Raw genomic sequence first — 144,179 nt, forward strand, 5'->3', positions numbered from 1 at the left:
CTCGTTTACTGAGTAACTTGGTTATCAAATGCAAGGTGTGGGTTAAGGTTGGTTATCAAAGGCAAGGTGTGGGTTAAGGTGTTAGGTGCTGCTTCAAATGGCCAAATCACATATTTTAAAAAAATATGGCCAAGTCTATTTTCAAATGGCCAATTCGATTTTGAAATGGTCAAATCTCATTTATTCAGTAATCTTTTGAGTTGGGTTTTAACAAAAAAAAAATTATATAAGATGGCAACTTTAAAATGTAGAATTAAGATGCATATTTAAAAAAAAAGTGCAATCAATGCTAGAATCAACAATTGAAGCATATGAGGTTGCATCGATCTTGGATACTTGACAGAAGGTATTGTTCTATCTACGAACTTCACCTTCACCGAGCGTGGGTTTCTTTCAACAATTTTTTTCTTTCTATCCGGAATTTCTCGTAAGGATGGAAGTGGTAAGTAAAAAAGAATCAAATAGCACTATCTCTGTAATAGGTAAATACTTATTTTTCTCGAAGCCTATTGGCTATAATTTAAGAGGTCTTATTGATAAAATTGCTATTTATCTGAGATCTAGGCATATTTAGCAATCCACTTTACTTAATAATTCTTCTCATTTTCCCTCGAGGAAACTAATCCCATAAACAAGGGAATTGTAGGCTCTAAACAATCAAATTAAAACTTACTTTCAAATAGTGTTCAGAAATATGGTTTCAATATTAAAAATCTTTGTGATAGCCTTAAAATACATTTTCATTTTTATTTATAAAGTTTAAAGCTTTAAAAATAGTGTAGATTGCCAGATCTATGAAAACTTGAAAATTAACGATCAAAAAATGCATTACAAAATACACTATTTTCAAATTTTGAAATCCATTTTATTCTCATATCCATGCATCTTGATGTTGAGATGATCAATTTGATGATATTTGGGCATCAAAACAACCTCTTCTAGTGAAATTTTTTAGGTAGGTTCAAATTTGATTGTTTGGAGCCTCGGCTCTATATAAACTTTTCCCTTAAAAAAAACAAGGTTAATTTTTTATCCATTTCAGCATGTGGAAACATGAGAGATAAGTAAAACATTTTTTAGTTTCTACCTCTTTTCTTCATAGAGGCTAATAAATAGATTTAAGGAGTATGAAGTTGCAACAAATGATAGATAGCTTGTAACAAATAAAAAAACAAATTAGAAGAAAATGTCACAACCAAACAAGAAGTTGAGAACACCGACAACAGTAACATGTACAAAAAATAGCATTACAAAGAAATACATTTATTTCTCATATTCATCACAAAAAAAACATATTTTTATAAAAAAATATGTAACATTAAAAACAATCCAACAAGATCACCAAAAATATATAACATTAAAAAGAAGGAAATATTTTTTTGTCATGTTCATCACAAAAAAACATATTTTTGTAAAAAAAAAATATAACATTAAAAACAATCTTACCAAAAATATATAAAGGTAAAAAAAAATAATATTATTTTTTCTCATATTCATCAAAAATATCATATTTTTATAAAAACAAAACGTAATTTTATTAAAAACCAATTTTTTTTTAAGAACCCGAAAATCGAACCAAAGAATACATAAACTTTAGAGTCAAAATCAACCCCAAATCTTTCGTTTTTTGAACAAAGTTGCATGGGGATATGATAGATACTTCAAATAAGATTCAAATGCCTCGAATTTCATGAAGATCCATTCACTATTGAGATCTTTCTTCAAAAAATTGGGGATTTTTCACTTCACGAAAATTTCAGGAATAAAACGCAGCAAAAAACAATCGATATAAAAACATTTCATCAATAGTAAATCAAAATAACTAGATTATTTGATAGATGAGGCCTTCATGATCAAATTTCACTGATCAATTCGATAAAAATCGATCAACTGATCGATCAAAAATCAATTTGTTTGGGTAAAAAACAGTTCTTCTAGCAGCAGTACGTCGGGCCCAAAAAAACCTCAAATCTTCACTGTTTTGGAAAAATTGAAACATGTAAACTTTGAATCCTTTAACAATGAATCAAAGCCCTCCCATTTATGAAAATATATGAGGTATTGCGCTGCATTTGATAGAATGGCGGAAATTTTTAATTTTCAAGAATCCCCATTTCAATCCGCCAAGAATTCTTGGGTTTTCGACTTTTGATTCAATAATCGATGATTTATAGAAAATTACCGGTGTATAACATCAATAATTGACTAAAAAAAATAAAAAAACCAGAAAATAGAATAAAAGAAAGACGCAAAAGTTTTATTCACGGGTTCTCAGAAAAATAACGGGGCGTGTGTCAAATAACGGTGGTTATTTGGTGCGTTGAAAACGACGTTATCTGGCGCAATAAAACGGTGAACCGGTTCGGTTAGGAAAAACTGGCAGGTTTTGATGTCAGGTTTTTTTGAAGAACGGCTTCTATTCATCACGACCACAAAACCGGCCTTAACCGGAGTCAGTACCTTGCCGGTACCGATATAACCGGGCGGTTTAGGTTCGGACCTAGCACTGGTGGCAACAAGCTGGGCCTAACATTGGCTCTCGCCCAACCCTATTCCCCTAAGGGCTTGCCTTGGTCCTATATGAGTCGGGCCTTGGCCGGGATAAATAAAAATAAATAAAAACAAAAGAAAAATATTGAAAACTCCCTAAAATATACTTTTAGATACTCTACCACCACCCTAAACTTTTCTCACTTATTTTTCTCAAAAACTATATTTTCTAACTAATACCCCCCAACCTAAAAAAAATAGAAATAAAGACAAAATTACCCCCTCCCCCCCTTCCCTTTTTAACTTATACGTTAAAAAGGGCGTTTGCGTAGGCAATCCGGCGTTTGTGTTGGCAGTCCGGCATTTGCATAGGCAGTTTGGCATTTTGTGACTATCGATTTGACGTTTGCTTAGGCAGTCTGGCATTTTGTGGGCACGGTCCGAAGTTGTGCGTACTATAATAAAATCAGTCCAGCATTTTGATGCAGTTGTTCGGCAATATATGTGTGCGGTCTGCGATATGATTACTGTAATTTGGGCAGTAATTTATATATTAGAATGGGGCCAGTTCAGTGTTTGCAATGTGCAGTCCGCAGGTGTTCTTGGAATGATGTTAAGTCCGACGTTTCACAGCTTCGCTACGGCGTTATGGTCGATCCATCCGGCACTAGGAGGATGCAGTCTGGCAGTATCTTACTCGCGGTCCGGCATTATTGCTTTGGTGATTTTACTACTGGAGACGTAAGTCCGGCGTTTCATGGTCTCGGTCCAACGTTTTAGATTCATGAGTAGGGTGGTCCAACGTTAGTAGTCTACGGTCCGACGTATCACTGTCTAAATAGGCAGTTCGAAATTGTAGAAATGCAGTCCGGCATATGTCGTAAGTCCGGAAAATAACAACCGTAGTCCGGCGAAAGTATTATTGGGGTATGTTCAAATGATTTGTTTGTACGGTGAAGGTACGGGAAGGGTTATTTTTGTCACAAAATATATTACTTTTTGAGTTGGGGGTATTAGTTAGAAAAGATTGTTTTTGAGAAAAAAAAACGAGAAAAGTTTAGGGTGGAGATAGAGTGTTTAGAAAGTATATTTGAGGGCTTTCAACAATTTTTTCTAAAATCAAAATAAAAAAAAAGATAAAAAAATAGCTGAATCGGGCCGCCCAATCTTAGCTCTGGCCCTTCAACTCTCAAGCCATGTTTTGTTGCCCAGTTTTTAGGACGGGGCAGGCCGCTCGGTCCATTGCTACCCCTTGTGTACAGGTCTGCCCTAACCACTACTTCTAGAGATCCAATTTCACGATCAGAGAGGAAATAGATTTCCAAGCCTTCATGGGAGCTTCCAGCATGAGAAATACATTTTCTGACATGTTTTGAGGTGTGACTTAACTTATGAGAAGACCAGTACCTTAAGATCACTGCGCCCATTTTTTATTGCTCAAGTACCCAAAAAGAATTACTAAAATATTTCCATATTTCTCACAAAAATAAGGGTGTAGTTTGCATATGGTTGTAAACTTAAACCATCAAAGTAAGTAAGGTGCACCTTCAAACTTTGTCATGAGATGTGTCAAAAATTAAGCTGGTGTAAGAATCTATTATTATCTCTAATTTTAAAAATTTGAACTTCAAAAGGGGTTCAACACAAGTATATCTATAAACGCATGGAAGTCTTGAAAATGAACAATCCAGATAATGTGTTGCAAGATGTACTATATTAAAACTTGTAATCCTTTTTTTTTCTCCATATATATATACATCTCAATATCAAGATGATCAATTAGATGTTTTTCCAACATAAAGAAAAACTTTTTTGAAAGATTTTAGAGGTGCATCTTAATTCTATATTTTTTAGTGTCAAAACTTTATATAAACTTTTCCTCAAAAATAATGCACATCAAGGTTTATTATGTGTTCTTACCTGTTGAACAGGGCCCACCTAATAGATTATGGGCAATATGGAACCAGTGATCACAAAAGAATGCTAATCCCCAACATAATTGGAGAGGGTTTAAACAAATTAATTCCTCGCTTATGAATCCAATCTTTTTCCACCTTATGCCAAGAAGATAACCCCAAAGTGCTTTATGTGTGGGATGGAATGCGGGCCAGCTATTTTATGCTATTCAATTTTGTCCAATTTAGTTAGATAGTGCAGATTAGATCATGTTTCTATTTGCGGCTATAATCTTCATTCTCAAAATTTCAGATAAAAAATCTTCCTTTGAGTTAGTCTCTGCCCATGGGAGTAAGAGTATAGTATGCTCTAAAGGAGCATAGTATACTTAAATATATGTTCCTAAGAGTACAGTATGCTCTAAAGGAGCATGGTATACTTCTCCAGTTTTTCGCTCGCGCTGAGCCACCCCTCGCTCGGCACCGTCTCGGTTCGGCGGCTTTCACAGTTCAACGCGATCCTCTCTCTCTTTCTCTGCGTCGTGATATCTATGCCCTTCTCTTCTTTTTTTTCAGAATCGTTGCCGGAATTCGTAACATTTGCTGGAATATTTGGAATTTTGGCCGGACCTTTGAAATCTTGCTGGAATTTGTATTGGACTTCTAGTTATAAAAGAAATTATCCGTGGAAAGATGTTCTCTTCTTCTAAATTATATCTGGCGTTTCATTGTTATCAGAGTTTTTGTTTAACTGGAGATTCTCGGTTGATTTTATTGATTTCCACAGCGGTTACACCAGGTGAGTCTCTATTTCATCTGTTTTCCTGATGTTTTCTAAACATTAAATTTTTCTGTTATGGTTTGAAGGGTTCCTGTTTATGATAATGCATTTGCGATTAGTGCATGGATTCATTTTTTTTCTATCCGATAATGGCAAATCCATTCTCATAAAATAGAGACGCTGCCCATGGCTCTGTTAATTCGATGGCTTGCCTTTTTTGTGCTAGTTGGATATTTCTTTTCCCCCAACTCTTTTAGGGTTATCGTTATTGTAATTATAAATAATTTTTTGTTCAAATATGAAACCTTTTTTTTAATATATATATCAGGGCAAAACATCGCTTTGAACTTAGTATATTGTTATTGCTTTGTTGGATAATTGGAAAGAGTTGTTTAGGGAATTAACTTGTCAGGTCAGTTAAGTTTTACTGTCAATTGAAGTTTTGACAATTTTGAACCTTGTGTAATTTCTGGGTTATTTGACCTTCTTCTGGTTTTCTGGTTGGGTATTTAGTGTGCCATGTGCATTTACTTTTCCTTGAGGAATTTTGGAGGCCAAGGGGTCTCCTTTATTGTTCATGAGTGGCAAATTTTTCATTTTTGAATGTTGATTCAGCAGATTCACCTAAGCTTTTCTAATCCATGATCATGTTTCTTTGATATTCACCATTGTTGGTTTTGGACTAATCTTCTATGGAAATTGCATGCTATGCATGAATGATTTTTCATTGCAATGATTTACTTGTAGCCACGAGTTTTTTTCCTTGCCTTTAGCTGAAGTTTTCTGATTCATGCACATGCCATATATTGAACCTGAGAAATCATTTGTGCCGGTTTCCTTATGATACTGTTGCTTTCTCTAATGGGTGATTGATACCCAAGTAACTGTGACTCTTGTTGCTTCATGTATTTTGCTATATATTTACTTATTCTTGTCCATTTCTTCTTGTATGGTATGTATGCTTTGTTCACAAATTCTTTCTTCCAGTAATTCAATTGGTACTGGCAATAGATTCCAATATTCTTTTCGGTCCTGTACAACTAATATTCAGTGACCAAAGGATATTGCTTTTCAAAACATGATTAATAGGGTTGATGATGACTTTTTGCTTTTATAGAACTTAAATGCACCAGTTGCAACTTCCCTCCGGTGCACTTAATATTTAATAGAGAACAACCGGTGGTTGTGTTCTAAACGATCTGCCCTCACTCGATTTCCCGAAACCACTGTAGTAAAGCATTTTCTGGATGACTCCATAGCCATGGAATGGTTGATGCTTTATGTGGTGCCACTGGTGAGAGTAGTGTAAACAAGCTTGTACCCACAACTGTGAATGGTGTAGCCAGAGTCGAGGCCATTGACAGGGGCTCTGGTTCCATGTCTTTCATCTTCTATTCCTCCAATGGGTTTATGGTTTTTTTCTATGATTTTCCTTCACTATGTGTGTTTGAATGGGCTGATTTCTTAGTGCTTGCATTTTCAATTATGTATGTTTAAACTATTACAGGTTATTGTTGAATGACATATATTTTTGAATTGTGAATGATGTATATTGTTTAGGTTGGGATATGGATGCATCAGTGGTGAATATAAGTAGTGCTCAAGTTATTATAGAAAAATAATATTGTACCTCACTTCAATTGATATTGTATTCCAAAAAATAATATTCTACAAATTAATAAAAAATAAAAAATATCTATGTCTCGATTTTAACATTTACATCTTGCCTATTACTTCGCGTGTTTGATAATAGGAAGTGGCTTCTGGAAATTGAGAACTTCTCAACTTTCGTGTTTGATAAAAACTGAGAACTCCAAATAAAAGCTTTAGTTTACTGTTCATCTTCCTTTTGTAAAAAAAGTTCCGACCCAAAGGTCGGAACCTAAAATACAAAGTGCGTAACTTCCTCCCCTTCGATAACCCTAGCCTCTTTTCTCTTCTTCGTCCCTGAGCACCCCTCTCTTCACCGCTGAGCACCCCTCTCTTCGCAGCTTCCCATCTTTGCTGTTGAGAAACCCAGACATACAAAGTAATGCTTCCCCCATTAAATGCCCACGCTCCTCTCTCTCTAAAATCTCTCTTTCTCTCTCATGGTTTCCATTTGCTCACACCGCTTGTGCCAGAAGAAGCTCTCTCCAGTGACTAGGTTTTTATGTTTCCTCCATTAAGATAACTGTAAGAACTCTCTCTCTCTCTTATTTTGCTTGCTCTGTTTTGTGTTTTGTTTTATCCGTCTGCCTTAATTTTTGCCTAGAAATTCTGGTTTCTCAATTGTGTTTTTTTTGATGGATTTCAGCACTTTCCGTGCATGTTCTGCAATATAGAGTGCTGACCTGGAATTTTGTCTTTGGCATTTTAGGCTCTTGAGGTTTTATGCCCTTTGGTGGCAAAGTGATTGCTTTCGTGCTTTGTTAATTTCTTATTTTTATGTGAGTTAATCATCTTGCTTCTCATGTTGCTTTGAAATTTTTGGTTATAATTGCATGTTTTTGAACTAATTTGATTGTTTCACTGTGTAATTTTCCTTGCCAGGCCTCATTTTCTTCCAATACTTGGATTTTTTGTTTGTTTTGTTTACACTTTTTTTTTTTTTTTACCAATTCCTTGGTTCGCTTCAAATTGGGTAAAAAATGGGTGAGAAAATACATTCATGGAAGGAGAACCTAGCTTCTTTCAATTTTTATTCTTAATTTTGATGAAACTGCTCAATTAATAAAGAAAAGGGTTTTTTATGTTTGGATTCCTTCTGTGTATCCTTATACTAAATCATTTCAAGGTTTATTTAGTGAAATTTAAGTCCAATTATCATTTAAACAAATGGTTTGTACACAAGAAAGTCAGAAATGTGATTTCTTCAACTATGATATGGCCTGATTGATTCAGCGGAATTTGTTCCAAAACATGGCTACTATATGATGGTTTTGGCCTGCCTATAACTAAAACAAAGCAACACAATTGATATCCATTTTAAAGCTTATTTAGACTAATCACATTCATATCTATCTAGTTCCATGACATTGGAATTGATTTTTTTTCATTGGAATCTAGTCTGTGAAAAGCTCATTTTCACAGAAGAAAGGCTATAGTCATCGCATGCATCTTGGTGGCCAAAAATTGATGCCACCTGACTTTTTTGTCTTGATGCATATAGGTCACTTAGACCATCTAATTTGTGGTATCTTTTTGGATTTTAGATTTTCTGAGGTTCTTTACCTACATTTCATAGTTCATAGGGTTTGATAGTAAAATTATTGTATTATTGTTCCATTACATTCTTGCATCTAGTGTTTTTTTATTCATTAATTTCTTTTAATGTTAATTTCTTGAGATGGTATGTACCCCGTTCATGTTGGAAGAATGGTACTTGTGGTTGAATTCTGCATTGGGGTGTTTGTTTTTATATTGTTCATGTGTATGATGATTTTTGTGCAATTGCGCGCATGATGAATTGGTAAGGACTATAGGCCGCTTTGGAAACCAATATGCATTTTTATCATGTGGTGTTAGTGGTGGACATATGAAAAATGTAACTCTTGCCAATGGGATAAAAACCAGTCTTTTCTTTAATCCAATACAGATACCCAGTTCTTCTTTAACTTCCCAGGAGGTTATCAAACACAGAAACCAGGAACTTCTTAACTTCCCAGGAGGTTATCAAACACAGAAACCAGGTACTTCTTAACTTCCCAAGAGGTTATCAAACACAGAAACCAGTCACAGTTCTTCAGGAACTTCAAATTTACAGTTCAAGAACTTGCTTCCAGTTATCAAACAGAGCTAATCCAATACAGATACCAAATTCTTCTTTAACTTCCTAGGAGGTTATCAAACACAGAAACCAGGAACTTCTTAACTTTTAACTTCGCAAGTGGTTATCAAACACAGAAACCAGGAAGTTCTTAACTTCCCAAGAGGTTATCAAACACAGAAACCAGTAACTTCTTAACTTCCCAGGGATCATATCAAACACAGAAACCAGGAACTTCTTCAGGAACTTCTAATTTATAACTCTTCAGTAACTTCCAATTTCCAGTTCATGTTCTTGCTTCCAGTTATCAAACAGGCCCTCAACTGCAGGAACGCTCTCTCTCTAAACTAAAAGCCATCAGCCCAGGTTTTTCTTGTCTCTCTAAAACCCCGAACTCTCTTTCTCTCTCTCTAAACCCATAAACAACTCTCTTTGGTTTTGAAGGGCTTTAACGTTTAAGCAGTGGCTAATTTGACGTTTGGTTCCAGTTTGATATAGAGTAAACTCGAGAGGTTTGCTCTCGAGCTAGGGTTTATCCAAACTAACAAAAAACTCTGCGATTCTTTGAGCTTCTGGATAAATTTTGTAAATTTTGTAATTTTTTTCTATAGCAATTTGGAAACTGAATCAGGCAATTGAAAGACAACTGCTTTTTCTTATTTCATTTGATTTTGATTTACTTCTTTTTTGTCTTTCGCTTTTGGAGTTATTGAGGAGGAAAGTTCGAGTTATCAAGGGGGTTTATTTTCTATGAGAAATGCCTTTTTATTTCTGGTTTTTAGGGAATTCCAGAAATTAAGAAAGTGGAACCTAAGAGAGGTCCACACAAAATATGTCTACGCATTTAGCAATTTCACTGAAATATAATGATTGATTTTTTGTGGATATTTTTTTCTTGAGTTTTTTTATTGAACTTTTACCTGTCCATTGTATTCTCTTGGCATATGATCGTAATTGCTTTAGTTTAGTGTAACAACAATACCGTATTCTTTCTTTATGGATACTGTATCATAGATTTGTTTTGAAAGATTGGCCTTTCAGATTTTTAATATCTGCATCTGCGATTTTTTTAAGGTTGGAGAGAAGCTTCTTCATCGGTGTAATTTTCTGAGATTCATCATATAAGCAATGGGTAGGGGCACAAAGAATCAGAAGATGGCCTCAAAAAAAGAAATAGGCTCCAAAAGACACAGAAGAGGCTATCAAATTGAAGTCCAGGACTTCTCAGAGAGAGACATGGATGATGAAATCGATGCCTGTACGTTGTATTTAAATTTCTAGTTTATAGTGCATCTTTTTTTTTTTTGGGTACTTATTTTATGGTGCATCTTCGGACTTGAAAAACTAAGAACCCAAGTTTGTGGGTTTATTTTGAGTATGAAAGGACATTGTGGTGAAATATATGATAAATGCTGTTAATTATATATGAAGAAAGATGCATGCTCTTACCATGAAGATAATTTTTGCTTATGCTGAATCAGTCCTTCCTTGAGTTATTGGAGTGCAAGCTTTTGGGGTTCCCTTGAAAAAGAGTTTATGTGACTATTTACTACCGTGAGTGGTTTGTTGAAATTTTGTTTGTTGAAGTATTCCTTGTGTGCCTTTTTTGTACCTTGTATGTTTCCTTCCCTTTATTGGCAATTAGAAGGAAAAAACAGAGACTCATTAGAGCTTTTGGTAGAGATTTTTCCCCTAGAAAGACAACGTTGCAACTGTAATAAGCTTCTTTGTGGTCTTTGCTAGAATTTAGTTGCATACTCAGTGAGTTAAATTTGCCAATGTAACAAGCTGCGAATTACATTGTCACAAGGTAGCATTTCTGTATTTGCACTCCGAAGTGCGAAGTTAATGCATAAACAAATGTCTTGAAACTCCAAAGTATCTTCTGGAGATATTTATGGTTTCATATCCTGTCCATACCTAAGTTATTAACTTTTGAAATGGTGTAGATTTTGTCTTTATCAATGAGAAAATGGAAGTTACCCGTGGTCTCTTTTTTTTGGTCCCTTCTCCTAGATATGACTTTATATCAGGAGTTTATATGTTACACATCTGTTAGGGGGTCTGGTTCTAATTCACCGATTCTATCTCTTAGCAGATGTTCTTTCAATTTGTTTATATCACAATCTTTGATGTTTTTGTATGCATTCTTTGACAATAGAAGTCAATTATTAACTTCGTATGGAGTCAATAAACAATATGAGTAGTTGGGGCTTGGTTTTCGGGGGATGGGGAAAACCCTCTCTCGAACAACCACAAGAGCCTACTCTCTTTTGGTGTGCGCGTGTGCCCTTTAGCGCGGATAGGAACCAACAATGAGAGAGATTTTAATCAACAAAGAAGCATTTAGACGCCTACCTTGTTGTTTGGGGGATACACCCGGGTAGTCGCCGTCTTAGAACAATTACGAAACCTCCGGCTTACCAGCAGCACGGTTTGGATGCGGGCCCTCCTCGAACTCAACACATCATCTCGGTTCTTTATCTCAAAATTGCTATGGGAATTCAAATAAAAGATACTCCTCTTTAATGGTATGATTGAGTGGGGTGGCTGGCAAATAGAGGACGAAGAAAGAAAGGTGATGGAAGCTCTTTACCTCTCAAGTGTTATGAGACTTGGTGATTAGAGCACTCAAAGAGTTAGAACTCTATGGAATGTTGACTCAGGATGACCCCACCCGAGTGAGCGAGGGCAAGAGCATCTATATCTCTCGCAACTCAACTTGACTGTACGGAGCGGGGGTTAGAGCAGCAATCTAAGAATTAACACTCTTAAAACGGCCGAAAACGACACGAAGTCAAACACACGAAGGATGGAAGAAGCTATCAACACAAAGGGATAGAATTGGGTGAGGGGTTGTGAAGATTAAAGTTATGGGTGTATGTAACTAAGGATGGGCTTGGTAAGGCAAAATACAAGAGAGGAAACCGGGTTCACAATAAAGTGCAGCTTCGGGTCTGAGTGCAAGTAAGGGAGGTGGAAGGGCAAGAAGGCAAAGGGACGAGTGGGAGAAGGTGTCATGTCTGCACTAGGATGTGGCTTCGGGTTCAAAGGCAAGTGAAAGAAGGGGTAGGAAGACAAGCAAGCAAGAAAGGGGAGTCCGCTCTCAGGCGCGGCTTTGTGTTTTAGGATGAATAAGGGAGAGATTAATGTGAGAAGGGTGCACTGGGTCCGCACACAGGTGTGGCCTTAGGCTTTGGAATGAGAGAGGCAACAAAGGGGGGAAGAGATGTGGGGGCAAAGAGCCGGGGCCGTGGCCAAGTGCGGCCTTGGGGTACGCGCAACAGGGGGAAAGAAGAGAGGCAAAGAGAGAAGGGCGAACGGGCAGAGTTGGGGCCACTGGTAGGTGCAGCCCTGGGCGTCTGTGTGCAACAAGGGGGAAGAGAGAGGAAGAAGAGAGAGAAAGAAGACTGAACAAATCTTTGAGCTTGGGCGCAGGAAAGGAAGTGTAGAGAGAGAAAGAAAGAAGAAAGAGAAAAGGGGAGAGGAGAGAGAATGGGCTTGGGGTGTGTCCTAGCCTAGGTGCACCCCCATAGGCCTTCTTGCATGCACATGAGAGAGAGGGGTTAGGTTTGGGTCAAGGTTAGGATGTGGTGTATGGACTAGGGATGTAGGCTAGGGTGTATGATGTAGTGTAGGGTGTAGTGTGTGGTCTAGGATCTTGGGTGTAGTGTATGGTCTAGGGACTATGGTGTAGGGGTATTTTCTCTCGCCACCAAAGTTTCTCTCTCCTCTCAACTTGACAAAGAACTTAGAAGCAATGGAAAAAAAGAAGAAGCTAAAACTCACTCGTCAATGCTCGAGTTTCATTCAAAATGGTCAAGCCCTCTTACAAATGACTTAAGCTTACTTATTTAGAGCAACCACAAAACAAGGGTGGAATGCTCAAAACTAAGCCAAATTGTGAAAAATTACATGTTAAATGAATCAAAATAAAATCCCGTTTTTGGACCAAATGACTAAAATACCCCTTAATTCTTTTGAGAAAATGACAAAACGATCCCTCCATGAGGGACCTCTTGCCATTGCTAGACTTCAGGAGTTTTTTCGGACACTTGCGACGGTAATTCGGGCGATCAATGGTCGTAGAATTGATGCTTGATCTATCATGAACATTTTGAGGCCCTTTGATCATCTTGAAACGGATTTTTCATGAAGAACCAAAAATCCAGCCAAGTCCATAAACTTCGACCACCAATCCGGTGCGATCCATGACGTTCCGAATCCTCATTTTGATCACAAATTGAAGAGGACATTGTCACAATCATTTTGCACTAAATTTTGTCAGATTTGGTTTCCGTTTAAGCATATTCCAAATTTGGGAAGTCGTCGGAAATGGGATTCCGGCGACCAAAAAATCTTGCCTTTTTCAACCTTGAAATTCGCACTATCCGGCCTCCAATTATGAGCAAAAAGCATACCAAATTGAAGACCCTCGCGATAGGGTCGCAACGGACCTATATTTGCAACGATCTGACATCGAGATCTCGAGTTATGACTTCACGAAGTTTTGGATGTCTTCTTGTATAAAATCTGATTTTTCAGCTTTCGAGTTCATCTTCTCTCTAGAAATTCTCTCATTTCGGGCCATGTCATGACACGTGCCATATGTCAAAACGATCGGGTCGTCGAGAATTAGCATGTTTTAAATTTGAGCTTGTTTCGACTAAAAACGAGCAAGTTATGAGCATTTGAAAATCATCTCGAAATGGGGAGACACAGTTTCCATAGTTCATCGAGGCTGCACCACAATAGTTGAAAACCCACTTTTTTATGGTAAGTTGGGCCTAGAATGGTCCTGGAAGGCCTGATTGAGCCCAAATTTGGTGCTTAAGGGTTTTGCGACGTTTCGGATCTAATGGCGGTGGTCTGGTACTGTTTTGAGACCCTGAAAATAGGGCTGTAGTTATAAGGTTATTTTTCAGCATGATAGGCACTGAATTTCAGAACCGAGTTTCGACCTGATCATATTAAAACTTATCGGAATGTAACGTAGCTTTGTGAGCGTCCTTTGGGCATCCCAAATTATCCTATTCATGCCTTTTGAAGCTGTTTCAGCACTCCTTCAGAGGTTGCCCAGTTTTAGCCTTATTTTGCAGTATTCCCATGGTCTGGCGGTGTCTTGGCTACCTGCAGGATCATGTTGTTATTGGCTCTCTTCTTATTCATACCGAGGATACAAGTACGGCAAAAATGACATTAAACAATGAGCCCTCTATTTTTCTATTAATGTGGTGTCTGCAATCTTAAATTTCATAGCCTAATTGATCTCAAAAAGACAAACTGCTAAATGGGTCTCTCTCTTTCTCTCTCTTTCTCACATTTGCACAAACGCACACACTCTCTCTCTCTCTCTTATATCATCAGGATTGGAACTTTTGATGCATGCTTTGTTATATGTTATATATGTTAAATACTTACATTGTAAAATAATGATATGTTTGTTGTTTGCAGTTCATAAGCAAAGGGATGTGATTCCACTTGATGTAAATGACGATGCTGGTAAGTTTCTATTATTGCAATTTTTAGGTATGTAGGATATGATCTTTGTTGTATTGAAACTTTTCTTTGGATTCCAGGTATCTCTGATGATGACATGGAGCAGCCAATTTTTGATCTTGAGGTTAGCGAGAATCAAATACAGTCTATCTGGGATTTTATTTTTTTTGTTTAAGTTTTATACTACTTTTTTTTGTTTCTTGATACCAATACATCTATTTTATTCATTACTTTCTGTTTAATTAATTTGAGATGCCTGTATCTCAAATTCTTTCTACTGATTTTGATTGGCTAACAGGATGAAATTGAAGTTGACGATGATGACGATGACGATGATGACCAGCTTCCCAGTCTTGCTCGTAAAAGTATGGAAATCAGAGTAGAAACTTCATGCTCCATTTTCTCTTTATCGCAAAAAATAATCATTCAAGAGAATTTGGTGTTGGTGTTAAGATATTTTGCTTCCTCTAGATGGAGTGGAATTTGATGCTAGTTGGACTAGGGTGACCTGAGTTCTATACTTATTCTTTTCTGAACTGTCAAAAATATCACAAATACATGAAAAATCGATGCTTTTGAGGAAATCTATTTTGAGAATCTGTATCATATTTTTGTGAATTTGGATGTAGACTAACTTGTCTGTTCTCACATGAAGAACTGCCAAAGGCATTGCATTTTCTAGAGGAGTAATCAATATGATGAAGTTTATGTCCACATTTGTCCTGTATAAGGCTCATATAGTCATGTTTTCGACTAATCATTTTGTTCATGAACATGTACATGGACATTTCTTATTTCATGCAAGGGTATTAATACGTACTGGGGGAAATGGTGCTCAAACTGAACCAGCTCCCTATAGGGACAGTTGTTGGAATCAGAAATCCACCCATTAAGTTCTTGTGTTTGAATGGTAAAAGTCGTTTGATCTCAAAAAATCAACTTTATTGCTTTCCTTTGGTGATGTGACAGATGAGTGATAAACACTACTCTAGTTGACAGTGAATTTAAAGGGCTCCTTTTAGAGGCCTGGAAAAGCTATCGATTTTTAGATATGGGGAGTTGATAGTGAGGTAAACCCCTGGATGGGGCTCCTATTCTTGTGCTATCCACAAGGTTTGGATCTTTAGACTCTTTTAAGTTTTTGCTATATTGAGAGGGCTTTGAACTACACATTAGGGTTTTAGTGTGGAGTATACATTGACTGAAGTTCCCTGTTTCCCAGTTTGCTATAGATTTTCTTCTCCATTTTATCCTTGTGGAAGAATATAGCTTTTGTTCTCTCTCTCTCTCTCTCTCTCTCTCTCTCTCTCTCTCTGTGTTATGATGGATGTTGAGACCTAATAGGTTAGGATGTTTCATAGGGTCCCTCTTATGGAGCTGGAGGCTCCAGCAATAATGCCACTTAGTATCTGAAAAGTGTTGGGTCTGAAAATCACTAGGGGTATAAGATTAATAAGATTAGTGAAGATTACTTTGTGGTTGTGGTGTCTTATCAGCATGATGGGCTACAGTTTCTTTCTTTCGTTGGGGTTGATTTAAAGAGAAAGAATGTGCAAATAAAAAGATCAGTGCAGTAAACCACATTACTAGGTAGATACCCACCTTCTCACACTTTCACAGTCGACAGCCATGTATGCAGTCTGTCCGCTACAAACTTTTGCCCTGGACAACTAAGACAAAACTCTCATCATCGTCAAAGCCTTTTTTCGACTAAATTGGGATCGGCTATACGAATTCTGGTCCGCCATTCTGCTCTATTAAGGGCCATACCCCCATTAAGGCCATAGGTTCACATATTCTCACCTTTTGGGCCTACCCCTTGCCCTTGCCCTTGCCCTTGCCCTTGCCCTTTTTGCGCCTTCCACTTGAACTGACTTTGAAGTATAACAAAACTCTGAAGTACAAAAATTTTGTAGTCAATCTTTCATCTCTCTAAAGGTTCTGTCTAGCTTCCAAGAAAAGGGGAACTCCTGCCTAATCTCTCTGATGACATTTAGGGAGTTTCCCTTGTGGATGCATGGTCTCATAGAGCCACATGTTGGGATATGAACCCCCACTGTGATGATGTTTTTCGTGTTCCATGTGGAGTCTCTGTTACCTCATGTACCGACATGATATTCAAATACCATCCAGTCACTAATAACTATCACAAGCACCATTCCAGAACCTGTTTGGCTTAGGCTGCCTTGAGAATAATTGATGAAATTAATCTCGGAGCAGGCCCTTCTTTTCTTAGATGAAAACTGCTGATTAATCTGACCCACAAGTCCAGAAGGTCGATTGGCTTTACCTTGTATCTTCCCAAGAGTTCCACAGAAGCAGCAATATGGGGGGAAAAAAGAGGAGAGGTTTGAGGAATGGCGAGGAAGCTTTAGTGAGTGTTACCTATTCCTTTACATTGTAGTTGGGTATATTGATTCTCATTTTCATTGATGGCTCCGTCATCTTACTGTCTTGTTCGAATTTTTCTCTTGACATGCTGTCTGAAACCTGCATATGAATTTCTTCTTTCTTTCTTTTTTTTCCTTCAAATTGGATCATAATTCCTGGCTGTCCTAATTGCAATTGTTTATGTTCTTTTTGATGTGAAAGTGCAGGGGACCAAAAAATACTTTTGAATGTAACTGTTATGTTGAACTAATTGTTCTTTATCTACAGTTAAAAAACAAGCAAAATATTTAAAGCAAAAGAGTGGTGGGGTTGTTGATGAGATGCAAGATGATTCCGAAAAGGAAGAAGAAAAAAGGGTTTCTTGGGGCAAAAAGAAGAACTTGTATTATGGTGCAGATAATGTTGATTATGAGGTAAATACTTGTCATTAGGAATATTCACTTACGGTATCCTATTGTCCTTATACGGCCATAATTGTTTTGCCATTTGGTTGATGTTGTCTTGATATCTTGAAGCTGCAATCTAGCGATGAAGATCTTTTGGAAGAAGAGGCTGCAGTTATGGAATTGCAAAAGAAAAAAGCTGAATCACTTCGGCCTGAAGACTTCGGCCTTGATGAAGACATGATGGATGCTTTGGCTGAGGAGAGAGCACCTAAAGAGCATTTGCATGGTGATGTACATGTAACTGACACTCCATTTGAGGAGGTTAAGAAAGATTTTAGTTCCCTCTCTAAAGAGGAGCAGATGGAAATTGTGCACAGGTTACTTTCCATTTCATACTTCCATTTGGTATGGTGTTGTTTGTTGTGGCTCTGATATCCTTTCCTTTTTATCTTTTTATTTTGAAATTTGTATTTTTGTGCAAAGAAAGAGGATACAGTTATTTTATTTAGAGACAACTTTGTTTTTTAAACAAGAATTTATAGAACACTTTGAAGGATTTTAGTTTTGGCCATCACAATTTGATTCTTATTGTCCGGACTATGAGTATGATGTGATCCTAATGAAAGGAGAACGAAGAAATATCCTTTCTGTAGAAAGGCATGGGCACCTCATTGGTGTAATACTCTGTAACATATGACCCAAGTTTCACATGGGACATGCATATGAACATTGCTCTGATAACCTGCCCTTGAGGGCCTTAAAAGACTCTAAACATTATTTATTACTAAGTTACCCTTTCTCCTTCTGACCTAAGGATCACTCCCCTTCATTCTCAGTAACCACTAGCAAAGCTGCTTCAGGTCAAACCCCAAAAATTCGCGAATTTCATCCAGATCTAGCAAAAGTTTACCAACCACCAAACTATCCCTGAAGACCACCCCAGACCTGAATCCCACTGAATAACCAAAACCCAGGAAGGAACCTATATTGCTAATGCAATGACTTAGCATCCAGGTTGACCACTCCACTTTCTTCTTCTATGACTTCAATGCGTGAGTGGAACTGTTGGACAACTCCTTTACTCCTTGAGACCCCCTCCCTTCCTCTATAGCATGTGGACCATAGTTCTTCGTTCATTATGAAACTAAGGATTTCACCGACACTGCCATTGTCTTTGACAATGAATGGAGTTTCTTCTGCCGAACAGTAGGAATGCTACCTACATCCGCTTTCTTGACCATAACCAACTTGAATCTGTTATTTTTTCCGTGAAATTGGAATATTTTATCCTGTTTATACTTCCTTCCAATTTACTTTTTAATTGTTTCTCATGCCCCTTTTACCATAAAAAACCCTATGAACTTCCTTGAGAATTAGTCATTGCAGGCAGCCAGCTCCTCATTCATTAACAAACTTACTTTGCACTTGTTGTACATTAATTAACCTTGAGTCAACCGCCCCCTTAAGGATATGGGTTCTAGCGAGATGTGCTGTCATACTGTACCAATGTGAAATTGTGAACCTTGTCCCAGATTTGAATGATCACAAATTTCTTTATCCATAGAGACTGTACCACCTGTTTGACACAAAGGTCTACCACCCTCCTCTTGCATCCTACTAGCTCTGGTGCAGAACTGGAAAACATATTATGTAAGATAGAGCGTAATGCACAATGGTCTACCACCCTCCTTCATAGCAAGCTGCTTGACTACGCCAGAATCAGCTCTCTCTCTCTCTCTCTCTCTCTCTCTCTCTCGCTCTCTCTTTCTACTACGCACACATATATACATGGATGCATATATTAATCTGTTTAGTCTGTCTTTCTAGATGCGTGTGAACGTTGTACACAGACATTATGTACGCATGCACGCATGGATGTAGTTTGCTACAAACCTCCTGCTTATGTAGACTACCAGGTGTGGGTGCATTGGATGTGGTAGACCAACACTTTGAGTGGTTTTGTGTGAATATTGATTGGCAGTTGTTTATTTGATGTTAGTTGCAATATGCTTCAAATGGTTCTTTGCATTACTCTCTCTCTTACGTAATATGTTTTACAGTTCTGCACCAGAGCTAGTAGGATTGCTACCAGATTTGAATGATGCCCTCAATCAACTTGAAAGTTTAAAGGAGTGTCTGGCATGCAAGGTATTTTAAGTCTTACCTATGGGATCACATATTGAGGATTTTTTTTAAAGTACTATTGACCTTAATGATTAAAATTGCACATTATAGATAGTCTATTGATAGTTTAATATATTGTTTCATGTAATTGACATGTATATTATTCAAAGAGACGATCCTTAACCATGTTTTATTGTTCTGCAAATGTGAAGGAAAACAATTGCAAAACTGGAGGAGTGAACCATCTAGAGTTCAAGCGGGTCTTATTGTTGGTCTATTGCCAATCAATTGTTTTCTATTTACTTCTCAAATCTGAAGGACTTTCTATTCGGGACCATCCAATTATAGTTCGCCTTGTGGAGATTAAAACCATGTTAGACAAGGTGCCATTTGCTCTTTAAATAATCTGTCTCCTTTCATGATGTGTTAGTAAAAGATTACTTGCTACCTGACATCTACATTATATTGTGATACACTCTATAGAAAATAACTATGGATGACAGTTTCTTTTAATGTGAGGCTTGTTCATAAGTGTTCCTGTACTTATAGATGAATCAGATTGAGGGGACACTTCGTCGAAGAATCAAGAAAACCCATAAGGAGCGTGGAATTGAGTCTCGAGCCAATCTTGCTAGAAGTGGTGATGCTGCTGAAATCGAGTCTCCTTTACCAAATAATGAGCCACCATTAAGCTTATTAGCTGAATCAGATGAGGTAGAGAGGGTATTAATTTGTTATTGCGACCTTTGCTTCGATCCTCTATTGAGAACAGTAGTCCATTGGGGTCCTTGCCATTCAATGAAGTGAATAAAGGCAATGAAGAAAGAATAGGACCCATCATAGTGTTCATGTCCTGTTCTGACTGTTTCTGCTATTTTCTCCTTTATCATTCATCACTTAAATTTGATGGTGATGACCCATTGGATTGTGTATACTTCCCTTTATGATATTTTTCCTTTACGATATTTTTCTCTCTCTATTTGGTGATAATGTTGTGAAATGACACCTTACAAACATGGGTAGGAAATGTTCTAATTTTGGCTTGATGGACATATGGTACAGGGTTTATTGGAGGAGAAGCATGATAAATCCATGAAGCATGACAATCAAAAGGTTTAGCCTCAAGTTGTTAATCACTTTATCATTGCGGCAATGGAAAATTTTATTTGCTGAGCAGTTTGAGGTAAATGAATTGCATCTGGCATGTGATTTCTGAAAATTGCAGATTGAACCATTGAGTAAAGAAAGTGTGGAAATGCTCAGAGTGCGCAAAATGCTTGAAGAAAAATTGAAGCAGAGCGAAGTTTTTAGCTCACTTATCACTGACCGTAAAGAAAAGGTTCAAAAATTTGTTAAACCCACGAATCGGTGAGAATCTTATACTTAAAAAGAAATTTTTTTTGTTTATCTGCTCCAATTGCTTGGTTAAAAACCTGATTTCACTTTTTGCATTGAACTTACTAAGTTCTTTAACTCTTGTGTACCCCACAGCAAATTTGAAACTTTAGATGATTATGATGATGAGCCTGAAGATAATAGAGTGTTGCCTGGTAAAGTAAGCAGTGACAATGCAATCAAATATCGCTCCAGTAATCTCAATCAAGTTATAGCTATGGCTGGCAAAAAGGACAAGAAGCATAAGGTATGTAATTAATTGCAAGCATGCTTATGGGCATTTCGAAGAAGAGGATCTTTTCTTCTCACCAAGTTAACTACCATTATTTATTTTTTCAAAAGAAACATAGATATGTAAAAATATATCTATATAGGCATATTTCACTTAATTTATATATTACTGATGTTGTGGCTTCATTTTCCTATGTTTTCCCTGTCTATTATCATGAAAACATCCACGTGGAATGCTTAAACAATTTGTCTTAATTGTGTCTTTTATTCTTTTCTTCCTTACAAAGTCATTGCTTTCAAAAGACTGGAAATGGTGTTTTCATTTGATCTCCAAAAGGTTGTGAAGGGAAGAATTTTACCCCTTGCAGGATGGGGTATGACAGATAATTGCAAACTAGCCAAAGATACTTAGTAACTGAACTGGGGGCAACCATCCTAGTTTATGAAGACTCAGACATAGTTAAGGATCTCACATTTTCTAGTGAGAAGGGAGTTTCTTGATCTGTATGTTGAGGGCAGGCTGTTGTATTTTGATATGGAAAATATTGGGAGTTATTTCAAAATGATATCGTTTTTGAACTATAGTGCTTTGGAAAGTGTTTTTAGTCTTATTATTTATCCCACTTTGAAGAATGGCCAAGGAAAGTCATGCTGAAATATAACATCTTCAATTGTGTTCTAAGAACCAAGGGGAGAGAAGGCCTATGTGGAGCACGCGAAGTGTACGACCCACACACTCATGCTGACGTGCGAGTGCGAGGGTGCAAGGGCGTTGGAGGCACACTTTGTACTTTACACGCTGGCATTAACTCATGACGCCCTTAGCACGCGCATATGTGCCGGTCGCCCTCGTGGCTTACAAACCTTTTATTGCCATTTGCAAGGCCACTTGTCAGAGAAGGGACATTTTTGGTAATTTGGTTCTGGTAACCTTGTAACCCACTGCTAGAGACTTGTTGCATTATTGTTGTGCCCCTGTCTTTGGTAACTTGGTTCCGTAACTTAGTGCTCCACTGGTGAAGACGTGTCGTATTGAGAGTGACAACTATTTTTTTGGAACCGAAAGAGACACTGCGAAATTTTGTGACTGGTGGCTACCATGTTGCATGTCTGTTGCAACAGGTGAACCGTTTTTAACAGTTGTGATCGAAAATCGAAGAGTTAAAGCTCTTCATCTTACATGTCCATCGAATAGTCACATTGGATGAAGATGATAAGGCACTTTCTCTCGCTATAAATAGGGACTCGTTTTTCCTTCTTTTGAAAATAAAGTATTCTACCGTTTTAGAACTTGTCTAACTTTCTCTCTTTAGGAGAGAGGCAACTTTGGTGCTTTAGATCTTCCAATATTTGTGCATTTGCATCAGCAAGATAGTTACATCATCCTTGGTTTTATTTGTATCATGAGGACAAGTTTGCCTGGTAAAACTTAGATGCACACTGATTCATATCAGTAAGGGGCAAATATTATCTTGTGATAGCGATCTCTTCGTGCTTAGAAACTGGGAGATTGAAATTCTTATTTTGGTTCTCAAGGAGAAGTTTTTATTACCCTTATTTTATTGCCCCGTTTCACCCATCATTTCCAAAACAATCTTGATGGATTGTGCAACACCATTACTGGAAAATAATAGGTAGTTGTGGAAATGACAAAGTTGAATTTGTTTTGTCCAAAGGATTTCTTATTCACAAGTATCCAGAGCTCTTGAGGCCTATAGAGCTTAAGAGTAATGAAGGAATGTCTTGAGCAAATTTTGTTGGTGGAGCTTGTCAATTTTTTAGTACACTTGGTTCTATGTTGTATATTTTGAAGGGGTTGAAATTTCATTGGGATGTTCATAGGTAACCTTAGATTTGGATCTTGCAGGTCACAGTTCGGGGGATGAAGGATAGGAAAGATGCCTTTGAAGGATGTATCATTGTGATGTATTGAGGAGCATTTTATTTGGTTCATGGAATTCTATTTAGATTTTTGAAAGTGGAAATCAAGAGAGGGGCTATGTTTTTAATGATTATTGAGGACAGGGGAAAGCATTGGACTCCCTATTCACAACAGAACTTGAGGCCTAGGGAGATCGGATAAGAGTCCCAAATAACAAAATCACTAGAAACTCCAGCCAGAATGATCACCAGTTGCAAATGACTCAAGAAACTAGGTCCAGGAGAGCCAATTTTGAACCATTCAATAAAGATTTTGGATCAGCATATCACTTAGTCTGACTAACACTAATATCTATCACAATAAATTTTAAATTCTGTTAGTGATGAAATAATTGTTTTTTTCAAATTTATGAATTTGATCGAAACCTAATTTTTGCCTTAGCTATTTGACGGTTATTGATAGTTATAATTTATCATTGTTAAATCTATGTAACGATTAAAAATAGTGAAATATTTTTATATTTAACTCATTTTTTGGATTTATCTCTGACGTTATTGTAAATTCATATTATTGATTTATTTGTTGAACACCAGTCACACCTAAAAAGTTGATGTATTTAGGTGTTTTTGATTATTACACTAAAAAAAGGTAACATATATTGCGACCAAAACAAAAAATCTAGTGTTTCCAAGCAATTCACATTTTTCTTATATTTTAAATTCTAGATAGTCCCTATTTTCTGTCGATGGAGATGATTCCAATTAAATACCATATCTTGTCAATTTATGCTATCTTTCAATATATGATTTAGTGGCGACCTTTGTGTGGCACAAAATGGTCTATACTAATGGCAGCTGCAAACCTCCATAAAAAATAAAATGCAAAAGACAGTTCCAGACTTTTTAAAGCCAGATCTACTATAAGCCATGGTTGGGAAAAACTCTGGATGGTGCCCAAGTGACTAGGGGGGTGGAGGGTTGGGGCTAGTGTGTCCAGGCCCATAGTTAGCAAGTTGGGGACTATCAATAAATCGGCTCACCATAAATTCGGAAAGAATCGTTTTTATTTTAAAAAGTTGGATGAAAAAATCAGGTTAAAAATACGGATCGGCAAAAATACTTCATGTAAAGATATCACCAATATATCAGACTAGGCTCAAAAAATAGGAATAAAAAAGTCGGATATTTTTAAAATATTAGAAATTTTGAAATTCTAAAAAATAAAAATTATGTCAGCCATCAATGACTAATCCATCCATAAAAATTTACCATATAGATTTTCTCATTAAATACTTTAACAAACATCACACCTACTTTGTAGGTATCAAAAAAAAATACACATAACTTTTTTTTCTCATTAAAATGCTTTAACTATGGTATGGTGACTATGGTTACTCTATAACTATGGTTAAAGTTTATATGCAATTTTTTAATGGGTGAGGTTTGTATAGAGCCGAGGCTCTAAACAATCTAAGCACAATGCATCTTCAAATAGTGTCGAGAAATATGATTTCAATATTGAAAATCTTTGTGATAGCCTTAAAATATACTTTTATCTTTAATTATAAATTTTAAAGCTTTAAAAATAGTGTGGATCCAGTAGATTTATGAAAACTTGAAAATCTTGAAAATTGACGGTCAAAAAATGCGTTACAAGATGCACTATTTCCAAAACTTGAAATCCATTTTTTTCTTATGTCCATGCATCTTGATGTCGAGATGACAATTTGAGGATATTTGGGCATCAAAACAACCTCTTCTAGTGAAATTTTTGACGTGGGCTCTAATTTGATTGTTGAGAGCCTCGGCTCTATATAAACTTTTTCCTTTTGTAATTGAAAACAGGGCTTGTTAAATACACATTTGGGTTCGAGTTTTCTATTTCAAAAGGATGTTTCCAGAGAGAGAAGGGGGGTTCGAGTTCTCTGTTTGGGTGCTCTGAATTTAAGGGATTTTACAAGAGCATCTCTTGCCCTTCTTTTTGCGATCGAAGAATCCATGGCTCTTTGATCAGCTTCACCCCTAACAGTCATTGCAAATCTATTCATAGAGAAGAAATTTAAGCAGCTGCCACAATAGCTTTTGCAGTTGAGAGATTCATGACTGGTCTAGAATTAGGAGTTATAGAACGCAAGTTCCTAACAATTCCCCACCCTTTCTTTATAGAATCATGATTATTTGTGAAAGGATGGGGTTTGTGCAGTGAGCGCAGGCATATAAGCAGGCAAACATTTAGGAGAAACACAGGTCGAATGTGCTTATGCCTGAGCCTTTAAACTTCGAAGCAACTAGGGCAAAACAATTCTAAGTATGATTTCAGCAAGCAAGAAGTGCAGAGATGGCATAAGGTACCTTTGTGCTCGAGCAAGATTTGGGATGCTGATTTTTAGAGAGAGAAAAGGAAGAGAACTCAAACAGAAAAAAAAAAAATTACAGGTAAAAAAAATGCGATTTTTTGGTCTTGTTTAAATCGTTTTATGAAAAAGTCATGTTTTAAATGTTTTTGTGAAAAACATTGCGATTTTTTGTTGACCTTTTCAAAAAGTCTCAATTTTAAATGGTTCCAATAAAGTCGCCGATTTTTTAAAAAATCAGTGATAAATCGGCGATTTGCTAACTATGGTCCAAGCCCTAGGTGGGGCCAGGTTTCTAGGCGCCCCAGGAACACTTATATGCATTCCAAACACACATATATGTAATTTATGCATTTGTATATATTCTATTCGAGTATTATGCAAGTTTCTGCTCCTAAATGCTGAAAAACACAGTGAAATTATTGAGTCACATTTCACAATTGTAAGAAATCTGTCTTCGCTGTAATGTCAAACTAAAGCTAAACAACTAGCAACTAACAAGTACCGACCACAGAGTAAAAGACAGAACATATCCATAAGGTACTCAAATATGACCACAAGTTTGTAGTTCATAAACTCCAATCTTCATAGTCGATATTCATTCCAAAATTGAACATCCAAAGTTCCAAACCTTAATATAGTGAAAGTCGGCAAAGTTAAAGATACAAAAGATATTTAAGAACGATTTAGTCTTCAATCTTCATCTTCTTCGTAATTATTGGCTTTGTCTTGGGGACCTTGATGTAGTTTCATGTCATCATTATCAGAATCATCATCCACTTCAAACATAATGGCCCATCTCCTTAGGTTCTTCCTAATTAGACTCCTCCTCCTCCTCCCATTTGAACTAGGAGAAGTGGTTGTTGATCTAGTAGCCCTTCCAGGGTCAGAGGCTCGCCTTGAAGCCTCCTTAACCCTATCCCAAGTCAAACCCTCACCAAGGAACTCCTTTGCAGTTCCAAGATCTTCAACCAACCATTCACTGGCATAATCCTTGTCTTTGGATGCAATAAGTCCCTCTTCTCGCACTCCTTTAGCCTGTTATTATACCTGGCGAAGGCTAAATCATTGAGCCTCTTTAGCTCAAGTGTATCCCTTTTCTTTGTGTGCACCCGTGGGAATTAAATGCATTAGCTAGAATTTAGATTGAAGGAACTAAAGAAATATTGTAAAGTGTATATCTATAATAGATTAAGAATCTTCTAATAGGGTTTGAGAGTTATCCGTTAATATAAATTTATAATTTTTAACTTGGTAATAGTACTACACTAATTATGGGCAGTCAATACTCAATAAGTGATGTAGAATTAATGGAGGCGGAAGGTAAATCTTGGAGATCGCTCTATCGCCCCTGCCTCCCCCTCGAAGATTTCTCCACCACCGGCTTCTACCCGCAAATCTTCCTTCGCTCTAGTATTCTCGTCCTCCTCTCCTATCCCATCGACTAGGGCCTCTCCGGCTACTACCAGTCCTCCTGTTTCCCCTGCGGCCTCCCCCAATTTATCCTACTGTGTCTCCACTCTCCCAGAGGAGACCGAGAGACTCGCCGAAAAAACTTTCGGCTTCCTTGGTTGGTACCTTTCACCTGGTGCGAGATGATTTTAGAGGAATCGAGAGGTGGGCCATAAGCAGTTGGGAGGAGCCGAATTTAGTCTGCAGACATCTCTCCAATGGAGACTTCCTCTTTTCCTTTTCCTCTCAGAACGAAGCCAACCTTGCCTTACTGAACAACTCAAATCCTTTCTTCAAAGGAGTCTCTTGCTCTCTCCGACGATGGTCACCAAAAGAAGGCTCTTTCAGGAAACAAAGGGTTTGGCTTACCCTTCATCACATACCGCTTCACGCATGGTCTCCAGAGACCTTCAAGAGAGTTGATGCTGCCTGTGGCCATTGGCTCTCTATTCACTGGATCTCGCTAGAGTCCGTTCCGTTGGGTTTCATGCACCTTTTGATGGAAGTCCTAGAGACCACTTCGATCCCGCAAATGGTGTGGCTTGACATAAACAACTTTTAATCTCTTGGACTTCAGTGTCCCCCCCCCTCTCCAATCTTCCTACACCAACCCCACATAGCTCCTCAAACTGAAACCTCGTCTCAGCAATGGAAGGTAGTGACTAGGAAAAAACATAATCGAGCGCGGCCTCGTCGGCGATCCCCTGAGAAGCCGCAACAGAAATTTTGGTGCCCTCGCCCACTGCATCAGAGCCAGAACAAGTGGGATGTCCTCCTTCTCGGTCTTGGACGGGACCTCTGCAGATGTGCAAACTGGATCAGACTCGCTTCCCAATTCGAGTCAAGGGAATGAATCGAGGTCTCACACCCTGAGTCAAAGGTTTGAACAGGGCATCGATCCCGAGTTGAACCGACATAAAGGGAAAGAGGTTGTCAAGGACTTCTCTCATCAACCTTCTCCGGGCTGGGGTGATAGACCTGGCCCACCGTCCCCCTTCTCCCCTTACATGCTCATGCTCGCCCATGGGCAACCTCTTTTACCCAACCCGCATCCCCCTATTTCCACCGCCTTTCCCTCTGGCCCTGCCCCTCTTTCCCCTTCTGCCGCCACGCGTCCCCTCATCTCACCTAACCCTGCACACCTGCCGTACACCTCTACTTCCACGCGCCTGCCACAACCACCTAACCTCCCCCACTAGTCTACATTAGAGCAGCCCGCTTTCGCCTGTCCTTCTTCTCTTCCCCAGGTGTCATCCCTGGGAGACCCCTCTCTTTTGCCTACCCCTAGTAGTCTAGGGGTCCAACCCGGCTCACTTGCCTCCATCCAACCCCTCTCTCTCTCCCCTAATCCTAGCCCGTTACCCGCCCCCCCCCCGGGCCTCAAGATCTACACTGTCACGAGCAGCCTAGCCCTTGTCAGTTGGTTACCATCCAGCCTACTAACGTGTGTTTCCCGCCGATGCTGTCTCATCCCGCCCACCTGTCCCCATCGCCTGACTCCCCTGACTCGTCGACGCGTCTACAGCCACCTATGTCCTCCCCTCCTCGGTCGGCCCAGCCCCCCCTCATCCCCACTCTGCAACCGATGAACTCTGAGTCTAGGTCTGTAGCTGAGACAGAGACTACCTCGGTTAAAGTTCCTCCTCCTGTTTCCCACTCCTCTACCACCTCTGCACTGGTGGAGAGCCTTGACCCCAGCCCCCCTTCGTCCGTGTCAACCACTCAACTGGTCGCCTCCATCCTTCTCCCTGTTCTCTCTCTCTCTCTTTCTACCCTCTTAACCTTGTCGTCCCTATTCCCTTGGGTCAAAAGCCCTTTTTCCACCAGAAGATGAACCGTGGCTTTTTTCCTGTAGGCATAGTAACTGCCCAGTCACTGGACCCTTCCCCTCCTGATCCGGGAACCATTGCTGTCTTCCTGGCCCCACACCTCTCCTTTATTGCTCACCTTGTCCACATCCACAGGGCCCAAACCATTCACTTGGTCTGGCCCCTTGAATCCCCTCTCCTGCTCTCCTCCTACTCTTCTGTTCAAACACACCATTTTCTCACCTACATCCCTACTATCTCCTTCTTTCCGATCGAACTACCTCCCTCTCCCTCTCTCTCCCCCCTCGTTTCTGTTGCTCTTGACCTTGAGGCCATCCCTAGTGAAGCCAAACCTGACAGCAATCCTCTGCAGCCTCCACTCTCTAACCCTTCCCTTGGTCATTCTCTCCTTTCTGAGGTTAGCGCTGGGAACTTAGAGACTCCCTTGCATGCCCTTGACAACCCTTGTCCAAACCCTCCACCCCTCCCGGCCTTACCTCTTAACCTCTACCCTTCGGTTCATCCCCCTACCTCCTCCTCAGCTGCTCCTTCTGCGCAAACAGCCTCTTCATTCTTTTCCCAAGGAATCGAAGAGGCCGATGAACATTCTGAAGACAAGTCTAACTCAGAGGAAGACAGAATGCGAACCATGTACAGGATAATGGGCTTTGAGTACGATGGACCTGAAGGACTTGCTCGCAGGTTCATCACAACAGACGCACAGAGTAGAATGCAGGTGAGACTCAGAGGGCAAAGAGCGCTATGCAATCTCTTCTCTTCCCTTCCTTTCTTTGGGAAAGCCTTTAATCTTGTTCCCTCTCCATCCACTCCCCGACTCTAGAGGAGGTTCCCCAGACTGGCCTCCTCCCCTGTTCTCATCTCTTACAATTGAAGCTGTTCATTTGGAACATTAGAGGGCTTGGACAAACCTCTAAGAATCTACAGTCAAAGCCTTCACCCATAAATTTTCCCACTCCATCTTGGCCCTCGTTGAAACCAAACTACCAAACCCTGACCTCAAGCTCATCCGTCGGGTTTGGGGCAGGAGACCTTGCCAGTGGGTCTCTTTGCCGTCAATGGGGCCTCAGGAGGTATCTGGGTGGTTTGGGATCCATCCGACCTCTCACTTAACTCCCACTTTATAGGGAAATTTTCCATCACTCTTCTCCTCTCCAATATCTCAGATGGTGTTTCATGGAAATTCTCTGTTGTCTATGGGCTGAATTCCCACACCATCAGACAGACACTTTGGGCTGAATTGGACTATATTGCTTCCCTTCCACACCCCATTTGGTGTGTGTGGGGTGATTTTAATGTTGTTCGTTGGTCCCATGAGAGGAATTCCTCGACCTCTGTTTCCCCAGACATGAGGAACTTCTCAGATTTTATCAGTCGCAACGAGCTGATTGACATCCCTCTCCAAGGATGCCAATATACCTAGTCCAACCACAACACTAACCCCACCCTCTCAAAACTTGATAGATTCCTTATTTCTATCAATTGGGAGGAACAATTCCCTAGATCTCTCTCAATAGCCCTACCCAAACCTACTTCAGATCACTGTCCAATTTTGCTTGATACGAATGCTATTACCAGGGGTCCTCGGCTTTTCAGATTTGAACTGCATTGGCTCCAAGAGAAGGACCTACCTGCCCTCGTCCAAACCTGGTGGAATTCCTTTAATTCTCAGGTTACGAGGAGATCGGGCTTTATTAGAAAATCCAGCTTCTCAAAAACGCTTTCAAATCCTGGAGCAGAACCATTCTTGAAAATTTCTCGCACCTAAAGTCTACCCTACTGGAAACCATCAGGAACCTTGATATTATTGAAGAAACGAGATCTCTAAATGCTTCTGAGCAGGAGCTGAGGTCCAAGACCAAACTGGAGTATCTCTCTACTTTAAAGAAAGAAGAGATCTACTGGTTTCAGAGATCGAGGGTTTCTTGGTTGAAAGCTGGGGACCACAACACTGGTTTTTTTCATCGAATAGCCAATTGTCGTAGAAGAGACAACGCTATCTCGATGTTAAAAGTCAACAACTCCCATCTCACCCAACCTGGTGACATTCAACAAGCTTTATTAGAATTCTTTCAGAACTTATACTCTGCTCCCCCTGATCCTAGATCCAGATTCTCGACCCTAGACTTCCTAACTCTCGATGAAGTCCAAGTTGCTTGGCTAGAACGGTCTTTCTCTAAACAGGAGATCTTTAAAGCCGTTAAAGCGTTAGTAGGTGAGAAGGCCCCTGGGCCGGATGGTTTCCCTGTTGCCCCCTTTAAGGAGTTTTGATACATTGTTTGCCCTGACTTTGTGAAATTTTTTGAGGAATTCTTCCATAGGGGTATTTTAAACAAAGCTATGAATGCTACCGTCCTCGGCCTTGTCCCTAAAAAAGGAGCAGAGGAAATTAAAGACTTTCGGCCTATTAGCCTCCTCAATTCCTCCTACAAGATTCTGGCAAAAGTCTTAGCTTCTAGGCTGCAACAAGTGCTGCATTCTATCATTTCTCCTTCCCAATCAGCCTTTCTCAAAGGCAGACAAATACTTGATGGTGCTTTAGTGGCCCATGAATGTGTCCACTCGAGACACCTCACCAAGAAACCAAGGCTTATCTTCAAAATAGATTGGAAAAAGGCATACGACCATGGGGACTGGTCGGTCTTGAACGAGTCTATGGTCATAATGGGCTTTGGGGAGAGATGGAGGAAGTGGATGAGTGGGTGCTTTTCCAACCCTCATTTCTCTATAATCTTCAACGGTACCCTAGTTGGATACTTCCCTTCCTCGAGGGGTCTCAGGCAAGGAGACCCACTTTCACCCTTCCTCTTCGCTATAGCGGCTGAAGTGTTCAGCTGATCCATCTCTCGTGTTTACCAAGCTGGCCTCCTATCAGGTTTCAAAACCAGTAGGCATGGACTCATAATTTCTCACTTACAGTGCGCGGATGACACCTTGGTTTTCCTGGATGCCACCCGTATTGAAGTCAAACCCTCAAAAGATTCCTCGGTTGCTTCCAATCTGGAACAGGGTTCAAGATCAACATAGATAAATCAAGTATGTTGGGGGTTGCCTTGTCACCTGGTGAAATTAGAATACTCATTCCAGATTGGGAATGTAGAATCCAGGATCTCCCAACCTCTTATCTTGGCCTGCCCCTGGGATTGGGTAAACCCAGAAAACAACAATGGTCCCCTGTCCTTGACAAGGTTGACCGACGCCTGACAGTATGGAAGGGCAGATTTTTGTCTATGGCAAGAAGAACTACCTTGATTAACGTTACCATAGCAAACTCCCCAATCTACCTCATGTTGCTCTTCCATATGCCAACTCAGGTGGCAAATCGACTTAATCAATTCATGAGGAATTTCCTTTGGTTTGGGCAGGACGATAAGAAACAATACCATCTTGTTGCCTGGGATAAGGTCTGCCAACCAAAAGAGAAGGGTGGCTTAGGGGTAAAAGTTCTTCGCAAACACAATGCTGCTTTACTAGGGAAATGGTGGTGGCGTTTAGCTACTCAGCCAAACGCCCTTTGGGCACAGGTTGTAAAGCACAAGTATAGAATCCCCACAGATTCTTGGCTGCCAACAAGAACTCAAGGCCATAATGTGTCAGGAGCCTAGAAGTCCCTCCTAACATTCCTGGCCACCTTCAAGACGCACATTAGATTCCATCCAAGAGAAGGATCGAGAGTGAGATTTTGGCAAGACTTATGGCTAGGACCCTCCCCCCTCCGTGAGGTCTTTCCAAACCTTTTCTCTCTTGCCCGAGACCAAGATTCGTCAATAGCCCTGGAATTAAGCCTCTTAGGAGGCCGTAGGGTTTGGAATCCTTCATTTCGAAGGAACCTAACCGAAGAGGAAACCGCTGATTTCCAACGGCTCTTGAATACCCTACACTCCCTCTTTTTCCTTTCCCTTGGAAGAGATGAAATTGTCTGGACACTAACTCCATCGGTTGCTTCTTTCAACAAAAGTCTCACCTCCTTACCCACCACCCTGGATCCCTTTTCTAGAATTTGGTCCACTATTGTTCCACCAAACGTGGAGACCCTTGACTGGCTTGCCTTCTCACATAAGGTCCTCACTGTAGATCATCTACAAAAAAGAGGGGTCCCCATCCCTAATAGGTGTGCTCTTTGTGAATGTGAGGAGGAAACAAACCTTCACTTGTTCTTACTGTGTGACTTCTCCTTTGACCTGTGGGGCAGGGTATTACAATTATTTGGCATAGAATGGGTCACCCCCCCCTTGGTAAACGCCCTTCTAACCTAGAAACTTGACTCAAGCTGGCCTAAGGCAGGAAGAATCCTGTGGAAGGCGACTTTTGCTGCCACTATATGGATAGTATGGCTGGAAAGAAACTCAAGAATTTTCTGAGGCTCTAAACATCAAACCCCGGCGCTTTTGCATAAGGTAACCACCATGGTTACCTTATGGGCCTCCAGCCAAAAATTCTTTGCGGGAATTCCAGGGGCGTTCTTCCTCTCACAATGGGGAAACATCCTTCATCATCAACCACAGGGGGTAAGAAGGCCAAGCAACTGGCTACCACCAACCCAAGGCAGCATCAAATTAAATTTCGACGGATGTTCCTTGGGGAACCCTGGCCCAGCAGGGGTAGGAGGAGTTTTCCGAGACCATGAAGGCGATATACTCCTAAGTATCTCCGAATATCTTGGCTTCAAGGACTCTCACCATGCTGAAGCCTTAGCCCTCCTCCTAGCTTTGAAAAAGTTCAACCCTTCTTGGGGCCCAAGTCTAATAGTTGAAGGTGACTCAAGAAATGTCATCGCTTGGGCTAGTCGAACAAGTGATCCTCCATGGTCCTTGATCCCAATTTTTGACGAGGTTCACCACATTTGCAGGGTTATAAATGTTTCATGGCAGCATACTTGGCGGACGTCCAACTATTTCGCAAATCGGCTGGCGAAGGAGGGCGTTAGAAGTCGGTCAGGTCGCTCAAATTGGGTCAACATTCTTTTTTGCAATAGACCAGTGGACCACAACCTAACATTTTTTGGCTCCCTTTTCGTACATATCGCACTGTAATTTTCACTGTGTATGGGCACTTATAAGCCCTATCTTTGGCATTTGCTTGTAAAGTGTTGTAAGGGGGTAATCTTATAACCCAATATTTTGTATACGGTCTACTGACCTAATTTTACTGAGAATCCCGCCTAGAGGGAACTCTTGGTTAATCTCATCTTTGTACTCCTCTCTATAGCAATACAAAAGTCAACATTTCTCAAAAAAAATACCAATACACTAATTGGCTACTAGTGGTAGTAATGCTTTATTACTAATGTAAATATTGAAATATCAAATATTATAATCCTTGTAAAATGCAAATTGCCAAAATACCATCTCAAATGTGCTCCAACTACGTTCACAACCTTCTGAGCTACATGTTCTCTTTCTAAACCAGATGAGCTACATGTTAAGCTTAATATCATGATAGCCATCCTTTGTAAGTATGGAGCATTACTCCCAAGTTGGCCCATTCATTGGCTTGCAAATCATATACAATCACTACAACTCTATATTCTATATTTTATGACATCATATGAAAGTATGAACTATGCAAATTGAAACTTGAAAACATTTATTCAAATTAGATAGATTATTTGGGTCTAATTTGGTCCTTTATTTATCTTGCCTATAGTTACATTGTCCAAGTCAAACCAAGGGGTCGATTCTGCTCTGGAATATTGCTCCTGAGCTCTAGGGGAAAGAATCTCTCTGCTTTGTAATTTTCAAACGTTGGAATCTTGATCCTTTCTTTTATCAGTGAGATCCTGAGTTACAAGGGATCCAAATTGCCTAGCATTACAATATAGTATGGCAGTGTTGTATAATATAGTAGTGTAGCTTGTCAGTGTAGTATAGTATAGCAGTATATTATTGTATAACAATGTGGTATAGTAGGATATAACTATATACTACTATTTTTTGGTGAAATATACTATGTTGTTATTCAAGTTCTCTCTGGGACCTTGAATTTTTACGTAGATGGAGCTCGGTTTTGTGTAACTTATCATTCAATCCCGATAAATTTGGATAGATCCTCCACATATTGGGATTGAGATCCCTAGATTTTAAAGTATACAGACTTATGATCCTGCTTGTCACTGTCCTACAACCTCAAATCCTGATCCCAGATCTTATTTGATCCTTTTCTTGACAACTATTATCTCTCCCATTTCCTTCCAAATAATTTTAATGCACACCTACACAAAATCAACTCTACAGTAGATGTCTTATCCTTGATGTCCTTGTCAAGAATGAGCCTCTTGAGAAATTCATTAAAGTCATCCATAATAGTATCCTTCCTCAGAATATCAAGGTTTGAAGAACTTCAGGTTCAAATAGTACCAACCTGCATGTGTTGGCCGACAAAGCTGCTATCCCATTTTTTATCTATAAGATCCCATATTGGGCCATAATTGCTCTCTTCATTGCCTAAAGCCTTTGATATCTACCTCGTCGTCCCATCTAATGCATTATCTATAAAGCCCGTAGTAGGCCTCACCTCAATTGCAAACTATTTTTAAACTTTTACGACGTGTAGAAATACTTTAACTGAGTCGACACCCCACTTTTTTTTTTTTGATAATGTTAACCTTAAATTGATGGTGAGGAAAGAAGAGTACAAAAATCCACAGAAAATGATGCTCAAGGGGAAGAAAAATAAGAGGCAGGAACACATCCTTTTTTAGGAGGTTACAATTGGGTAGCAATCTAATAAAATAGGTCAGTCCAAAGAACGAAAAACGAACAGCCCAAAAAAGTAAAAACCCAAAAATCAGTTGTCCGCCATCATAGCTGCTTCTTTGGCGAGCGTATTAGCTTCTTGGTTTCCTTCTCTCCAAGTATGCATCCACACGCCAGACATATGTCTGCAAAGGTGATGAATCTCGTCAAACATTTGCGGGAGGAGCCAAGGGGGGGGGTGAACAAGAAAGTCTTTGCACCCAAGAAATGGTGTTCTTGGAGTCTCCTTCCACCACTAAGGAGTGTAAGTGGAAGGGTTGAATGAGTTTTCGGCCTTCCAAAAGAGCGAGGGCTTCAACTTCCAAAGAGTTGGTATGGCCTATATGTTTGGAATATGTGGCTTGTGTAGAACCAAGGTGGTCTCTGAGAATGGCTCCTACACCTGATGGGCCCGGGTTTCCAATGGAACATGCATCAAAATTCAGTTTGAGCTCTCCTACAGTGGGGGGCTTCCACCTCATGGTCTTGGACAGACGCCCTCTGTTGATTTGGAGGACCTTGCTCCAATCGTGAGTTAATGCTGATGCTGGAATTCCTTTGAAGCTGCTATGGTTGGTTGCTCAGAAGATGATTGTGGTCTTGAGCTTATCGAACACTTTGTTCCAAGGGGAGTACTCCCCCGGAAAGTTCTATTGTTATGCTCAATCCAAAGGGCCCACAGAGCACCTGCCACCGAGGATTTCCAGAGCAGTATCCCTGCCTTTGGCCAGGGATAGGGTTTGATAGCCGAACAGATGGATGTTGCCTCAGGCGGTAGCACTTACTAAACGTTGAAGAGCTTGAGGATTGCCCCCCACAGATTGAAGGCAAAGGGACAGTGCAACCAAAGGTGATTGTTTGTTTCCTTACCTGCTAGGCACAAGACACATCGATTGGGTATCAGAATGCCCCTTCTCTGCAATTGATGTACTGTGAGGACTCTCTGAGAGAGAGCCAACCACATAAAGATCTGAATTTTTTGGGGGGTGAAGGAGTCCCAGGCTTGAGCAGCTAGGGCCACGGGTGGCAAAGGAAAAGTAGGGGGTAAAGAAAGGCTGCAATAGAAAGAGGACACCGAGAAGACGCCAGAAGGTGCGGGTGTCCAAATCATGCGATCAGAACCAATAGGTAGAAGGAAGCAGGCGTGTAGATCTGCCGCTAAGGTTGTGAAGCTCGCAAACTCCAAGTCATTAAGAGCTCTTCTGAATGCTGGATTCCACGAGCGAGAGGAGCCAGTCGAAAGCATTTCTTCCGCAATAGTGGCCCCTTGATCTTGGGTCAGAGAATAAAGGTCTGGGAACCTATACCTGAGAGGGGTGTGGCCTAACCAAAGGTCTTGCCAGAACAGAATGCGATTCCCTGATCTCGGGTGAAATCTAATTCGTGACTTGAAGGCGTGGAAGGTTGAGCAGATCGACCTCCAAATGCCTGAGGATCTTTGGTTGGTCCTACAGTTTGGTAACCACGGTGTGTTGGGAAGATGGTACTTGTGCTTAAGAATATCTATCCATTGCTGATTCCTCAGGTTCGTCATGCGCCAACACCACTTATAAAGGAGTGCTAAATTCTGGGTTATGAGGTTTTTGATCCCTAATCCTCCCCTTTGCCTCGATTGGCAAAGTTCGTCCCATGCAAGCAAGTGGAATTTGTTGTTGGCTCCGTCACCCGACCAGAAAAACCTTCTCATTAACTGTTCGATCCTGGAGCTAACTGCCACAGGCATGCGAAATAAAGACATTTGGTGGACCAGGATGTTAGCCAAAGTGGCCTTGATGAGGATTAGCCTCCTCCCGGGGAAAGGAATCAACCCTTCCATCCTGCAAGTCTGCGGTCCATTTTATCTATGATATGAGACCACAATCTCAATTTCCGTTTGCCTAAACAGAGGGGCAGACCTAGGTATTTGGATGGCAAAGCTTCGGCCTTGCAACCCCAACTTTCGGCAAAGGTGGATAGGGTTGTTGTATAAACGTTTACCCCCATCATCTTATTTTTTTCGAAATCGACTTTGAAGCCAGTTGCATATTCAAAGCATCAGAGAAACAAAAATAGGTTGTGAATCTCGTCTGTTGTAGCATTGCAGAATACCAAGGTATCGTCTGCGTACTGGAGGTGGGATATGGTTGGGGCTCGATTTCGCATCGAGAAGCCATGCAAGTGTCCAACCAAAAACATTCTGGATATGGACCTATTGAAAACCTCAGCCGCGATGGAAAAAGGAAAAGGGGAGAGGGGATCCCCCTGTCTGAAGCCTTTGGTAGATGGGAAGTATCCTTCTGGTGAGTCATTAGTGATGATAGAGAAATGTGGATGAGAGTAACACGCTCTCATCCATCCTCTCCATCTGGAGCCGAATCTCATCCTGGACTGAGATTCTTCTAAGATATCCTAGTCTACATGATCGTAGGCCTTTTCCCAGTTCAGCTTTACAACAATTCCAGGGGTTTTGGCTAGATTTCTTGAATGAATACATTCATCGGCCACTAGGGTCCCATTTAGGATTTGACGATCCTTGATGAAAGCACTTTGGGTAGTTGAAATAACTAAGGGGAGGACCTCTTTAAAGCTGCCAGTGAGGACTTCCGCTAGTATTTTGTAGGTGGAGTTCACCACGCTTATGGGACGGAAATCCTTCAGTTGGGTTGCCCCTTCTACTTTGGGAATGAGAGTGATAAAAGTGGCATTCATTGCCCTATTGATGATGACCTTGAGTAGAATTCCTCAAACAGTTTGAGGAAGTCCTCTCTGAAAGATCCCCAAAAAAGTTTGAACGGAGCAATAGGGTAGCCATTGGGTCCAGGGGCCTTATCAGAGTCTAGGTCAGAAATGATAGCTAGGATTGCAGTTTCAGAGAAAGGTCTCTTTAGCTAGCTTACTCTGTCTTGGGGTAGAACTAGGAACTCAATATCCCCAATAGGAGGTCGAGGAGCTGGGGGGGCAGAGAAGAGGTTATGGAAATAGCCAAGGATGGCTTGTTCAATATAGGGAGGTTGGTCCAGAAGGTTGCCGTCTACCAAAAGGTGTGTGATTGAATTGTCTCTACACCTGCAATTGGCAATCTTATGGAAGAATTCAGTGTTGAGGTCCCCAACCTTGAGCCACTTAATCCTGGATCTCTGATAACAGAAGATTTCCTCTTTCTTTAAGATGTCTTGATATTGGAGCTTCAGATCATTTCTGAGAGTGGATTCCTAGGCCGAGAGGGATCTGGATTGTTCTAGCGAGTCAAGAGTTTGAAAGGCTTGCAGAGAGGCAGATTTCTGAGGTCCTAAAAACCCTGGAGTCCCCCACTCTAGGATTTTAAGTGAGGCTCCAATAATTTCATCTTTCGTTGTAGTTTGAAGCCAGTCCAACTATCTACCAAATTCGATAGAGCGGACCACCATTCTGGAAATAGGTTGAAGATCGATTGTTCTTTTAACCAAGCCAGTTCGAATCTGAAGGGTTTGGGTCTAGACTCTGTTGGCTTGGAGTCTAGAAGTATGGGATAGTGGTCGGAGGTTGGTTTGGGGAGTGTCAAAGAGTGGGTCCCAGGAAAGTTTGAATCCTAGTCTACAGAGATTAGGAATCGGTCGAGCTTTGAGAGGGTGGGGTTGGAAGAGTGGCTGGACCAGGTGAACTGGGCTCCTTGACATGGAAGGTCAAGCAAGTTGTTGAGGGTAATGAAGTCGGCGAAAGCTAACATAGCCGGGGTGATTCTGGTTGAGGTGTTTCTCTCATGGGACCACCTCGTAACGTTGAAATTCCCCCCTATGCACCAGATGGGATTGGGTAGAGTGGCAACGTGGTTGAGTTCTTCCCACAAAAGAAGACGGTCATTGTCCGAGATGGGTCCATAGACCGCAGTAAATTTCCAGGGTTGGCTATCAGGGATCCTGGAAAGCAGTATGGTAACAGATAGTTTGGAAGCTTGGTGGGACGATAAGGAGTGTTCCGTGGATCCCAAATGACTCCTCCCGATGCCCCTTCAGCTGGGATTGCGACCCATTGACAGGGTCTGCGCCCCCAAACTTGTCTCACTTGAATCAAAGTAGGTTCAGGGAGTTTTGTCTTTGTGAGAGCCAAAATGGTGGGTTTAAGCCTAAAGCAATGGTACCTGACTGCCTGCTTTTTCTTTGGCACTCCAAGCCCTCTGATATTAGAAGAGAGTATCAGCATTGAGGTGAGAAGGCAAGGGGAGAATTCCTGAGGGACCGCCTAACCAAAAGACCTGTGCGGTGATCTTTAGGCATGATAGAGGAGAGGGAGAGACTGGATGAAGAAGGTCTATCATAGTTGATAGTGCAAGCCAAGTTTGCTAACTCCTGAGTGCCTTTGTTGCTTACTTGAACTCGTCACTTGAAAAATTCGAGAAACGGTCCATCTGGTCCAGATTGTGGGAAGCCTATCACTCCCAAGACGTCCTGGATCTGTCCTTAGCCCTTGTCGACGCCATTGACATAGATCGAGTCCACCGAGGGGGGGGAGAGAGGATCTCCTATGGTGTTCACTAAAAGGGAGAATCCTGATGAGTTCATGGTGGATGGAACAGGGGAAGGTAATGCCGGCACCGGAAAGTGGAGCCCATCTGCTTCGGTGGGTCTGAAAATACTTGTGGACAGATCAAAAAGGTCCTTAGTCGAGGTGGAAGCTGTTTTATCTAGAGAGAGGGGAGGGGATAAATAGTTGGCCTGAAATGAGGTTGGGGGAACTGATGAGGAGGCGGGGAGAGTAGCGGAAGTGGGATTAAGACAAGGAGAAAGAGAAGGCAAAGGCACCGATGGTGGGTCGGTTCCAAGGTTGGAAATGGGGGAAAGAGTAGTAGGTTGAGGGTCAAGTTGAGGGCCATGAGGAATAGGTGTCAGAGAGGAAGCATGTCGAGGAGTGTTGGGTTTGGAAAAGGGTAGGTCAGTTGGGGGTCTGGGTTGGTAAGGGAAAAAGGTGGTTAAGAAATTAGGCGGAAGTAGGTCAGCAAAAGGTTCAAAGAAGGTTGGGGGGGGCAGGTACAAGTGATGGAGGAATGAGGTTTGGGATAAAGACGGGAATGGGGGGAGGATGAACATATGGGACAAAAATGATGATGGGGTCGCCACTGAGAGGATCAGCAGGAAGCCCCACTAGGACAGGTGGGAGCAGGGTGCAAGCTAAGAGGTTGGGGTCCATGGATTCAGAGGTGTTTTCCTCCCGCGCAGGGTGCTGAGCTTCCGAGAGAAGGTCGTTCTTCTGCAATTCGCCTGGTGGAACTGGGTCTAGAGCGGCCAAGGGAGAGTGGTCGAGTTGTTGTGGTTTGTCTTTCCCGTCTAAACTTAAGTCGATGAGAAGGGGAGAAGTAGTGGTGACAAGACAGGTCCCTGATGAAAATGAGATAGGAAGGGAGCCATAGGCTTGACCAAGTGAGGCAAAGAGTGGTTTGTCGAAACCTCGTCGGGATATTGCAAAGACAATGATGGTGGAACCTCTGTGGATATGCGGTGTGCATGAGGTGATGTCAGGGTGGAGGGCTTAGGAGAAGGTGATGGCAGGCCGGGAAAAGGTAGGTGGAGCGTCTATGGTAGGGAGCCGAAAAGAATGGGTGTCCGATGAGACGATGGTGGAAGGGGAGAGGTTTGGGTGAGTGCTGCCTTAGGATGTGGCTCAGGGGGGTTGGTGGTGTCAGGAAAGGGGGGCGGCGACGCACAGGTGTCAACAGAGGGTGTCGGTGGGGGGGAGATGAGGGGGCATGCATACGTACAATCGAAGGTACTTGAATAGTCTGCTATGCGGATGAGTCATTAGTATTAGGCGGCGATGTCAGGAAACAGTGGGAGATTTGACCGAGCTGGGTCGGTGAGGGGCTATTGAGTGGCAAGGTGGTGGTCACAGTCAACTCTAAGGGTACGAGAGGCGGTAGGGGTAGGGGAGGAGGGGTTGGTGGTTGGGGTGGTCGTGGTGGCAGAGGAGGGCTTAGAAGTGGGCGAGGAGGCATAGGCGGAGGTGGGAAGGGTGGCTGGGGTGGATGGAGAGTCTGTGTGGGTAAGGAGGGTAGAGAAGGAGTTGTGAGGTGACCTATCCGAGGGCTTCTGAAATGCTGAGGTTTGTGGATGCTGCTTGTTTTACGTCTTCTAGAGATGAGGGTCCATTGGTCGGAGGCCTCCGCTGACCGAGTTGAAGTCTCTCCGTGAGGAAAGACCCTTAGCGACTGCTCCATCGGAGAGACGAAGCGAGGCGAGGCAGGAGATGCTGTCAACCATAAAATGCGAATCCGAAAATAATTTCCAACCACTTCTATCCAAAGGAAAGGTGGGATGAACTGGGGGTCGAGGACGTCAACAATGAGTAGAAGAGACCCAAGCAGGAGGTTCTCCATCAACTTCCTGTGAATAGCTACAAAGGAGCTGCAAGCATTACTAATGGCTTTGAAGGTATCTTGGCACCAGGAGTGGAGGGGAATACCAGAGGCCGTAATCTAAGTTTTTTGCCAACGGAAGGCTCCCAAATCTTTAGACCATTGTGCGAGGTGAAAGGAAGCTCCCTTGAAGGAGCTCAGGGAGGGGCGTTGAAGGATGGACACCGCCGCTGCGATGGATGGAAAAGAAAACAAGTATGACCCATCAGAAAGGGGCCTGCACTTAAGCTGTGGCTCCTTCCAACTATCCTTAGCCCATCTTTCTACGCCTTTGTGGTCATTGCGCTGGCATCGACCTGAGAGGATTTGTACAGGTTAGCGAGGTTAGAACCAAAAGAGGTGGGGAGAGAGATGAGGGGTGGATACGGTTGTTGTATCAATATTTTCCCCCATCATCTTTTGAGTTAACACTCGTTGTATCAGCTGTGTCTATATACATAGTCAACACCACTTGGAAAAGTTTTAGACAAAACTATATCACATGCCTTCTTCCCTTTAGCATATGCCTAGACCACTTGTATCTAGACCACTATTTTGAAGTGAACATTGATCTAAATTGGGTTTCTCATATCTAATATGCTCTGCAGACTTAGGAAAGAGGTGGCATATCTCATCACCTTAGGCCTCACTTGATCCCTCTTCTCAATGAACTTGTGCATCATGGCAAGGGTAAGGGTAAGGGTATGACTGTTCATGACCTTAGCCTTATGCAGTGTCGCTTACCCTTGTCATTTCACCATAGCTCAAGTATGAGGTCTATGCTATGTGCTGTGTTTGGTGTCCAAAAGATGTGAGGCCACTTTTAGCGTAGCAAACCAGTTGCCAGACTGGCTGCCGCATTCTGTCACAACTTAAATGACATGCTCCTTCCTAACCTCCTCCATGCCCTTGTCAAACAAAGAAAAAATAAATTGTGCGTCGTGAATATCATCAAATGCATCAATAGACCTCAAAAGAACTGTCCATAAAGAACTATCAACCACCTACTCGAATCACTCCATGTATTGTCATTATTGAGACAGCATATCCATTCATCTCTATGGGTCTTGAAATGCTCCTTTGTGAGTTGTGCCTCCTTGTCGAGCAATGGCTTCTTAAGCTCATATGGGTGTGGACCTTCAACCCGTGTCCAAATTGGCCAATTACCTCCACCATTTTATGAAAGTTGCTTAAGTGTGCAGGACTAAAAGCAATGCCCTCCTGATACATCCATCGAGTGATATACTGGTTTACTCGGGCTTAGTCTTCCTTCTTGAGCCTATTTTTTATTGTTAATTGTTTTTTTTTTTTCTTTGCAGCCTAGAGATTGGGGGGAAGAAAGGCATCCATTGCCCCTTCACACGGGGCCTCGTAGGCGGCCCAAATTCTTTTGTAGCAATTCAAGAGGAAGCCAGTTTTGTTTCCCCTTCATCATCTTCATCCTCATTATGCCCAAAAATATTCACCCGGCCCTGAACTCTGTTATACTTAGCTCCTTTGCTGGCTTTTCCCTTTTTTGGCCTCTAAATAGTCAAGTATCTCCTTCCTAACTTCCCCTGGAACTTCCTTACATGGAGCAATCTCTCTCCTTATACAGGCAAGGTGCTTCTTAAATTTGTTGATCATCGCATGTGTATCATTATTAAATTTGGACCAAGTTTTGGTCTTAGCATTTTTATCATGGCAAAAACTATATTTCCATTCCGGATCTCCACTCACTCCTATTAGATCCCATAGAAGAAATTTCAAGAGATGGAAGAAATCTCAAATACAAGGTTAATTTACCTACATTTGTTGACCAATCTTCGAGCATCGATGTTTTGCATGAATGTCAACCTCCAATTTCCCCAAAAAATCATCTTATAACCTCTCTTTATGGTACACGACCGATCTAATAAAAGGAAAAAAAAGTTAGGTTTGGGAAGATTTCTTAAACTTCTCAATTTTTTTCAATCTCAAATCCCAAAAAATGTTGCACCCCACTTGGTTTTTGGTTTTAAGAAGGGAAGGGTGGGGGGGGGAGAGAGAGAGGGAAGACAGAAAATTTGAAGACGAGTAGGTTGTTTTCTCCATCAATACCATAATAGGGTGGCCGTTATTCCAAGAAAGTTATTTGGAATCAAGACCTTGGTCGCCTAAAGTACCTCTTGGAAATGAATGTGGTACAATGTCGAAGGAAATATCATCTATCAAAAGACACTTTGTGCAATTTATTATATGCAAGGAGATCAAGGAGCGATGGCGGGGTTGAGATAGTGTTGTAGTGATGATGTATGAAGGGAGGTTGTCTTCTTTAAATAAGAAGGAAATCTGAGATGGTAAGGTATATAGTTGCCATTGGGGAATCAGGTACTTCCAATCGACAGTGAACTGGTCAAGGTTGCCAGTTCTATGAATCATCAAAGATGGTAATAGGTAGATTGACTTCTTTCTCTAACCATTGCTAGATAAATTTGTGCAGTCAATTAATATCTCTCATGCGGATTGTCACTTAGAGAAAAGTAGATTGATAAGGTGATCGAGACACCAACTTTGTCTAATTCTGCATGTTGCAAAGTTTTAGCACTGGTTTTTCATATCATGTTTATTCATTTTTTCCATGCTTGTATCTGTATTATTCCTAATTGTAGGTTTGTTTCTGAGAGAGGAAGGGAACAAGGGAGGGGGGGTATTAACAACTGTTTTTATTGGATTGTTAGTTGGTTTCTGGGGACGAGGACCTACCTGCAAGGGAAGATCTGGGAGAAAGGAGGAAAAAACATGAACTCCAGATCCTCAAGAGACTCCGAGACGACGACGAAGCTGATGTTGATGTTGATGATGATGGTGAAGAGAATACTGAGGAAGTACAGGGCTCTGAAGATGAGTTTTACAGGGAGGTGAAACAGCAACGTGCTGCATGCATCTCTGCTAAGAAGGACAAGAAATTGAGGTGTGTATTGTTCATTATAATGCAAAGTATAGCTGGTATTGGTCTGTTTGTGCATGTCGTGGTTTTTTATTTTTTATTTTTTTTGAGAGAGAGAGTATTCATGAACTGTTTCCACACAGAGCATATTCATGGACTGTTTTTATTTTGCAGATATATTTCACCGGTGCCATCATCTGCAAAGGATGAAGAAGAAACTCTCGGAGAGCACAATAGAAGGCGTATTACATACGAGGTCAGTTACTTAGGCATTCCTCTTCAAAGCCGTGCTCTTTCTTTTTTCTCGTTCTTCTTGTTTTTCTTGCATACCAGCGCACTTAGAGCAGATTCACATGCCTTTGTGTGTCACAGATGGAGAAAAATAGAGGCTTGACTCGTTACCGAAAGAAGTTGACAAAGACTGCAAGGAAGAAATACAAGGTAATATATCAAAAAAATTTGAACTCTAATAGTTCAGGATCAATCCTTCTTCTAGTTGGCTCTCTTTATGCACACAATTTTGGATTCAAATATCCAGCTTTCCTGATGAAAATGGTATATTTTTTAAGAAAAGAAAATGATATTTCATCCCCTTCTGGCTTTGTTGGTGGAATGCGGTTTCTCCCAAAGAAAATGCAAGGGCTCGAAATCTACTGTTACCTGGAAAAGTACTGAATTTACTTTGAAGAGGCCAAATAATTGTGGTAGCCAGCCAGTAACAGCGGTAGTAATAGTACGGGAGAAAGGCTACCATAATTCAATGGAGTATGGTATATGGTACTCCAGAGGGGCAACCATTGTCCAGTCATGTGATGGGCGATTGAGATTAAGGTGGTTGTCTTGTGATTCCTCTATGGAAATCTCCAATATTCATCGTCTGGAAGGGACAGTGGCGCCCATTTGGGAGTACCATGTGTAGATATACTCCATTTATCATGTACATCTAGCTAAGCTACAAGGAAGAAGATTAGCTTGTTTGGGTTTTTTACGACGAACTTTCTAGGTTCAAACCTTGATCTCCCTCACCCTAGCCAATATTTCTTGGCTAAGGGACCGCATAACTTTCCCGGTCTTTTGGCTAAGATCAAGTGTCGTTTTTGTTCTCATCATTGTAATATCGGCTACATGATATTAGATTTAATTTTTATGTGATGGAGTGGCCTCTAGACAAACTTTCTAGTGGGCCCCTTGTCCATGCGTTGCGCTGCTACTCGGTCCTGGTGCACCTGGCCAAAACAGATCCATCTGATATTTCTTATTTACCCACCCAAACCATGGATGGTAGTGCTACCAAACACGATCTCTCTTTTACCAACCTACTGGTTTTCATTGACAGGATTGCACTACTGAAAGCAGGTTTCAGCAAAGTCATCAAAGTAACCCCAAAACAACAGCAACAACAACAATGTCAATAATGATATGCTGATGTTGAAGTTGTTGTTGATAATGTTGACAATAACAGTAGTAATAATAATATTGTGAATAACAACAATAAAGGTTGCATAATGAATAAAAGAATTCAAGAAACGTCAGCAATAAATTTGTCTCATTCTTTTTCTGTTATATATGTGCAGTTGAAGCACCAAAAGGCGGTGGTGCGTCGCAAAGGACAGGTGCGTGAAGCTAGGCGCCCATCTGGTCCATATGGTGGTGAGGTCTCTGGTATTAATGTGAACATCAGCCACAGTGTTAGGTTCCATTGAGCCCGCTGTTTTCACTAGTTGTTTTCACTTGTGTTTGGAGCTTGGGAGATTTTCTCCTAGCCTCACTACATTTTATTTTTTTTCGTTCTTTCTTAATTTATGAGTCATTGAGTTTGTGTTAAGCCTTCAGCAAATTATCCTTAACTAGTTTATGAAAGTAGTTTTTTTGTTTTTGGATAATTCGGTGGGGAAGACAGACGGCCCCCGTATTTTCAATAGATTAGGGGAGTTACATTTTGAAGGTGTTAATTGGGGGTGTCAGCGGTAGGAATGGTTAACTGGGTGTGGGGATGCTACCACCTATGTTCCTAGGAAGTTGTCTTTGTATGAGTTAGAGAAATTTTGAGAAATTTGCCGAATCATGGATATTCTTCAATCGGAATTATTTGGAATTTTGCTGATGAGTTAATTTTGTGTTTTTCTTACAAATTATTACCTTTACTTGCTTATGTTGGCTTTTGGGCTTTGATCTTTGGTGTAAACTGTCCCTTGAAAGTTATTTTTGTTGGTTTCAACGAAGTGAGAAACTGTGTGCGCACGCGTGTGCATGCAAGCACATGCGTGTATGTTGCGTGTGCACGTGGGGGTGCATGCGTGTGTCATTCTTTTTGATTTGGAGACTCACTTTGATTATGGATGAGATTGTCTCGGCAAGTGGCCTTCAACCGCATTAACGGACAAAAGAATAGCGCTGCAGGGCAGGCTCCTCGCTCCCTCTTGTCTTCTCCTTTCTTGCCTCCCCCTTTTCTTTTGTTCTTTGCTTTTACTTGTAATCTCATTCACTCAATGAAATTACCATAAACTTTCCAAAAAAAAAAAGAAAAAAAAAAAGAAAAAGAAGAAGAAGAAGAAGAAGAAGAAGAAGAAGAGTTGGTGTCAAAAAGTCCACTAAAATACAATAATTATATGAGTTAGAATAATTTAAAAGGGGTGGCCTTCTAAACTTTGGCCATTATCATTGCAAATGCGTATTCGTTAAAAAGCCTTACATGAAGTTTGGTCCTCATGGAAAATAGAAAAAGAAAAGGAAATGAGTTTTGAGATCAGCACTGTAATAATGGTAAAAGGCGTATTCTTGGGTGAATCATGAGGTGTGTGCAATCCTAAGAAATTAAATGGAAACATAAATGAATTTTGATTCGAAATATATTGAAAACTGATGGATTTTGTTTGGTTTGCATAAGGTTGCCGATAAACAATCAAATTAAGGCGCACCTCTAAATTTTATGTAATATGTAATTTTGGTGCAAAAACTTTTTAAGTCTAAAAATCTATTTTCATATTTAATAATGAAATTTTAAATTTCAAAAATTGGTTAATATCAAGTAGATCTATAAATATATAAAAATCTTGAAAATAGACGGTTCAGATAATTTTTTGCAAGATGACTCAAAATCTTTCTTGTTTAAAAAAATATATTCATACATATCGATATTGAAATGATCAATTAGGTGGTTTTCCAACATAAAAAAAAAAAAAAAAAAGTCAATAGATTTTTGAGATGCATTTTAATTCTACATTTTAAGGTTGCAACCTTATATATAGAGGTGGCAATTGGTCGGGTGTGGGTATTACTTGTGGACCCGTACCCGAGATGGGTCAAAAAATATAACACCTGTGCCCGTACTCGTACTCAAGACAATACTAAGAACCGGAACCCGGACGCTTACCCACCATTTACTTATGTATCTCTTTACCTCGCTCTTACTCTGTTTATTTCATTCGTTTCATACAGGTGTCCTCCACAAAGTAAAAGTTTGAAACCGGTAACAGAGGTTGCAATCAAATGATGAAATAGAGAAACAACTTGCACTGAACAAATGCAGCAATCAAATTTTGGCATCAAATCTTTGTCAAGAACCAGAGCTTCCAAAAAGACCAAATTTTCCTCCAAAATTTTGAGTTTCTTGACAACTCTTTCACGGACTCTTTGATTTTCCCAGCTATTGAAAAAATAAATTCTGCTCAGTTGAACCAATTTCGGTTTTTCAAAAACCCATTTAACTTTCATTTAGGTTTTTAAAAAACCAAATTTGGGCACAAATGAATTCAGGTTTTGAAAAATTAAATTTTTTTAAAATTTCTGTTTTTCAAAAATTGAAATGGGTGGTTTTTTTTTTTTTAATAAAAAAAAGCATGTTGAAAAAACATATATATATAGAATAATGAAAACTATTAGGTATTTTCATATTAAGGAAAAATGAAACGGATATTTACATAGTTTTTCTATTTTTTTAAAATTTCTATAAGGCCTAGACCTTATTAAAACCAAATAAAGCCCCACTTCAAATTCATGTTTGGAGAACACTTTCGATAACAAACATTTTCATAAGGGCTCTAAAATCAACTTTTTAACACTGACTTTAAATTTTGGAACTAAAAAACTATACAGATTTTGTGGATTTATAAGCACTAATTTTTAGTGCTAAATACTTGATTTAAATAATTTGTTACAATATGTATTATTTTTAAAATTTAAAATCCTAATTTCTTTTTTATAACCTTCGAGATGGTCAATGTAAAGATTTTGGAATGTTTGAATTGCAATATTTGATGAGTCCGGAGCTGAGCGTTTACTTATTTTGATAGGGCCGCACCCCTATCAAACCATTTTTATTTTTTTATTTTCCCAAAATTACTTCCCCGAAATCTATCGAAATTTTATTGAAAGAGATCAAAATAGCAGGGCGCCGTTCGGACCTTTTCGTCTTGGAGAGAGATGGTGGAGAGAAGCAGTGGGCTCTTGTAAAAACATAGAGGAAGCTTTGAGAACATTGCGTTCCCAATGGTTTCCAGTGAATATCTCATACAAACTCCTGTTAAAGAAGAGCCTTCTTCTTCTTCAGGAGCTGAACTCTTACAATCTCCTGATAAAGATGAACCTTCCTCTTCTTCTGCAGCTGAAGATGTTCAAGAAAATAAAAAAGAGGACATAGAAAGTTGCAGAAAGCCAGAAAAAGACCCATTTGCTCATTTGAAGAATTGGGTTCATGAAGAGGATAACATCGATGAATGGCAACGCGAAGATGTCGAATGGCTCTCATCCCGGTCTCATTCTGAGCTGGTTGGAACTAAAACCTTTCTAATTTAGATAGTTGTGCTTTTTTCTTATTGGACTCTATACAAATTTTTATATTTTATTTGATAAGAGTGATTTGTGAAATCTTACGTGTATTAATCCAGGGTTTCTCTCTACATTAATCTCTTTAAGCTTTTTTGTGTTGCTTGATTTTATGATGACTTATTGGGGGTTTATTATAATTTGGGAGTTTCTCTCTACATTATTCTGCTATTATTCCTCTTTTGCTTTTGTTTGTTTTCTTTTTGTTGTTTCTCTATAAATCTTATGAAGCTAAATGTAGCAGATGCTCTTTAGTGGTGAAAACGATAGTTGCAGAATTTAGTACTTGGTCCATGCTATCAGATGTCTACTGGTTTTTTGAAGTCAAATAAACATTATGAAGCTAAATGTAGCAAATGCTCTTTAGTGGTGAAAACGATAGTTGCAGAAATTTAGTACTTGGTCCATGCTATCAGATGTCTACTGGTTTTTTGAAGTCAAATAAACACCTGTGATATACACCAAAACCTTGGTTATGAGGTGGCTTTGGTTTTTAAGAGGGGCTTTGTTTAAGTCTTTATTTTTAATGAAAATGATCAAATACCAATATGAGATGCATAGCCATATTGTTTGATTTAATTTCAAATACCCATAAAAAGCTCATGATCATGAGTTGGAATAGTATCAAAAGTGTAAAATGCTAAATAGTGCATCTCTCATGGGTTATTTTGATAAATTTCCCTTATTTTTGCGATTGTTCTTGAGATTCACCATATTTTGGCTGTCAAGAAGTTCTTTTCTATTATTTTTTATTTATTTATCATGGTTGACAATATTCAGTGAAGGGTAATTCACTTAACAAACCTGATGTGAAATGTGTAAGCGAGGAAACAATAGATCATATGCCTCTGCATTGTTCCGTGGCTTTTAATATTTGGTCTTTACACTCAAAGTGTTCGATGAGTGTTGGGTAACAGTGGGCTCTATATGGCATCTGTTTGCACATTGCAGCCTATTTTTTTATCCCTTTCCCTGTCGTGGGCTTGTTTCTTTGGGGAGTGTCCTGATACCTTAATCCTAGTCTCGGGCTTGTTAAGATTTCAGTCCTAGCCAGGATGTTTTGATTCTTTCATTGTACAATTTTTTGTTCCTGTCCATTTTTGAAGAGATCCTGCATGTAAACGATTTAAACATTCTCAAAATGAACTCTTGTTGCAAGGATCTTAGCGAGTATTTGATACGTGCTATTGATTAGGCTGATGGTCAAATGTCCTTACTTCTTCAAGCCCTTACAATTCTCATTATGAGGGTAATGAACCATCGCCCTTGGAGCACAATTCTGTAATCATAGTGCAAACATCTTCTTGCACCGGGTTCCAATACTCCTGAAAGAAAACGAGTGGGAACCCATTTGGCCTTGGGACCCTATCCCTTCCGAGGCTGAAAACTGCCCTTTTTACCTCCTCATACGAAATAGTTTGTCTAAAAATTTGTAGTCACTGATATTCCATTGGAGCCCACACTGCATACAATACTTTTGAAGAAAAAAACCTTCTGGAGTAAATTAATTGCAGCTTGCTCTATACCATTCTTGTGTTTAAAGGTCTCACCATCAGCCTTAGTGTGATGAATGGAGTTGTTTCTTCTTCTTTAACTTGCTTTCATGTGGAAGAGTTTTTTGTTTAGCTTTTCCTTCCTTTATTCGTTTCACCTTGAATCACTGGTTTAGGCTTGTTGATAACCATCTTTTATCATTTCTATGATTCTCTTTTGAAGACAAAATATTAGAGCCTCGGTTAAAATGGTTTGCCTTGGGCTTGTTGACAGGCATCTCTATTTAGCCTCAGGGCTGCACCCTTGTAAGTCATCAAAGCATCTTGTCTCATTGTTTCTCTTTCCTATGTTTTCCTCCAGTGTGGTTCTGGTACCTTCATAAAGTGGAAGGGTTAATGCTAGTTTCCTTTCTGCTACTATAAATAATTGATGTTCTCATGCTTAGGGGTGTGGATCACTAAACAACCTCATTTCCACTTTACTGGTAGAAACTGCTCCATTCTCTTGGGGTTTTTCTTCATCTCTCTTTATGGTATTGATTAGCTTAAGACCTTTCTTTTGGAGAATAATGCAATCCTTAGTATCATGGGTATGGTTTTATGGTTTTGAATGAAGAAAGAGCCATTTTCCCTCATACTTACTAGGTGTTTAGGTGATGCATAACTAGCCAAGCAAGAACCCTTTTCCCTCATATTTTTTTGCATTTCAATGAAGCAACAACCATTTTTTCTCACAGTCTTATTACCATCATTGGCAAAAGCATCATATTGTCATCGTACAAGTGTCAATTGGAAGCATGACACATTGTCAAAAAAAAAAAATTGGAAGCATGACATGAGGTGTGATATGAGGCCATGATTCGTAATGAACTATATGGGATCAGTGCTGGCCATGTACTAATGCATGTAGCCTTAATTTTAAAGTTTCTTCCTTGAAATGTGTTAAGATTGGGAGAGAAGAGAGACATAGAGAGTAATATTCAAGCACAAGATAAAATAACTACATATGTTTTTCACACTCTTCAAATCATAGGGCAATGTCCCCTATATATACACTCATCCCTATGGGAGTTACACCATGGATAGGTCAACATGCAAAAGAATTATAACCATTACAGCAGGAGTTACGTTAGCTGTTACAACAGGTTCTAATGGGCATGAGGTCCATTATTCATAGGAGTTGCATGTTTTAATGGGCATGAGCCAATAACACCATAACAACTACTTCATGAGGCCCATTATGTATAGAAGTTTTTTTTTGATAAAGGTAACTGGTATTAACAAGAAAGAGTGAATTACAAGAAAAGGGTGCAGCAGCCCTCACAAAAAATGGGTGCCACCCAGGCCCGAAGGTGAAGGTAAAAAAAACCCTATGTATAACCAAAAAAAGAGGCCGCTATTGACAACAGCACGTTGGTATAGCAAAAAATGTGGTAGGGTTTATGAAGCACCCTTTTTACATGTATGCGATATACACAAAAGACAAAAGTACAAAAACAATGGCCAGTATGAATGTAGGATTACTGATGGCCTGGTTGGTCAGAGAGGTAAGCTCCATCGTTTGCCAGGAGGTCCGCTAGAGTGTTGGACTCCCTGAAGGTATGCATCCATAAGACGCTGGTATCCTTGCATAACATATCAATCTCATAAAAAATGTGCAAAAGGTTTCATGGAGGTGAGGTTTTTTTAGATGCCCATGAGATGATGTTACTAGAGTCCCCTTCAACTATCAGTAGGGTTCCCCAAGAGTGGTTAAAGTTTTTTAAACCTATCAGGAGTGCCAAGGCTTCGGCCTGTTGGGCATCCATGAATTCGAGAGGATCAGCATACGTGAAAAGAATCTTTCTTTCATCATCTCGGAACACTTCGCCTGCCCTTGAGGGCCTTGGATTACCCCTAGAGGAACCATCAAAGTTGAGTTTGATAGCTCCTCTTGGAGGTGGTTGCCAAAAGGTACTTTTTGTGAGCCTACCAGGCTTGTGGCTAAGGATCAGTTTCCAATTGTGGGAGAAGGAAAAAGATGGAATTCCTGCAAACTCTTTAAAATTGGTAGCCCAGAAGGTGACCATAGGCATAATCTTGTGGAGGAGTACCGGCTGCTGTTGGTAACTTCCCCTGAAAATTCTATGATTCCTTTCGTTCCAAATGACCCAAAGTAAAGCTGCCGTGGCTGTTTTTCACAGGATTTTTTTGGCTTTCGACCACGGCCCGCCGAAGTCTATGGCTTGTAATTCAGGCGCGGAGGGTGGGGTAACCCATTGGATGTCGAAGAGATCTAGGATTTTACTCCGTAAGGAACTTGCCAGTTCACAGTGAATGAAGAGGTGTGCATTGGTTTCCTCCTCGGTAAGGCACATGATGCATCTATTTGGGTGTGGACTCCTTTCTTTTGCAGTTGGTCTACCGTCAAGGCTCTTTGGTAGCATCCTAGCCAAGTTAAACAGTTTGACTCTTGGGGGGCCCAAGGACGATCAAGCTTTAACCTGTACAGGCTATGGGGTTGGATGAGTGTTTTATAGAAGGAAGCCACCGTGAAGCAAGCAGAGGGGGATGGAGTCCACACCAAGGAATCATTTCCAGTAGTTGGTATGTTGCACTTATGTAAGGCTGCTAATAGATGGTTAAAGGGAGGTACCTCAGCTTCAGAGAGAGACCTTTTGAAGGATGGATTCCAAACTCTTTTCCTTCCCAAAAGAACCATTTCCTCGGACACCTTAGAATCAGGGTTAGAGGCAATGGAAATGAGGGCGGGGTAACGTTCCTTGAAGGGGGTGTGACCGAACCATAGATCCGACCAGAATTTAACCCTGGCCCCTTCTCTTGCGTGCAATCTAGTGAACTTTCTGAAATGTTCTAGGGAATGGTCAATGGAGTTCCCAACCCAGATGCTCTGTTTCGATGCGTTTCTTGTGGTACCCGAGATGAAGTCGGTATTTGATACTTGCTGCGAATCACTTGGGCCCACAGCGCGTCGGGCTGAGTGGCTAGACGCCACCACCATTCCCAAGCAGAGCTAGATTATGCTTTTCCCAAGCAGAGCTAGATTATGCTTTCTAAGGAATTTGATACCCAGCCCCCCTTGTGATTTTGGTTTACAGATTTTGTCCCAAGATAAGAGATGGAACTCAGATTTTTCTGGTTGACCAGACCAAAGGAAATTTCTAGAGAGTTGTTCTAATCTGTTGGCCACAATAGCTGGGATATGGAAAATGGACATAAGGTAGATAGGGATGTTGGCAAGGGTTGTATTTATCAGGGTCTTGCCATGGAAAGGAACCTGCCTTTCCACCCATCTAACCGTTTATTCACCTTTTTGATGACGTTAGACCACAGGTTCCTTTTGGGCTTACCAATTCCTAGAGGGAGACCTAGATAAGTAGAAGGAAGGTCCTCTATTAGGCAGGGCCAGCTTGGAATAAGAGATCTTATCTGGTTGGGTGTTAAAGCCACTCCCAACATTTTGGATTTAGGCATGTTTAAATTGAAGCATGTTGCCTCTTGGAAGCATCTTAGGAAAATCCTAAGGTTTTCAACTTCAGTAGGGTTAGCATCTAGAAAAACCAGTGTGTTGTCTGCGAACTACAGATGGGAAACTACAGGCCCCTGAGAGGAGCTCTTGAAACCAGAGATTAGGCCTGCTTGAAACAATCGGGTAAGGGATCTGCTAAAGACTTCAGATACAATGGTGAAGAGGAAGGGGGAGAGGGGGTCCACTTGTCGAAGGTCCCTGGAGGCAGGGAAGAAACCTTTTGGGGAACCGTTGATGATAACTTAGAAGTGGGGTCTGAAGTAGCATCCTTTCATCCACTTCCTCCAGGTATCTCCAAATCCCATTCTAAGGAGAACTTGGTCTAGTAGCAACCATTCGACGTGGTCGTAGGCTTTCTCCCAGTCTATCTTGAAGATTAGGTCTCGTTTCTTGAGAATGTGTCTGGAGTGGATACATTCATGTGCACAACTACCCCATCTAGGATTTCCCTGTCTTTGATGAAAGCAGTTTGGGAGGGGGAGATAACAGAAGGGAGGATGTTTTGAAGCCTAGTAGCCAACACCTTGGATAGAATCTTGTAGGAGGAATTGATGAGGCTAATAGGCCGAAAGAGTTTTAGTTCATCAGCTCCTGGTACTTTGGAATCAAGGCTAAAAAAGTTGCGTTCATCGCCTTGTGAATAATTCCCCTGGAGTGGAATTCTTCAAAGAAGGATAAGATGTCCTGTCGGAAAGTCTTCCAGAAGGTTTTAAAAGGCGCTATGGGGAAGCCGTCGGGTCCAGGGGCCTTATCATTGGCAAGGTTGTTGATGGCCGACAGAATTTCAGCCTTAGAGAATGGTCTTTGGATCCAAAGTTTGGACTGGGCTGAGATTGATAGGAAATTCAGAGAAGTAATCCTAGGTCTGTGGACCTGGGGGGCCGTATAAAGATCACAGAAGTAGTCTAGGATGGCTGACTCGATTCCCTTATGGGTTAGAAGGACATTATCCATCTTCAGGGTGGAAATGGTGTTGTCCCTTCTCTTACAATTCGCAATTCTGTGAAAGAAACAAGTGTTTAGATCTCCTGCTTTGAGCCATTTGACACAGGATCTCTGGTACTAGAACAGTTCTTCTTTTTTAAGATTGGCGAAGTAATCCGAACGTGCAAAGGATCTAGAGGTAGACTCTTGCTCGGTCAACGGTCTGGTTTCTTCTAGGACATCCAAAGAATGGATAACCGAGTATGGAATTTTTGATGTGGGTGTAGTTTCCAGGGCGAGTCGAACTCCAGTGCCTCAGTGCAACTTTAAGAAGTTGAAGTTTTGTTTGAAATCTGTACCCCGCCCTCCCAGTGACAAGTGTGGAAAAAGAGTTCCACCATACAGGGATTAACTCCAGGAGGGAGGCCTCTTGTAGCTAGGCCAGTTCAAATCTGAATTGTTTCGGGCCTCTATACACTGCGGTTGTGTCTAAGACAATAGGGCAGTGGTCGGAGGTGGTTTTGGGAAGGGTGAAAGCATGTGATTCAGGGAAAGCGTGCTCCCATTTGACGGAGAAAAGAAATCTGTCTAGCTTTGAGCAGATGGGTTGTTGCGTGTGGTTGGACCACATGAGCCTATTCCCTTGGATAGGGATGTCTACTAGCTCATTCCGAGATGTGAAATCCGAGAAGGCATTCATACCTCTAGGATTGGAAATGGGTGTGTTCCTTTCATGAACCCAACGAATAGTATTGAAATTTCCCTCAGGCACCAACAAGGGTGTGGTAGATTCTGACCAAAAATTGTCCTCTAAGGGCGTCGTTGTTTGGGCCGTACACACCTATGAATTTTCAGTTGAAAGCGTCTGAGGATCTAGAAAGGAGGATGGTAACAAAGAAATGACCGAGGTGGCTGGATACAAAAGTATGGTCAGAGGGGTCCCAGATGATCCAAATGCCCCCTGCTGCACCGTTAGCAGGGATAGAGACCCATTGGCAGGGTCTACGACCCCAAACTTGCCTGATTTGAGGGAGGGTAGGATCCGGCATTTTTGTTTTCGAAAGGGCTAAAATAGTAGGCAAGGACTTTGCAGTCAAGTCTTTGACTGCTGATTTTTTTCGAGGCTGACCCAAGCCTCTGATGTTCCAAGTCAGGAGCTTAATTGATAGAAGGGATGGGTTGGGAATCTCTCTTGGAGGAGGTCAATTTGGGTGACCTTCTAGGGTGCTCGGTGGGGCAGGCCCACTGAGCTGAGTGGTTAAGGTCTGAATGAGAGAAGGAAGAAAAAAAGGTTAACAATCCCCCTCTGACCCTTTGGTCTCACCTTCATGCGGCTAGGAGCATCAGCTTGGATAAAGCGGTGCGCCGGTCCCTTAGGTCCTTCATATTCGAATCCCATGATCTTATAAATGTGCTTCATCTTATCCAGGCCCCTCCTATGGTCTTCATCATGTTGATTGCCTTCTGCTGATCCTTGAGAGCTGGACTGTACTGTGTTCTGAACGCTGACGTCAACCGTTTGCTTGTGAAGGCTGGAAACCATGTGAAGGCTGGAAACTGCTAGAGACGAGACAGTAGGTTTGGTTACAGTGAGATAGTTGGTGACAATAGGGTTTAGAACAGAGAAGGGTGGAGAAGGGAGGCCGACAGAAGCGCCATGGAAGCCGTAGGTGAGGAGAAGGAAGAGGAAGCGGTAACTAGGGGAGGTGGGGGAGAGATGAGGCCAAAGGTGGTGGGAGACGTCTCATGGTTAGTTAGAAGGAAAGTGTGGGGGCGGGAGGGGAGAATATGGGTAGTAGGGGGGTACAAACAGAGAGAGAGGGAGTGTGCTCCAGCGACATGGAGGGGGAAAGGAGAGGGGAGGGGGAAAGGGAGGTGGGATGTGGGGGAGCAGCGCTGAGGGGAGCAGAGTGGGGTGACGCAGTAGGAAGGTAGGCCAAATACTTGTGCAGGAAAACTTTCGAGGGATCTGTTGTCCAAAAAAGAGCAGGAGAAAGGAGGCAAGCGAGATAAAAGTTTGCTTGCTGGATGTAAATCAAGCGGGGTAGGAAGTGGAGATAAGGAAAAAGAGAGGCGGCGATAACATCGGGTGGAGGCGGAGAAGGATCACTGGAGAGGATCGTGGCCACTCCGAAAGGGACAGGGCACTATCCATGACAACGTGAAGTTGGGGAAGGGGGGTAAAAAAGGGAAGAAGGGGAAGAGGTGAAGAGGGTGACAGAGGATAAGGCGAGGAGGAAGGGGGTAGGACCGAGAGGGCAGTGGGGGAGAGAGTGGTAGGGGAAGAGGTGGAAGGAAGAGGGGAGGGCAAAGGACGTGGCGAGACGACATCTGGGGTGCACGTGTCATAGGGAGAGAAAAGAGGGAGGAGGCTCGAGGTCGACTCAATGCACGAAGAGCGGTCAAGCGTTAGGGGCGACACGAGGTTCGTAGGGGGCAACAGAGGGAAAGAAGCGAGCGAAGAGGGCGGGGAAGAGAAAGCACCCGGACCGGTTGAGTGAGCAGGGGGAAGCGGGTCACAAGCCAGACCCGATGAAGGTGAAGAGCAAGAAGGGCGAGGGTAGGGTGGAAGCACGTTGGACGAGGTCGGCGGCAGAGGAGGCTGACATGTCGACAGGCTCAGGGATGTGTGGCAAGAGGGTGGTGGAGAGCGTCGAAAGAGACGGTACGTTGACAGTGGTGGGGTTCACGAGGCCTGACGAGGGCGGTTGAAGCAGAGGAGGATGGGAAGTTCCATCGGCTGCCACCTGGTCAGAGCTAGGAGGCGATAGGGGGCAGGTAACCGTTGGACAAGGCAAGGAAGGTCCAGCGGGTGGAGAGGAGAGAGAGCCCGGTTGGACAGGTCGACAAACTAGAGCAATCGGGTCAGGAACCGGATTAGAGAAGGAGGGGCTCACAGGAAGAGGGGGGTGGACAGCGGGGGTGGAGGTGAAGGAGGGGTTGGGTCGATCCTTTGAAAGTGGGGAAAGAGGAGGGGGGGAGGAGTCTACGAAAGTAGCTTTCCCTGGTCGTTGAGTAAAAGAGGAGCTAACACATCAAGCAGCTTTCAACGGGTCGTAGGGAGTCGAGCCATCATCCTCAGCCCGAGGAGAGATATACGGTAAGGCGAGTTGAACCTCTGACGACCCAACTTAATATGGCCCAGGTCAGGGGGGAGCAACAGGGGTCTGTGCTTCGGTCTCTTTTTCCTGGTCACCACCGACCAGGAGGCAAAGTATTTCGACGACGAAGTGAGAGGCGCGTGACGGAAAAAACAGGTGGAAGGCGGGGAAGCATGTGACCATGAAGTAGAAACAAGGTAGAATGGGCCAACGGCTTCAATCCAGATAGATTTTGGGATACGAGAGGGATCGAGAACCTCCAAAAGGAGACGCATGGAGCCCAACGGAAGGGATTCCATGGAGATCCAATGGATAGAGATGAGGGAACTGCAAACAGCTGCGATTTTTCGAAAAGTATCAGGAGACCATAAATGGAGGGGGATGTGAGAGAGGGTGAGCCAGATGCGTTGTTTCTTGAAAGACCCTTCCGTGGGAGTCCATTGTCGGAAGGAGCACAAAGCTCCTTTGAAAGAGAGGCCGGACGAGCCAAGGAGGGCGCCCTGAGCACTTTTTGAGGTGGGGAAGGAGAACAAAGCGTCTCCACTTGAGAGGCGACTGCAGATGAGGTTGGGCTCCTTCCACTGGCCTTTGGCCCATTCCTCAATTCCTCTAAAATCATCACGCCTTGGCTTAAAACAGCCTATTAGAGAGGCTAAGGTTTGGAATTAAGGGCCGTAGATGCCACAAGGGGAACAAAGATGCAAAAAGGAAGGAAAGGGGAAGAGCCCAAAGGGATCGAGGGCGAGAGGTTAATCGGGTGGGTGGAGGTCTGGCTCAAAGGGGGAGTGGGGGAAGGTGGGGGGGGTGGTTCTTGGCTGGTAAAAAGGTTGCAGTGATTTGGGCAAAGGAGTGCTTGAGGCCAAGAGGCCGAGGTGATGGGAGCATGGTGCGTGCATAAACTGACTTGCCACGCTAACAACATATGCAATGTCTGGTCGTGTGATAGTTAAATAAATAAGTCTACCCGTTAATCTCCGATATACACCCGGGTTACTTAGAGGCTTTGACAGTTGATCATACAATTTATGATTGACTTCTATAGGAGATTCTAATGGTTTGGCTCCAAGCATTCATGGGCCATTGAGGAGATCAAGAGTATACTTCCTTTGAGACAAAATAAGGCCTTGTTTAGACTTAGCTACATCTATTCCAAGGAAGTGTTTCAATGGACCAAGATCCTTGATGTCAAGAACATCCCCCAAGAACTATTTTACATTTTGAATTTCGTGATCATTGTTTCATTTGAGCATAATATCATCCACTTACACTATCAGTATTGCGGTAGAACAAGATTCTCGTTTAACAAATGCGAAATGATCAAAAACACTCATTTGCAATTCGAATTGACATATTGCCATACTGAATTTTTCGAACCAAGCCCTAGGGGACTGTTTCAATCCATATGTAGCTTTCCTCAAACCTTCTCGTTCTCCCCTTGCGGATAAAACCCAGGTGGTAATTCCACACTTCTTGCATATCTCGATGGAGAAGAGCATTCTACATGTCTATTTGACGGAGTGACCATTTCCTATTTGCTGCTATAGGTAAAAGTACCGGTACTGATTTCAACTTTGCCACCAGAGCAAAAGTCTCCTTATAATTAATCCCATGTAACTGTGTAAAACCCATAGCCACCAGACGAGCTTTGTATCTTTCAATTGAACTTTTTCTCAGGTTTGTGCTTCAGGGTTCACAACCCACCTGCATCCTACCACATATTGTCCTTTTGGCAGATCAATTACATCCTAAGCTCGTTGCTTCTCTAAGACAATCATTTCCTCAATCATGGCTGCTTTTTACTATAAATGAGCCAATGCATCTGCAACTTTGGTGGGAACAAAAACAGAGGAAGTAGAGCAAAATTATAACGAAAATAAGGTGAACGTGAAGCATAAGAAACAAACTTACTAATCGAATGGGAAGTACAATTCCTTTTTTCTTTCCTTATGGCAATAAGTAAATTGAATTCAGAAGGTATAGGGGTAGGTGGAGAAATACCTGATGAGTCGACGAGTTGGGGTTTATCATTTATATTAGACTTTTCCTTGTTCTTTTTTTGGGTGTACATTTTCAGTGTTTCTCAGTAGATTCCACCTATGCCTTGGTTGGATTACTGGAACTATCTGTGACCATTGGAAGAGGAATCTCTTTGGGAAGAAAAATAGGGTATATTATCAAAGAAGGTAAAGCTAACATCCTTTGAAATGGTAGATTGAGGTCCGTGTTTATTTCTAGCCAGCCCCAGGGTATATGCACAAAGCTAGCACAACAAAAAATTTATGGTGGAAGAGAAAATAAAGGAAGTGTATGGTGGAGAAGTTTGAAACGATAAGAACCATCAAGAACATGTGTAGGCATTCTATTGATCATATAGGTAGCAGTAATAATTGCTTCATCTCAATATCTCTTAGGAACCTTCATTCCTACTTAGATGCCTCTCACCACTTCTAACACGTGTCTATTTTTTTGTTCTGCTACACCATTCTGTTGTGGTGTACAGGAACATAACATTTGAGTTTCTATACCATGTTCTTGAGAATAATTCTTTAATCCATGGTCTACACACTCTCGTGCATATTCAGAATGGAAAATTTTTATTTGGGTCTCCAACTGGGTCAGAACCATTTTATGAAGTATTTTTACTATTGAAGGTGTTTCATCTCTACTTTTCATAACATAGATCCAGGTGTAACGAGAGTAGTCATTGATGAATGAGATAAAATACCGATATCCAAAAGTAGAAGTAACAAAAGTAGGCCCCCAAACATCAAAATGAACAAAAATGGAAGGGCTTAGAACTTTTATTTTCACTAGTAGAAAATGAGGTCCTACAATGTCTAGACAATTGACAAGTCTCACATTGCGACTGAGGAACATTCAAAGAAACAAGCTTATTTGGAAACAACTTTAAAGATTTCAAAGACATGTGGCCTAAGCGGGTGTATTACGAGAGGACTTTCTCATGACTATGAGACTCAGTGCTAAGATCAGTACAAGGGCATCTCGTGTTGATAAGCTACAACCCATTGTCTTCACGACCACCATCAATCATCTTCTTCGTCTTCAGGTCTTGAAAAAGACAATATGAAGAGTAAAATGTGACACTGCAATTTGATTGTTTTGTCGGCTACGAATAGAAAGAAGATTGGAAGGAAAAGAAGGTGCATGTATTATAGAATGTAAGGAAAATGATGATGAAAATTTATATGTACCACTTCTTGAGGCACTGGTCATGGATCCATTAGCAAGTTTAATTTCATTAGAAGTAGGAGAAAGGACAAGAGACCGACTTTCTTACCAGTCATATGGTCAGTAGCCCCTGAATCAATGATCATGGGCGTAGAAGAGGTGGAATTGGAAGCATGATTTGCAGTTGCGTATGTACCTGGCTGCTTCACAGTGTTTTAGGGCTGAGTGAAGCCTTGAGAGTAATCAACTGGTGCTCGAAATCTTTGATGACTTGATCTCTTGGATTGGATAGTTTGGGTTGTGTGGCTCAGGTTTCCTACCCCTCACTCAATACGGTATGGGCATTTTCATTCCTTGGTTTCCGCCTCAAGTGTGGATGCAAGTCCCAGCAATGCTCTCGAGTGTGTCTCCTCTTCCCATTATGGGAGCACTTGAGTTTCTCCTTTTCTACGGGAGATAGTGGAGCACAATTTAGTCCTCTTCTACCCACTTTTCGTTGCTTGAAGCTTTTTGCAAAGGCTAAGCATTCATGATGGATGCTTCAGTTTTGTCCTTTTGCAATAGCTTTTCTACTAGCCTCCCCCCCTTACATACTTAGAGAAAAATTCGAGAGAGGGCAGTTTGTCCTTTTTTGGAACCTATACTCTCAGAAGTTCAAAGTCAGGATCTAGGCCTGCTAAGAACTCAAAGATCCTTCTTTGCTCAGACTAATATTAGTGTCATCGACTGTGGGATTAATATGCTAATAGTGGTCTAGTTCTTCCCACTTTTGCCTTAGTATGCCCAAGTATTCTTCCACAATCATTTTTCTTTGCTGCAATATCGCTATTTGACGATGCAATTGATAAATCTTGGCCATATCAGCTTGTTGTGAGTATGTCTTAGCTACTGCCTCCTATATATCCTTTGCAGTCTTAAGAAACAACAACCCCCTACTGATACTTGGCTGCATGGAATGAAGGAGCCATGCCATTGCTGTCAAGTTTTCACTTTCCCATTCATCATGAGATGGATCATTTGTGGGAGGATCTCTTATTTTTCCTGTAATATAACCCAATTTCCTCCGGCTTCCTATGAGCATTTTGGCAGATTGAGACCATTCTAAGTATTTTGTCCCATTAGCTTAACTGTAATAGTCATCAATCTTGGGTCGTCAGATTGACTGCTTCCCATGGAAATATTGTGCTTGATTTTTGACATTTTCCTTTTCTCTCGAACAAGAAACCCTAAGGCAACCCCCCACCTTTTTTTTTCCAATGTACTAATTCCTAAGTCTCCCCCTTCCTCTTCGCCATCTCAGCGGAAGTTTTAGCTGTTCCATCAGGCGATTGTACCAGGCTGGCCTCCTCTCCAGTTTCAAAAGTAGTGCACAAGGCTCTATCGTGTCTCATCTGCAATATGCATATGACACGTTAGTTTTCCTTGATGCAACACCGGAGGAAATAGATAATCTAAGATTGTTCCTCAAATGCTTTGAGTACGCTATGGGGTTCAAAGTAAATGTGGAAAAATCGAAAATGATTGGGGTAGCTCTCTCCAATCTTGAAACCAGAGCACATATCCCTAATTGGGACTGTAAAGTGGAGGACCTCCCTACCACATACCTTGGTTTACCTCTGGGTTTGGGGAAACCAAAGAAGAGACAGTGGTCTCACGTAATAGACAAATTAGATAGGCGTTTGGCAGGTTGGAAAGGGAGGTACCTCTCCTTCACAGGGCGGACCATGCTCATCAAAGCTACCATGACAAACTGTCTTGTCTACCTGATGTCCTTATTCCACATACCAGTCTCGGTAGCCAACCGCCTAGATCAATTGATGAGGAATTTCCTCTAGTTAGGAGAAGCTGAGTCGAAAAAATTTCACCTTATTTCATGGGATAAGGTGTCCTTCCAAAACACCAGGTAGGACTGGGTATCAGGATTTTAAGGAAGCACAATTTCTCTTTGTTAGGGAAATTGAGGTGGAGACTGGCTACCTAGAACAACTCTCTCTGGGCCCAGGTCCTCCGCAAAAAATATAGAATCTCGAAAGATTTTTGGGTCGCCGAGGGGAGTTCTCCTAGGAGAGCCTCAGGAGCATGGAAGTCCTTCTTGACGTCCCTCTCCATGTTCAAGCAGTTCATTCGCCTTCATCCTAGAGAAGGAACTGGAGTGCGCTTCTGGTCAAACCTTTGGCTAGGCCACACACCCCACTAAGGACCTCTTCTCCTCCCTCTACTCTCTCGCCTCTAACAAAGCATCCACTGTTGCAGAGGAGATGGTTGCCTCTGGTGATTGCAAGGTCTGGAACCCCTCTTTCAGACGCCACCTTTCAGAGGAGGAAACAGGGCAATTAATTTCTCTTTCGGTTTCTCTTCATTCCACCTTCCTCACTCTCTTGGGGAGGGATACCTTGGTGTGGGCTCTCTCCCCTCTGGTTCATTCTCGGTGGCCTCCTTCTATAAAATACTTATACACTCATTTACCCTCCTGCTCAACCCAATCTCGGTTCTCTCCAAAGTCTAGTCCACCATTACACCGCCTAAAGTGCAGGCATTCAGCTGGATTGCTTGCTCTCAAAGAGCCCTTATAGTAGATCAGCTACAAAGGAAAGGGATTCCTATCCCCAACAGGTGTGCTTTGTGTCTTTGTGAGGAGGAAGCGAACCCCCATCTGTTCATTCACTGCAGCCTAGCTTTTGACCTATGGAGTCAAATTATCTAGCTGTTTGGCCTCTCATGGGTCACTCCACCATCCATTCCGGCTCTCATCTCGTCCTCTCTTGTATCTCATTGGCCAAAGGCAGGTAGAATCCTCCGAACGGCTTCTATCGCAGCAACTATTTGGGTTCTTTGGCTGGAAAGAAACTCCAGGATCTGTCAAGGCCCCAAGAGCGAAGTTCCAGCCCTTTTCCACAAGGTTACTTCCTTAGTAATCTTTTGGGCCTCCAACCATAGGGCCTTTGCCGGGGTTTCGGCAAATACTTTCCTTAGCCAATGGGAAAATATCCTCCACGTCCAATCCCCTCGGGTCTTGAGACCCGACTATTGGCTGCCGCCACCAGAAGACACCATCAAGCTTAATTTCAACGGATGCTCCTTGGGTAACCCAGGCCTAGCAGGAGCCAGAGGAGTTTTCCGAGATCACAATGGCAACATTCTGGCCACTTTCTCCGAGCAATTAGGCCATGCAAACTCTCAGTACGCTGAATCCATGGGACTATTGTTGGGACTAAAAAGATTCGACCACTCTTAGGATCTCAGTTGTTTGTCAAGGGGGATGCCGAAAATATCATGTCCTGGGCTGCTGGAAACGCCCCTCCTCCTTGGTATCTTTCCTCTATTTTTGACGAAATTGCGCATACTTGCGGGGATATAGTCCTCTCCTAGATGCATATCTGGAGGACATCGAACGAGTTCACAGGTCTTCTGGCTAAGGACGCTGCTCGGGCCCAAGCAGATGCCCCCGTATAGTCACGACTTTTTGTGTTGCTGCATTGATCATACTTATGTCGCTGGTCTATCTCCTTTTTTGATCTGGACCCTGCGGGTGCATAGTTTTTTGCTTTTTCTGTGTACATCATTTGTAATCGAGCAAGTCTTATAAGCCCCAATTTTTTGTATAGGGCCACAAAGTAGTAACCTATTTTTTGATCGAGGGACCCGGCCTGTGGGTACTCTCAAGTCTCCCTCTTGTTCTCCGATGCTTTTCTAGTAATACAATCGTTAACCTCATTCAAAAAAAAAAAAAAAAATCCTCAGTTTTAAATGTGTGGTTGCTGGAAATGTGAGATGGCTGGAAATTGAGGTTGCTGAAAAAGAAAGGAGTTTAGGATTATTGTGAGGTTGCTGGAAATATGAGATGCTGGAAATATGAGGTTGCTGGAAATGTGAGGTTGCTGAAAATATGAGGTTGTTGGGAATATTGTTTTGCTGGAAATATGAGGTTGCTGAAAAAGAAAGGAGTTTGGGACTTTGGGATAAAGACTTACTTATTAGTAAAAGAAAGTGAGGTGATCTTGCTGGAAGTATGATGTTGCTGATACACTACAGTTTCAAGCCCAAGAAGGAAGAAAAATCATGATTTTAGGGTAATTGGAAGTACTGGATATCCTAGGGTTTAGGAAGGAAAATCAGGATTCTAGGGTATCTGGAAGTATTGGATATCCTAGGGTGTCAAGCCCTGCTCTGATACTATGTTAAAATTGGGAGAGAAGAGAGAAATAGAGAGTAATATTCAAGTACAAGATAAAGTAAATACATTTGTTATTCACACTCTACAAATCGTAGGGCAATGTGCCCTGTATTTACACATATTCCTATGGGAGTTACACCATGGGTATGTCAACATGCAAAAGAATTACAACCATTACAGCAGGAGTTATGCTAGCTGTTACAGCAGGTTCTAATGGGCATGAGGTCTATTATTCATAGGAGTTGCAGGTTTTAATGGGCATGAGCCCATAACACCATAACAACCACTTCATGAGGCCCATTATATATAGGAGTTACCGCTGTTGCATAAATTTTAGTGGGCATGAGCCCATAACAGTTGCTACAAAATGTAATATGATATGGACACTGGGTTGACACATTGTTCTCCCACTGATACACGGGGAAGAATCACTCATCCATATGACCAATTTCTTGTTTTCTGGTCATTTGTTCACTTTTCAGCTGCTGCTGTTGGACAAAACTTTTTCCGATCATGCTGAGTCTTAGTTTTACAAACAATATTGAGCGTTACCAATTGTAGTTTGTTATTGGTATGTCTTATTAGTAGGTTTCTGATTGTTGACATCCTGTCATATATATAAGGGCCTGCTGAATTGCTTATCTGTCTCTGATAGCATGGCTTTATATGTGGCACCCCTTCTCCTCAGCATATGGTGCGGTGCTGATCTTTGTTTGCATATTAAATGAGACTTATCAGCAATGGGTTGTAACTTTAAAAAGTGTTTTCACCGTTGATGATAAGGTGGCTGTGTATAGCAACTTGTATGCATCATCCTAATTGTCCTCAGAATTACTTCTCTACAAACATTTGGGGTACATAGAAAGTGTATAGATGAATAGCTAATGAAGTTTGAATCATGGAGTCTTTGAAGGACTTGCCTGTTTGAATTGGTTCAGCATTCTGGTCCTCATATGCTGAGCAAGAAATATTTTGAAATATTTCTAAAAAAATTGTAAAAACGAATATCCAACCCAATAAATTGTCAAGGAATAGCCTTCTAAGTATAGCATGTGACTAGATCACATGAGATGGAAAATTGAACACAGTGTTTTGCTTATTGGGAATAGATCAATTCTTATGGTTAATTACTTGGCATTTTCTTTTCTACATTCACTTCAAGTGGTATTTCCATCTGCCATTCGCATCAACACTGCATACTGATAGTAAAAGAAGAGCATGTTTTATTTGTTATTGGATCTTCCATTCATGTGTTGGTCTCAGAGTAATCTTACGTGGAAAGTGCAATATAGTGCAATGGACTTGGAAACACATGGGCCATTGGACTTATCCTTCATCCAATGATATGATGAATGGTGATGGAGAAAAAGTGGGACTCACTATTGGGGATCATCTCATGTACTGTGTGTTCAACTCTTTCTCCATCACTGTCCATCATTTTCCTCATAAAGTAATGGCCCCAATAGAGTATTGGTATTATCATAATCCATTGGATTATGACATGCTTTCCTAAGTGTATCATAAATGACATCGATTGAGAGATTATTTTTTTATCTGTTTGAATATACTGATCTATTCTGAAACCACCGGCTGATTTCTTCAACCATGTTCAGGATATGCTAATCAGCATAAAGAAATTGGCTAAGCACCGTGCCAAAGTTGCGGGTTTTGAGGCATTAGGTGATACATTTGACACAAAGTTGCTATGTGCTACAGGTAGGCTGCAAAATTTACTGAAAATTATGTGCTTCTCGCTATCTTTAAATTTAAATTTCTTGACTTGCAATGCTGCTATTATTAACCTGAACATTTACATCCATGTCCCCCACGTACATTGCTAATGGATTCCTGTGCTTCTAAGTTTTAATTAAAAATACAGAGTTTGGTTTGAGAGGTCTGAGAAAGTATAGTTGTGCAGTGGATTTATTGAAAAACCAGAGTACATTGTTGTATTTATGGTCTTATGAAATTATGGATGATGGAGAGAAAGTGTGGGATCCTCTAGAGCAGGATATGACCCTATGGCAGCCCCTCTCTTTCAATATTGATTGCCACCATTTCACCAAATGATGATGACTGTGGTTTACAATAATCAATTGGATAATAGTACACCTTACTTTTTGTTTTGTCTATCTACTAATTGTTTTTGATATATTTCACTACTATATTTCCATCATATGATGCTTCATGCGTGAACCTCAAGTTGCTTGGAGAGATGATACCTTGTAGTGTTTACAACAATGTTAAAAAAATCGCAGATTTGGATCGGAATCAGCTGATCCAACTTGGGAATCGACATGCACAATCCGGTTCCCGTTATATAACGGGAACCAAGGTTAAAAAAAATGGATCGGTCAGCCTTCCCGAAAACTGGGTTAGATAAGTGGATCGGGGATCTCAATGGGAGGATCTAACGGTTTCGACCTCAAATTTTTTTAAAAAATATTAAAATTCCTAAAAATATTTGTGTTCTTGATTTTTGAAAAAAATTAGGGGTGGTGCATGCATTATGTACTTTCACTATTGTACCGAAATACCTGAGTATTGAGATGTCGTCCCCTATCTGAATGTTTGTTGACCATTACATTCACATCATTGAAAAAAAGCTTACAATTATCATGGATATGAATACATGGTCCAAAATGTAGCATACAAAACTGAAATACAACCTAGTACCAAAATGGAAGACGACGCCATTCTTCCTCGTCATTGTGTTGATGCCAATCATTGAGTTGTCTTAGCAATTCATTGAGTCGTCTTAGCAATTCATTGAGTCAACCTACGTACTCAGAATCTTTGGTGCCGATTTGATTATACCCGAGTCCCCCACGGTTGGAGAACTGCTGCTTTCCTAGCTTGAGGTCTCCAAGGGTTGTCTACCCCTCATGATGGCCCCCACGCTCTTGCTCGCCCCCACCCTTTTTCTGTTTAATCTCGGGCATAGGCATATCAATATTGAGTAGAACATGGATCAACTCAATGAATTGTTGCGACAATTCAATGAGTGGCGCTATTGTGATGAAGACGAAGAATGGTGCCATTCATTGAAGGAAAAATCGGGTGGTTCAATGGGTAAGGTTAGTGGCTGGTTCCGGTTTCGGCTGGGTTTGGTGACTGGCCGGGCATTTTAAGGGATTTTTGTTTGTGATGCATTTTGTTTGGAAATTGTTTTGACCATTAATCCTTATTTTTAAAATTTTCCATCTTTTTTGGAAAATTTTAAAAATAACCTTGGGCTCAAATCAATTCTTTGAAATCCATTTTTCTTAATTTTTCAACTTCATTTCGATGTGCTTTGTTTAATCATTCTTTAAATATACATTTCATATTTTATTAGATTTTTTTTGTGTATTTTTTTTTAATTTTCGACTCTCCAGGGGTTGCTTGGTTAGAATGGTTCCGGTTTACCAGTTATGCCGATTGAACCGCTTCTAGGCCCATGTCCGATTAACCGTTCCAGTGATTTTTCCTACACTGGTGCCATATTTAATTTTGGTATTAGATTGTATTTCAGTTGTTGTATGCTTCATTTTGGACCATAGATTCATATCCATGTTGATTGTAAGATCTTTTTTTTTCAGTAGTGAATGTAATGATCAACATACATCCAGACAGGGGAACAACGTCTCAATATTCACGTATTTTAGCAAAATAGTGAAAGTAGATAATGCATCACCCCCAAATTTTTTTTGGCACTCAAAAAACACTATTTTTAGGCATTTTTAGTTATATTTTAAAATTTTTTGAGATTGAAACCTGCCAATCCTCCAATTGGGCAATCTGTTTTTTATACATTGGTTTACAAGGATACATCATCTGTTCTCTATTATTTTTTTACATGTGTTTTTTGGATTAGATTCTTCTAGAGCAAATTGTTTTGGTTCTTACGTGTTTCCTGTGTATAGGATGCTCTTATGGGAACATACTCTAGACTTAGTCCCTTGGGTGAAAGAGTTACTCAGGAGGATTTTTTCAATCTGAAATTCTGGGTTCGACGTATGAATCATCAAATTATTATTTTTATTACGAAAATTTGGAATTTTGCATTCTTAAGCACTTATATCTCACCATCCAAAAATTGGATGGTCATTGTTCAATCTTGGATGTTATTTTTTCAGGCACATATAAATTGCCCTTTTTTTTAATGAGTTTGATCGCTAGATTGGAGAGGCAACATCCCCAAAATTTGAGGGGCTAAATATACTTCTAGATTGGGTTTCACCCCAGAGAGTGAATGGAGGTAATGCTCCCGCAAGAGTGGAAGACTCTTTTGACATGAAATTAATGCTTTAAACTTAAAGAAAAGTTTACATCAGTTTTAGGCATGGCTTATCAAATTAATAATTTAACAAAGGTTTTGGTGTGGAATTTATGCTCAAATCTTATATTTGGGATGTAGGTTCAGTGAAGTTTGGGCTTTGTCCCAAGATCCCCAACCAAGATCTGAATCAATTTTTAAGGAGTTTCAAAACTGTCAAACCAAACAAAAAAAAAAGGAATGGAATGAATTCTGTGGTACAGGTCAAGCACAAGCTGTATCAGTCAGTTGATTAGGGTGAGTGCGCTGGGTAAACACCTAGCTGCCTGTGTTGGCCAAATAAGAGATTGGCCCCGGTTTGGAGGCACTTCAAAAGTCAAGCTGACCATAAGTTTACTTGTCAATTTTAAAACAGCATGTATTCTCACTTCTTTTCCAAATAAACATAGATCTTGATTTACATCACGAAATCATAATTTTTCATGTTATTTTAAAAAATATTTCTGGCACGTATTTCTTACCATTTTGCTTTGCAGCAGACATTCATTTTGTTCTCTATTGTTGTCACTTCTATAGGAGCATTTTTGCAGGAGTTTCTCAAGGAACGGTTAAAGAATCGCTCTGCTATGTCTATGTCAGCTGAGGTTCCCGTTTGTGCTAATGATTTTGAGAAGTATGATTCAAAAGATGGTGTTGAGAAATTTACTACTGATAAAGATATAGATGAACAAACCAGTGATTCTACTCCATTGAAGAGAAAGCGAAAACGGTACGCATGGATTGAATAGTTTTGCTAAAACTTCAATGGTTTTGGCAGTATCTTTTATTCACAACCAAGTCAAATACTCTTTTCTATAAAGTCAGTTACGTCCACTATATCTTGTTTCCTTTGAGTGATGTTTTTATACGTTCGAAAAATATAATATTATGGAATCTTTGGATAGGTGAAATGGCTTAGTCAACTCAATTCAATATATTATTTTTCTTTTTGATAAAAAATTATCCATATATACAAGGTCATTACTGTCCCAATGGATGATTTCAGGAATAACACACTTTTTTCCCATCCACCCATTTAAGAGAGTTTAATGTCTCAGCTTGGTCTGTCACTATTTATAGGGGATCATATTTTTTGTTCCATATGGCTACTGAAAGGAAATAAAGAAAGATTTGTTTTTCATGTATTCGAAAGACACATACAATTTTTCAAGATTGTGCATAAATGGAAGTAGGGTTACTTCTTTCACATGACTGTTAGCACATCCAAGCAAGTCCAAAGTCTTCCTCCATACTGATGAAAGTGTTGGTATTTCGACTAGGCCTTTATGAGATATCAATGTTCAAGAAGATGGATTCCAACGCCTTGGTGGATGCACAGATATCTGGGCAGTTTGTATAGTTGGGGGGCTCTATCTCCTTCCGGATTATTGAACCCCCCCTGTTTTTATGCGTAGAACCTCTAAATTTTTTCGTTTAGTGAATATTGTTTTATGGTTTTGTGTGTAATTTTATTGTACAAATGACTAAAAGTAACAATAAAAGAATGAAAAATTACGAAACACTCATCCATTATGCAACAAGAGCTAAGTTAGCCAACATTAGAACATCTCAATAACTAACAAATGTTAATTTTCCATTACAAATCACATCTTACAACTCCCAACTTACAAAAAAGGACACAACTCAAAGGGCATAAACTAACAAAACTCAACAATCGACAAAAAAATTGATGAACTCAAATGAAACATCACGTCCATGTCCACGAGTTTCATCATCACTAGCAACATCACATCCACCTCCACGACCAACATCAAATGCACCAAAATCTAATGATTATGCTAAGTCATCATCATCATAGTCATCTTCCTCTTCATATTCACCTTCTTTCCTTGTCTTCTCTGAGTCTGCCTCCTCCTCCTCCTTTACTCTTACTTTTATCAGCATCTTCCACTTCCCCGTTGCCTTTTGCTTCCCTTCTCCTTCCCCTTCCCCTTCACTTGAGTTTTGAGATCTAGTAGCCTCGATGCCTCATGTACTTGGGTCCATGTCAAGCTCTCTTCTGCGGACACAGGTTCCTTGCCAGCATCTTCCTCGACCAACCATTTGCTCAACTCATTCATATCTTTTACAAGGATGGGTTGATTATTTGATTTTCCTCTAAATGGTGGTCCTTCATCTTCTTATTATACTGAACAAAAATAAGGTTGTTCAGTTTTTTGGTGTAATTTTAATTATAATACAAGACTAAGAACACTCATAGACATATGCATACAAGCCTGAGGGTGTGATGCAGGAAATAATTATTGAACAAAGATGGATCACTATACAAACCCAATTGATATTATTTTTGAAAAATATTTGTGAGGCATACTCCTAGTATGATAGTGGAGTACGATGTGCCTAAGACTCATCATGTGAATGCCCCAATATGCCTTAAAAGTTCTGGTCGTCGGTCAATATATATATCTTGGCTAATAGCCAATGATAGCAAAGGGTATCAAACCATCTCAATTTGAGACAAGCTCTGGGACATATGTCCCCTAGCGCACAATATGCCTCTCCACATAATATTTGGTGGAGTTTGGGTACGATAAAATACACTTTCGAACTCGTCGTCGGTCACATATGTGCATCTTGGCTAATGATGGGTCATGAAAGAGTATCAAACCATCTCAACTTGAGACACGTTCTAGGACATATATCCCCAAAGCCACAATATGTTTTTTACACAATATTGGAAGAGTTTGGATATGGTACGATACATCTTTGAATCTGTCGTCTGGCAATGGTGGAGTGTTTGACAGCTGGAGTATAAAGAAATTCATCATATAATATCACATTGAGGTGTGCCCTTGCATATATCCAATGAAGCCTCATATGCCTCTAGTCCAAGAATATACAACTTGAACATCATTTAGTCCATCAACCATAATTTGTCAGCGGCCAAAATATGCCTTGACTGGCGGTCTCGAACATGATATTTTGGTGATTGGTTTGAAACTCATGGGAAATCATATTTGAGGCATCATTTCCCCCATCCCAAAGTTTCAAGTCATTTGGAGATGGCTTAGCCCCTTATCCATATTCGTTGGCAGCCAAATCCTTATACATCGTTTGCCAGATAGATAGCCAGGATGACCTAGAGTCACTGAATTTGAGATTTCTCTCAATCTATAAGGAGATTTCTCATGGGACCTGAACCATTGGATTTCTGACTTAATGTCTTGTTAGCAATGTAAGTGCAGGCATCCTATCGATTGCTCATGTGAAAGTGGCATGCTCTGCAACAGTAACCATGAAATTTGTGCAAAAGTTTGACCACCGATATGGAGATCCTTGAGCGCAAATTTTGTGGAGATGTGTGTCATAGTCTCATCTACAAGATTATCATACTCTTAAGGTCTATAATCCCCTGTGGTGGAAGCGGTTGGACTTGCAATCCTCATATATGTTGTTGTAATTTGCAATAGAAATACTTTGACGGGCCATAACTCTCTCGTCTGTGATCCATTTGAGGTGGGATTTGAACCATTGTGTTCGTCTTTTAGTCCTCTATCACTCCTTCGGGTCATAACTCTCTCGTCTGTGATTCATGAGGTGGGATTTGAACTATTGTGTTCGTCTTGGAGTCCTCTATCACTCAAAATTTCTTGGTTGGTGAACGGATTTGTTATCAGAGAGTGGTGGTGAAAATACTTGGACATGTCAGTACTTTTCTGCAGACTAGCAAATGATGGATAAGAATAACCACTTTCCTTGATTTTCTCATGAAATATTGCGATGAATATTGGCAGTTACGGGTTCAAATTCAAACATCAAGACAAGATCGAAATCAAACAAGGACAAAGCTTATGATGAAAGCCATCTTGAGGTGCTTTCACATTCGAACAAGATATGAGCTTATCGTTTCAAACCGAATCGTGAGAGATATCAACAATTTAGATATATTTCATCAACCTTCATTCTTATCACTTCATAAGGCCTATCTAAACCCACTTCTCAGTGAGAAAAGGGAGAGGGCGAAATTCATACGCTCCCCTTTTACATTTCCCATTTTTTGGTTTGTGATATGGATAGAGATGAGAGAGTGAATACATACCCATTACACCAGAAGTCAAGAAATAGGCCCCCAATAGTGTCATATTTTGTTTTGTTGTGTAAAGATCATCAAAGAGAGATAAAGTTGTTGATTACTTGACTCACTTGAAGCCTCAGTTCGAGAAGGAGAAGATCCATTCACCCCTTGGTATTGCTATTCTCCATTTGTCTGTATACTTACTTTTAGCTCTGTGAATGTATAGGATTCATGCCCTGAATCATGGGTGTTCAACCCTATATGGAGGGTTGATGTAAACTGTAACAGGAATTGAAAGTTCCTAGAACTCCTCACGTACCTGGTATACATGTAAGAACCCTTCTTGTTTCTATAATATGAAACTTAAGGGCAAATTTGGCCCCAGTTGTGTTAGTTCTCTTGTTTATTTCTCTGATATAGAGTCATAATATCATAAAATATTCCCAAACATTTTTCAGTGCAACCATCAATCTCTTCTGCTCAAGCTTATTTTCTCTTCTTTGTATGTATCTGTTTCATAATGCATTATTGCACTATTAGATTTTTATTACCATACAAGTTAGGGTGGTAAGAGATGAGGACAAATGACGAATTTACCATCTCGATTGTGCTGAAAATTGTGCTCGAATCTGGATGATGTACAAGTTTAAAATCGTTGAGCTATCCTTTGCAATTGAGGGGCACTGTGTCCACGGTTGGCCCACCATGAAGCTACAATACCTTAAAAGTAAGTGGAGTATATATATATATATATATATATATATATATATATATATATATATATATATATGGGAAAAGCTATCCTACGTCGGCTCACATACAGGAAAGGCATACACCCAACGGTTGGGATGAAGTTAGGCATAATGGACGGTCTGGATTATTTTTCGTGGCGTCATCTCTTTACCTAATCAAAAGCAAGCATTTAATGGCCCGTGACTTCTCTCTGTCTCCCCCCATTCTTCCTCTGTCTCCCCTGGTGAACCCCCCCCTCTCTCTCTCCCCCTCCCTCCCTCTCCTTATCTCGTGCCTGTTCTCTCTCACACTCACACTCTCTCTCTCTCTCTTTCTTGCTCTCTCACCCCATTCAAACCACCTCTCTTTTCCCCTGTGACTAGAGAGAGCAAGGAAGAGTCCTTTGGGATCCTGGGATTAGAGGTCGTAGCACTTGTGTGGCAGATGTAATTCCTGTCAGATACTTAGGTTAGAGAGAGCAAGGAGATATTGGAGAGAGAGGCAGATGGGTTGCTTGTTATGGATAAGAGAGATGGATTTCTTACATCGTTGTTGATATGCTTGTCATGAGAGAGAAACCAAAAGGTGGGTTATGTTAGAGAGTAGAGATTTTCTGACAGAGAAAGAGGAAGCATGGAGTTTTATGGAAGATTCGTAGCTGGAGAGAAGTAATGGAGATGGGCCATTGATTTTGAGGGAGAAATGGGTCTAATTGTGTGAGAGTCTGCATATACCAGGATAAAAAAGCTATATCTTTTCGAGAGAGAGAAAGAGGGAGAGAATGGTGACTCCTTGCTTGCATGACTGGTATTCAAATTGCATCAGGCATTGTCTCTCTTCCCTCATGATTTGTTCCATTTTGTGGACGAAATAGGTTTTCTTTCTCTAAAGCCTATAGAAAAGTCTAGACTTCAGAGCCTTTGAATCTTTTCTCTCTCTACCCTTGTGCTTTCTCTCTCTACCCATTTGTGGTAAGAAAGGGGTAGGGGCTCCATTTTTTGGGTTTTCTTTCTAAAGCCTATAGAAACGTCTAGACTCTAGCTTTTGAAGCTTTCTCTCTCTAACCATTTGTAGTAAGAAAGAGGTAGCAGGTTATGCCAAGAGAGAAAGAGAGAGCCGGGGGGAAGGAGGAGGTGAGTAAGAGAGAGGAGAGTAGGTTCCTCGAGTTGGTAACAAGTGTGAGTATGTGGTGGCATTACTTTTTGATAGAGAGGAGGTTGGTAACAGGTGTGAGCATGTAAATTCTGAAATGCGCCAGTGGGGAAAAACAAGCTGGCAAATCGCACCATTGAATCCTGTTCGTTGGCGCACCAACAGGAGTACACGAGCAAACGTAGGATATAACTTTTCCCCATATATATATATATATATATATATATATATATATATATATATATGGAAAAAGCTCCTGTCAGCCCATGGGCTGATGGAACAATGTAAGCCCAACGGCTCAAATTGAATCTGGGCCGACCAATGATCATGGTTGTACTTTGTAATTGAATTTTAATTTTTTTCTATAAATCCAAATCACTTGAAATTTGGAGCGTCTTTTCTTCAAAAATAGTGGAATCTAGTAAAAATATAAAAAACATAATTCGCATAAAATAAATTGACCAAAATACCCCTGAAATGTTTCAGGGGTATTTTTGTCAATTTATTTTATACGATTTTTTTTATATATATATAATTTTTATTAGGTGCGCCTTGATGAGAAGAGTTGATGCTCCAAATTTCATGTTATTTGGATTTATATAAAAAATATTAAAATTATATTAACAAGATACACTCCTGACCGTCAAATCGGCCCAGATTCAATCTGGGCCGTTGGGGTTATACTATTCCATCGGCTAGTAGGCTTACCCTAGCATTATATATATATATATGGAAAAAGATTTCCTAAGCTACTAGTTATAATGAATAGTATAAGCTACTAGCTCCCAGTCGTCAGATCTTCATCGGGTGGTTCAAAATTCATATCACTATCTGAATTTTATTATTTTTTCTAGAAATCAGCTCGTAATGAAATTTTGGACGGTGTTACTAAAAGCTAGGGCGCACAATAAAAATATATAAAAAAATATTACCTAAAATATAAAATGACCTAAATGCCTCTGAAAAATGATGGGGGTAATTTGGTCATTTTAAATTATTGAAAGTAATTGTTTTATATTGTTATATAGTGCGGAATACTGTTAGGTATATACACCTAAATTTCATCTTAATCTGATTTATAGAAAAATATTAAAATTAAAATAGGGATATGAATGTTGAACCACGTGATGAAAGATATTACGGTTGGGAGCTAGTAGCTTATACCATTCATTATAGCTAGCAGCTTAATAAATCTTTTTTCTATATATACATATGAGTAATTTTAGAAGTCAAGTTAAAACTTTGAAGTAAGAAGTAAGAACTTAAATAACAAATACATCTTCAACTCACATAGATGTATTTTCGTCCTTTGCCTTGTTACATTGTTTGCCCAAGTGTCCCCATGGAGTAATTCATATAAGTCAAGTTCCATAGACACTTTATCTTGGACATCCTAGTCAGGGTTGAGCGTTACATTGCACTTGTTAATTGCTTGCATAGAACAACCCTTAAACTCTATCTCAAAATCAATATAGATCAGAGTTTATATAGTACCCTACTTGGTGTAGGGGCCCCTCCAGCTGTGAATCCCATTTGTCATTTACGATTTTTAAAGTAGGGGAATATCTACTTATCGTTCTCCAAGTTCTTCTTGATTTCTTCTTTTGCGATCTCCATTGCCTTGTAAATATGCCCCATTGCCAGGTCCTTTCACTATCCACAAGGCACAATACTTTTACAAGTGGCTCAAAAGACATTGATGCAATACTTAACCCAGTTCCACAACTAGGTTGTCAAAACAATGTCACACACCTCTTTCCCCTTTTCATCCTTCAGACCACTTGCTTTCCTTCCAATATGAAGAGACAAACAGGGTTCTAAGCTTGTCTCTCTGTTCATTTAGAGAACACAAAGACAAATATGAAGTTGCAAACCTTGTGACCGCTAGCTTCTCCAAGTCCATATCTTCTGTATAGGCCCTCATCACGACCAATACATTGGTGTGGCTGTAAATGAAAATTGTAACTGTTTTTGCCTTTTTTATTGTTCCATTCTCCACTTCCATCTTGCTAATTGCCTCAAGAATTAGGTCAATGCAATGTGCGGTGCTAGGCGTCTAGAAAATGTGTGGCATCTTGGAATCTAGCATTTTTGCTACTGCCACATTGGCCTTAGCCATGTCAGTGACAACTTGCTCTACATTTGCCTTCCCCGCCTCCTCAATACACTATCTCCTAATTCAAATATGAATCTCGCATCATGAATCTCATGAATCTTACCAGATGCGTCTGGAGCTCAATAACATTGTTCCCATAGGATAATTAACCATTAAATTCATAGTGCTGATTGTCCGCTTATCGGTCCATGTATCTATCATAATAATCACCACACTCCTTCCCTATCATCCTTGTGGGTCTTGAGCTACTCATTTGTGAGCTCCACCTCTTTTTTCAACAATACAACTTTGAGCTCATAAGGTGTAGGGGCCTTATATCTTGGCCCAAACTGATATACCAGCTTTATAATATCATCATGTTACATATTGAGGGACCTGATCCCTATACTCTGATACTATTCTACACCCTTTCTCAAACTACCAACTCAAGATCGGGAAGGGGAAGTAAGAATCAGTACGCCCCCTTCTTCGAGGCTTCTTATGCCCAAATGTGCTTGGTCTAGAATCTAGAAATGGAGCCTCCTTCCTCTGCATATTCATCTTCTTCTTCTTCTCTTGTAAAAGTATCCACAGATCTCACGATGTCTTCATATTTCTCGTTTGCCTCTTCTCTCTTCTTTCGACCCCCACGCAAATGATCTAATGTCTCTTTCATAACATCTTTAGGCACTTGAGTACATGGGGCTACGTCCCCTCTAATGATGACAAATGCTTCTTCAATCGATGAATGCTAGATTATACCCTTTTTTGCATAACTTGCAAGCTACCTTATTCTTGTCGTCAGGATTGAGAGAGAATTTATATTTCCAACCCTGATTAACTTTTTTATTCGAACTTGAAGAAGACATTATCAATTATCACCTAAACCTGAAAATTACACAACACCCGCCAATAACAACTTGAATACGTTCATGACAAGTCCAATGTCTTGATAAATCCACAAAAGCCAGATTAGTTCACAAAAAAAAAAAAAAATCTCAACTACCCAAATAGTGATTACACAACCAAATTATGAAGGGTCTATATTGAACTATTAAATATATATTAGTGCACTAAATAACTATGTAGTCTAAAATGGACAACTCAAACTCCAAACTCGTTATTAAATCAATAGCTTAAAAGGTGTGGTTTCTATAAGGTTGCAACCAGTGATTTAAAACTCGGTGAGTCACAACGGACTCGCCCGAGCCAGCACGAGAATCGGTGACCCCGTGCTAATTTATGTGTAAAGTCGGGAATTACCCGGTTCTAGAGTAGAATCGCCCACATGACGTCATAAACCAATGAGAACCGCCCGCATGACGGCATAAACCGGCGAGAACCGCCAATATGACGTCATAAGTTCGGCTGTGGCTGATGCCACCATGCGTCACATGCGATCACATGCGAATAAATCTCGCGTGCGCCGTGCGTGTGGTGCGCCACGTGCGAACGTCACCATACGCCACGCGCAAATAAATCTCGCGTGCGCCACGCGCGAATAAATCTCGTGTGTGCAAAAATCTCATGTGCACCGCACATGTTTTCTGCCTCAAGTTATTCTTTAATAGCGTTGATGTTGCAATTGTTTATATAAGCATTATTCGTCCCACCTGTCTTCGATGTGGGACAATTCTCAATGCCCAACGTTGAGATCTTAAAGCATAACATGCAAAATGTGGCACTGTGGGGAGTTGGTTATCACGTTGGATATTATATAGGAGGTCTCGGGGTCGAACCGCCGTGGTGTTACCATTTTTCCTTTTGTCAAATGTCATAAAAAAAAGTTTTTTTTTTGTCAAATAATGTCACAAAAAAAATGTGCTTTACTTTTGTCTTAAATAATGTCATAAAAAATAATATAAAGGAAAATAATAATGCCATAAAAAAAAATAAAGAGGACGAAAATAATGTCATAAAAGAAAGGCAAAAAAGTGTCCTATTTTTATATTCCCAAAAAAATAAAAGGCAAAAAATAATATCATCAAAAAATTAAAAGGAAAAACAATTATATAAAGGAAGAAAATAATTTCATGAAAAAAAATAAAGAGGAAGAAAATAATGTCATAAAATAAGGAAAAAAAATAATATAAAGGAAGAAAATAATATCATTAAAAAAAATAAAGAGGAAGAAAATAATGTCATAAAAAAAGGAAAAAAAGCGTTTTATTTTTATCTTCCAAAAAAAATAAAAGGAAAAAATTAAAATAAAAGATAATACAACAAGCATTTCCTGTCAAAAAAACAATTTTTCTAAAAAGAATAAAAGGAAGAAAATAATGTCATCAAAAAAATAAAATAAAAGATAATACAATAATTCGAGATTTTAGTGGCCTTTGTTTCATCGATTTAATTAGTGGTTTAAAAAACAGATTGGTGACCCTGATCGGGCACCTCTAAAACCCATCCGGATCGGTGAATCGGCGATCCATATCGGGAATCAGCCGAATCGGTTGGATTAAGCCTTTAAAAAATTTGAAAAAATTATTAAAATTCATTATAAATGTTATTTTTAAGGTATCCAATAAGAAATAGGGGTACTACATTGTCATGTCATTTATTTTCATCAATTTGCGAATATTGAGATGTTCTTTCCCTGTTTGAACTTATGTTAACCATTAAATTTACATTACATAAAAGAAAAATTATAGGATCATCATTGATAAAATATATAATCATACATGGACTACAATAAAGAATGGATTCAATCGATGAAAAAGTGGCCACTAAAATCTCGAATTCTTGTATTAACTTTTATTTTATTTTTTCTTTTTATTTTTTTGATGATATTATTTTCTTCCTTTTTGTTTTTTTTTAGAAAGGTAAATTGTTTCTTGACAAGAAATGCTTGTTGTATTACCTTTTATTTCAATTTTTTCTTTTTATTTTTTTGATGATATTATTATTTTCCTTTTATTTTTTTTGGAAGATAAAAATAAAATGCTTGTTTTTTTCTTTTTTTTATGACATTATTTTCTTCCTCTTTATTTTTTTTCATGACATTATTTTCTTCATTTGTATTATTTTTTTTCTTTTTATTTTTTTGATGATATTATTTTTTGCCTTATATTTTTCGGAGAAGATAAAAATAGAACGCTTTTTTTCCTTTTTTTTTATGACATTATTTTCTTCATTGATATTATTTTTTATGATATTATTTAAGACAAAATAAAACACAAAAAGTAAAACACATTTTTCTTGTGACATTATTTGACAAAAGAAAAACTATTTTTTATGATATTTGACAAAAAGAAAAAAGTTAACACCATGGAGGTTCAAACCTAAGACCTCTTGTATAGAAATCCAACGTGATAACCAACTCCCCGTTGCACCACATTTGGCATAATACGCTATAATAAATCAATATATTGATTTAACATCTCGATGTTGGCCATTAAGAATTGTCCCACATCGAAGAGAGGTGGGACAAACCTTGGGTATATAAACAATTGAACCATCAGCTTTTCTAAACGATATGCTGGGGTGGGAACCACGTGCGGTGCACATAAGATTTTTACACACGCGTGATGAACGCGAGATGTATTCACACGTGCGACACACGCGTCGAGCATGGTGACGTCAGCCACAACATATCTTGTGATGTCATACTGGCGAGAACTGCCTGTTTATGATGTCATGAGGACTGTTCACTGCTCAGAACCGGCGATTCTATTCTAGAACCGGGCGATTCTCGGTTTTACACAAAAATCGGCACGGGGTCACCGATTCTCGTGCCGACTCGGGCGAGTCCGTTGCGACGTGCCGATTTTTAAACCACTGGATTTAATCCATTTTTTATTGTAGTCCATGTATGATTATATATTTTATCCATGATGATTATATGATTTTTCTTTTATGTAATGCAAATTTAATGGTTAACATAAGTTCAAATAGGGAAAGAACATCTCAATATTCGCAAATTAATGAAAAAAAATGAAATAATACTGTAGTACCCCTATTTCTTATTGTATTCCTAAAAAACAATATTTATAATGAATTTTAATAATTTTTTTGGAGTTTTTTTAAAGCTTGATTGGACCGATTCGGCCAATTTCCGATTCGGATCGCCAATTCACCGATCCGGATGGGTTTTTGGGGAGACCGATCCAGGGCACCGATCTGTTTTTTAAACCATTGGTTGCAACCTTAAACAATCCAATTAAGGCGCACCTCCAAATTTTATCATAACATGTAATTTTGGTGTAAAATATTCTTAAGATTATCTCAAAATCTATTTTCATATCTAATTATAAAATTTGAAACTCTAAAAAAGCTTAAAATCAAGTAGATCTATAAAAATATGAAAATCTTGAAAATGAACAGTCTAGATAATATGTTGTCAGATGCACTATTTCTGGTACTCAAAATCTTTTTTTTTTCTTCATATCCTGACATCTCGATGTCGAGACGGTCAATTGGAGGGTTTTTCAACATTAAAGCAACCTTTTCTAGTGGATTTTTGAGGTGCATCTTTAATTCTACATTTTAACGTTGCAACCTTATATAAACTTTTTCCTTACATAAATCACAATCACAAAAATATGCAATAAAGCCACTAATGTCACATTAAATTTTTAAAAGTGATCAAACAAATAAAGTAGAAAAATAAATATATCGCCTATGGTTAATATTCTGACCATCCAATGAAGAACAAAACCTAGCATGCTCGAGAAAAATCCTAAAAAAAATGTAAAAAACTTATACCCAGCTATCATAAACATCAAAAAACTCTAAACCAAGAAATGAAGTGCATCAACCTCTCAAAACCCAATCAAACTTGGCTTGAATAGGTGAGTTTTGGTTGCCAAATGACTTCTTTTACAGGCACTGCAAGTCTGAAAAAGTATTGGATTGAGCACTTTTCAATGAGTTTGGAAATTTTTCCACTTCAAAAAAAAAAGAAAAAGTTTGAAATTTTTTCGATCTACCCAAAAAAATCACAAAATCTTGTATTTGGGCTTGTTTTCCAAGCTCTAAATGTGCAGAAATGGGTTTTGGGGGGCTAAAATGCCACGAAAAGTATTAACCCTGCCTCCTCCTTTTGGGGTGGAAATGACCATTTTTGGCCTTGGCCAAGGGCCCTTGGCCAAGGGAAACCATCGAGCCCACCTAGGCGGCCCAAGGGCACCTAGGCAGATGCCCTAGAGCAAAACCACATAGGGCGTAGCCTAGTTCCTATACAGTGAGGTAAGGGCCTTGGGCCGCTTAGGTGCCCAAGTGGCCAAAATTTTCATCGCGTATGTCCAATAAGTGTGGAAGTCCTGGCATTGGAAGCCTTTGCCTTGATTTTCAGTAGAAATAATAAAATCACCCTTGTAAAGAGGTAGACATATTGACTTGTTCTTATGAACTCATACGGAGTGACACAGGCCTCCTTTCCTTTTTATTGATACTAGGTGGATCATCTACATTCTGACGTTTGTCTGCCGTTTCTCTTCTAGTCACCAATTCAGCCTCTATACCCAAGTTTTAAGATGAAGGGAAGGATATATCAAACTACGAGTGAAGATTTATTTTGACTAAGTTTAGTTTTTCCTTATTTCGGTTCCATCCCCAACTATAGAGAAAGATTATCGTTTTTGGTGAGTAGAAAAGCTAGAGTTTATTCTTCAACTTATCAAAGAACCCTTAAAGTCATTAAGGGATGACAAATAAAGGATATATTGAGGAAGGCTTTTATAACTTTAGTGAGCAGGCTTTAAGGTTAATATCCATTGAAAGATGTGTAAGGTGAAAATAGAAATCAGCTGTAGAGGGTGAAAATTTTGCAAGCAAACTAACCAGTAAAAACAGCCTCCATCTTTGTAGGTGTGCCCTGGCCTTTGTCCTCTAGTTTTATGTATGCTTGTGCTTCAACTAATTCTTCTTCTGAATCATTTAGCCCCAATTTGATGGCTCAAGAAATTGAGTTTCAAATTAGACTGATTATGGTACAACACTAGTGACAGATCATTTGAGGTTGGGAGATTTTCAAAACAGTAGGTTTTTTGCAGAACAAGGGCAGTTAAAAACAAATGCTCATGAATTTTCCACCAAGCAGGAGATTGTATCATTGCATATATTTTCCCTCCATTAGCCGTCACAGAGCAGTTCTGTCATGAATATCTCGCAGCCATCGCTTAGAATGGCAGTTTCACACCCTATCCCATTGCAGGGCATTTCTGTTATAGATTTCCCGTCAACCATCGCTTAGGATGGGAATTGCACACCCTAACCTATTGCTTCGGAAGTAATGCGAAACAGTTTCCCTCTACCTGTAGTTTGTCAACTGACTCTCCCATAAAATAGTTTATAATGGCATTTCTCTCTAATGCTCTAACCATCACTTAGTTTGGGATTAAAACTAATCAATATGCTCCCCATAAAATGACTTATAGTTTAAGAATTTATGAACTTACTATTAGATAGCTTAGTGGGGGAGTCGATAACATGGCTTAGTGTGGAAGTTTTATAACAATAATCTCTCTCCCCCCCCCCCCCCTCCTCTCTCTCTCTCTCTCTCTCTCTCTCTCTCTCTCTCTTGTCACCTTCCAATGAAGTTGAATTTTGTCTAGTATTGCGATGATAATGGATTTAATGTTGCATGGAATAGGTCAAAAGAAAATGTCAAGCCCGAGCTGTAAGGTGGTTGTCTAGAGGCTCTGTGTTGCAGAGGCATGCGAGAGTGTGATTTTGCCATCTTCTAAGCATGGTCCCAGGATCGATGGTTGAGAGGGGTAAGCACGATTTGTGCAGGATGGTTTTGGTAATTTATAAAATGCAATGCATTGATGATGCAGAAATGCATACCGAATATGAAGCGGGGTTTTTGTTGGTGCTCAGTTGCGAGAAAGCATGTACTGGCTGAATCTATGAAATGCTTTGCTATGCTGAATTTGCAGTTGCAGAACATATTTTGTTGTTGTAGTCGTGAGCTCTTTCTCTCTCTCTCTCTCATGCACATGACACAATGAGAGAAAACTAAAACACAATATGCAGCCACTCCCAAATGCTAGTAGTAAGAATATCATGTTAGACATGGATATGTGGAGCGATGCCAAAGGTTGAGATTTTTTTTTTTGTTTGGGGTAATTCATTGGGGAAGACAGCCCCTTACCCATTTTTTAATATAAATTAGGGAGTACGCTTTTTTAAAGGTGACTTTAGTTGGATTCACCATACGTTAGAAAAACAGGGGCCCTTATCTTGGAACAAGAAACTCTGGAGGCAAGGTTGTCTATTTCTTTGTCCACTTCATCATTTTCAGGTGCTATTAATTTATTTGGGAGCTTCTTTTGGTATAACCTTTTTCAAGCTATATTAATTTTATTTACGCAATAGACCACCAACCATTTTCATTATTTTCAAGTATTTATGGGTATTGCTCTTTTTGTGCCTTTATTTGGAGCTTTAATTTTTGGGATTATATACTATGAGACTATTTATTTTTGATACAAGGACGTCACAATCATTTTTAACTATTGGATGTAAAATTCAGTTGATTGAAGTGTGTAATAGCATTCAAGAAAATTTATTTTGGAATTTGTGTCCAATCAATGAAAATTCAACCACCTGATTTCAGGTGTGATGGTCAATAATGATTATAACATTCTTGTAGGAAAAATAAATTCTCATTGTATATATTTCCTTGACTTTTATAATAACTAGGGTTGGAAATGCATTTTCAGGTTACCATAGAGGTATTTGGCACCAAAACTGCATCTTTCGGCGGGGTTTGGAGGTGCACTTTATTTTGATGGTTCAAAGTTGATGCCTTACGGGGAAATTGGAATATACCAAGCTAGACTGTCTTTTGTACGTAAATGGATGGAGGAGGAGGAAAGGGCACTATTCCTGTTTATTTGGTCCCTCCAAATGGGCACGAGTTGTTTTCTTCTTTTGGTCTTGAAAAGGAGTATGATGGGCAATAGGGTACTCTGACTAAACTCTTTTGACCTTTCCTTACCTTTCTAATACCCCTAACGATGAAACCTTAGAGGCCAGTTTGGATGGACTACTGCACAGGATTTTTACCATATCATCCTTTGTGTGAGAATGGTAGCTTAACTCCTTTACCTTATCTACCCAAAAAAAAAAAAAAACTCCTTTACCTTGAATAGTGGCCAAATTGTACACAGCCAAAGGTGGATTTCCCCTTTTTATTCTTTTAAACTAGGATGAAGAATACCCCTGGGGCATGATCCAAATTGTCTCTGGCTCTGCCCTCCTTCCTCTACTGTGTTTTTTTAGGAATGGGCTCAAGGCTTGGTGTCAAGTTTACAGGGCTTTATAACGTGACGTCTTGAGTTTTATTTTTATAATGAGTAGGGAGCTTCTTCCAGGTTCAATTATCAAGAAAAAAAAAAAAAAAAATTTAACTACAACTTTCTTTTTTTTTAAAAAAAAAAAAGTATCTAATCAAGTAATCAATTGCATCTGCTTTTGATTTGGAAAAAACTTGTTTATGAAACCGGATTGGTGGGATGGATCCCTACTCAACGATTTAGTAAGTGGCCATCTATGCTAGCCAAGTAAGTGGCTCACGACATAGCATTTAATATCATATATTATATAAGAAAATTTATAGAAATACTCATGTGAGATCAACTATTTAACGTTGTCCTCACATTTTTTTTTTAATTTCAAAATACTCGTAGAAAAAGGCATAAATAGTATCAAAAGTGTAAAATGTTAAATAATACATCTCTTATACGTAATTTGATAATTTTCTCTATTATATATTTTAGAAAACAGCCCATTGTTACTTGCGACTAGAGTAAAATTCACCGACTCTAATTCTAGATTGGCGATTTCTTGAACACTGAAAAAAACAGAAACCAAGTGCTACTGAAGGTAAGTCCCAACATCAGCATTGGCATTTGCATCAAGGTTGCCAACTTTAGATTACCGAGGAAGTCGAAAGTGGACAAATGAGAGAGAGAGAGAGAGAGAGAGAGAGTGAGAGTGAGAGAGCGTTTGAAGGTATATGCTTTTCTTTGTTTTGATAATATGTTTTTAGACTATTTATTATCGTTACAATGAGGTCACAATCACTCCTATTCATCATATATCAAATTGGATGGTTTAGGGTGTGTCACTAAGTTATATAGATATAAATTTGAATTTTAACTCTAGACAATGAAATGGTTGCAACCACCTTATTTAAAATCTGATGGACATGAATGATTGTGACCTCAAGAGGAATAAGCTCAATATTAAGAGGTGTATAAATAGTCTCTTTATATATATATATATATATATATATATATATATATATATATATATATATATATATATTGGTAGATAAGGGTCAATTTTATCATGAAATTTGAAGAATAAAAATTAGGAAGATTGGATCTTCATTGGAAATAGTTTGACATACTTTGAGGTGAAGAATGATGTCCTTGCGAAGATTGTGCTGCTTAAAAATAAGGTTCAAGAAATTTATTGAAGGATGAAGAGAAGGAAAACATGCGATAATAAACGGCATAACAACTAATTTGGCTCATACAATATACTTTTCAATTGATTAGGAATATGTCATATTTGAGGTGGAATAGCTTAATTTAAAGGATTTGGAATTCAATGAATAATTTGGCTGCGGGTCCACATGAACATTGTTGATCACAGGTCCTCCAAATAATTTCATTTTAAACATTTGTTGTTTTATTTTGCTTCATCTTTCTTTGAAATTGACGAGTTGTTGCTTTTATTTTCTAACATCTTACTAAGGTCATAGATCACTGGGCTTTTTGGTTCTTTGTGCTTTGCAAGTTGTGGACATCATATTGATTCATGACTGAGAATAAAGGAGTTCATTGGAGATTGGACATGATTTTAATTTATAGCTTGGGAGAAAATAGTCCAAATTTTGAAACCAATTTTTTTTTGTTGGTACTACTCAAATTCAAACAAGTTCAATTAAAGAATTTTTTTTTGTTGGTACGACTCAAATTCAAGCAAGTTCAATTAAAGATTGAAAATTATGGAATCGTAATTAAAATCGAAAAATTATTTGCTCAGTCAGACGACTCGCATCTGTCTTGTTTTCAAGAGATATAGGTACTGAAATACATCTGAAATCACTTTGAATTAATTTCCATTTCAAATCTATGAATATAGACCTCTACAAACAATGTAGATTGAATGATATTTAAATAATTAAAACAAGTATAAAAAAGGACACAATATCATCATTATTAAAAGTCAATTTTTTTATTTTCATATTCATGATTCTAGTGGTTTAAATGATTTGCCTGCAAAAGTTTGGATTTATGAATTTGGAACTCTAAGAATGGTACGGATTTGATGATCTTTGAAGAAATAAAATGAGTGGTCAAAAACGAAAAAAGGAAAAGAAAAAGATAATAAACTATTCTTGAAATTCACTCATTATACATTTTCTTTTTTAAATATCATGATCATTGGTCTTTTATGATACTCGTAAAAAATGTTGGATCTAAAATCTATCTCGATCTTCATGATGGATCTTAGCGATCAAACACTGTAGTATTGGCTTCCTAGGTTCTATGAATCTGGAGCTCCCAAAATATGTAGATTTGGTGATCTTTTTTTTTCTATTTATTTTGACAAGATAGGTACAATAGCTCAAAAAAGAAGTACATAAGAAACAGTAAAGGAATGTAATTTAGCTTCCTGTTTTGTAAGACCATCAGCAATATCATTAGCCTTCCTATAAACATGCTAAAACGAGACTTACATACTAGCACATAGATCCAGGATTTTTATCCACTTCCTTTTCAACGGATGTAGATTTGCTGATCTTAGAAGAATTCAAATGAATGATTAAAGAAAAAAAAGGTACAAAAAGAAACCCATTTTTTAAAGTTAATGGGTTTACTTCCCTTTTAAGTTCATGATCATGGTGGTCTAAATCACTGGTATCATCTCCACCTCACATCGGCCTCTTGGAAGTCTTGGTGACTTTTCCAATTTTTTAGGGTACATAATCCACAACTAACCTTAAAAAAAAAAGATCATATGCATTTTTATGTGTGATATATGAAGATGTTTATATAAGCTGTCAAAAATCCACCTTGGACATGAAAATCATAATATTTCAAGTCTTAAAAATAATATCCGTCATTTTTTTAAAATTTTAAGTGTTTACGGATCTGCTTGATCTACAATAATTGTTGAGCTCTAAATTATATAATTATGGATGAAATAGATTTTAGGACAACCATAAAAGTTTTGAGCACTAGCTATATTTAGATGTGCGATTAATTGGTTGACACCTTACACAATCCACAGCCAAAGATATGCTGTCCTGAGATTGAATAGGGACCACAAAATTTTCAAACAACTGGAAAAAGTGTTTAAAAACTTGAAATATATTGCTTCTTTATTCATGTGAGTATTTTAAATTGGAGACATAAAAAATTATAAAATACCGTGAAAGAACCCAACAAATAAATCTGAAACCCAAAAGGCAATAAAAAAGACATGGTTTTGGTGAGCTAGCCAATTCACCTCTTACAGTTCGCTCCCTTGTCTATCTAACGTCCATCTCTAAGATGGATGCCAAAAAATGTTAAATCCACTAAAAGTTAAAATGAATGTTGAAGAAAGGAATTTTAAAAAGGGTGCGGTTTGTATAGAGCCTAAGCCCTAAACAATCAAATTATAGCATATCTTCAAATGGTGTCGAGAAATGTGGTCTCAATATTGGAAATTTTTGTGATAGCCTTAAAATATATTTTTATCTTTATTTATAAATTTTAAAGATTCAAAGATATTGTAGTTCGACAAATCTATGAAAACTTGAAAATCTTGAAAATTGACGGTCCAAAAATACGTTACAAAATGCAGTATTTCCAAATTTTGTAATCCATTTTTTTTCTCCTATCCATGTATCTTGATGTCAAGATGATCAATTTGAAGATATTTAGAAATCAAAACAACCTTTTCTAGTGAAATTTTTGATGTAACCTCGAATTTGATTATTTAGAGCTTTAGCTCTATATAAACTTTTCCCTTTAAAAAATAATACTTATATTTTTTAAAAAGAAAAATTCCAAAGTTAGATCATTGTCATGTTGAGATTATTGAACTTTAAAATTTTGGATAGAAAACATTTCTTTGAGATATATTTTGTAGGGAAGCTGCACAAGAATAGTGTGAGTAAGCCACACTTTTCTAATAAAAAAAGGAAAAGTGTTTGGTGAGTCAGCCGACTCACCTGTAGATGTGTGGGCCCCGTTAAAAATAGAGTTTGGATCTAAAATTTTGCGATATGTTAATGTCAACTATTTTAACCCCCCCCCCCCCTCCCCAAGAAAAAGTAAAATCTAAAACATTCCCATCTATTTAAGATGAAGTTTCGATCCAAAATTTGGAAAACTGTCTATAAATAATACTTGGAAGACCCCCACAAGCAAAATCTATAGGGTGTGGTTTCTATAACGTTCCAACATTAAACAATCTAATTAAGACGCACCTCCAAATTTTAACATAACATGTAATTTTGGTGTAAAAATTCCTAAGATATTCTCAAAATCTATTTTCATAGCTAATTATAAAATTTTAAACTTCAAAAATGGCTAAAATCAAGTAGATCTATAAATATGTAAAAATCTTGAAAATGGACGGTCTAGTTAATGTGTTGCAAGATGCATTATTTATGAGACTCAAAATCTTTTTTCTTTTCAAAATTAAAATGGATTTTTGACATTTTAAAGTTGCAACCTTATATAAACTTTTTCCAAATCTAAAACATTCACATCTATTTAAGATATTTAAGATGGAGTTTGAACCAAAATTTTGAAAATTGTCCATAAAAAAGTAGTGTGAAGAAACCCCCCAAAAAATAAAATCTAGAACATTATTCAACATGGAGTTTGAACCAAAATTTTGAAAATTGTCCATAAAAAGTAGTGTGAAGAACCCCCAAAAAATAAAATCTAAAATTTGTGAAGAACTCCCAAAAATAAAATCTAAAAGTTGTGAAGAACCTCAAAAAATAAAATCTAAAAATTGTGAAGAACCCCCAAAAAATAAAATCTAAAGATTAAAAATCTAGAACATTATTTCTTCGCTTCACAGGTGAAAAACGTGAACGGCAGGATTCGAACCTGCGCGGGCAGAGACCACATGATTTCTAGTCATGCCCGATAACCACTCCGGCACATCCACATAGTTTGCTCATTTTAAACCAATTATTATTGATACTTTATTAACTTTATCCTTCAACTTCCATATTCGTTCATGCTTTTTCGATGGTGTAATGACTTGATGTAATTACCTATATGGTAAGCGTATGGCACATCGTCAATTTTTTTTAGTTTGTTTTAATAACTAGAAAACTGATACAAAATATTAAAAAATAATAAATGTTTCAAGACACTGGAGGTGACTGATTAAGGTATTTTTTTAATATTTATAAATAATTTTCTATATTTTATATTTTTGATAAGGGCTATATGCTAACTTTCCTACCTAATTTTTTATCAAAAGATTATCTATGTAGATAAAAATCTCTTTTAATGTAGATTAAGTGAAATTGTTATCTAGATGATTTATATGTAATTATTAATAACAAATTTTTTAAGTAAATATAATTAAAGAAGACCACAACTAGAATTAAATACGTGTAATATGTTTCAACGCCTTTGTACTTCATAAAACACTCGGTAGAGAATTAAATAAATGCAATATACTTTCACTTGGAGAGAAGGCCTTTTCACTTGATAGAAAATCCTTTGAATTTCATAGATGGAAAGAAGTAGTAAAATAAAATACTCAGTAGGGGTAATTTTTTTGTACGGCATTCAATTCCTCAATTTAATTAGAATTTTAATGTATCACAATCAAAATCATTTTAATGTACCGCAATTACTTACATTGTTATCCTACTTTCATACGATATGACGAATAAATTGTATTTTTCATTCAAAATTTTCTCATTTTCACTGAAATTACAATCTCTTATTTTAAGTGGTTACTAATGAGTGACCTTTAATATTTTACAAATTTTGTTACGAGAGTTTCTTATTTTAATTATAGGAGTATGCATCTATAAATTATAATTAGTTATTACAAGTGATTATTAGTAGGAGTAGAATTAATTATTACAGGTGATTATTAATAAGTGACGTTGCGTAAATAACAGTGAGAATCGAATAACCAAAACATTAGTTTTCTATCTTTTTAGGTATATTTAGACAACCAAATAGTATAGCTTTTATTTTTATATTATTTAGGTGTATTTTGAGAAAGAAATATTAGGACTTTGTTAAAATGATGAAATTGTTGCCTAAAAGAAAATTGGTAAAGCGGCAAAAGACTTGAAAGTTGTAATTTAAATATGTAAGTATATTAGAAGGGATTGTCGACCATTTATCTTTTGTACATGGATGTTACAATCATTATCACTTATTAGATGTCAAATTGGATCGCTTGAGGTAAGTCACGAAGTCTAATATTTTTCTTTTTGGAACTTTGTACCTATTAAATTAAATGTTACTCTTACAACTATCCATTTTGAAATTTAAGGTACAAGACCTTCATGTGCAAAAGATAAATGGTCTTTATAAATAATATATATATATATATATATATATATATATATATATATGAAAAAAGCTAATAATAACTGACAAGCTATAATGAATAATAATATAGGTGGAATAGGAGCCGAGCCGTCATATCTTCATCATGCGGTTTAGAATGCATATTATTGTTTTAATTTTAATTATTTTTTTATAAATCAGATTGTAATTAAATTTATACATGTGTACTAAAAAATAGGGCGTAAAAATAAAATCTATATATAAAATATTTTCTAAAATATAAAATGATTGAAATACCCCTAAAAATACAAGGGTATTTTGGTCATTTTAAATTATTGAAAATAATTTTCTTATATTTTTATATGGTGGACAATAGTGGTAGGTATATACATCCAAAATTTCATATTTATCATATTTATATAAAAAAATATTAAAATTAAAATAGTGATGTACATTTTAAACCGCATGATGAAGATCCGATGGCTCCCATCCCACCTATTTACTATTCATTATAGCTGTCAGCTGTTGAAAGGTTTACCATATATATATATATATATATATATATATATATATATATATATATATATATATATATACATATGAAAAAATTTCATATACGCCCATGAACGTACCACTACAGTAAACGCCCAACAGCTCCTATCGAATCTGACGGTCACGGTTGTCCGAGAGTGTTTAAATTTTATTTTTTTTTCTACAAATCGGAATGATATGAAATTTGAAGTGTGTGTACATATTAGTGCGGCGCACCTAATAAAAATATAAAAAAAATAATTAGTGAAAAATATATTGACCAAAATACCTTTGAAAAGTTTCGATGGTATTTTAATCAATTTATTTCATGTAAAATATTGTTTTGATATTTTTTTTATATTCACCTATTTTTTTATGAATAGACGTTCCAAGTTTCATATTATTCTGATTGGTAAGAAAAAAATGAAAAATGAAACACTACTGGACATCCGTGATCATCAGATTGGCCCAGATTCGATCAGGACCATTCGGTGTTTACTGTAGCGATACACGAATCAGAGTACCGTAGCATCTTCCATATATATATATATATATATATATATATATATATATATATATATATATATATATATATATTTTTTTTTTTTTTTTTTTTTTTTTTTTTTTTTTTTTTTCTGTCAGCGATGTAATAGTATAAGCCCAACGGCTCATATTAAATCTTGACCACTCTGATGGTTATAATCGTGTTTCATCTTTGAATTTTAATTTGTTTTTCTACAAATCCAAATTATATGAGATTTCGAGTCTCTAATTTTGAAAAATAGGCTTACCCTAATAAAATATATTGGAGGTATTTTGATCAATTTATTTTTTTGTAAATTATTGTTTTAATATTTTTATTAGGTGCACTTTAATGAAGAAGTGAAAGCTTCACATTTCGTCTGATTTGAATTTATAGAAAAAAAAAATTAAAATTAAAATACAATAAAACCTGGTTGTGCAATGTTTGTCTGTTTGCTCACACAACGAGGGTGTGTTGTTTTGCAAAGTTAGTTAGCACTCAACTAACTGCGGAAGTTTGTTTGTTTGCTCACAAAGCGAGGGTGTGTTGCTTTGCAGAGTTAGTTAGCATTCAAGTGCTGAACACAAAATTAGTTAGGATCAAATTTGTGCCGCATGGCAAGATTTGTCTGTTTGCTCACACAACGAGGGTGTGTTGTTTTGCAAAGTTAGTTAGCACTCAACTAACTGCGGAAGTTTGTTTGTTTGCTCACAAAGCGAGGGTGTGTTGCTTTGCAGAGTTAGTTAGCATTCAAGTGCTGAACACAAAATTAGTTAGGATCAAATTTGTGCCGCATGGCAAGATTACTCTTGACCTTTTTTATTAGCGGGTTGATGAACTATGGATATCGTAGAAAAGAAAGGCTCATTCAAGTTGGAGAGGAGAGGAGATATAGCACGTAACGAACAGATTGTATAGAGGATCGATAAACTTTCGTGCTCTAAAAGAAAATGAAAGATTTTTTTTATTAATACGGTTGATGAATGATGGATATCACAGAAATACTTGTTCAAGTTGGAGAGGAGATGCAACACATAGAGAACGACCTACATGACAAGTGGAGAACCAACTGCTAGCCTGTCGGTTTATCTTAAAAGCCTTTTAAATACACTTGTGCCCAGCGACCTGCTTAGTAGATTCAATGTGCGCGTTTATTACAGCTGTGAATGAGTGGGTTTACTTCAAGAAACATTTATATATTATTGAAATAGAAAATATACAATAAAACTATTTATTTATGGTAAAAATAGGTCATTCAATCTAAGCTGATGGTAAAAATAGGTCATTGAGTATTTATTGCAACGATGAATGAGTAGGTTTACCTTAATAAATATTTATACATTTTTTAAATAAAAAATATATAATAAAACTATGTATTTATGGTAAAAATAGGCCATGAAAGATGTAAAATCAGAAAATTGGAGTGGATCTCATGTGATGAATATAAAAAAATCAAAAAAAAAAAAATTATCAAACTTCATGCCATAGAGGTTATGTTATGACTATTTAAAAGTCAAAAAAATATTATCAAACTTCATGCCATAGTGCTGGTAGATTTTATATTTGATAGTTGCCAATAGTGCTGATAGATTTTATATTTGATTGTTAAGGGCAAGTGTGCTTTCGTGTATCAAATGTCAATAGTGTACATCATAAAATCACATTTAAAGTTCTCACAAGTTTTTTTTGTATATATATGTAGTTTCAATATTGAAAACTTTATGATCACTTGAAGTTATATGTTTAACTTTAATTAATAAATTTAAAATTTTTAAAATGTTGCAGATCGACTAGATCTATAAACACTTGAAAATCTTCAAAATAGTCTGTCTAGATGACTGGTTACAAAATACACTATTTTTAAGATTTAAATTGTTTTTCTTTATTTTCGTACATCTTAGAATGAACAATGGGCGGTTTTCCAACTTCAATACATTCGTTTCTACTAGATTTTTGAGGTTCAAATTATCTATATAGTGTAAGGTTGTTGCAACCTTACATAAACTTGTTCTTTTAAAAAGAAACTTGATGTCCTTCCCAAATCGTTCGAAGTCCTCTTCCCTGCTCAAAAGGAAGAGTCTTTGAAGTGAAGTGAACAACGTTGGGTAAATCAATATGAATTAAAAATAAAAATAAATGAATAAAAATAAAATTCGAGGCTTAGGGTTTAGATTTACTCGTTTGTTGAGCTCAAAACTCATGTCATGAGGGATTTGGGATGTCGTCCTTTCAAGATTTCCTTAGATAATCTTCCTATTTGTCTTAAGACTTCGTCTTGATGACCTAAATCTCATTTGTGGTGTTGTTAATTTTTAACTTCCCTCTCAGGTCAAAGTGATCCCATAGAAAATTCAATATGGGAATATTGTGGATCTAAAAGTATATTAGTATTTTTATTTTGGAAATGTACTGGATGCTATTTCTAAGTAATATGCTTTCAAACGCTTTAGCTTTTTGAAAGTGCAATTTTGTTGGGTTCTATTAACCCTCTTAAATGCAGAGATATAAATCCTAATGTGGGAATCTTGCCGGTCTCTGTTATTAACCGGTTAAGGGATGGGAATGTGGGAATAATTATATGAGTCTGAGAAATAAATCATAAAAATATGGACACTAGAATGCAAATTTATAGCCCTTTTCGGCCTTTCTTTTTTTTTTTTGCTGTCAAACAGGCAAACAAATTTATTAAAAATGACTGAGTATGATATCTGATGGTAAGAAAATATTGATGTCTTGAAATCACACCTAACGGATGGAGATCGCTTGTCATTTCTCCTTATTCTCTCTCGAGCCACATCGAGAAGAAACCTTCCTTGTTGGAAGCTCTTTTTGCATTTCTTCTCTCGAGCCAGAACCCTTACTTGTTGAAGCTCCTTTTTGCATTCTTTCTTTCTTCAAGAGGATCTTTGTTTTTATTTTTATTTTTATTTTTATTTTTATTTTTATTTTTATTTTTATTTTTATTTTTATTTTTATTTTTTCTTGAAGATGATCTTTTTCTCTCTTGTTTTTTTCCTTTAGTGAAGTGGGTTTTCTCTCTTGGCCAAGATGATCTTCCTCTCCTTTGGCTTCCTTTAATATTCATTTTTTCTCTCTTAGTTTTTTTCTTTCAAGAGTCTTTTTCTCTTGACTTCTTCCTTGAAGAGGATCTTTTTCTCTCTTACCTGTGATGGTGGGTTTTCTTAAGAAAGCTTACCATTCTCATATGATGACCCATTAGGGCATAAGAAAGCCCCTTATATAAAGAACATATAACATTAAACTCCTAGCTTAATCCTCACTTAACCATATATGTCCTTTTGTTCAAGTCAATCTTCTTCCGAGAAGGAATCTGTTTTGGGGTGTTGATTTTGGTGTCGCCGACCTCAACAAACTTTGCATTTATGTAGAAGGAGAAGTACTGGGTTTTTTGGCCCCACATTGTAGAATGAAAGAAAAAAAGTCATGTTTAAGCATATCGATGCCCTATTTGATTGTTATCCAAGGGGATAGAAGGTTTATGCACGCATATGTATGTGTAGGCACTTTAGACACACTTTATACTTTGCATGCTTGTAGACGTGGCCTTAACCAATGCTCGCGTACTATTTATTAGTGAAAATGGGTGGCCCATTTGGGTGAAAGGCAGTTCAGTTATTTCGTAAAGAGGGGATTTCTACTAGAGCTATGCACAAATTGGTTGTGCATATAAGTACTGAATCGCAAATAGGACTACTCCCATTTGGATGAACAGTTAGGTTTGGTTGCAAGGTAACTACTCCTATTTGGATGAACAGTTAGGTTTGGTTGCAAGGTAACTACTCCCATTTGAATGAACAGTTAGGTTTGGGTGCAAGGTTTCACTCCACCATAAACAATGTGAGACCTGGGTATCTAGTTGCATGTAAGTTGTACCTGATGGGCTATTTTAAGACTATTAGAGTTGAGAAACAAACAGTTACAACTCTTAATCTTTCAAGAGCATTGAATAGTAGATGGGGTTAAGGTGAAGGTGATGGGGCATTTCTTCTCTCTATATAAGGGTATGATAGTTCTAGCCTATAGTTTAGTACATTGTTTTAATAACCTTTTATTTCTTGTGAAAACTCTCTCTCTAAATAAAGGAAAAATGGTGCTCTCGATCTTGTTGTGCTTGCACATTTATACAGGGAAGATAATGTTTCAATTTTCTGTTTCATTTTATCCCGATGACAAGTTTGATGTTAGCCCAAATTACAGTGGATCTTTAAGATTTTCATAACTAGATAAAACTAAAATATCATGCAAGTTGGGTTTTGAATTCAATCAGAAATACTCACAAATATATGGCATGCATCTCTTATCAAAGCATCTACAAAAGTTATTGTAAATTCTTTGAAACTCAAGAGGATGTACAAATATCACTAACTTTGTTATCCACTAAATAATCTCAACCAAAAATCAATTGCATCTGTTGATAAACTCTTCTAAGCACTCATAATAGAATTTCCAGCAAGCATGCACCCATAAAAAACCCATCATAAATTATTCCAATAATTTAATATAATGCCCAATACTTTTTCCATTGCTCTAGAATTATTAGTCCCAATAAAATAAATAAATAAAATAAAAATAGATAAATAATTCACTCGGATCTGTCCTTAAATCATACGAGAGACTTAAAGTTTCATACCAAAACCTATAGACCAAGCCATTCGGTGACAAGCTACCTTGAGAGTTCTTTTTAATGAATTTCATTCACCCCTTTTTCTATCCATCTTTTTACTTGAGGGGTTAACCTATTTTTATAGAGAACCATTTTTTAAACTCTCATATTCATGGTCTGTACGAGTTGAGATCTAAGTATAATTCTTGCCTTAATTCCCTTAAGTGCTGCTAATTAGGATTAATAAGCTGTTACCAAGCTATTAATCCTATGTAATGAGCGAAACCTGTCATTAGTGCACTAATGCCTCACATAATAGGATGGTATCCTGACATTCCTACAATTTGATAAAAAGATATTTAGAAATTAAATAATTTTGTACAACTATATTATAGAAAAAATAATTCTTATAAGGTATCCAAACATATCATTGGGTTTTCCTTCCAGTAACACTGGGTTTTTCCTCCAGTGCAATATCCTATAAAAGCTCTAAAATGGATCTTAGTATATAATATTGCCCCATGTCAACCACATGAGATTTCACATATACTAGACAATATGGCTTTTGTATCATTATTGAAAAATAAATTTCCAGGATAAAAGAGCCTGAAATGCCACATTTCCAACACATACAACCTGTCTCAACTTTCATGTAGTATTTATAGATGCAAAAAATAAAGAGAAAATTATAACACACTTATCAAAATTCTATGGAATTCCAGGCTTTTCTAGAGAGAGAATGTGGCTGAGAATGAGTTTTCCAGCAATATATAGCACAAAATAGAATACAAGTTTCCTGTAAAACAGCTGCTAGGAAATAATCTAAAAATAGAAAGCTTTTGCAAAATGTAACACAATATTGAAATTTATCACTTGACATATGAGGGCTCTTACAAAGATGATAAGCGTGTCCCTTGCACCCAGCTCACAAAGAAACATAAGAAAGAGAAATAAGTTTTAGGGAGAGAAAGAGACCTTGTGCTTGGTACCCTAGCCTCCCAAAACCATTTGCATAAATATGGTACAAAAAGAAGAGAGAGAGAGAGAGAGAGAGAATTGACAAGTGTTGCCTCTAAATGGCCATTTGTCCATCTTTTCACGTGGGTCTTTGTTATTCTCTACACAAAACACTAGTTTATTTTAAAATACATTCTAAGTGGGGTAGAAAGAAAAATAAAATAAAGTAAAAATTCGGCCCTAATTTTGTAAATATTTGAAAACACAATTTTCTCTAACATTTACTTGAAGAATTTAGATGCAAAAATCAATAAGGGATAAACATTTTCATGTGATAGTGAAGTTTTGCGCCTGGAAACATGAAGATTGTTTGTCCATTTGTTGATTATGGAAAAACCATTAGATAGATAAGTCATCGCCTTCCATTTAAGTAATGGATGGTGATGGAGAGAGCAAGACTCACTGAAACAAGACATGATCCCAATGGTAGTTATGGTGTGGTCTTCCATTTTGGATTCACAAAAAGTTGATAATCCGACACTTGTCGACCAGGACCCAAGTCCAAGTCGACCCTTAGACCTCGTCAAGTCAGGTCTACTTGACCTATTTACCCACAGAGAATCGTTTCAAGGGCAGAGCATACAATCAGACCATAATATACACACACTCTCTCTCCCTTTCTCTCTCTCTCTTACATCTCTTACATTTACGTGCTACCTACCAAATAACTACTAATGCCATACATGCGTCACATGAGCATAGGCTGATGTTAGAGGCAAGCTTTCTATGCTTCTCCTACAACATAAAACTTATATACTTCCCATTATCCAACCTTACATACTTCACGTCTCTACACTATTTTATTTTAAATTTTTTTTCTATAAACTATTTTGACATCAAATTTTGGACGTCCAATCCTCTATTAAACTCGCACTATCAAAAAATATTAAATAAATATTTCCAATAAAATAAAATAACCAAAATACCTCTGAAAGTTTCAAAGGGTATTTTGATCATTATATTTTATCGAAAAAATATTTGTACACCCCAATGAAAAGAAGGCACATACCAAATTTCATATTCATACAATTTGTATATAAAAAAAAAAAAACTAAAAATAAAATACTTTGAGACGTCGGATCTAAGATCAAACGGTGAGTGGCTCTCTTGATAAAAAATGGATGGCTGGATGGTAAAGTAAGCATAGATCTTCTATGTTGTAGAAAAAATAGGGAAACCTTTCCCTTATGTTAGATGATGGTGTATGGTAGTTGCAGTAGTAGTATGAGATCAGGCTTGGAAAAGCATGACATATTCTCTCTGTCCTCCCGCATATTGTTGGCAATCTGTCTTAAAAACTATGAAATCACACTCTCTCTCATTCTCTCCAATGTCGGAACACTATTACAACTTCTTAGTAAACTTGCATGCCAGTCATGACATAGTTAACCCTGTATTATAGAAGGTTTATTTATTTCAATGTTTAGATGTATATGGAATCTCAAAAAAGATGGCCTTTTTTTTTTTCAAATATAAGAATATTGCAATTATCCACAACTAACCATTTGTAGAAAAGATTTTTCTAGTCAATTGAAAAATAAATAATATGTATGCAATATTTTTGAAAAATTTTTAGTAAAACAAATGATAATATGTGGCACACGTCAGGCCCCATGGCAATACAGAACCAAGATGTTTAGCATGTGGCCCTTACAACCTATAGTCCCCATCTCTCTCTTCTCTTTTCTCTCTCTCTCACCCCCTCACAAACACGAAAACACACAGACAATCCCATTTCTCTCTCTCTCTCTCTCTCTCTCTCTCTCTCTCTTTCTCTCTCTCTCTCTCTCACAAAGACTCACACACACTCCCTCTTCCACACACAAGAAACACATTTATTCTTAAGCTATGCACATTGCTCATCATGCATTCAATAAAACTCCATCCACAACATTTTAAGAAAATGCGAAATTTATCAAATACATATGTAGAGTTCAACTATTTAAAATTTCACCTGTCTTTTGATTTAATTTTAGAATGATGATTAAAATGCATAAGACCATGAGTTGGAAGAGTTGAAAAAGGACAAACTGTTGAATTGTTGAAAAGTTGAGTGTATTTTGATAAATTTCCCAAAATAAATCACATTTTATTGGAAAATCAAAGAATAAAATAAATCTTCATTATAAAAGATTCGAAGAACTTTTGAGTGGAGGAATGACCCACCAAGGCCTCCTTATTAACATCGAACACCAGGGGAAAAAATAATAGTTATCATTATAAGGAACATAAGGAATGGAGAAAATGAAAGCATGAACGTATGTTGACATTAAGGAGAGTGGGGGGGGACATTAATCTTTGTTGGAAAAAGTAGTTTTTCTATAGATAAAGATGCAATAATAACAAGGAGTTTATACTTTAAAATTGATTAGGAATATGCCATATTCTATGAATGAGTCTGGTCATTTCAATGCTTATACTGCTTATTGGTTTTGATTGATATCATATGTAATGAGTATGTTCATTTCAATGCTTATTGGTTTTGTTTCTAGGTATGACTCCTATTCATAAAAGCCAAAAGATATTATATTCCCATGAGAGTATAATATGCATTTACTCCCTCGAACAAAATCCCTTAGTTTAACGTAGGACCCCTAGATCAACATCATGAAAAAATTGTCCTAATTGCAGTATAGTGTCTCGAGATCAAACGTAATTAGTCCAATTTTTAGAGAATGAGATCTAAGTATTAAAAAATTCAAGATTTATTTTTTGTTTTTCTTTAGAGAATAAAAACTTAGTTATTCTTAGGGGATTCCCAAAATTTCAGATTGAAAAAAAATCCTCCCAAGGAGGTCTTCTGACAAATGGAGTAAATGTTCACTATGCTCCTGCAATAATATAGTATAAGTGTCCTTAACAAAAAAATATCAATAATGAAATAATTTGTATATGATTGTTGGATTCCAAGACAAATTAAAATGCAATAACTTAATTTGTCCAAGTTTAAATCGATAAAAACAAAACCTTTATCATGGTCGAGCTTTTGCAAGGCTACAAGTTAGTACTCTTTTGGAGAAGGAAAATGTTTTGATAGGGGTGCAGCCCTATCACAAAGCCTCACCTCATAACTCATCAACAATTATAATTCAAGCATTGAAAAATATTTACATCAATCATCTTGGCTTGAACATATTAGTTGTCAAAAAGAATTAAGATTTTTTTTTTTTCTTTAACAATGAAAGAGAATTACGATTTTAAGCACTAAAAATATGTATATTGCAATAAATTATTTAGACCTCCCATTTCACTCTAAAATTAAGTGCTAATAGATCCACAAGATCTGTACCATTCAAAATTTATAATCAGTGTTGAAAATTGATTTTGATCCATCATGAAATTTCTGTTGCCCAAAGTGCTTTCCACACGACGATTTGAAGTAAGGCTTTATTTTGTTTTCATAAGGCCTAGGCCCTATAGAAACTTCAGCCTTTGGAAAAAGGACTTTAACAAAAATTAATTTAAAAAGGAAAAAGGGCAGCTCAACTCGATTTTCCTTGGAGACAAACTTCTCACCTAGATCAAACCGGATGGCTACATATAGACCACTGCCTTAGAGACAAAAGGGAATTTATATCATATGGTCATTTGGTTTAAGGTCACAGTCCTTAGTGACTCTTAGATTATATAATCGGTAGATGGGTGTGTTATTAACTGGGTACAAGTTTCTGAATAAAGTTTTCAAATGTTGTAACAAATTTCAATATGTAGGATTCCACAGTTAATGGCTAAGTGTGATTATGACCTCGTTGTAACAAAATGAATAGCCTTGTAATAGTTCCAAGACAAAAATACGACGAATTAGTTTTTAACAGTTGTGTTGTTCCCACTATTCCCATTTGTAATAAAATTGAAATTATATAATTGTGTACGGAAAAGTTTTTGGGGGAATTGGACTCATTTGTCTATCCTGATTTTTGAAAAATTTAGACAATCAAAGTAGAGCTCACCTTCAAATAGTACCGGGAAATATATTTTCAATACTGAAAATTTTTGTAATAAACTTAAAAATATATTTCATCTCTAATTATAAAGTTTAAAGCTTAAAAAATAGTGTAGAACGAGCATATCTATGATGAAAATCTTGAAAATTGACGGTCTAAAAATACATTACAAGAAGCACTATTTCTAAAACTTGATATCCATTTTTTTCTCATGTCCATGCATCTTGATGTCGAGCTCATTTGGGCATCAAAACATCATCTTCTAATGAAATTTTTGAGGTACGCTCTAATTTGACTGTTTATAGACTCGGCTCTATATAAACTTTTTCCTTCATGTATATACTAGACTAAATGTGAATAGAACCCATAACTTCATAAATTTTGAAAATTGCTCTTTGGAAATCAACTTTTCTCTGTCAATTTAGCCAAAATTTCTATAAAATATCTTGTCAAAATTGTGCTTACATGTGAGCTTTGAGACAGAGAAGTCCACATGAGAGCCGTTGAGACAACCAATTTCAAACTAGACAATTTTGTCAAAAATATTTCAATGTTTGAAGAGCATCACAATGTTTGAATATATTAAAAGATAATTATTTGGTCGGTTGTTAGACTCATGTTTCACTTTGGTTTTCGAGAAATTTGGGACAAGGACACGAGAAAATAAAGCAATTTATACTTCAAGTTAGAGTTTCAAAAATAGTACAGATTTGATGATTTTTGAAGATTAGAATGAGTAATATAGAAAAAAGGTACAAAATAAATTATTTCTTAGGCCCAAAGTTATTATTATTATTATTTTCCAAACCCATGATCATAGTGGCTTAGATGATAGAACCGCAAATTTTGGATCCAAAATCCATCTTGCAGATGGATTTTGGGTAGGTAGACTCACAGTTACAGGTGCGTGCCTTAAAACCAACTTATTTTGAAGCATTAGAGTTTCGTATTTTTCAAAACAAAAAAAGAAGAAGAAGAAGAAGGGTTTGGCATAATTGTGAGTCACCATTTTCGTGCCTTGAATTTATTTACTGTAATAAGGTTTTATAATTTTGTATATTGTGAGATTGATCACCTTTACTACATGGTGACCATCACCTATAGCCGTCAAATATAAAATTAGTTGGCTACCGTAGTCAAACAGAGATTGAAAAAGCTTTTTTGAACTTTGACCAAGGTTAATACCACATGCTAATCACCCAACGGCACATCTATAAGCTAAAGGTAATTGTGACCTTTTTTGTACAAAAAATAAACACAGCCACTCAACTTCACATCCAATGGTCAAGACTAATTGTGACTACCGTGTATCAAAGATAAATGGTTTCCTTCTATACTTCTCATTTATGGATTATATACAATGAGACCATTTACCTTCGACACATGGAGGTCACAATTACTTACAATCATCCGATGTAAAATATGATAGTTTGGGTATGTCATAAAGTTAAAAAAAAAAATTTTTGGATTTTGAACTTGATCAATAAAATAAATAAATGCTGCTACCTAATTTCAATCCAATGGTCAAGATCAATTATGGCCACCTTGTCCCAAAGGTAGATCTTGATAATGAGGAGGTAAAAAGCAATTTTAACCATAATTTTGGCCACTAAACTTGGGACTATGATGGTTACTTCAATTTTTGACCCAGGGGCAAACTGAAATGTTGTCCTTATTTCTCTAGACTTAATTTCTTTGTTTTGGAGAAAATAATTAGCTGAAAGTCATGTTCCATCCAAAAAACCAAACCCTAAGTGCCAGTCACCATTTGCAATAGGAAATCAGCATTATTCCATAACCGTTCTCACTAAAGTTCCTGTGCCTACTAATTTTTCCAAACCGGTTGGTGAAGTTAGGTTACCAAATAAATCTCTCTCTCTCTCTCTCTCTAAAATCTCCCACTCTCTATCTCTAAAATCTCTTTCTCTCTCAAATGTGAGATTAGTGAACTTGTAGCAAAATTGACACACTTCCTGACAGCGGGAATGTTTGAAACAGATGAATGTTTTTTCCTCACCTGTTACACTTTTGCATGTGCCAAAAATAATCACAATCACTTGTGTGAAAACTCCCTCTAGCTTTTTTTAGTCAAAATTAATGATTTTCCAAAAAAATATTAAGAAGTTTGACAATTTTTTAAACCCTAGGCGGTGATGCCGGGAGGGGGCTTACACATTGAATTGGTGTTTGGAAAACTCGGCGATTTCAACTCAAACTCGGCAAATTGCCGAGTTTGCATGCTGGTGAACCTTTGGAGGCCTACACTATTGCATTATACGCTGAGTTGCTACAATAACTTAGGCGAATAATCAAACGAGTTCAGGAGACTCGGTGAGTCAATAAAAACCCTTTAAATCCAGCACAATTTTTATATTACAAAGGGCAGAATTGGCGAGTCCATTGGACTTGAGCCAGTCGACAAAAGCTTGCTACGTTTCATGTATTTTTGTTGGGCCTCTAGGTTGAGTCTACCCCAGACTCCGCAGTGTTATTGCGGCTCAGGCCCTTGTCAAGCTAAGTGCTTATATATATTTGTATTTTTTTTATGACAATTTGGGAGTTTTTTTTGAGGGATTATACACGATGAGACTATTTACCTTTGGTAAAAAGATGTCACAAGTATTTACAACTATCCAATGTGAAATTTAATAGAGTTACAAAGTTCAAAAAAAAATTTTTTGAATTTTGAGCTTGGTCAATGAAATAAATGCAGCCACCTAATTTCACATCCAATGGTTAAGATTAATTGTGACCATCTTGTACAAAAAGTAAATGATCTCATCATATACTCTCCCTTTTCTTATCACATACCCTATATTTTTATTTCCCTATTTTTTGAATTCCTGTGAAATATTTACAGCTATAAATAAGTTTTTTTTTTCTAAATAATAGATATATATATATATGGAAGATACTACAAAACGCCTATAAGTGAAAATGAACAGTGATTTTACCTATCCTCATTACCGTCCAAAGTTCATCGTACGGTCATGATTATATGGCAGTATTTCATTTTTCATTTTTTTTTCAACAAATCGGATTGACCTGAAATTTGGAGCGCATATTAATAAAAAAATAGGCGAATCTACAAAAAATATCAAAAAAATATTTTTCATGAAAAAATTGATCAAAATACCCTCAAAAAGTTATGGGGGTATTTTGGTAAAAAAAATTCATGAATTTTTTTATTAGATGCACCTCACTAAGATGTACATACTCTCCAAATTTCAAATCTCCAAATTTCAAATCATTCTGATTTGTAGAAAAAAAATGAAAAATAAAACACTACCGGACAATCGTGACCGTGAGATGAACTTTGGACGGTGATGAAGGTATGTGAAATCACTGTTCATTTTTTGTGTATATATATATATATATATATATATATAAGACTTTCTAATGCCTATAGGAAAAAATGAACAGTGATTTTGCCTACCCTCATCACCATCCAAACTTTAACGTACGGTCACAGTTGTCCGGTAGTGTTTCAATTTTCATTTTTTTTTTTTAACTAATCGAAATGATCTAAAATTTGGAGCTGTGTACATCTAAGTGAGGCGCACCTAATAAAAATATTAAAAAAATAATTCGTAAAATATAAATTAACCAAATACCCACATAAATTTTTTGGGGTATTTTGATCATTTTATATTTTACGAATTATTTTTTTCATATTTTTATTAGGTGCACCTCACTAAGATATACACAAGCTTAAAATTTCAAGTAATTTAGATTTGTAGAAAAAAATGAAAAATAAAACACTACCAGACAACAGTGACCGTACGAAAGTTTGGACGGTGATAAAAGTAAGCGAAATCACTGTTTATTTTCGCCTATAGGCTTTGGAAAGAGTTTTCCATATATATATATATATATATAATCTGATTTGGATGTTTAATGTTGTTTATAGTTTACTTTGTTTGTTGCTTTTTCTTTATTAAAGAGAAAATTTATATAAGGTCGACACCTTATATTGTAGAGTGAAGTTCAACCTCAAAAATCTATTAAAAAAGGCTATTTTGATTTTGGGAAACCATCTGATTAATCATTTCGGCGTCGAGATGTGTGAATACACAAAAAGTATTAATCTACCCTCTCTCTCAATCTTTAACACACATGCAAGAAAATAATACACAAACATTCATCTATTCTCTTTCTTTCTCTCTCTCTCTCAATCTTGAACACACACATGCAAGAAAACGATACACAAAAATTATTGATTTACCCTCTCTCTCTACCAGTGTAAAACACAGTCATAGGGAAGACAATGATACGTATTGTATATATGGGTAGAAATTGACTTAGAGAGAAGGATGTTAGACAAGGGAGGGGCCCTTATCCGTCGTTTCATGCCTGCCCTTTTTCACAGCAAAAAACATAAACACGCGCATGCCCAACAATAACCTTTCACAGAGAACTATAACAAATTCCTCGAAAGTTGTGGTTTCTTTGTCCAGTTTTTCAAATTTCACTTCCTTTTCTTGTGATCCTCTCCTGCTTTATTCTTGAAAGACCCATCAAATATCACTAGAGCGAGTTTTGTGGTCCTCTTATGTGTTCTCTATTCAAGTCACTCTCTAGCACCCATGATCTGTCACTCAAATGACAGAGAGACGACCCATCTGGTGTTTGTCGGATTTGTTTCGCATGAGCCCAACTTCGAATTTTAGGCCAGACATAGACCGCCCAAGGGAAGTGCTGCTACTTGGGTCAGCTTTGGGCTGAGTCTTAGAGATTTATCTATATAAAAATATTTTGTTTTTTTTTTTTTAAGTTTTTGAAATTTTTATTTTTGTTTTTATTTAATATAATTTATTTCTATTAAATAAAAATAAATAAAATCTGAACTCTTCCCTGAATAGGTTGAAGCACCGAATTACTTTGTTTTTTTCATCAAACCAAAAAAGATCACGACGAGAATCTAACAACATTTGGACCCATCAATCTCACAGGAAGATGGAGAGAGAGATATTTATGGACGTCCTGTGTGCTCTAAAATCATACTAGAGAGACTCATGGTCCTATGGTGCTCTATTTTGGAAATCACTCTTTAAGACCCGTCACATCTCACGAAAGAGAGAGACTCATCAAATCTCACAAAGGGCACGTTTGATACGCATAAAAATATTTATGTAAAAGTAATTTCACATGGAAAAAACTCCCCATGTCATGAAATACGAGTGTGGAAAAAATATGTTAGAACCAATGCGAAAAAATTCTTATACCTAATCAGATGAGGGAGCTTTTTTTGTGAAAGTTCTTTCACATGTGTATTGTCAAGAGATTTCACATGAGTGTTGTCAAGAGATTTCACATGAGATAGAGGGAGAATGTATCATGGCGCTCTTGTGTGCTCTGGTCACATATCTCACTTGAAGGAGTTCATGGTCCTCTTGCGTGTTCTGTCTCTAAGACACATCATAACTAGTTATAGAGAGAGAGAGTGAATGAGTAGGGGAGGTAATGGATCTGGACCCGACCCAGGACATACCGGGTATATCTGACACGGGTCCAGATATGGGTCCAACATTTAGATCCGATAGGTTAGGTTCGGATCCAAAACCTGGAACTCAATAATATTTGGGTTCGGGTCTGGGTTCGGTTGGACCCGACCCATACCTTTAAACTATTGAAGATAAAATACTTCAATCCCTATTTGTTTAGGTGTATTAATGTTCTTATACAATAAGAGCTCGTTGTCGTTTTTAATTATTAAACGATAAATCAGATGACTTGAATAATATGAGTTTATAATGGTAAAAAAAAAGATAAAGAAATAAAAGAAAAAAGAAGCTTATAGTGAGGGTAGTAATGGACCGACTTTTGGGACTCGACAGGTACATGTATGGTTCCAACTTTTGAACTCGACGGATCGGGCCCCGAACTTGAATACTATTCGGATACAGTTCTGAGTCCAACTAGACCCCGACACGGACCTGACCTGTTGCCACCCTTATGAGAGAGTAAGAGTCATTGTCCCTTTGCGTGCTCGATTCTCGTGACGACTCTATAAGACCCCTCGTTAGAGAGAGAGAAAGAGAGAGATATGAAACCACCCCCCATCTAAGGCCCTATCGAACCTTAGTAGGGAGGGTGTCTCATGCTCCTTTTGTGCTTTCTATTTACGAAACCTCTCTCTAACTAAGATCCATCGAATCACATTAGAATCCAAGGAAAATTGTTTCACGCGTCGCATCCCGTATTTGTACATTTGCTCCTCTTCATTATAAAACATCCATGGTTGTAAAAACAATTAAAACTAACATTTCAAATGTTTTTTTCGTAAAATTATTATTTTTATTTTGAAAAAAATTATTTATTTATTTACTATATTTTAAAATTTGAGTCTGCAAATCTATTTCAAAAATAAATTTTTAGGATTTTGATTCATTTCTACATAGACTCATAAAAACCGTGTTCTTTCTCGAAACCCTAAGACATCGAATCAAACCGTGTTCTTTCTCGAAACCCTAAGACCCATCGAATCACACGAGAGAGAGTGCTTTTTTCTCGAAACCGCTCTCTACCTAAGACCCATCATATCAAAATAGAGAAAGAGAGAGAGATTTCTCACTGTAGAGAGAGAGTGTGTGTGTTCTCACTGTAGAGAGAGAGAGATGGTCCTCTTGTGTGGTCTATACTTAAAAGTTGAAAGTTGAAACCACTCTCTAACTAAAACCCATCAAATCTCACCCACCAAAAGACAGTTGAAGGCCCCATTATGCACGAGTGACATTACAGTATGGAAAATTATTATCATTGTTATTATTCGTGTTGCTTTTGTTGCATTTTTTTTGTTGTTATCCTGCATACACTTGACCTGTTCAAATATCGAATCCTAAACCTAGGTCACGATGGTCGGCCGCACATACGGACCGGCCTTAAAGTTGATAAGGATTGCGCACTTGCCACAATGTTCAACGTAAAACCTGGTGTTCCCTGCAGGCTCAAACTTTTTACGAGAAATTTTTTATATAAGGTGTCTCCCTTATTCTAGGAGAAAGGCGAGTTTCAAACATGGGTTGTCCAGGTATTGGAAAGATTTCCGATAAGTTATCTTGACTTCAAGATATATGGATATCGAAAAAAAAAAAAGTTTCAAGTCTTGAAAAAAGTATAACGTGTTAACATATTTTTTGAACGGTCCATTTTTATGATTTTCAAATGTTTAAAGACAATATTTGACCTGCACCATTTTCAAAGTTTTAAATTTTATAATTAAAAGTGAAAACAGATTTTTAGACTATCCTAGAAATTTTTGGCACCAAAATTATATCTTTCAAAAAAGTTTGAAGGTGCGTCTTTGATTGTTTACTGTTGCCGCTTTATACAAACCCCACCCTTTTCTAAGTGAAGATTTTTTTGTGAGAAAAGTACATAACAATTTCATTTATCCTTGGTACAAGGAGTTCATAATTAATTTTAGGCATGGGATGTAAAGTTGGGTGACTATGCCGGTCTCATGTCTAGTTTAAAATTTAAGAGAAAAATTCTCAATCTTTGTGACACATCCTGACCTATCAATTTCATATTTAATTAATATAAGCGATTGTGACATTCTTGTACCAAAGATAATGATCTAACACTTTCACTTTTCCTTTTTTTCTTTTTCTTTTGCGAAACGACAATTATCTAAAAGTTATTTTCACCATCCTAAATTTGTGATGTACCTCCAAACAATAATCATATACACTTTGCGTACATAAAAAAAAATTAGTCCAAAAATTGAACAGCAATCGTCAAAATTTCGGATAGTCAATTCTACGAGTCTGGGAACTCGAAGTACTTTTTATATAAAGCCAAACACTCATCTAGTGAATGCAAAGTGGATCCTAAAATTTCAAGGAGAAAAATTCTTCCCTAGCAGCTCCCTTGCTTGAGGGAGTATGTACACAATGTGCGCCTCATGCCCTCTTTACTTTTTGGTAATTTTATGTGTGACGCTAGGCCACTCAAGGTCCCACCATTGTACTCCACAAAATAAAGGCCCTTGATGAATAGTATGAGTATTGTTATTTTTTGGTTTTGTCTGGTATGAGAATGTGGGCTCTAGAGGCTTCCATTCTCTAACATTATCTATAACTTGGGTTTTTTTGTTTATGAATTGGACATGTTTAGAATATTAGGTCAAATCTTCAATGTGTTTCATGTACTTTCCATTTGTGTGAACAAAAGATGTTCTCGTGAGTAGATGATGCTAAGGAGAGAGTGCATGCACATGAGCAGGGGGCTCTAGAGATCTTTGCCCAGGCAACTTGCAAAGCAAAAACAAAAGTCCTGATAGGGTTTGTGTGTTTTTTTTGTCTAATAGAACAAAACCCTAACTTTCAAAGATGGTACTAATGTTGTTGATATTTGGTGATGTGAAAATGCATTTATGAGAATACCAAGTGAGTGTAATGGTGATGTCATAATTTTATTTTTTCATTTTTTTATTTTTCACAAATGGATAGTAGGGAACTTGCTTGTATCTCTATGAATTTTTTAAAGTACAAAAATACTTCGATTTTTCTTAATTTACACCCATGCCCATTTTTCCTCTTTTGTTTTTATACTTATAATGACCTCCGGCATATCTATTAGGTCTATAGCACTAAAATCTAGGTCTATAGCGGTACATGGTGCTTTCTAGAATTCTAGGATTTTAAGAAGTACCAAAATGGACGTCCTTGCACCATTTTCATTGCTATGGCTTAAGAGAACCAATGGCATTATGATTTTGGACCTATAAGATCTGTCATGGGGCACAATTCATCCACAGCAAGGATACTACAAATTTGTTAGATCCATAGTGCTTTCTAATGACAAGGACCTAAGAAATGGAATCCAGGTATAGGTGGTCTGAGTGGTAGGTGCCAAAAAATGATGTCTTGAATACTATTTTTGTCGATGATAAAAGACCCTTAGCCCCAAATCTACTAAAAAAGAAAAAAAGATAGTGACTTAAGAGATCCATTGGAGGAGCATTCTAGGTGAAAAAAGAACCAGGTAAAAAATAGGTTTATAAATTACAAAAAAAAAAAATTATTCTTTATAATTTCAAAAATGTAAAAGGCTATTAGTCATAAGCCTAAATATCATTTAAGAAGGCCAAGGTACACAGTTTGCTACAATTTACTACAACATGGATGTCCTACAGTTTGCTAACATATCCCCAACCGTTAGTTATCACAGGGAACGATTGCGACGCTTGTTGACTGCAGGAATATCACTCCCCAACACATTTTAAATGGAAAAACATGAACAATTTTAATCTCCTGGTATCATTGTATTTAATCCCAAAACACGTTCCCCAACTGTCCCCTGTTGACGTTTGATGGTTGAAAAGGGGCTACAAAAAAGAGAATTAGACTATTTATAAGCTTAACTACCTTCTTAATTAAATCATCCAAATAAAAAAAGTGAGAAGTATGATTTTTTTTCTGATGATTGACTGAAAAAATGACAGGGGACAAAAGTTTAAGCTATAATTTGATATGTACCTACCGTTAATTAAGTATAGATACTAGATCTTTGATGACATTTGTTGAGAAAAGCTTCCTGATTATTCTGATTAAAAAAAGGCATTTCCTGCAACCAACCGAAAGTTATAATTACAATCAAATATCTACTGTTTAAATTATTGAAGTGTGCATAGAAAATGCAAATCCGTTGCCGGAAAACCTTATGATGGTGTGAAAATCTATTTCTACTTAATTACAAAATTTGGAGTTTCAAAAATCAGATATGGCAGATTAGCTGGCACCTTAAACACTTCAAAATGCACAGGAGTTACTAGATATAATATTTTCAAGATTTGAAATCCAAATTTTTTGGATTCTTGATTGTCCGAGTCGAAATGACTTATTTAATTAATTTTTAAGTTTTTATAATTCTACCCTCGTCTAATGCTAACTTTTCCCAACTTGAATCCTAGTGGTTAGCCTTGATCCCCCACCCCTTTTCAAGTGCATGTGGATGTTTTTGTTCTAATGGGACAGCGAGAGTGTGTTGTGGTTTTAATTTTTTTTGGGAGAGAGAGGTTTTTTGGATGGAGTTTATATGGTGCGTAGCCTTTATGAAAACAAAATAGGGTCTTACCTCAAATCCTCGTCTAGAAAGCATTTTTTACAACGAAAATCTTCATGTTCGATTGGAATTCGGGTATTAGAATCAGAGTAGCATGGTGGATCTATGGTCGATTCAAAAGCTGCAAATTATGGCCCTAACTCCTCAATATATATATCAGGATCCGTTTCTTGAGAAATAGTTTTTACCGTGAGTAATTTTGAACCAACAAAGAAAGTTGAAGAAGGTGGTTTTTATAATGGTTCTAAATCAATATGAATCTAAATCAATTTCCAACACGATAAAAAAATTTGAAATTTTAAAAAAAATACAGATCTCACAGATCTATGAACATTTAATTTTAGGGTGAAATGCACAGTCTAAATAATTTATTATAATATGCACGATTTTTTAAGCTTAAAATCCTATTTTTTTAGTTAGAGAGAGAGAGAGAGAGAGAGAGAGAGAGAGAGAGGTGGTTTCAGTTTTTCCTCACTTATCCTTCCTTTTTTCAAAAGTCTACAAAGGAATAGAAACCTAAGTCAAAAGGGCACCATAATGAGATCCCCTTATCACCAACTTTGTCTCTAACCATGTAGCCCTCATAGGGAAAAAGCTTCTCCAAGAAAGTGTGGTTTATGCCTCAAAAAGATTAAAAGGTCTTCAAACTGTGACTTAACAAGTGGGTTAGAAGAGGTTATGTGTTAGCTACCAATCCTCTTTACGACCCCCCACTACCCCTCACATTCAACAAGTTTATTTATATGAACTACCATGTTCCTGCACTTGTGCGTATTAAAATGCTTCTTAATGCATTCTATCTCTCTCTCTCTCTCTCTCTCTCTCTCTCTCTCTCTTAATGCATTCCTCTCTCTCTCTCTATCTCTTTCTCTCTTAATGCATTCCTCTCTCTCTATCTCTTTCTCTCTTAATGCATTCCTCTCTCTATCTCTCTCTCTCTTAATGCATTCCTCTTTCTATCTCTCTATCTCTCTATTGTGTATGTGGTCTCTCTCTTAATGCATTCACCTCTTTCTCTTTCTCCCCCCTCTATTTGTCTCTCTCAATCGTGTATGTGATGTCGGTTTGAACACGCACATATGTATATACTATATAGTTATGTCAATGTCTCAAATGCTGGCATGCTGACTCGTTTTGATGGACTCACAAGACTTGCTGCTAATATGGACATGCTAAAGAGGACTATATGCAACCAATCCTATCAGGGTTTTGTATTCTTTTGTTAGAATATGGGATTCTAGAGAGAGAAAAGATTTTACGATCCTGTGTTGCACAGTTGACGAATCGTCTTCTCTTTTAATTCGGTTTTGTGATATCGAAACCGCTATCATTAGAGACATAAGCCGTAATCACTCTAAAAAATAATGTTAGATTAGAATATTAAATCTTGGGTTAGAATATTAACATACTTTTCCAGCTTTTTAAAGTCCATTATGGACCATGGCCCTGGATAATTTGCTTGAGAATCAAGGTAATCCATGCCAAATGATGTTACTTGCCTCCTCACAAAAGAAATATTCCCTCAAGGATCACCAAACACAAAATCTTCACACTTTTGTCCACTAATGAGACATTTCTCAACACCCCAAATTTTATAATCCCCCCTCTCATATCTCATCACAATGCATTTTGTCAAACCTTATAGTGCTTTTTTTGGACCATCAAAGCTTTGCCCTCCTATTAAATTACTATGGGAAAAAAATACCCTTCTAGGCTCAAGGAATGATGTTACCATGATGGTAAATATGTTGCTTCCAAATTTGTACCATTGTCAACATCCAACTTTTGGCTGTCAAGAGTCACTCTTCACTTAAATGTTATTGATTTCAATTGATTCTTTAGGTCAAATGCACTTTTCTTAAAAAAAAATAAATAAATAAATAAAAAAGAGAGCTAGAATTCCATATGAATCCCATGTAGACCCAATAAAACTTTTGAATTTTGTCCACATTTCCTATTTGTTAAATAAAGCAACCACTCCTTGGATTTGGGTTTTCCTTGAGAATCCATAATCAAATAGGCCTCATATTGAATCTTGAGGAAATTTTCATGATTTTGCAAAACAAGTCAAAATTGAGCACCTTGGGTTAACCTCCTAGCTCAAAAATTCAAACTTGCCACATAGCTCTATCATTTGTCCTTGTATGGCAAGGGCATGACCTATATAAAAAAGGGGTGAGAAGGGCCATAGGGATCACTCAAACCCCACTAATGCTTTTTGTTGCCAAATGTAGGTTAGCAAGTGGCTAGGTTTGATGAAGTGGGGACAATTTCAAAGAGGCAAGGGAGACAATCTTAAGGGTGTGGGTCCATGGGCCCATGGGGTTCATGAGGTCATGGCTCATCATGATGGTTGCAAAGCACAAGGGCTTCAAATCATCACCCCACTTTTAATGAGTAAATTTTTTTTTGGCACCCCTGAAAAAAAAAACTTGTCCCCAAATCTTGAATAGTTATATATGCTCCCTACTCGGTTTTACTTGTGAAGCCCCCTCTCCTTTTCTCAAAGGAAAATATATTAAAGAATTTGGAGTGAAGGGGACTTCTTGTGTGGCGCCAAAGTGCATGGAGACATGTTATTCCAAAGGTGGACGCTCCAACGGCTAGATTTTAAATTCAAAAAACAGCCCTTATTCTCCCACCAAATTCCTTTTCCCGCGCACTTTCTTATTAACCGCCAAAACCCTTTTCCAACGGTGGGGGTTGACTCTAATGGCTTTTGCGCGGCTGCGTGCCGAATAAGCGATGTATTTTCCCTTTTTTGGGGGTTTAGTTGGCTTAAATCCATTGCTTTACAAGTCTTCATAAGACAATTTCAATGAAAAATACTGATATGTCGTAAAAGACCATCAACATAGTGTGAAAATATATTTTTTTCGTTAATTCTAAGTTATGAAAGTTGAAGCCCCAAAAATGATATATATATATAGTGAATGTGTAACACTTGAGTCCGTATTTTAAAATGGGACCAATGGTCGAATTGGTCAACTACTAGTTCATAAAATTGCCCGAGCCATCTCGCGAGTCCTCGTGGGTGTTTTCCTCTGAAAAAAGTGGAGCGAACCCTTTAAAATCAGTCAAAAAATCAAAGGGTCCTAGACTTATATGGTAATCTCATTGGGTTTGAACCGACTTGACGATTAATAGAAAGAGTAATGATCTTATGAGACCCTCCCACATCCATATAGGATCCTAAAGAATCATTATTAAATTTTGTACAAATTTGTACAAAAGTTATCATATGGGTGTGAGATTTGACTTTTCTAAATATCTGTGTTAAATTTTAATAGTAATCTTTTGAGGTCTTACACACATAAGTCTGAAAAGATCTCAAACGATCATTACTCCTATAAAAATAATAGTAAAAATAAATAATATGTTATAAAATACACTATTTTTAAAACTTAAAATTTATTTATTTTTTGAATCCCTTTTCAATATATTGTCAATATGAGGTCAAGACGACTGAAGAGTTTTTCCGGCTTGAGAACTACCTTCCTCACGAGATTTCAGATGCAGCTTTAAAAAGCCACGGCCGTACAAAACACTTTTCCCGTTTTTTTGATTTGATTATTTCTCTTGATAAAGAACTGAATTTGCCTCTTTTTGATATCAATCATTTTTTATTTAATAAAAAAATTGCTTTGGGGGTTTTGGCTCTTGGCTCGGTGGTTAATGCACAAGAGCCGCAACACTGTGCAAACTCCAAAGTTAACCTAACCCAAAAAACAATAATTCTTTTTTGGGTTGTTAAAATTTAATAATTGTTGATGCTAAGTGAGCATGGCTCAATAACGTCTTTTATTGATAGGAAATATTATATTGAAAAAAATATATATTCTTGTTTTGCCCCATAACTTTTGCTTTCCATGAAGAGCAATTGCATGTGTAGCAGGGGTTGTATACATTAATGTGGGGCATTTTGAGTATGTTGAAAAGATTGATTTATTTTTCGTATAAGAAGGTTACAATTACCAGCCGACGAAAAATAGTACTAGAACAAGAGTAACTCATAAAAATACAGTTAGAATTAGAGGAAAAGTAATTCAGTAAAAAAAAAAAATATTGCCTCTAAATACATAGCGTCATTAGAAAGAGTAAGAGAGAGATTCAGTGACAACTAATGATTCGGCAGCTTGGAAGTGAGCTTCAAATATTCAGATTTGCTTAAGTATTTTGTTGCTTTTTTTTTATATATAAAAATTTAATTAATTTTACTTTTTAAATTTTTTTATTTTATTATTATATATTAGCTAACAATTTGGATGGACCACTATTTTATATTTTTGGATATTTGTATTTCAGTTAACTACAATCCTATAGTAAAAGTCATTTTTGTTTTTCTTTTCAAGAATTCCATACCTTAGGTTCGTTCTTGTTATTTGTTGGTATGGTACAGGTGTTTAGTATTTTTTTATTGTATCCTCCCAATAAATCTATCATATGGTTTATTTCTTGACAATATACTAATCCTTTTTGTTCTATTTATAAAAAGTTTAGACAAAAATTTATCAAGTATAACTCTAAAAAAACTTGGTGAGGACATAAAATTATAGTTCAATGATTTTAGTATATCCATCTAATAATTGCAATTCATAATCTTATATTGTGTTGTCTTTACATATCCAATTTTTTCACTCCATTTTTTTTAGCCAAATCCAAAATATTCACAAAATTCTAACTTAACTAACTTTTTAGCGATATGTATTTTTTATCTGATTTTTTGCCTTCGACTTTTTAGAGCAAAACCGATTTTATCACAAATATTTTGGTTTGTCGACCTGTTGTTATTCCTCAACTTGCTCATTATGGTTCAAACTAACAACTACAGTAAATAATAAAAACAACAACAACAATAGCTAATTAAAAAAAAAAAAGGGCAGGGGCATGTCTTTCCCCTTAAATTACCCAAAAAAAACAACAACAATAACAAGACAATGATTTAAAATAATTTAATTTAATTATATTAACGAATAAAATTAACAATAAAGGGACAACACTTTAAAATAATTTAATTTAATTATATTAACGAATAAAATTAAACATAGATTGCAACTATACATCCCAAGTACGATCCTCTGCAAAACTACTGAAAATAAAAATAAAAACAAAATCCAAGTGATACGAAATCTAAATACTATTTTATTAAGGAAAATTGATCAAACTCCACTTAATATTTGAACTATTTAACAGCTTTTTTATATTATGATTTAAATTTGTCATTGGAACAGAAGCAATGTTATTCAAAATAAATACTTTTTACTATCTTTGTTCAAAATACTCATGTTTTCAAGACAAAAGCTTTTGTTTTTGTTGGAATGTAGCTGTAAACCCAGTTATAAAAGTTAGAATCTAAAATCCATCTCAATATAGATTTTGGAGAGAGGATTCATTTAAAAAGGAGAGGCGGCCGACTTATAAAAACCTTCCCTAAAAATCCATATAAACCAAGATGTAGAAACCGAACCCGTGACCCAGATCGCCCATCAAGAAAACCAGCCCGGTTGGGCGGATTAACAGATTAGATCAACAATCTAGCCAAGTAAACCGGTCAATAACAAATTAAAAAAAACTAAAAAAACTTCAAAAAAAAAGAAGAAAGAAAGGTGGGACCGGTTCTAGCGTCTTCCATATCTTTTAGCTGACCCAAGCCGATCCGTCCTATACGTGATCCCGATCGACATGTTCTGATCCAAATCGCCGAATTTTGAAACACTGATGTCAACACATAAGGAAAAAAATAAAAAAAAATAATACTAGATATATTTTTGCTATTTGATACTTTGAATTGTGAATGTAAGTTTGTGAAAGGACAAGGCCTAGCCTAGGCATTTTCTACGCGTTTGCTTAGTGTGCACCCTTGCCCCATCACATGCACATCCAACAAGTTGGACGGACATGCTTTTCAAGTGCTCCATGTGCTTTTCCACATGCTACCAACTTCATATTATTATTATCATTATTATTTACCATATATTTTGCATAAGCTCTTACCCCTTGGAATCAAGGGAGCCCCTTTGTCTTCTTTTAAAAGATACAACTCCTTGGGATGCGTTTGTTTTTTATTTTGGAGACTTCTTCTTCACCGAAAGAAGTTGACCAAAGCACCCACATCTCTCTAAAACTCTCTTTCTCTCTCTAACTCTCCATGTGTGTGTGAAAACAATAGTATGTTTTAGCATTGGGTGCGGTTTTTGGAAGATTCAACCTTAATGTTTACCTTTAAATTTTACAATAACATGTAATTATTTTGTAAAAAATTCTTAGGATTATCTTAAAATCTATTTTCATATCTAATTAGAAAATTTTAAATTCTAAAAATGGTTAAAATCAAAGAGATCCATAAACATGTGAAACTCTTGAAAATGGGCGGTCTACATAATGTGTTGCAAGATGCACCATTTCTGACACTCGAAAACTTTTTTTTTTTTTGTATATATCTATATTCTCGATGTCGAGATGCTCAAATTGAGGGTTTTTTAACATTAAAACAACATTTCTAATAGATTTTTGAAATGTATATCTAATACTACATTTTAAGGTTGCAACCTCATATAAACTTTTCCCTTTAGCATTTGATGTTCAAAGCAAATGCCTTTTATTTGTTCTTTAAAAGAAAGTTTGACGATTCATGGCATATTCCTTCCTCATATCACTTCCTACACATGTTTGAAGCTTTGAAAAAACTTACCCCGATACTCCATGATTAAAATACTTTATCTTATTGGTCCAAATATCCGAATTGGACTCTCACTTCGCACCTATATCGGCTATAATTTACATAATGTTTAAGTAAATAAGAAAATCGGTATCGGATATTTTTTCCACGTCATTAGAAGTTTTTTTTATTCATAACTATTAGAGACCTTAATAGCCTTGTAACTTTATATGGTATTTAAAAATAATGAGAAATTTATCAAAATACCTGAAGAATTTAACAATTTATTCTTTTGAAGCTACTACAGCAAAAGGACATGTGTTATTTTATGGATGTTTTGAAATTAAATTAAAAGATGTGAATGAAAATTAAATTCTTAATCTCTTATAGTAATTTAGTGAAAGAAGATCAACAATAATTAGCATTTCTACTTGAAGATATTTGATCGTCAAAACCACATCTTCCAGTAAAATATTTGTGGTAGGCTTCAGTTTGATTGTTTAAAACCTGGGCTGTGTATATAAACTTTTTCGTTTAATGAATATTAAATATTGAACTTACTTCAAATTCCATTTATGCAATATTTAAGGAAAAGATGAGGTTAAAAATGACATTTTTGCCCCTTATCCGAGTCATGGAGCAGCATCAAAAGTTAGCCACTCATTGCCCCGAGTTTCAGACCGGTGAAATTGGCCGACGAGTTTACATAAAATACACCGAGTTTTCATTGCCGACTGCTTTTCGGCGCTACCAGAAACGCCTCGATTTCTTCCCCGTGGCGGTTGACCGTTTCTCACGTTACGTCCCGCCCCCTCTCCTCTCTCTCTCTCTCTCTCTCTCTATACCAACATGTATTGGATTCCTTCTCTCTCTTCTTTCTCACTCTCTCTAAACACCTCGCTCCATTCTCTCTCCTCTTTCTCGCGGCCCCTCCTTTCTCTCTCTTACCATGACAGCACCAAAGTTGGAATCTTGTGCGAGAAAATCATATAACCATGGCTTTAGCTAAAAATATCGTAAATACACCTTCCTGATTTTAAAGATGAACTTCACTTGAAGGATAACTCCTATATTTTGAGCTAAAAGTAAGGGCTTTTTTTACCATATATTCACGATTTTGCCCCAATAAAGAAGTGAAAAAAATATTAAAAAATTGGGAAAAAATAAAAATGCTTAAAATATATCTTGTCGACGCGATGGCTTTGTCGTGGAAAATCTACTCTCTCTCTAGAGGTGGGACCCATTGTAGATATCTTCACAGTGCTTAAATGCGACCATCGTCCCCCCTTCCCCTCTCACCGCTCTTCCCTTTCTCTCTCTAAACCACATTTTCTTTCTCTTCTATAAATTTCCTGTTCTGTTGCAACACACATTGCACATCTTCCTTTCTCTCTCTTCACCACCAAACTTCTTGTAATTTAGAGGCACCAGCACCTTACTTGAAACCACCCACATTGAGTTTAAGGGCACCTTGCTGTACCTAATGGGACTTGAGCTCCGAATCTAAGGGTATCCACTTTCATTTGGGTCATCTCTAGCAAAAGTAATTTCCTCTAGAACAAGAGCCCTTCCAGTCTAGTGAAGGGCACTTCCCTCTGATTCAAGGGCACTCTCCCTATTTTGGCTGACCCTCCTCTACTTCAAAGCCATTTTTTCACCTCATTTTCCTCTAGAAATTTAGTTTACTCTAATTGAGGATCCCCCCAAAGTTTAGAGCTCATTTTCCTCTAATCAAGAGGAGTCCTCTTTCTCTCTCTCTCTCTCTGCGCACACAAGGGAAAGCATCTCTATTCTAGGACATGAATTAAGTCCCCAACACCCCAAATTTAGGGTACCCACCCCTAAGGACCACCACCTCTTGGTCCATCTCACAGTAGCCAGAGATCCCCACATCAAATTTGGAGGCAGTTTCCCTAAATTTTAAGTGAGAGAAAGAGATCTAAGTGGTAGGAAGATGAGGGAAATGACAGGAAGAAAGCAAAGTGCAGCTTCTCCATGCGCCGCTTGTAAACTACTGAGGCGAAGGTGCGCCCAAGACTGTGTTTTTGCACCCTACTTCCCTTCTGATGAGCCCCAAAAGTTTGCAAATGTTCACAAGGTGTTTGGTGCTAGCAATGTCAACAAGATGCTCCAGGTTAGTCCACTTTCTCTCACTAAAAATCACACCTTTTGGCCTTCTTTCTTACTCTAAAAACTCTCATTCTTCTTTCGAAATGACAAATTGCCCGACTGGTTTTTGTGTGCGACTATTTCACCCTCCAATATGTATGATCCTTATGATCATGCAGAGATGCTAATTATGGCGTTATAGGTGCCATCACCGTCGGATCAATGGTTTAATGGAGGAGAGTAAGACCTACCATTTGAGTCATTACTGTTTGGCTGGGTCTTCTTTCCCTCCATCACCCTTCATTCATGGGTTGGAAGGGGATAATACCTATAGCCATTCTCTCTCTATGGTCATATGGATCATAGTAGTTGGCATTATCCCAACTTTTTTAATGAGCTCTTGCCCCTTTCCGCGCAGAGAAATATCTAATTTGACCTTCTTTCCCTTCGTCTTTGGTGACATTTCTAGTTAGTTGGGGTTCTATGGGCTTGGGCTTATTGGGCTCGAGATTGTCATTGAGTTGCAAGGTACATTGGGATTGCATATCCATTTTTCTTGTAGAAAAAATATTATCCGACATATGCGTCCTTACTATTTGTATGTGTTTTAAACCTAATTACATCCGTTCAAAAAATTGTACCTAAGAGCATTTATTTTTAATACAAAGACATCATAATTATTATTGATAGTAACATGTGAAATCAGGTCGTTTAGATATGTGTTATTAGTTGAGTACAAAGTCCGACATAAAATTTTTCCAATAAAATTTACTATTGTAAGTACGATCTACCCGGTGCGAATAGTCTTGCATTATACAATCCTATTAGTTACGCTCATAAAAGATATGCTTTTGATAACTTATTGATGTCACGGGCGGAAGCCTAATTGTCAAAGGCTCATGACGGGTTTGGGCCTCCATTGGGACTACAACGTTAACAAAACCAACCTCTTTCCAAATAAGGATACATAGAAGACCCAATTCCAAAAAATTTCCGGTGTCTTTTGAAGGCTAAATTTAGAAAAGCCGATGCGGGGTGGGGGCAATTTGGGAATATTCAGCCTGCTTTAATATAAGGGTAATATAGTCATATTGATTCATGGTATTTTAGGAGGCAAATTTCACTTTATTTATCTTTTGCTTGCTTTAATTTGATTGCTTTATATCTTGGATACATACGTGATGATGATACAGACGTGCCGTAGGAAATGACTGTGTGGGCCCCTTTCCCTTGACCAAGGACTTTGGCCTCTCTTCTCTTTCTATCTCTCTCATCTACTCAACCTCTCTCTCTCATCAAATAAACGTCTCTCATAACTTTCTCCTTTAATAGACCTCTCTCTCATCTACTGAACCTCTCTCTCTCATCAAATAAACTTCTCTCTTTCATAGACCTCTCTCTCTCATCAAATAAACTTCGCTCTCTCATCACTTTCTCCTTTCATAGACCTCTCTCTCTCATCTACTGAACCTCTCTCTCTCATCAAATAAACCTCTCTCTCTCTCTTAACTTTCTCCTTTCATAGACCTCTCTCTCTCATCTACTCTCTCATAACATGCTCATGCGCGCGAACATATTTGTTGCGAAATAGTAGGACTTGTGAAGTTTCTATAATCCTTAAGTCCTGCTTCACCTCTTCGTCAAGTAGACCTCTCTCTTGCGCTCTCTTTTTACTAACAAGACCACACAAGAGACCTCTTTCCTCTCTCTCGCCCATCAAAAAAAATCTATCTTGTATTTTTTTCAAATAATGTCATATCTCCATATTTTTGGAGCTTCGAAATTAGTATTTAGAGGCAGAAATGGACTTTGTAAGTGATCAGAAATAGTTTTTGGCTCCTCAATCCACCTCCAAGATAGAGCTTAGCTTTGAGTTGCAGGTGCACGAAAACTTGATTGCAATAGCTATAATTTAAAAAAGCGAACGGCCCAACGTCTAGGCGTCCAGAAGACTTGGGTGCATCGTTCCGGCCTAGGCGGCCAAACTAGGCGTGTGCCCTGGTTTAGGTGGTCAAGCTAGGCGAATGTCCTTTGGCCATCACCTAGGCGTCTGGGAACCCATCTAAGCCGGTGTCCAGGGGTGGAATTACGGCTTATTTTTTGGATTTATTTTAATACAAAAAAGGTAAAATTACGGGTTTTAGATTTGTTTTAAACCTAAAACCTATTAAATGCTATTTTAGAAAGAGAATATCCAAAAAAACAATTCTACTAGGCCGCCCAAGTTTGCCCGCCCGCCCAGGTCTACCCGCCCGCCTAGGCTGTCCGATCACCTAGATGCTGCCTAGCGCTTTTTGAAAACACCGGCAATAGCCTTAAAATATTCACCTTGATAATAGGCTATAATACAAGGTGGTGGTACCACAACATCAACATGATGTTTAGAGTTTTATTTAAAAATTAAAATAAAATAAAAAAGGGAAAAATAAAATATCTATTTATGTGTAGCTCTCTTAAGGATAAACTTTACCATATCTGTAATAAGTCATGGTGATGGTGCTAGACTTTTTTTTTTGATATGATAATGGTTTCTGTGATATGTAAATGGTGGGAATGGAGGGTAAGATGTTGTTTTCATGGTGATAGACTGACATTCCTGGTTCATGGCATCAGGAGCTTCCAGAGCACCAACGCGGAGATGCAGTGAGCAGCATGGTGTATGAAGCGAACGCGAGGGTCCGTGATCCAGTGTACGGTTGCGTCGGGGCGATCTCGTCCCTCCAACAACAAATCGACGCCCTGCAAACGCAGTTGGCTCTTACCCAGGCTGAGGTGGTGCAATTGCGCATGCGTGCTTCCATGCTCTCTAGCCTTGTTGGTGGGCCCATGGATGGGTCCCTGCCTCCGAATAAGCATGGGGTCCACCATGCCAAGTCCATGTTTGCTGTAGAGGTGGACCAACCCAACCTGAGTGAGACTCTATGGACTTGCTAGAGAGAGAAACCTAATTATGCCTACTTCACATGCTCTTAGCCTCTCTCTCTCATCCTAACTAAGCCTCTCTTTCTCTCTCTAAGCATAGTTATGCCTATTTCACATGTTTTTAGGGTTTCTCTCATGCCCTATGTGGGATGTTACTCTCATTCCTCAAGTGGGGTGCCCCTATTTAAGAGGGGTCTTTCTTTCTCTCTCTCTCTCTCTAAGGGATTTACAGGGCTCTAGATTGAGATATTGTACTTATTTTCCCCTTTTCTCTCTCTAAACTATGTGCCTCCGTGTTATTAGAGGAGATGACCCAATTGTTGGGTGTTTAAGATTAACTATATTGTAAATATTGTTTTTAACATAGATCATCATATATGAATATGGATGTTAGTGCTCATGAGGTTTAATTTTGTATAAGGTACCTATCTTATGCTGTACAACCATTCTATCTCTAAATTTTGTTGGAAGATGAAGTTTTGATATCGAAGATGGCTTTAAAACCCAGCAATCGGAAACTTGTACTTTTGGCCGACTTATTCGGGCTCGGGCCTTTGTTGTGCTTAAGTTGGATGTTCAATTAGGGAATTTTCAATTTTTTGAAAAAAAATATAAACATTTAAAAATAATAAATATATTTGTAACATGTTTGTTTATATTTTATATGATTTTGACAAAGATTGAAAAAATATTAATTTTTATATTTTTCCATTTTTTCTAAAAAAAATTCAAAAATACCCTCAGTCACAAACTCTCTTTTTTTAATCTATTTTTTTGTCACTTTTTTAACCGTTGTATTTTGTTAAATTGTGTACTTTAATGATATTTTTCTATTTTTTAGAATACTTTATATTTTATATTTTATTTTTTTTAGTAGTGGCCCTACTCGGGCGAGTATTCGGTTGGGGGCATGGGCCATTATCCAACACTGCCTATTGCTTCCTTCCCTCCGGGCGCTAGTTAAGTAGGTCCCTTCTTTGCTAGTTGGTCCGTCTCTAATTCAGTCGGGATGACGCGACTTTCCTCGTATTTTGAGATCGTTAGTGATTTTTGAATCTGGTGTGTGAGAATGAAAGTCTAGACTTTAACTGGGGTTCAAATGGTGCTACTACTACGATCGAACTCCATCATTTTCCCTTCGAATTAGAATCTTACCTACCTTTGCCTCCAAATTTGTTGAATTTCATCAATAATCCTTGGCCCCTACCATGGGTCTTTTATGGCTCACTACAACACATGATAACAATCACAAAGTTTCCCTCAATAATCGCCTTTTCATGGTTTTACATACGACTTCGAACTCCATTTTTTACTGCTAAAAGTTTTGCCTCATTTGCAGAACTAGTGTAGAAAACAAATGTATTCTTCTCAAAATTTCACCATATCCGGCTACACCTTCCTCCCCCTTTGAGTTCTGAGATTGATCTGCTGTTATTCCGAAGAGTCCACCGATTGGATTTCGTCAGTTTCCATTATTCCGAAGAGTCCACCGATTAGATTTCTTTAGTTGCCAACTCTGTGAAAGTTCATGATGTACTCCTTGGATTGTGAACTCCCCCTTTAGGCAAGCGCTCCCAAATCACCTGATCTCACTAGGGGTCGCAACGTGAGTTAGGAAAAAGTTTATAAAAAGGTGAGGCCCTAAACAATCAAATCAAGGCGCACTTTAAAAATTCACTTAAAATCAATGGTTTAAAAAGCGGATCGGTGACTATGATCGGGTACATCAAAAACCGATCCAAATCGGCGAACCGGATAGGGAATCGGTCAGATTAAAGCTTCAAAAAAATTTGAAAAAATTATTAAAATTCATTATAAATATTGTTTTTTAGGATTCAATAGGAAATGAGGGTACTTCATTAAGATTTTTCATTTCTTTGCATGAATATGCTAATATTGATATGTTCTTTCCCTACATAAACTACTATTTACCATTTAATTTACATTACACAAAAGGATAAACATAGAATTATCATGGAATAAGTATATTAACATATATGGACTACAATAAAACATACAATTAGTAACGTACGATCTAAAACTAAAATGACAGACGACGTCGTTCTTTTTCTTGGTCACGCTTGTACCATTGATTGAATTCGTTTGACAATTCATTGATTCGATCTAAAAATGAAGCATCGATATTAGCAGGCGTCTGCCTATACCAAAATCCCTGAGTGTTAGTGTTCTGTTGTGTTTTCAATTGAAAATCCTCGAAGCTTATCCATCCTTCATGCTCACCTACACTGCCGTACTCATCCCTACCCTGTTGCTGTTGGGACTCGATATGTGAATAATATGGCTGGCCTAAGAATCATCATCTCTCTTATTTTCCCTGAGACCCCCTTCCCACTCTCCCTCATTAGGTGCAATATCACCGACGAATTGTGGATACGTTGGCTGACTGCTTCCTCTTTCATGCTGCTCATCATCTTCTTCAAGATCTTCCACACGGATAGCCTCAAGGAACGCTCTCTTGTGCAACACTGGCTCCTCCTCTTCTGCTACCTATTGGTCTGATGTGTCTGTGACAAATATTGTGTCTAAGTCTATCAGCCCATAGTCTTCAAGCTTCCTTCTTATTTGCCTCTCTCGGAGGTTTAAGTTGTAATAAACGTAGACTAGTTTATGAAACTTCTCTGAAGCGAGTCGATTCCTCCTAGTAGTGTGCAACCATTGGAACGTACTCCAGTTGTGGTGACAGCCAGTAGCAGAACATGTATGGAAGAGCACCTTGATTGCTATCCTCTTTAGGTGAGGTGCATCAGTACCATATATCTCCCACCATTCAGCTGGATTAAAATGTAAAAAGCATTGTAAGGGCAAGTACAATTCATAAGATTAAATATATGAATGAACAAAATATTAGCTAGGGGATAATCTGGATCCATCTTAGTTCGAGAATTCCTGGCAAGTCTAGTTCCGAAAGATCCTATAGCATCCCTATACAAAGCAAGCTAAAACAAATATATTTCGTTTTAGTGCATTATTCCTCACAAATATAATAACTCAATGAAGTTCTTACCCAAAAATTAAATAATACCTCTTGTATTGCTGCTACTTGGTTTCGATGGCTTATCTCCAACCTTGCAATAATGTATCTGACCCCTTCCATAATCTTGTAGGGATGTTCAGGTGTCAAGTAGAAAAATTTTGGGTTAAAGTAGTAACCTAGAAAATATATAGATAGAAAATGTCATTTACAATTTCATAAAAAAATGATTTAAAATGAAACATTCTAATGATATAAATATATATTTACCAGCATAATGAATTAGACATCCAAATTTGGTGTTCCACCTCCTTTTTATAATCTCGATCACTTTGCTAGCAAAACTACACTTCTCCTCAATAGCTGATTCGCCATTTCGATACCTTCATAAAGGATGCCCATGATAGCTTTCTTGTCAGCATCCACCATTCTTAACACCGTGACCAAAGGGGCAGTGGCCTCTACCACATTGGAACATCGAGACCAGAACCTCCTATTTAAGACTGTGTCATCCACTTTTATACCGGTACTGGACTTCGAGAGGCGGTCATTTAACCACTCTTTACAGGTAAACAATCTCTTTAATGCACATTCAGATTCCCGAATGGAGTCCACAGTTAAGTAATCGGTCGCAAAACGGGTTATGGCAGGCTTGATTATCTCTTTTTTTTTAGAGTGTTCTCTAAACAGAAATAAAATTTTAGAGTGGTTGTATATAAATCTCGACACCAACCTTGCTTCCTCTAGAGTCTCGTTCACAATTTTGATTTGACCAATCTCCTCTAACATAAGATCGATGCTGTGTGCAGCACACGGGGTCCATACTAGATGCTTCCTCTTATCTATCAACTTGCTGCCCACAGAAACACATGCGTACACATTGTCCGTAATAAATTGGACTATATGCTTATCTCCCACCTCCTCCACTTTCTAATCATATTGTCGTATGTAGAAGTTTGTATGCTTCTTCGTCCCTAATACGTCTTTGCTAGACAAAAAAGCTGTACCTTTTGAAGAATAGGCCAAAAAGTTTAAAAACTCCTTTTTGCTAACTTTATTCAACCAATCATCACTCATGAAAGTAATGCCTGTCCTTGGCCAACTTTGTTTATATTCTTCAATCCACTTTGTAACTTCCTCCACCTCTTCATCTAATAGTGGCGCACTGAGCTCATATGCCATCGGGGGTTTTACCCCTAGCCCAGCTCTCTGGACCATAGGTGAAATATATGGGTTATTGGCTGCATCAAAGGGAATCCCTTTATCGTAGAACCATTTACCAATATATCTCCCTAACATGTTTCTTGTACCGTTAATCATGCCCTTTAAGATCATCTATTGTGACTTAGGCTTTGAGAGAAATAGATCTATACGACCATGACCTGCAATACTGGCACTCCTAGATAAGCTAGAAACTATTTCTTCAACGTTTGATTCTTGTTGACACATACTGCCACCAACCCCTCCATACATATTTGAGCTGGGCCAGCTATACATGCTCGACCTGGGCCCTCCATGCATGTCTAAGCTGAGCCCGCCATACATGTCTGAGCTAGAGTCACCATGCATGTCTGAGCTAGACGCACCATGCATGCCTATGTCATAACCACCTGGCATTATAAACCCACGTTCTCTCTGATATTGTTCATGTAAACTGATTCTTGTGGTCATGTCCAGGTCATTATTATATTGTTCTTTTAGGTCATTATTATATTACTCTTCTGGATCATTCCTGCTTGATGACATATATAAACTAGCTATCTCATCATTCATTCTATGTTTGGCAATTTATTTACCTTTCTTAGCCTTAAGAAATGCTGCCGTCTGTTTTTTTACATTACTAAGGATACTACTGCATGCAGAAACATCTCCCTTAACCCCTGCCAAGTGTTGCTTGAACCTATGTACCATACTACTTATCACTCTTTGGCAGTAATTATAAATAATTTTATCTTTTTGTTGGGATCAAGTCTGACCTCATGTTGCCATGCAAGGTCTTCTGCAGATCTTGACATGATTCAACTGTTGTAATATGTACAGTTCAACAAGAAAAATAATCACCATGTGTAGTGATAATATGTTGGGGTAGTTCATGTAATTATATTTGTTGTTATTTGTTATTGCAAAATACTTCTATTGACAATAATATTTTCGTACATATCAATTACAAACATACAAGATAATATAATACAAAATGCAAGCTCCAAACATGGCTACAACTCAATTATCAAAAACATACATTTTTTGCATTAAAAATTTAAAAATAAAATTGAAAAAATGCAAGATAATATAATTGTCATACATGCCACGATTTTTTTACAATGATATTCACTTTAATTCCTCACGATAATACAATTTAACAACATGTATTTTTTGCATTTAAAATTTTAAAAATGTAAAATACATTTTTAATGCAAAACTACATTAAAAATATAATACAGTTGCATTAGAAATATAATAACATGCATATTTTTGCATAAATATTCTATCAACATGCAATTTTTTCAACAAAAACTTTAACAATAAAAATTAAAAATATGGTTTAATACCTCATGATAATCATAATCAAAACCTGGTCACTATTTTCACATCTTTTCGGAAAATCACGATTTTTCAAAAAAAATCGATCATGTACTAAAAAAAAAAACAAATAAAAACAATTCTTCACAGAGCAACCTAACATCAGTCATTCCAACTCAAAAATGCATTAACAACAAATTAAAAAAATACAGTTTTGCATTAAAAATATAATAACATGCATTTTTTTGCATAAATAATCTATCAACATACATTTTTTCAACAAAAAAGTTAACAATAAAAATTAAAATATGGTTTAATACCTCATGATAATCAAAATCTGGTCACTATTTTCACATCCTTTCGAAAAATTACGATTTTTTTAAAAAAATCGATCATGTATTAAAAAAAAAAACAAATAAAAACAATTCTTCACAGAGCCACCTAACATCAGTCATTCCAACTCAAAAATGCATTAACAACAAATTAAAAAAATACAGTTTTGCATTAAAAATATAATAACATACATTTTTTTGCATAAATAATCTATCAACAAACAATTTTTTCAACAAAAACTTTAACAATAAAAATAAAAAATATAGTTTAATACCTCATGATAATCAAAACCTGGTCACGATTTTCACATCTTTTAGGAAAATCATCATTTTTCAAAAACTTTGATCATGGATAAAAAAAAAAAAAAAGTACAACAAACTCAAACAATAAAAATTAAAAATATGGTTTAATACCTCATGATAATCAAAACCTTATCAAGATTTTCACATCTTTTCGGAAAATCACAAATTTTTAAAAAATTCTATCATGGATTCCCAAAAAATAAAAGAAGTTCTTCACAGCGCCACCTTACATCAGCCATTTAAACTCAAATATCCACCTCCAAACGAATAAAATACATCCAATTGAGTACATGTTTTGATAAATAATACTATAAGGAATCAAAACCCTAAATAATGGACACATTATCATCAATAAATCAAATCAAATCGATTAAATTGAGCAAAAAAAAAAAAAAACGCAGTTCTTCACAGACAATAGTCATTGAATCTAAAAAATGAAACTCAAATTGAATAAATCAGATCAAATTGAATACATCTGATTATAAATAGGACTATAACGATTCAAAACCCATGAAATCTAACACATTTTTTGTAATATATCATGAACAATAGATCGAAAGGCGGGAAAAAAAAAAAAAAAGCAGCAAAATTTTTTTTTTCACAGACATCACTGTGTTCTTCTAAAAACTCAGGCTGTAATTGAGTAAATTAAATAAAATTGAATATGGTAAATAATAAAAGACACGATAAATATTTAAAACCCTACAAATTTAACTGATTATTTTCAAAATATGGACTGAAATTGATCAAATGGTGGAAAAAAAAAAAAAAAAAAACACGGAGTTCTTACCTGGTTTCGTGAACCCGTGGCTTCAATCTTCAAATTAATCTGTTTTTCTCAAAGATAATCACGAATTCGTAATCGAAATTTCTAATGAACACATTTACGATCAATATGCATCAAACTTTCACAGATTCATGCCCTATTTGGTATGAAACAAAAGGAAAAGGAAACCCTAAAACCCGCAACTTTCATGATCCAAAAACATAAAATTTTTCCACCATTTAATGCATGAAAAGGCTGAAAAAAGCTGCATAAAGCCTGAATATTCGATCACATGGCAAAAAAAAGAAAAAAAATGATAAAAAAAAAGACAAAATTTGAAGAAACCCGTGAAGAACACTGTGCAGCCCGTGTTCTTCACATGACTCGCCGAGTTGGTACAGTGAATCGGAAATTCACTGTACAAAATCACCCGGTTCTCTCTGGAATCGGGCGCTTCCGTGTAAAATGCCGGAACCGGCACGACCTGTGCCGATTCCCGAGTCGAATCGGGCGAGTTCGGTTTTTTAAAACACTGCTTAAAATGGTTGTTTCGATGTTAAAAAACCCTCAATTCGCTCATCTCTACGTCAAGATGTATGGACATAAGAACAAATAGATTTCAAGTCTTGGAAATAGTGCATCTTGTAACGTATTATCTAGACGTCAATTTTCAAGTGTTAATGGATTGCTTGATTTACAATATTTTTTAGTCTTTAAATTTTATAGTTAAATATGAAAATAAGTTTTCAAGCTATCACAAAAATTTATGCTACTTAAACAACATATTTCGGCACTATTTCAAGGGACGCGTTCACTTTTTTTATTGTCTAGGACCTCAAACCTCATACAAATCATACAATATATGTTACATAGCCTCTGCAATAGGTGTGTAAACTAGTTAATAACCTCCATCTACTCTCTGATATTTTAACCTTATATCCCACCATGTGTTTTCTTTACAAACTTGAAATAGACTCATTCATAGTACTCCCAAGGTGCATCACTTTTTAAAATAAATTCAGATGTGGCATCACAATGAGTCAACCCGGCAACCCCATTCATGGGGCCTAACTTTGAACCTCCATTTCATCACAATTAATTCCTATTATCTTTTGTCTTCACCATGTTTATTTTGAAATCCAAGATCAGCTGGTAGCGCTTTAGGAACAGTAATAAGTTTTGAACCCATTGTTAGGCTTTCCAAAAACCATAGTGTCGTATGCATATTGCAGATGCTATATCCAGGCTTTCATTTGTTATAAAGAAAACTAATAGAATCCCTTTTTGATTAACACCTTTGAGCATCAGGCTAGAAGATTTCACTACTATGGTAAATAAGAAGCAAGAAAGGGGATCTCCATACCTAATATGTACAAACGAAAAATAATCCACGAAAAACAAGAAAGAAGAAACAAACTCAAAAAAAAGAGACAACCAACCACTACGCAAAGATATACGTAGTTCGATAACGTGCCTACGTCTACGAGAGATAAGAGCTTCTTTATTGACAATAGAGAATAGAGTTACAATAGCTCTCATATTTACGCCTCTGTATTCTATCTGATTATAAAGAAATCTACGTTTTTCCCTTAACCCTAAAAAAAAACCCATCGCAATAATATATATCGAGTCTCAGATAGATGGTACAAATTATCGAAATACCCCATGTACGGATACAAAAAATTTCCCTTGGGTGCTGCCACCCCCAACCCCCACATGGGCCGAGTCCACCGAATCTATCTGGTCGGACACTTCTCAGGGCCACAAGCCCTTCGGGCTTTTCACAGCCCTCTGGAGTCGTCCATTTGACTCCAGAAGACATCAATCCTCAACATAATACCCATCAAAAGTTAGACATATTCGAGTAGCCATTTATTAAGAGTCTAAGACTTAAACATACACATAAGATAAGCACCCTCTGATCTATGTTAAATATCACTCACCAAAACCCATGAACTTCTTAACGTTCAAGAGGTAATCCCATTCGACGTGATCGTAACATAGGTTTGTACATCTGCAGCCATTGTCTCATTTTTTTCTCTTCGCTAATTAATTTCCCATCCATTTCTCCTCTCTATCCCCTTTATTAATTAACCTCTCAGTCATTTGTCCCCTCCCTCTCTCTCCTCTTTGTTAATCTCTGATCCTCTTTCTCCTCTCTTTCTCTCTACTCTTCTGCATTGTTCTCCCCATCAACCCTCCCTCTTTTATTCATCAATGTTAATCACTCACCCATGTTATCGTATCTCTATTCTTCTTCACTGATTCCCTCTCCCTTTCTCTACTCTTTGTTTTCATCTTTCATCTATTTCTCCATATAATACCAGTCCAAAAGCTGATCCGATCGCTAACATTTTTTTTGATAAGGAACCAAAATCCCTTAACCTCTTCTCTATTGACATTTGAGGCCCTTTTGATGGCCTTTTACCTTCTTCCTCTTCTTCTTTTATGCCCATAATTTTAACATCCTTTGCTTTGGTAAATGTCTTTGCTTGGAAGCGCTTTACACAAAACTGGCGGGGTCAACCCAGACCGGGCCTGGTTATCCAGAATTGGCCATTGGGTGACTCGGTTTTGGTGGTCAAAATGGGGCTAGGGGTTTTAAAAAAAATTTAAAAACTTTATATTAGGTAGACTGGCCATGTGCAATGTATACCCAATACAACTCATATTAGGAGGTGCTAGTTATTTCAAGTGGAAGGCTAAAAAAAGACAAAGGATATGCCCAAAAAGATATGATTGGATGTAGTGAGAAAAGATACGGGGACTAACAGCCTCACTCAGGGTATGACCTTTAATAGAGTAGAATGAAGGATTAGGATTCATGTTGGCAACCCCAAATAGTTGGGAAAAAAAATCTGAGGATGATGATGAAATTGAATTTCTTAGTTTTTTGGCGGATTTTATGAGTTTTCTGGTGAAGTTTCTGGTTTTTAGCTAAAATTGGAAACATGTAATTGCAGGATTATGTGTGTGGGCCTGTATTGTAATGGAAGTTATATCTTGTAAACAATCCATAGAGCATATCGTTACCATGTATTGAATCCGTTTCAACTTTGTATTTGAAAAGGACAATTGATGTTACAATTGTTGGATAGGGTGATTATTCAAAATCACCCATACAAGAAAATCCGATATTATGTGGGATTGAGATTAATATTGATGTGTGTTCTAAATGAAATAAAAATCTAAAAAATATTACGACTCTGGGATATATATCTGATTTTGAGATATACGTAACATCTATAGAAAGTTTCCTAGTTGATGTGAATTCCTGACCTTATATATATTGAATGAAATTGTAAAGAATGATATGCATATTTGGGTCTCCATATGAGAAATGTGGCTTCCTCTATAGAGAGAGGCATGGCCTCGTCAGCATCAGCAAGGCTTTCTTTAGAGAAAAGAGAGCTTCTTACAAAGAGAAATACCACGGATGTGCTTCCTGTAGATTGAGAGGCTGGTTTCTTGTAAATAAGTGGTTTCCATGAAGATTTTGGATGGTTTCTCCTTGTAGAGAAAGAAAGTCTCGGATTCTCTCAAGGTTCTTCTCCTGGATAGTGGTTTAATTGTGGTATGGAGATAATCTCTTTTTGGATAGTGGTTTAGTTGTGGAATAGAGATGAGAGATTGATGATGGTACTGGTCGGGAGACTAGGTCAAAAAGGTTTTTCGACTAGGTTTTTGTCGAGGGTTAAAGAGGTAACTCTTTGTCCCAAAATCTATAATGTAACTTTTATTGGTATAGTGAATTTCAAATTGTTGTGCCTGTAGTTGTAGCCCTCTTGGGTTGAACTATATAAACCTTTGTATTCTTGTAGCATGTGTGTTTCATGATTTATTTCTCGTATTATGGCTTGTGCTCTCTCCTATTTTATTTCTAGCTGGATAAGTACACGATCTTTGTGCGATCCAACCTTTGGATTCATGTTTTCACATCTAGGAGAGTTCTTAAATCCTAAAAAGTGGTATCAGAGCCCATGGTTCCGTACAAGGCTAGTGTTTGTGCATTCGGTTGAAGAAAAGCACATGAAAAAGCATGCGAGCATTTTATTTGAGGAGGAGAAATATGATGACAAGCACACTTTTCAGCAAGAATGATGAAAGAATTTATTTAGTAAAAGATGAAAAATTCATAAAGCTATCCAATAATGTTGGCATGGTGAACAAGTGATTTTGATATCAAGGTGGAGATTGTTGGATATGTTGCTTATCCAAAATCGCCCACATAAAGAAATCTCATATTATATTTGATTGAGATTGATATTAATAAGTTGTCTAAAGGAAATAGAAATCCAAAAAAGATTAGGACTCTAAGATATATCTCTGATTTTGAAATATATATAACATCTATAAAAAGTTTTCTAGACGATGTAGATTTTTAACTTTATATATATAGGATGAAAGTGTAGAGAACTGGTGTGCCCTATTTGGGTCACCATATGGGAAAGCGTATTCCTCTAGAGAGAGAGGCAGGGCATATGGGAAAGGTCGTTTCATCTAGAGAGAGAGATATGGCCCCATTAACATTAGCAAGGCCTCCCTTAGAGAGAATAAAGCTTCTTACGGATAGAAACGTTATGGATGTGCGTCCTGTAGATTGAGAGGCTGGTTTCTTGTAAAGAAGTGATTTTCATGAAGATTTTGAGTGGTTTCCTCTTTTAGAGAGAGAAAGTCTTGGTTTCTCTCAAGATTCTCCTCTTGAACAATGGTTTAACTGTGGAATAGAGATAGTGTCTTTTTGAACAGTAGTTTAGCTATAAAATAGATATGAGAGATCAACGATGGTGCTGAATGGGAGACTGGATCTAAAAACGTTTTCGATTGGGTTTTTGTTGAGGGTTAAAGCGGTCCCTCTTTATCCTCAAAATCTGTAATGTAATTTTCATTGGTATAGTATATTTCAATTTGTTGTGCCCGTGGATGTAGCCCTCTTGAGGTAAATCACGTAAATCTTTATATCTTGTAGCGTGTGTGTTTCATGTTTTATTTCTCGTATTATAACTCATGCTCTCTCCTATTTTGTTTCTAGATGGATAAGTACATAATCTTGGTGGGATCCAACCTTTGGATTCATATTTTCGCATCTAAGAGGGTTTTTAAATCCTAACAAAAACACCGTACTCATTCAAGTCTGGTGTATAATAGAGGTAATTCCTTCATTTATTTATCAATGAGATATCAGTGTTATCATATAAAAATTGTGCTCTACTTTGTTTGTTTGTTCTTTTTTTCTTTAAAAGGATTATGTTAGAGTACTCATATATATGAGTATTCCCGTAATATACTCAACTCTTTAAAATTGTCAAAATAATCAAAATAAACCTAAAAGTTTTAGGGGTATTTTAGTCATTTTATATTTTCAAAATATTTTTTTTAGATGCCCCCTATTGAGATGATGTCTTTTTTTTTTGAATAGTTGTTGAGATGATGTCACATATCAAATTTCATATTAATATAATTTATAAAAAGAATAAAAAAATAAAATACTATGAGATGTCTGATCTAAGATCAAATGGTTGGTGGTCACTTATAACATTATGGTTGAAGTCATCCTAGCCATCTATTCATATCGTTGGCTGAAATCATCCTAGCCATCTATTCTGATCGGACGGTTGGAAGATGGGAGATGTAGAAAAATATATGGGTGGGGAAGTACAATAAGTTTTTCCCTAATTTAGAACAATATTAATGTTATAAGAATACTTTTTTCTCTGACGAGGTTTAAAACTTTTATTGCCGAATGGAAGCATTACAATGAATTAAACAATTAAAGCACTTCAAAAAAAAATAAAAATAAAGAAGAGAGTCACATCCACGTCTCCCCAAGGTACCCACAGTGGAATTGCCTTCTCTAAAGATGTGCTCTACTTTGTTAGTATAGCTTCTATGGTCACAAAAACTACAACAGATGAATGTCAATTCCATCTACAGAGCCCTAAAGAGGAGCAAGGGTTGGAATTCCTTTAATTGCCTCCAACACAATATATGATGCTTGTTTCATGAGGTGATGACTCCATGAGTCATGTGAAGATACATGATACAAGCAACACACTCCCGCAACTTGCAAAGAACAAAGATTTTTCCATGCATTGAGGTAATTTTTTTAGTGCAATGCGCACACACACAGATAGATATAGAGAGAGAAGCTCCATATAGTTGCATTCAATAACTATACAAGGCCCGTATAGTGGTTCAAGTTTCATCTCAAATAGTATTATAGGTTAGTAATCATTGTCGTCAAAGTCTTTTTCCAATTAATTGGGGTCAGATTAGAGTATCATAAAAAAAAAAATGAATATAAATACAAGTTTTGATAAATACGGTTAGAATACTTGGTTCATTAGAACATTGGGAAGCTCAAAGGGCATTACTTGGAACTTCTTACTAGTACGAACATGGAATATCGTCCTCCTTTACTTGGATATTGAGGATTAAGTTTGGAGAAGTATTGAGCTCCGTAGAGCTCATCAAGACATTGGTATAGGAAATTTATACTTAACTATGACTGAATTCAGTGCTCTATAGACGACACACATGCTCCATGAGTCATGCTTTTTATTAACTAAGAGCATTTGCCAGGAGTAAGGGCAAACCAATTCTTCAACAAGCTTTTCAATTTTTGCATTTGGACAAACAGATGCTGATATGACCAAGTACCAGGTAGTCGAGTTTCTGAAATCAATGGAATTGAATGGTCATGAGGGCCGGGGATATGACTTCTTGGATCCGTTAAATACGACGTGACCACGTGTTGCTCCACCTTTTCCTCCTGCAAAACACCCCCCACGAATCGGTCCAGGTGCTCGTAACCATTCGAAAAATCGGTCCAGGTGCTCGTAACCATAGAGCCCGACCACTATATAACAATCCCCTGAGGGTAGAGAATACATATCAACCTTACATTGGTAGTCTACCATGGTCAAGGGTATATTCTTGGTCTTGTACTTGCATGCTAATTTCCTACCATTAGACTCAACGGTTAATAGACAAAGTTCAACTTGACTTGTGTTCATAAAGTTGCAGGTCAGGTGGTTCCTTTCATCATGTGTATAGAGAGTCTAATGATATGGCTATTAATCTTAGCTATTAATCTTGCTAAGAGAGGTGTTGCTCTTTCTTCCATGATGGTCTCAGAAGATATTATTTCGCTCTCTTTTCATTAATAACAGTTCATTGATATTGTCAAAAAAAAAAAAAAAAATTGCGGATTGATGAGCATGGCAGCTAATTGTTTCTTCACATACCCTCGAACTCACATGGCTTGGGGTGAATTGGTCTCAGGCCGCGCTCATTGCACATGATTGCTCCAATAAACTTTATCCGATTTGTTCTTCTCTTGCTCTAAGTTTCCTTCTTCCGACGATACAGTTCCCTCAGCCACAGTAGGGCAAAAGGGCCAAGGTTTGGTTTTGATACGGGATTCAAATGAAGAAGAAACCCAAACAAAATAATATGAGCAATGTATTTTATTCATCGACAAAGTTTTTTTTCTAACTAATTGAGGTCAACTACACGAATTTTGATATGCCATTTTTTTCTATTAAAGGTCATTAGGCTATCTTCCAACCATAGAACAATATATTTTATTATATTCCCAAATTTATTACTGCCTTAACTCCTATAACATCCTGCCTATTTATTAAATTTTGACCCCTTGGCACTTGTTCAAAATTAACATTTAAAGAAAACTCTCCAAACGAAATAGAACCATAATAGCTGTTATGTACAAGTTGGGTTTTTTGATAAAAGAGTTTCGTATTATTTGGCCATCGAGTTAGGGGAGGTATATTTTCGCCCATACCTCGTTCGTGGTTTTTTTTTTTAAAAAATAAAATTATAAGCACTTGCTTCATATTGATTTTGCTTCCTCAAGCTTATAATCATGATATTTGATCGAAAATAACTAATTAGATATTTGTTTTCAATAGCTTTTATGCTTTTTTTTATATGTCTTTGCTAATACTCATACTTTTGCATTCAGAAAAATTGTGTTTCCCAAACGAGGCTGAATGGTTGTCTACACACCTGTGAAGCATATATTGCACTAGTGCATTAAATAAATTAATAATTAAGAACTTTTCAAACCTTGATATACAGTTTTTGAAGGTTATAATGCAAGACATAATCGCCTTATGTTAACCGCATTTATTAATTTAATTAGATTATGAATAATTCTTTGTAGTCCCCATTATGTTTCCTTTTTTCCATTTTTATTTTATTTGAAAATTTATTATCCTTTCATGGATTCCTCATGCTAGTAAGATTAAATCTGATACTTGGACATAATTTTTAGATATAAAAATAGTGGTGGATAGTTTAAGTTTAATCAAGTGGTAGGTATTTCATAAAGTCATGGCTTTGTACAACCACACCTCAAAATCTCACTAGAAAATGTAGTTATGATGTCAGGAAACTTGTAAACGGTTCATCTCCACCTGGACATTCATGGGTCTAAAAAAAAAATGGATTTCAAGTCTAATAAATGATCCATCTTTAACATTTTGCTAGACATTCCATTCAAGTTTTCATAATTCGGCATGATTTATGTCATTTTTCGAGCTTCAAATTCCACTATTAAAAAAAAAATTGATTTTGCAGGCTATGACAAAGTTTCTTATGCTAGATTTTCCCTTTTCCAGCAGGGTTTTGATGTGTGGTTTACCAAATTTAGTAAAGCCACTCATAACTAATGAATTATTTTGTCCCACATAGGTGTTATAGCAAATACAATGCATGTCATTTTAACATCCTAGGCTCCACTCCCATCGCTATCACTTCAAGAAAAAAAGAATAGGGGTGGCAATGGGTCGGGCCTAGGATGGGTCTAGCTGGACTCAAACCCGACCTTTCGGGTCTACCCGTCGGGTCTTGGGTCTATTCGGATCCATTGCCACCCCTCAAAAAGAGAAAAAAAAAAAGGGACCAAGTTTTCATCTGATATATTACTGAATATAAAATGGTATACACTATACCTATCCTGGAGCGCATATGCATCTACTCTACTCCCTCGCTCAAAACACCTACTTAGGAGAATTTTCTTAGTTGTAAATTTTGGGAAAGACATGGTAATTAATAGGTAGTTATTTTTAAAAGAAAAAAATTTGAAGTTTAAGTTTTGTTATACTAAGATCTAGCCCTTAAAAAATCAAAGGTCTCTATTCAATCTTGAAGCATAAGTTTATATAGAAAGTTTATTTCTTTTCTTCTTCTTTTTTACCAATATTATCCTATTGTGTTGTCAAGATTACATCCCAAAATTTTGCGATCCAAAATGTGTCCATATCATGTGTTCTACCCAATGGTTTAAAAACCGGATCGGTGACCCGGATCGGGCTTTTCAAAAACCGATCCGGATCGGCGAATCGGCGATCCGGATCGGAATCGGGTGAATCGGTCAGAATAAAGCTTTAAAAAAATCCGAAAAAATTATTAAAATTCATTATAAATATTGGTTTTTAGGAATTCAATAAAAAATGAGGGTACTCCATTAAGAATTTTCATGTTTTTGAATGAATATGCGAATATTGATATGTTCTGTCCCTGCATGAACCGCCATTCAGCATTTAATTTACAGTATTTCGTGCTCATCCCTTCACTGTTGCTGTTGGGACTCGATATGTGAATTATATGGTTGGGATAGGGTGGCCTCAAAATCATCATCTCTCTCGTTTTCTCTTTGAATAATATGGATTAAAAAAAAAAAAAACAAATTTTCAAAAAAATCGATCATGGATTAAAAAAAAAATCACAAATTTTCAAAAAATTCTATCATGGATTACAAAAAAACATTCGATCATGGATTAAACAAAAAAAATCACAAATTTTCAAAAAATTCAATCATGGATTACATAAAATTCGATCATGGATTACATAAAATTCGATCATGGATTACAAAAAAAAACAAACAAAAAAAACAAAAAATTCAATCATGGATTACAAAAAAAGAAAAAACTAGTTCGATCATGGATTACAAAAAATTCAATCATGGATTACAAAAAACTCTATCATGGGTTACAAAAAAAGCAAAAAACAAAAAATTCAATCATGGATTAAAAAAAAACAAACAAACATTTCGATCATGGATTACAAAAAAAAAACAAACATTTCGATCATATATTACAAAACATTCGATCATGGATTACAAAAAATTCTATCATGGGTTACAAAAAAAACAAAAAAAACAAAAAAATCGATCATGGATTACAAGAAAAGAAAACAAACATTTCGATCATGGATTACAAAAAATTCTATTATGGGTTACAAAAAACCAAAAAATTCGATCATGGATTACAAAAAAATCTATCATGGATTACCAAAAAAAAAAAAAAAAAAAAAAAAAAAAAAAAAAAAAAAAAAAAAAAAAAAAAAAAAAAAAAAAAAAATCCGTACGGAATCGCCGATTCACTGTTCGGACTCGCCGATTCCGTACAGTTAATCGGCGATTCACTGTACAGAATCGTCCGGTTCTCTCTAGAACCGGACGATTTCCGATTTTTGGCGATCCGGTTCCTTTTTCACTATTTCCGAGTCGAACCGGGCGAGTCCGGTTCGACTCGGCGTTTTTTAAAACGCTGGTTCTACCCAAGGGAAGAAATGGATATAATCCTACATAGGGAGGAGGAAATCTTTTCATCATATCCAGTTATATCAGCCCTTTTCAAATGTTTGTGTATTTTTTTCAGGATACATTAATTCTTAAAATCTGGCATCACTATAATACCTTATTATCTTACAGTAATGGCAGTTACTTTCAAAAAATTTCCCCCATCATTTATGACTTGCAAATCAATTTCCCCATCAAATATGTCATATCAATTGCAAAACAAGTAGTTTAGTGGCTCTCAGCATCCACAAAGATAAATTTCGCTTTTCTAAATCAGTTGAAAAGACATGGTGCAGTGGCTCTTAACATCAACAATGATCAATTTCTATTTGCTATAACAAGTCTTTCTTTTGACCCTATCTCATTGATGGATCACATTCACAATGTTTATGATAAAATGTTAATGATGAAGCCCATAAAGCACATTTATCTTTAACCTAGCTTCATCCTGATTATTTGAGGGATTTTTTTCTTTTTGACCTCAAATAGCTGGGTTGAAGCACATTCACGAAAAATAAAACTTTGAATGATTTAGATGTCTCGGATGTCCTATCTAAACCATTCAAAATCTCAGGTGACTGGTACACCATTGGATTGTGAGAACCTTCTTTTCTTATTTGGCACAACTGCTACTGCTAGAAGTTTGAAATCATAAAAAATGAGAAAAAATATCAAGGTTGGTTTACCTACTTGTCCCAGTTCAAGAACCAGTTAAGACTATAGTGAGCCAGGCAGTTCACTCCGATTTCCATTCTCACGACCATTGAACCAAGAACCCCTAAGATCCAAGCTGACTAGGCCGATTAGCTCGCCGATTTTTTAACCATAAATAGAAGCGCCACCTTCTAACAGAATTTGAGGCACAAACGACAGTTGTGTTAGGTATAGCTTAGTCAGCGGTAACAGCTTGAGATGTAGCGTTGCTAATGTCAAGATCAATTATAAGAACTTGTGATGTAGTGTTGCGAAAGTCAACTGCTAAGCCCTTAGACTTAGGCCCAATTTCTTATGGATGGGGTTTCTATGAGTCACTTATAAATACATATGCGGTTCCCACTAAAATTCATTTTAGATGACCTTTTTTTTTCTTTTCTTTTCTTTTTTTTTTTGTTTTGTAGATTCATCATCTAATATTATCATAAATATGAAAAGAAAAATAAACTCTTAAAATTTAAAATTTAATCTTTTAATATTTTCCTATGCACTGTCCATATCGACAATACACTTTTAGATAAGGTCCAACCTTTGTAGGTCAGCGGGCTCTTGCGCTCGAAACAATTTTCCATTCCTTATTCCTAATGTTAGGTATTAGTTTGTTTACGACAGAAGGAAGACATGAACGCAAATTGCTTTTGCCTTATATACGAAGAATGATCACTTTTGCCTTACATACGCAAATTCCAAACATCTTTTCATCATTAATTTTCTTTGAGGAATTCATAGAAAAATATTATTTTATTTTTAAAATTAAAAAATAGTTCTAAATATTTTATATTTTACATCCAAATCCTACTTTTTTAGAACATAAAGTTTATTTTAATTTTATCTTTTTTTATACATGATTGGATTAAGCTCAAATTTAATATTACCATATTTCTCCATATCATAAACTTATAAAAAATAAACGCAATACCCCTATGACATTCAGGGGTATTTTGGTAATTTATTTATTTTAAATATTTTTATTGGTGTGTAATAATGAGAAGTGAGACCAAATTTGAGCTTGATCCCATGTTTAACGAAAAAGACCAAATCAAAATATACTATATT

At 37.6% G+C, this 144,179-nt stretch overlaps 3 protein-coding genes, 1 non-coding gene and 1 pseudogene across 11 annotated transcripts; 4 read left to right on the forward strand and 1 right to left on the reverse strand.

Annotated features, from left to right (window-relative positions):
• The first annotated feature begins 4,657 nt into the window (after positions 1–4,657).
• On the forward strand, positions 4,658–46,550 carry EMB2777 (Sas10/U3 ribonucleoprotein (Utp) family protein). 2 transcript variants are annotated; one of them, XM_088857600.1, is made up of 17 exons: positions 4,658–5,184; positions 9,989–10,172; positions 14,369–14,416; positions 14,494–14,537; positions 14,712–14,778; positions 17,072–17,217; positions 17,320–17,567; positions 19,251–19,338; positions 19,527–19,697; positions 19,864–20,028; positions 20,377–20,427; positions 20,540–20,682; positions 20,806–20,956; positions 44,230–44,462; positions 44,613–44,694; positions 44,811–44,879; positions 46,013–46,550. In XM_088857600.1, exons 2-17 carry the CDS (start codon positions 10,043–10,045, stop codon positions 46,139–46,141), a joined length of 1,965 nt encoding a protein of 654 aa, XP_088713726.1. In that variant the 5' UTR covers positions 4,658–5,184; positions 9,989–10,042; the 3' UTR covers positions 46,142–46,550. The 2 variants fall into 2 exon arrangements, with proteins under 2 accessions (XP_088713726.1, XP_088713727.1); XM_088857601.1 differs by lacking the exons at positions 44,230–44,462; positions 44,613–44,694; positions 44,811–44,879; positions 46,013–46,550 and adding an exon at positions 22,808–23,147.
• On the forward strand, positions 45,496–45,668 carry LOC148783058 (U2 spliceosomal RNA; annotated as a pseudogene).
• Positions 46,551–48,865: 2,315 nt separating the features above from the next.
• On the forward strand, positions 48,866–85,909 carry LOC18443126 (uncharacterized). 7 transcript variants are annotated; one of them, XR_966951.3, is made up of 5 exons: positions 48,866–49,205; positions 67,286–67,388; positions 70,507–70,699; positions 84,577–84,700; positions 85,652–85,909. XR_966951.3 is itself a non-coding variant. In XM_011628324.3 (4 exons), the coding sequence occupies exons 1-4, from the start codon at positions 48,927–48,929 to the stop codon at positions 85,659–85,661; spliced, it is 585 nt and encodes a 194-aa protein (XP_011626626.2). In that variant the 5' UTR covers positions 48,866–48,926; the 3' UTR covers positions 85,662–85,909. The 7 variants fall into 7 exon arrangements, 4 of the variants coding, with proteins under 4 accessions (XP_011626626.2, XP_006853387.3, XP_088713729.1 ...); XR_016048952.1 differs by having other exon boundaries at positions 70,521–70,699; XR_016048953.1 differs by lacking the exon at positions 84,577–84,700 and having other exon boundaries at positions 70,521–70,699.
• A 5,127-nt stretch (positions 85,910–91,036) lies between these two features.
• On the reverse strand, positions 91,037–91,118 carry TRNAS-AGA (transfer RNA serine (anticodon AGA)). The gene has a single exon. It is a non-coding gene; the product is annotated as a tRNA-Ser (tRNA).
• Positions 91,119–121,233: 30,115 nt separating this feature from the next.
• On the forward strand, positions 121,234–125,288 carry LBD4 (LOB domain-containing protein 4). The gene is made up of 2 exons (XM_011628325.3): positions 121,234–121,993; positions 124,582–125,288. The coding sequence occupies exons 1-2, from the start codon at positions 121,814–121,816 to the stop codon at positions 124,900–124,902; spliced, it is 501 nt and encodes a 166-aa protein (XP_011626627.1). The 5' UTR covers positions 121,234–121,813; the 3' UTR covers positions 124,903–125,288.
• Positions 125,289–144,179: the final 18,891 nt, after the last annotated feature.

Source organism: Amborella trichopoda, chromosome 2, assembly GCF_054954075.1.
Source record: "Amborella trichopoda isolate Santa Cruz 75 chromosome 2, AtrichopodaSantaCruz75HAP2 v2.0, whole genome shotgun sequence".
Lineage (NCBI taxonomy): Eukaryota > Viridiplantae > Streptophyta > Magnoliopsida > Amborellales > Amborellaceae > Amborella > Amborella trichopoda.

Bases quoted from the DNA above. Each gene is read 5' to 3' on its own strand.
- EMB2777 (XM_088857600.1), top strand. From the start codon at position 10,043: ATGGGTAGGGGCACAAAGAATCAGAAGATGGCCTCAAAAAAAGAAATA. The intron at 10,173-14,368 runs GTACGTTGTATT...TGTTGTTTGCAG, and splicing joins GGATGATGAAATCGATGCCT to TTCATAAGCAAAGGGATGTG. The intron at 14,417-14,493 runs GTAAGTTTCTAT...TTTGGATTCCAG, and splicing joins TGATGTAAATGACGATGCTG to GTATCTCTGATGATGACATG.
- LOC18443126 (XM_006853325.4), top strand. From the start codon at position 48,927: ATGGTTTCCAGTGAATATCTCATACAAACTCCTGTTAAAGAAGAGCCT. The intron at 49,206-67,285 runs GTTGGAACTAAA...AACCATGTTCAG, and splicing joins CCCGGTCTCATTCTGAGCTG to GATATGCTAATCAGCATAAA. The intron at 67,389-70,506 runs GTAGGCTGCAAA...TCACTTCTATAG, and splicing joins AAAGTTGCTATGTGCTACAG to GAGCATTTTTGCAGGAGTTT.
- LBD4 (XM_011628325.3), top strand. From the start codon at position 121,814: ATGAGGGAAATGACAGGAAGAAAGCAAAGTGCAGCTTCTCCATGCGCC. The intron at 121,994-124,581 runs GTTAGTCCACTT...TCATGGCATCAG, and splicing joins ATGTCAACAAGATGCTCCAG to GAGCTTCCAGAGCACCAACG.